Here is a 138314-nt window from a genome sequence, read left to right on the forward strand (position 1 = left end):
ATATTCCAAGTTTTCTTGATTCTTCGATCTATCTCTTCTAAGTTGTTTGATGCGTTAAAAGATATTTGTTTACCTAAGTACACGAAGCTTTTTACGTATTCAATTTCTGAGTTTTCTATGATAACGGGTGTTTCCTTGAAGTTTGTCATCAATTTTGTTTTTTGGGGGACCCAGACTAATAGTTTGGTAGAAATTTCTTTTACTAGTTTTTTGGTGTCTGACGACCAAGGACCGAGAGTTTCAATTGCAAGTGCCGCAAACACGTAGTTCGGTTGCAAAAATGCGTATTTGCGACACTTGGTAATTTGGTAATTATTCCAATTAAATTAAGTAGAGGCTCACAAAATACACATATGTTATAGATTTTGGGAAAGAGTGACATAGGGACGGACCGGACGGATGACATGACGAAATTATAAAGATTCTGTTTTGAAGACACATACACATTTTTAGTATTGTATCTATATGTCGGTTTAACATTTATAAATAAATAAATAAATATTATACAACATTTTTACACAGGTACAAGCGATGCTTAGTTTGGGGCTATATTTATTCATTTATATTTATTTATTGGTCAAGCGAGAATAGTTTTTTAAGGAAAAACAATTAAAAGAAAATCTGTATTATCACCGACTGCAAACTCGAGAATAATTAAGTACTTACAATAATTTTAAAAGTCATTTTTTCTTTGTAGCTTAATCTTCATGAGAATCCGATCTTCGATCGTTCTAAGATGTATGAGTCTACTACAACTTACGTAAAATGATAATTCAAATGTAGATAACAAGTTACAAAGGAATCGATTGATTCATCATAAACAAATGAAACACGAATCATATTCTTAGAAAGCCAAAGGAAATACACGGTCATCACACTGACGGCTCGATTCGGAAATGAATTAGACACTCACTAGATATGAAATAGTAAAGATATGTGTCATTCCACTGCAAAAGGGACCTTATAGCGGCTGGCGCCGCGATTCGGGAAATGAATTAAAGAGTCACTAGATATGAAATAGTGAATATGTGACGTTCCACGAAAAAAGGTACTTTATGGTGGCCGGCGCTTACGGCGCATAGCGCCACAATAATATTGGAGCAGCGTTAATAATAGCGTAAGCGCGAACCGCCATAAGGTACCTTTACCCGTGGGACGACACATATCTTTACCATATCGTATCTAGTTAATCTCTAATTCATTTCCAGAATCGCGCCGTGAGTCTTAAAGGATGACTCACGTTAGACCGGGCCGGGCCCGAGCCGAGGCGTCCGAGATGTCATTTTCTATGACGGCTGATCGGTAATCATGTGGTGCTTTTCATAGAAAACGAAGCGCCGGAAGCTCTGAGGGGCTACCGCGAAAACCGAAATTCGCAAATTGAAAAAAAATTTTTCTCTGTCACTATAATTACGCCGTCATTGGAGTAAAAGAGAAAGATCCCCGCAATTTGCGAATTTCGATTTTCGTGGTTATAGCCCTGGCCCGGTCTAGTGTGTTTTAAGGCTGTTCCGATTTCGGGAAATAGAAAACTCAACCCACCCATCAGAAATCCATAGTACACCCCTTTCAAAAGTGACTTGAAAAACGGTCGATGTGATTGAACGCTATTCAATTAATTTTTTAGATTATGAATACTATTCTATATGTCATAGGATTCAAATTTGAAGTAAACTTTCCTAATAATGCATGTTGTCGTACCTTATCAAAATATTTTCGTAAGTGCCGTAAGTAGCATATCCGTATGTTACTAAGTGAATGATATCATACTCTTTCTTATCATTTGGCTATGTAAACACGGTGTTCGTAGAATAACACTTAAAGTTCCTTTGATAAGGTATAGTTTTATTATAGAGTCTGTGCCGAAAGAGAAGAGTCATATGATAGACTAAGTAGGAATTCTTTAGAGATGATGCCAAAAATTCGGGGGTGCGCGGGACGAGGTGAGCGAAGTCCCGTGCCGTGATTGGTCCGTTCAGAGACACGGACGTCACACAAAGACACTTTCGACTCGAACATGGAGTAAAATTACCGTATGCGTGGTAGAGGGGGTAGCGTGACTATGCTCAGTCTGGAGGATGTTTTGTCTGTGAGAAGAGTCGTAGAATTAATTAGATCTCATATATTTCATGACTCTTCTCTTTCCGCACAGACTCTGTTATTGTGTAATTTAACTATCAAGGATTTGTCAATGCTTATTTTACATGTGTTATTTTTGGCAAAATAGCATTGCAGCTTGCTGTCATTCAATTTTGCGCCGTAATGACTGGATATAAATCTCATAATAAATTAACTATTAAATGTATATTTGTGTGTTATGTATGTTTGTTGACCGTGCAACGGTGGAAGGTTGCGACTATCTCTTACGATATCTCCCATCTTCAGAAGTGTGTCTAGATTTTATCAACACTCCTGTCTGCCCTTAATATACTTAAAGTAATGAAGTGCATACTTAAACATAGGAGGAATAGGGGGCCATTGGACAGTCGGGAGGCTCGGAAACCCTCTTGTAAATGAGAACTCGTTACCTCCACAAGCATTTTCTCAAATATACATGGGAATATTGTTGTTGTTGTTGTCCTAAGGCACCCCAGAGGTGCAAAGGGCCTTCACAAGCTCGCGCCACGCCTTCCTATCTTCAGCGACCGCTCTGGCCTCGCTCCAGCTCAACCCGACCGCTCGTAGTTCATTTGTGACGGACCGCTGCCAAGAGTGTACAGGGCGCCCGAGGCCACGGCTTCCGCCCGGCGGTTTCCAACCGAAACATGGGAATATTACTGGTTTTTTTGTTATGTTCCTTATAAATTAACTCGCTGTCAAAAATATCGGTAGGAATCAGTGTCTCTCGCTGCCGGGATACTAATTGAGTTACCGAGGATTAACCGCTGACAGGAATTTCATTCATCTTCTTCTTCCTCGCGTTATCCCGGCATTTTGCCACGGCTAATGGGAGCCTGGGGTCCGCTTGACAACTAATCCCATGATTTGACGTAGGCACTAGTTTTTACGAAAGCGATTGCCATCTGACCTTCCAACCCAGAGGGGGAACTAGGCTTTAATGGGATTAGTCCGGTTTCCTCACGATGTTTGTCACGTGACAGGAATTTCATTCATATCCTACGAAAAATGCTCTTTTTAGGGATCCACTCCACTGTCCGTCTGTCTGTCTGTTATCAGACTGTATCATGAACCGTGATAGCTAGACAGTTGAAAATTTTCACAGATTATGCATTTCTGTTGCCGCTATAACAACAAATACTAACAAGTATGGAACTCTCGGTGGGCGAGTCCGACTCGCACTGGTCCGGTTTTTCATTTATATTTATTGTGTTTATGTATACATATAATTATCTATTACTGACACCAAATATAAATGTTTTCTTAAGTTCTTTAAACACTATTAAAACGCCAAAATTCTGTCACAACTGCTTGTAATATACATATATAGGTGCGTACATAAGTATAATAAAATAATAAATTCTACGACACTGTTTTACTTATCACCTTTATTACCAAAGGGATAGAGCTTAGATTGAGATGCCTCTCCGAGGCAGTATAAGACGTTTTAGTTTTATATCTCTACCGGTCTGCATTAGCTTTACCAGAGACAAGTTACTGAAAATTACTGACAATATTTTTTTATTTACAATCAGTATTCTTGTACAATTTAATAACCCAAAATTTTTTTTGGATTATTTTATTCGGAATGATGTATGGAAAATGAATTCAAAGCGCTGACTAGCACAAAAAAAATCTGAATTTATGGACCAAAAAGGCGGAAATAAAAATATATTTCTTTTTTCGCCATCATCCCAAAAAGTATTGATAATCAACAAATTTAAATAAAATATTATTTCTAGGACTATTTTTAAACTATACCGGGTGTGGCCTGTAATATGAGCAAAAAATGAAATTGTAGGCTGTACTCCTCATACTGACCAACACTTGTTCAGCGACTTTTAAAAATAACTTGTGGTTTGATTTTTAATGCACTTTAAAATTAATTCTAAGACGCAATGTATTGCGAATTTTGTTATGTTTAAGGCGTGACAAGCAACGTCAATCACAATGATATGGCGTGGCGATGGCATCCATTGATATTTATTTTGTATGAAAAACAGGGAGTCTAATTATTTCGTAATTTTTAAAAGTTGTAGAACAAAAGTGTCACCGTTTGAGGAGTACAATCTATGTTTTAATTATTTGTCCGTGTTACAGGCCACACCCGGTATAAAACCGTCGTTCAACAAGCCAAGACTTAATTTTATTTTTAAAGTTTATATTCTGATTATGCAAGTTATTACTGCTGCAGCTCGCGCTGTACCGAACACCATCGTCACAGTTCAAAGTCTAGTCAAAACCATAAAGAATAGATAGTATAGAGGGGTCCTGTCATTGTAAATTTTGTAGTCACAGTAAATTTACTGCCGTCTATCGACACACGACTAAAACTCAAAATGAAAACGTATAAAATTATCAAAAAAATGTATATATATGGATAAATCAGTCTGCGCCGTGCGCTTGTTGTGTATGCGCGCATGCAACGGACGGTAGGCGCCCTGCCTGTTACGTGTTTTAAAAATGTCGACTGTTAATTTAGTGAAGTGCATTAACTGCAATTTAGTTGTGAATGAGACGCTGTGTTTTATTCAAAACAAACACATGATTATGGAAAGCGACAGTTTAGTGAAAATTTGCTCTTCAGCTTTCAGTGTAGAAGATATCGAGAAGGCGAAATCTTTGCTTTTTCACTCTATTTCGACAGACCTGCGCAACATAAAACGCAAGGCCAAGAGCAAGGAGGGGAAAAGTAGCAAGGATTTGTTTGACATCATCAATGTTTTCAAAGTAACGGACAGTGAAAAGTTACCCGTGTTCGTGGCCTGTGACCTAAATAAGCTTCCTCCGATAACATGGGATCACCTGGACGTATCAAGACTTCTTAAGGACATCACGGTTCTTAAACAAGACTTGGAAAGCATAAAGGACACGTATGCTACCAAAACATTCGTACAGCAAATGAAACAAGAGTTATTATGTAACAGAAACGACACCGTGGTAAACGATAGTCACCAAGAAGTGGATTTTAACTTTTCGCAGAAATCCAATATAAATAACCGTCGTGGTGCGCATAACGTACATTTAAATTTGAATAGCGGACCGATAGGCCTACCGCCGCACTTGTCATTTCGGTCGGTTACAGATAACGACGAGGTGAGTCACCGAGCGGGCGATTCCGGTTGCGACGAGTTGCCGTCTCGCTCTCGCGTACGTACAAGCTCCGTAGCATCTACTTCATCGGCCGATGGGCTCTGTGAGCGGCGCGCAGCCAATACTGCGCTTTCTGCATCGGCAGCGCATGTACAGTCAAATAACGTTGCGGATCATACTACTGTCGCGTGTCACTTAGGTCGAGAATCCAGCGGGGAGCTACAGAGTCGAGGCGAGCCGAGTAGGGAATCATCGGTAAACAACGTATCTCAGGCGCAGGACAAGTCTTTTGCAGATGTAGTTCAAGCCCCGGGGGAGTGGAAGCGAGAGGAAACGAACTCTGAGTGGGTTACTGTGCAGAACAAGCGTTACAAGAACCGGTTTATTGGCGATAAGGGAACGGCAACAACAAACACTAATTGCAAGTTTAGAGCAGCTGAGTCGAGGATTCCGTTGTTTATAAACAATGTCGACAGGAGTACGTCGCCGGAGGATATTGTCGATTACATACGGGAAAAAACCAACATAAAAGTCACACTTGTAAAATTAGCTATGAAGCAAGATAAGGAGTATGATGCCTACAAGATGTTTGTGCCCAGACAAAGTTTGGATATTTTTATGAATAAAGCGCTATGGCCCGAGAATATTTCTTTTAGGCGCTTCATTCATTTTAAAAATAGGAAGATAGACTCGGTTAGCTAAATAAATCATATAGAATATTTTTAAATGAATAATAATATCAGTAAATGTAATATTGTTAGTTATAATTGTAAATCAGTCACGCGCTCTGTTGACTATGTTAAATCTTTATGTAAACATGCTCACATAATAGCTTTGCAGGAGCATTGGCTTTTTAATCATAGCTTGGCATACTTAGGCAGCATTGATGACAGCTTTGGTTTTACGGGCAAGTCTAGTATCGATGACACTGTAGGTATAATACGCGGTAGGCCATATGGTGGTGTAGCGTTATTATGGAAGAAAAGTGCATTCGACTCAGTGTCCGTGATTGACTGTGCTAGTGATCGGCTCGCAGCAATTAAAGTACTAGTTTGTGATCGTTCGTTTTTGGTGTTTTCGGTTTACATGCCCGTTAACCATGCTGATAACTTGAGCGATTTTACAGAGTGCCTGAGTGAAGTATGTGCTATTGTGGAGAGCGTCGAGGTATCCTCAGTTTATATTCTAGGAGATTTCAATGCGCATCCCGACAGTCTATTTGGTAGGGAACTATTAAAGTTTTGTGAGGACCAGTTTTGGATATGCGCGGATATCGTTAAGTTGGGCGTAACATCCGATACCTTTACTTTCGTGAGTGACGCACACGGTTGCACGCGCTGGCTCGACCATTGTTTGGTTACTGAGGCAGCGATGCAATCAGTTGCAAATGTAAAGGTACATTACGGGTCTAACTGGTCTGATCATTTAGCCTTGGAAATTAGCTGTGATATGAATGTGTTGAAACCTGTGTATACTCAGTCTAATTGTGTGTATAATAGGGTATTGTGGGGACATAGGGATGCTACACAAATTGAACAGTACCATTATTTGTGTAATGAGAGACTTAGACACATAGACTTTCCGAAGGAACTGACTGAATGTTGTGATGGTTTGTGTAGCAACAGTAATCATAGGGTGATTATAGATCGTTTGTATAATGATATTATTAACGCGCTGAAGTATGCGGCCGAAGAGAGTGTGTGTGGGTCTGGTAGTAACAGCAAAATAAAAAGAAAGTGTGTAGTAGGTTGGAACAAATATGTTTATCCTTATCACAAAGAGGCCAGGCTCCAATTTCAGCTATGGGTCTCGCATGGTAAGCCGTCGAATGGGCACTTATATGAGCGGATGGCGGAAACCAAGCGCATTTTTAAGTCCAGGTTGAAGTGGTGCCAGGACAACGCTGATCGGATAAAGATGGATGTTCTAGCCTGTCAGCATGCAAAGAAAGACTTTCGAAACTTTTGGAAACAGACCAACAAACTTAACCCCAGACCGTGTATCCCTCTCAATGTCGATGGTCTTAGTGAGCCCACTGACGTGGCTAATATGTTTAGGGACAGTTTTTTAGTTAAGCCGCTAAATTGTGTTTCTAATGTTCCTCAGGCAAGGGCAGGTGTCGCCGGTGGGGCTGGGACGCCCATGAAGTTTGATGCGTCAGAGGTCGCTTCGGTCATACGAAATATGACCAGAGGTAAATCTCCTGGCCATGACGGTATTAGTGTGGAGCATTTTAAGCATGCCGGGGTGCACCTGCCGCGCGTGTTGGCGTTGTTTTACACCCTGGCTCTGCGTCACTCGTATTTGCCTGAGGAGTGTATGAAAACGGTGGTTGTACCAATAATCAAAAACAAAACAGGGGATCCGTCTGATAAGGCCAACTATAGACCCATATCATTAGCGACCACGGTAGCTAAGGTGTTGGACAGTTTGCTTGATCGACAATTGTGTAAATACCTTAAGCTGCACGATGCCCAGTTTGGCTTCCGAGCAGGGTTATCAACTGAAACAGCAATCCTTTGTCTCAAGCATACTGTCCGATACTACACCGATAGGAAAACGCCAGTTTACGCTTGTTTTCTTGACCTATCAAAAGCTTTTGATATGGTGTCTTACGACCTTCTTTGGCATAAGCTTCGTACAGAGACAGACGTACCGGAGGATGTAATAGGTGTTTTTGATTATTGGTATAACAACCAAACAAATGTGGTCAAGTGGGGCAATGCCTTTTCTGATGAGTACAGGTTGAGGTGCGGGGTGAGGCAGGGGGGGTTAACCTCGCCGCGTCTCTTCAACTTGTACATCAATGCGCTCATAGAGGATCTCAGCAGTACCAGAGTTGGATGTGCGATTGCCGGGGAAATGGTCAACAATATTAGTTACGCGGATGACATGGTGCTGCTGGGGCCCTCTGTATGTGCAATCAGAAAACTTTTGAGTAAGTGCGAGGAGTATGCTGTGACTCACGGACTTAGGTACAATGTGGCTAAAAGTGAGGTTGTTGTTTTCCAGCCGCGTGAGCATAAGGTGGACAGGGTACCGGAAATCGCGCTGTACGGAATACCTCTGAATAGGACCAAGAATTTCAAGTACCTGGGTCATTGGGTCACGGAATACCTCTCGGATGATCTAGACGTTGAGAGGGAGCGCAGGGCGTTGGCTGTCCGGGGTAACATGGTGGTTCGCAGGTTTGCTCGGTGTACAAAGGAAGTTAAGATAACTCTGTTTAAGGCATATTGCCAATCCTTTTACACTTGCAGCCTGTGGGTCAACTATACCCAGAGGGCAGTCAGCGCCTTGCGCGTTCAGTATAATAACATATTTAGGATGCTGTTGGGTCTTCCTAAGTTCTGTAGCGCTTCGGGTATGTTTGCGGATACGCGAGTAGATGGGTTTCATGCCATAATACGAAAACGAACCGCCTCCCTTATGCGCCGCGTACGTGAGAGCTCCAACAGCATCCTAAGTCTGGTGGCTAATAGGCTAGATTGTCCTATAGCAAGGCACTGGGATAGTCTCCATGTTCCCACTTTATCCTAACTTAAGAATAGTTTTTTTTTTTTTATGTCATGACATTTTAATTGAAATTGACTGCGCATAATTTTAATATTTAAATGAAATCTCAGATATAAATTTTATTATTTTATTATATTTTATTATTGCTTATCAATTTTATTTTTAATTTTATTTTATTTTTATCAATTATCAAATGCTCGGTTAATTTATTTTTAATGTCTAGTCATGGATCTATAAATTATATACCTATTTTTATTGATTTTAGTTTTAAGTTTTGACATTTTAATTAAATTGGACTGCGCATATATTTACAGTGTTTTTTATAGTATTACATTTTAATCTTTTAATAATCAATGAATTTTATTATTTATTATCAAATGCTAAGTTTAATTTAATTGTAATGTCTAGTCAAGAATCTTTATGTTATACTTATACCTAATTTTTTAAATATATTTTAATTTTATCTTAAATGTATACCTATGGATCGATGTTGTCTGGAATAAATGATTTATTATTATTTATTATTATAAATAATAATAATAAATAAATAAATATTACAGGACATTTTTACACAAATTGACCGAGCCCCACGGTAAGCTCAAGAAAGCTTGTGTTGTGGGTACTCGGACAACGATATATACAGGGTGGAAAGGCACGACGATCCTTTCCGCAAAAGGGGGGTTGTTTAGCCTAAGCTCTATATTTTCTCCATAGAAACTATGTTAATATGGGCAACCGTTTCTAAATTATGGCCTTTTAAACATCCGTGCAAAAAACTACTTTGTTGTAACCCTAACAGGTGACAGGGTCAATGAACTTACTTGTAAACAATTAGTATACGACAGGAAATTATGCTAATTTATTGCCATCTAACCATTCTTAGGTCTGCTTACAACACGGTAAGAATCGTAGGTAAGGATTTTCGCTTTCTGTGGTTCCACTTGTTCAATACTTGAATTAAGTAGTTATGTTATTCCTTAATATTAATAATACTAACCACAACATTGTTTACAACGACAGTTCAAATTGTGACATTGACAACCACTCAAAAGTACGCAATTGTCTTATAAATTAAATATCTCTGGTTTAATTGACTGATAAAAAGGTTTTAGTTTCTTAACACGTTTCACAAAATTATTTTCGAATAATTGGAAACTATCTAAAATAATAAAAAATTACAAGTAGGTTGTGTTTGATGGATTAAAGAACTTGCAAAAATGAAATACTAAGAATAAATCAAGAATAAATATTTCTTAAATAACTAACTAACAAACCTTCTTGCGTGGTAGGAAATAGACAAGACGTCTGATGTTTGAAATTAAATTGTCATTGAACTTTATTTATCTAATGTGATAATGTCCACGTAGTGATTATATGCTCTTTGATAATGTCATATTCTGCAAATAAAAATGCCATGTAAGATGCTCGTGGTTATTTAAATCTGTGGGCTGTGTAAAAGATATGGTGTACCAAACGGAATGTGAAACTGCGGGCGAAATGAGACATTAAAGGCTAATTGCGTTTGACAATCTGCGGAGGAAAATATACGAAGAGCATACCTGCACTATCGCATGGGCAATGTGCGCGGGCTCGGGTGCGGGCTATAAGACACCGTATGTAAAGAGAAGATAGAATTAAATATTGGCAAAAAGTAATTATCTAAGAAAGTAATAAAATTGTATGTAATATTTTTGCATTCATTTGATTTATTTGTTATTTATGCGTCATTCATAGATCATTGCGATTCTGTCAACGATCGGAAAAAAGCGTAAAGACCCGAGCTTTCCCGACGGGGATCCTTAATCTAGCCGTCATGTGCACATGGTATAGGGTTATCACCACAGTTAAAAAGTAGAAAATTTGGTATTTATATTTTTTACTCAATTAACGATTCTTACCATTACCAATCTGCTCTGTATCGCTTAAACGACCTAATACTTCCGGGAAGGATCGTCGTGCCTTTCCACCCTGTATAATATATAAATACTTAAATACATAGAAAACAACCATGACTCAGGAACAAATATCTGTATCATCATACAAATAAATGCCCTTACTGGGATTCGAACCCAGGACCATCGGCTTCGCAGGCAGGGTCACTACCCACTAGGCCAGACCGGTCGTCGATAAATGATTTTATGATTTTTATTTCATTTTGATCCATGTTCATTCATATATATGTGTTAAAATTGTTAAATATGAAACGGTGGCGTCATGCCATCTAGCCGAGTATAGCCTAAAGGTGTGTGCGGCATCTATCCGAGAATGACTTTTTCTTGATTTCCGAGGCACGTTTTTTCCTTAGACTTTATTCATCTTATACGATCAAAACTGTCAAAACTGTCAAAAGTTATAAACAGCTACAGTCTTTATCCCCTCACTTATCTCTGGATTTACGTAGTATATCTATCTATAGTATATATAAATATCATACAGTTAATCGTTATCTCCTCGATATTATATCACCTACATTTACACTGAATTTCGAAACGGATAAGATAACGGCATTAGCAAGCTGAAGTCCTGAATTTCATACATAGTAGGCCGAGATATCGCGGGCTGTAGATGGTTTTATAAAATAGTGTAAATTTAAGATTTTTTAGTACTTTAAGTGTTGTGAAATGGCGCTGAAAAGTTTTATTTTGTTGTCTCTCTTGGCCTGCGCGATCGCGCAAAACAGATGTGAGTACTGTTTGAATATTTTGGTTGATTATGTAAGAGATTTTATCTTGAAGGTTGTTGCTACTTATTGATTAGAGATTGTGACTTTTTAGTGTGAAAAGTTTTAAGTATAAAATATACCGGGTGTGGCCTGCACGAGCAAAAAATTAAACTGTAGGCTGTACTCCTCAAACTGACCAACATTTGTTAAGCGACTTTTAAAAATATCTTGTATTTTGATTTTTAGCATCTACGACACAATGTATTGCTATTTTTGTTACGTTACGTTATTTCATCCATTAAAGTGACTAGACGTTTTGGTCCTTCGGACCGGATTGATTGAAATTTTATTATCCTTCAAGTTTTTTGTCACTTTTTAAGTCAGTGAGTCTCTGATCGATCGACACAATAATCATGATGACGATAATGCTCCGAAAGTCTTTGACGTGCCGTCAAAATTAAAACCGGCCAAGTGGGAGTCGGACTCGCGCTCGTTCCGTACCATTACGCAAAAAACGGCAAATAAACACGTTTGTTATATTGGCGCCCCACTTAAATAGCTATTACTTATATCCTGTTTTTAGTAGGTATTTGTCGTTATAGCGGCAACAGAAATATGAATATCATCTGTGAAAGTTTCAACTGTCTAGCTATCATGGTTCAGACAGACAGACGCAGACAGACAGACGGACAGCGGAGTCTTAGTTATAGGGTCCCGTTTTTACCCTTTGAGTACGGAACCCTAATAAAAACCGACAAAAGTACCGTTACCGCGAGTCACTGACAGTGTCAACACTGACATAAACGCTAACGTCTACGTAACTTATATTCTATGCATCTCGCTCGTACTGACATAAGTACCACAACTCAGGCTTCTTGAACTTACTGTTAGGATTAGTCAATTTGTGTAAGAGTGTCCTATAATATTTACATATATTTATTAATTTTCAATTTCTTGTAACAGTGTTACACCTAAACTATCGTGAATATTAACGATAAATAAATAAATTCTCGTTCTCGAGAACATTGTCAGAAGTTACTGAGAAATTCTCATGTGGAACGTTTCGCAACTTTGGAAAGTTCTCGTGAGTGCATTGCTATGTAACACGCATTTATACGTACTGTTTCTCGATACGATAGTTCAAATACAATACAAATAATTTAATTGAGAAAACTATAGTACATTGGTTGTTCATAAAGATTAGAATTTATAGAGACAAATGGTTTACAAATGCCTGAACTAGGATTCCCTGTTTTCAGGCAGCGATGGACAATATTAATTAGTTTTTAATTATTCACTTAATTATAAACTATAAGTAGTATACACAATGTTAGTCTAATCACCTTAAAAAAGAAATTATTAAATATCAAAGTACAAAGGGTAATCATTTGTAACGTTATCTATGAAAAGGGACGTTATTGTCGATGGCGCTTACGCCATCATTAACGATGCTCCGATACAAATAGAATGCCGCGCGACGCTGTGCGGCGTAAGCGCCATCGACAATAGGGTCCCTTTTCATAGATAATGCCCCATTTTACGAATATTAGTAGGTTCTCTGTCTCATCGCACGTAATTTTTTGAAGGGCGCGTCGCAGAGTGTTCTTACAACAAGCATAGCTAAGTGGATGATAATAAAATTAATGTAACTAAAAAAGGACTGATTTCACAAACTTAACGTATCCGGTCTCTATTTTAGTTTACATTCAGTACAGTGGTCATATGGTTCTTAGAAGGAAAACATTAATCATGTACTAGTCATAAAGGCATCATACAACACAGTGTATTGTCTTATTACCGTCTGGAGCGTGATTCAGCCGCCGCGCCTAGCGCTCAATAAATGTATCGCTAACTGATAGCGATAACAGTTATCAGTGTAAAGGATACTGTAGTTAGGTACTTACTGGACATGTTTGTATTGGCAATGAACTAAAAATACTCGCGGACGTTTGTGGAATCGGAATGAGCTCATGCCGAGGTTTTCTCATTATGAAGTTCTTCAAATAAGGAGAAAAGTACTATATTCTTAGAAATTAAGTAATTCCCCGTTTCAAGCAAAATACATGCAATATTTAATTGATCCAAAGTTAACATTACTTATCGAGTTATCAACGCAAGCCGTTATCAGATTACAAATAAAGGGGAGAAGGAACGGCATTTCGCCATGTTGCTATGCAAATATACCATGTAAGCATGATAAATATTTCGTGGCTTATATGTTGAGTTGTGTTACGTGTTGTTTTTTTCATTTTGCCTCGAATAAACGCTCTCTATTCTCTATTCTATACCGGGTGGGGCCTGTAATATGAGCAAAAAATTTAACTGTAGGCTGTACTCCTCATACTAACCAACATTTGTTCAGCGACTTTTAAAATAACTTGTGGTTTGATTTTTAATACGCGCTAAAGTTTATTCTAAGACACAAAGTATTGCGAATTTTGTTATGTTTAAGGCGTGACAAGCAACGTCAATCACTACGATATAGCGTGGCGATGGCGTCCATTGAAGACAATATTTATTGTGTATGAAAAATAGGGAGTCTAAATACTTCATAATTTTTAAAAGTTGTTGAACAATAGTGTCACCGTTTGAGGAGTACAATGTTTTAATTATTTGCTCGTGTTACAGGCCACACCCGGTATACCTACTTAAAGAGTCACAATAATCTAGCTAACATGAAACTAACGCACTTATATCTTTGTCTGCTACTAGATTTTGATGCTAAAATAAATAATTAAAACCGCCCAAATGTAAGTACAAGTGTTCATGGAAGACCAGCGTCAGGTACTACTCCAGTAGAACCCGGCATTATGCTGAGTGTTTACCTTTTTACAAGCTTTTATTTAGTTTCACCTGACCGTTGTCTGTCTGTCTGTGTGTAATCAAATCTTGCAAGTTAAGTTTCATCCACTTCCCGGTTTCCGATTGAGCTGAAATTTTGCATGCGTGTAAATCGGATGACAATGCAATATTATGGTACCATCGAGCTGATCTGATGATGGAGACAGGAGGTGGCCATAGGAACTCTGTGATGAAACAATGCAACCTAATTGTGTTAGGGGTTTTCAAACTAATTGTGTTAGGGGAATTCTGTCTCGATAAGTACTTATTAGTTGTCTTTGTCTGTCGTAAGAACAGTACAGTCAGCGATAAAAGCTTGTACCAAAAATGGAATTTTTGCCAAAAACTTATTCAGTGTAGTTACAATGTACAAGTCTATTTTTCTTTCTTTCTGTGTATGTATTGTATAACTGTGTACAAACTTATACTTAAATATTAAATAACATAAAAAGTACAAGGTAAAATGAAATTTCGCACCTACGATATAGCCAGAAAGATGGTGCTGCCATCTACCTATAAAATGTTGTACGATTTCTTATTTTGTGCTTGTGATTTCAGATCGAGTATGCGTGCCATCAACGAGCCAGTGCCAAGCTTTGGAGCTAGGTGATTCTCAGGCCATCTGCACTCCGGTTGAATCCAGGTTAGTTAAAGAGTTGAATCAAGATAAGTCTGCAACGATTTTGATAGTACACGCAGTGCAAGTGTTATTTTGAACGTCCAACTTCTATGAAATTATGACGTATTAATAACACTTGCACTGCGTGTGCTATAAAAATCATTGCAGCCTTATCTTGGTCTAACTCTATCCCGGTTCGATGGGCACAATTTGATTTGATTTGACGTTTAAAAAGCGCGTGTAGCGTGTACAAAGTGAAACCCAACGTCTGTAATTGAATGAATTTCGACCGGTCTATTTCGTATATTTGCTTCAATACTACTAGACGAAAATCTACTAATAGAATTGAAAACGAATGGTCAATACTACTAGGTTTCCAATTTATATCGCTCGTAATTCTAATATTAGCATTTCACCGTTTCCACCGATTTTTGAGTGACGAAATCTTGCGAACGATATTCAGAAATCGCCGCCCAGAACCGGTCATTTAATTTCGACCCCAAAAATCAGATGTCTGTTTAATAAAGCAAGCATAATAATTTCTTTGTAGTTTTACATGTATGTCTTCTTCCTCGCGTTATCCCGGCATTTTGCCACGGCTCACATAGGAGCCTGGGGTCCGCTTGACAACTAATCCCATGATTTGACGTAGGCACTAGTTTTTACGAAAGCGACTGCCATCTGACCTTCCAACCCAAAGGGGAAACTAGGCCTTATTGGGATTAGTCCGGTTTCCTCACGATGTTTTCCTTCACCGAAAAGCGACTAGTAAATATCAAATGATATTTCGTACATAAGTTCCGAAAAACTCATTGGTACGAGCCGGGGTTTGAACCCGCGACCTCCGGATTGCAAGTCGCACGCTCTTACCGCTAGGCCACCAGCGCTTTAGTTTTACATGTATGTAAAATGTATAAATAATCATTGGCGCAATAAAGAATATTTACTTACTTACTTACTTACATAATAAAATCACCAGGCACCTACTTATATATGAGCAATTTGGTAGCGTAGGTTCGTATCCTACTGACTGCGCCATGTAAGTAATACCACAGAATAAATACTAGGTACAGAAGACTTACTCTCTAACAAAACGCGTCTGTTACGATCAGGACAGGTATGGCCGCTAGGTGGCGACAGCGCCACGCGCGGCTTATGGCTAGCCACCAAAATTAGTGTAGAACGGATGTACTTGTAGCTGCCTGTTGCAAAGCGACGAAATCGCGGAGTGAGCCACGCCTGGTAATATTAAGATTTAGAATAAATAACAACCATGTCTAGTTTGGTTTAAGAAAAAAATATTATCTGTTCAATCATAGACACGAAAATATAAAGATCATAGACAAACCAAACATAGTGTGACATAAAGTAGTAGAGATTAAAAATAAAAGGGAACTAAATAATTTCCATACTAAATTGTTGCCATGTTTGAGCATTTTACGTCAAAAATGTGACAGTTACGTAGGAAGTGGCGCCCTCAATAATGTTCTACAATTTCTTGTCGGACTATATTCCACCACAGAATAATTAATAGTACTACCGTACAGAAAGGAAACTTCCTACAATAACGAAGTTTGACAGTGGTTCACGGTCGAATCATGATGTCCCGTTCTAATATAAGGCACTATCCCTTTCGGATATTCAGGGTTGTCAAAAATCAAGTGATTATCTTATCTGTGGTCGTGCACGCACGGAGTTTCGCACCCCTGACTCTACACAGTGCACACAAGCTGTTAGTCATGAATCAGAGTAATTTATTTGTCCCTATTACTTTCAGAGTGGACTGCGCGTTACAGCTAGCGCGCGGCACAGCTGACGTGGGCTTCTTCAGCGATGAGGAGCTCCTGGTGCTTGCGCAGACGCAGCCCAACGACCACCGCGTCATTGCCACCGTCAGGGACGTCACTAAGCCAGGTCAGAGACAGACTATACGTCCCACCTCTTCATGGTCTTTCCTGGCTCGCGCCTTACAGACCGAATCGCGGGAGCCGTGTCACCCAAAACATTCTGTAATAGCGTTATTGTTTTGCTACAAGTTAACTTCTTTTGTTTTTTTTTTCTTTGCATTTCTCTATCCTTATTTCTGTAAATTTCCTTTCGTCTTTGGTGGTGACGTGGTCCTTTCGGCCACGACACCAATCATTTACAAAAAAACCAGTCGCTGGTCACTATGTCGACCTAACTCTGTAACTATTAAAAATAAAAATACCGGGCAAGTGCGAGTCGGACTCGCGCACGAAGGGTTCCGTACCATAATGCAAAGGCAAAAAAAACGGTCACCCATCCAAGTATTGACCCCGCCCGACGTTGCTTAACTTCGGTCAAAAATCACGTTTGTTGTATGGGAGCCCCACTTAAATCTTAATTTTATTCTGTTTTTAGTATTTGTTGTTATAGCGGCAACAGAAATACATCATCTGTGAAAATTTCAACTGTCTAGCTATCACGGTTCGTGAGATACAGCCTGGTGACAGACGGACGGACGGACGGACGGACAGCGAAGTCCTAGTAATAGGGTCCCGTTTTACCCTTTGGGTACGGAACCCTAAAAAGGGAGTCGTGTAACGATTCGGCTTTCCGTACCCCGCTACACGTTGCTTCTTGACTCCCTACAAAATTCTTTAGCTCTTTCCGCATAGTCTCTACTAACACGTTTTATTGTAGTGAAAACTTCTTTAGCGGCGCTGTGCACTTTTTGTGATGGGGAAAAAATGTTAAACTCGTAACAGGTGTCACGTGACCGTAAGACGTAAGACGGACCGTGACCTGGGGGCCGATTTTTGAAATTCGACCACTCAATTTCGTGTATTTTGTTAAATGATATCTCCACTACTAGGCGTTTAAATTCTACTAATACAATTGAAATCGAATGGTCAATACCACTAGATTCCAAATTTCGATCACTCGTATTTCAAAAATTAGCAGGGGGCCGATTTTTGAAATTCGACCACTCAATTTCGTGTATTTTGTTAAATGATATCTCCACTACTAGGCGTTTAAATTCTACTAATACAATTGAAATCGAATGGTCAATACCACTAGATTCCAAATTTCGATCACTCGTATTTCAAAAATTAGCAGTTCGCCGTTTTCCACCGATTTTCGAATGACGAAATCGAGTGATCGAAATTCAAAAATCGGCCCCCAGTTCGCCGTTTTCCACCGATTTTCGAATGACGAAATCGAGTGATCGAAATTCAAAAATCGGCCCCCTGATCGAATTAAGTGCAATTTCATTGGGTTTTTCTTTATTGATTTAAATGCCATCTAGTGAGTTTCCCTCTAACTAGTACTAATATAACTCTAGTACTAACACTGATGTGATTATGGGTTTCAAGTAATGCGACGAAATAACGCTAGATGGCGTTAACCTCAAATATACATAGTGCTGCAGATATTTTGCACTATGTCATTGAGTTTTCACTTCCTGGATTGCAACCCGTTGTTTTTCTATCTTCACCGTACTCATTGACCCCCATCTTCCAGGTGCGGTATCCTTCCAAGCAGTGGCGGTGGTCCGCAACACACACACTAATGGACTAGATGGACTGCGTGGCAGCAAGTACTGCCACCCTGGCTTGGGCGAGGCTGCGCTGCGCTGGTCGCCGCGCGTTGAGAAAGAACTTGAGACCAGGGTAAGATTCAAGGCAAAGCCGCGCTCCGTTGGTCACCGCGCGTTGAAAAAGAACTAGACTAGAGTAAGATTCAAGGCAAAACCGCGCTCCGTTGGTTACCGCGCATTGAGAAAGCACTTGAGACCAGGGTATGATTCAAAGCAAAACCGCGCTCCGTTGGTTACCGCGCATTGAGAAAGAACTAGACTAGGGTAAGATTCAAGGCAAAATCCCGCTCCGTTGGTCACCACGCGTTGAGAAAGAACTAGACTAGGGTAAGATTCAAGTCAAAACCGCGCTCCGATGGTCACCGCGCGTTGAAAAAGAACTAGACTAGGGTAAGATTCAAGTCAAAACCACGCTCCGATGGTCACCGCGCGTTGAAAAAGAACTTGAGACCAGAGTAAGATTCAAGGCAAAGCCGCGCTCCGTTGGTCACCGCGCGTTGAGAAAGAACTCGAGACCAGGGTAAGATTTAAGGCAAAACCGCGCTCCGTTGGTCTGAAACTCGAGTTAAAGAATTAAAGGACGGAAGGCAGAACTTGAGTCCATTTGAAAGTGGAAGTCAGTGAGTTCTATTTCCACCTGGGGCTGAGGCGAGGCTCATACCAATAAGTTTCTCGGAAATTTATGTTCGTAATTTAATTTTTGATACGTACTACGTCTAACTTTTCAGTGGAGGAATTTATTGCGAGGTGACCTGCATGAAAGTACTCTCTCTAAGCGGGTGTTGTGCCTGGGGACCGAAGTCCTCTCAAAGTTGTTCAGAAATAGTATTTATAGGAACTGCCGGCCTAGCCAAGGTGACAATCGCCATCGCTTCGACAACGAAAAGATTTGTGTCTCTCTATCACTCTTCCTTATAAGTGCGACAGTGATAGTTTCGTTCGCTACGGATCGTTAGCGATTGGCACATTGGCTACGCGGCCTAGCTGATACTCGGAATTCTGTAAGCGTGATGTAGAACGTGCTAACGCCATCTGTTACAATCTTGTGGCACGACGTTGCCAGTGACAGAGATGCCACAAATGTATGGTCCTCAATCCGCATTATAGGTAGTTCATTTTTTTAGCATTTTTAAGAACTTGTAAGCGATCTTGACATGTCTTTTAATTCAAAAACGCTTTTTAAAAATCAGTAACTATTACTTATGAAAGCAGAAGACTATAAATGATCGTATTAGATTCATAATTGTTACATGTTTGCCGTAACTTATTTTTAAAATGTGTTTTTCAATTAAAAGACACATCAATATTGTTTTTATTTCTAATGCTAAAAAAAACGAACTATAGACTAGCGTGCTGACTTTGGTTTGGTGAAGAAAGAAAAGTAATATATTGTTGTTTCAGGCCGCCAACACGGACCGCTGCCCAGAAGCAGACTACAAGTTCAAGACAGCCGAGGAGATGGAGGTGGCCGCTCTGAGCCACTTCTTCGGAGACTCCTGCCGCCCTGGAGCCTGGAGCGCCAACGCTACCGTTGACGCCGAACTTAGTAAGTCAATATGGGGCATTATCTATGAAAAGGGACCTTATTGTCGATGGCGCTTACGCCGCACAGCGTCGCGCGGCATTGTATTTATATCGGAACATCGTTAATAATGGCGTAAGCGCCATCGACAAGAAGGTGCCTTTTCATAGATAACGTCACGTAGTTTTAAAAAAAATTGTCAATCAATGTTTATTTGTTCTTAACTATATAAATAAACAAACAACACAATAAGGATTTCACTAAAAAACTTATTATTAATTATTTGGCTGAACGGAACCAACGTTGCCACGTCTTTTAAGATAACTACACCGACTAAGTGTGGCAGTGCCACTGTGAGCGTCATATTTTCATGGGCATTTGACATTTGTGGTGGCACTCTGTCGTTTTCCGAGTAGGTTCAGAATTATCTTGGACTGACCCAATGTACAACCGCCATCAGATATATCGGAGCGGCCGCAGTGTTCAAAAATAAATGAACACTCTAACGCCTTGGCAATAGAGGCGTGTTCAGATATCTGTGAACACTTTGGCCGCCCTATATCTGGCGGCGACAATACGTAAAATTTTTGAGGGTGACAGCGTAGAAGGAGTAAGCTAAGTCTGCATCGACTCGACTCGACAATACCGATTACGTATACTGACACTGCAAGTGCTGCAACATTATCGTTGTCAGGTCAATGCACAGTTAACTTAGACGGACTTTAATCTCTTATTTTTTTGGACAACTTGACGTCCTTTTAGTTTTATAACATCCACTAGCTTTTGCGCGCGACTTCATCTGCGTGGAATTAGTGACAGCGGCTAAAGTAGGTATAGCGCCTGGATAATGCTGATAGCAATCATTCAATTTGCGCATTACTTAGGTACTTCAATTATTAGACAATGCATTAACTCTTTCACTACCACCCCCCTTTCCACTTTCTTCAGGGATGATTTCCGACATAAAAACTATTACTATCTCCTTCTCCGGGACTCAAACTATCTCTATACCAAATTTCAACTTTCAGTTCAGCGGCTTAAGCGTGAAGAGGTAACAGACAGTCTAGACTAGAGAATTGTTTATACGACAACGGTTTCACTCACTTGAATTTTTGAAGTGAGTGAAACCGCTGTCGTATAAACAATTTAAAATATGTCTCACGAAAGTTTAATATCGATTAGACTAGAGAATAATAAGTATGGATAGTATGGATTCCAGCCGGCCTAGCCGAGATTACAATCGCTATCGCTTCGACAACGAAAAGCATTCTGTCTCTCTATCATTCTTCGTTATTAGTGTGACAGTGACAGTTGCGTTTCGATCGCTACAGAGCGTAAGCGATTGGTATCTTGGCTACGCGGCCAGGACCGGGACAAGTGGCGTACTAGAAGATAGAGGCCTATGCTCAGCAGTGGGCGATAAAGGGCTGATGATGATGATGATGATGATGGTCTTGATGATGATGATGCTAATGATGATGATGATGATGATGATGATGGTGATGGTGATGGTGCTGGTGATGGTGATGATGATGACGATGATGATTTGTTCTACAGAGCGTCGGTTCCCCTCCCTCTGCGCACTCTGCGGCCCAAACTCCTCATGTGACTACACCATCGACATGGGCATCACTGTTGCTGGAATCAACAACAACAACGCTCACGTGAAAGCCCTGGAGTGTCTCAGGACTAGTGGTGATGTCGCTTATGTGGCGTGGCAGCATGTTCGCGAGTTCTTCACAGTAAGTATCCTCAACTATACCACAGAATAAATAATAGTACTACTCGTTAGATATGAGCGCCGCGCCGGCGCGCCGCCGCCGCCGACGAAATTTTCGCGCCGCCGCCGCCGACGCTGCGCTATCGGCGTGGCATCGGCGTGACCTTGTTAGATACTAACTACTTTCAGAATCAGATTTTATCTAGTTTAGATCTTTAACGGCGCCACTCTGAATAGCTTATAGACATTTAAAAGGTAGTTTAGGTCCATATCATCATCATCTCAGCCATAAGACGTCTACTGCTGAACAAAGGCCTTCCCTTTGGACCTCCATTCGTACTGGTTGGTAGCGACCCGCATCCAGCGTCTTCCGGCGGCCTTAACAAGGTCGTCCGTCCATCTTGTGGGTGGAGGTCCATATAATTCAAAAATATCCGCGCTACTAGTCTTAGGACAACGAAATTACAAATTTTGCCAGCTGGCTAGGTAATCCGTCATTCGCCGCGAAATTAACCATTGCAAGCATGGCTGAATGTTTTTAAAATGTATAAAAAGCGGTTAATATCAGATATTAAGCATTTTCGCGTCCAAAGGAAGGGCGTCGGAAACGGCTCTCATTTAAACTTGGCCATTGTTCAAATTTCAAACTTTCCTCTCTCGAAGCTCAATCTTATGCCGCTATCTGAATCGCCAAGTTTTCGGCTCTGTTTGGAGCTCAACTTTCGGCCTCGCTTTTAAAATGTTTGGTCATTGGTTTTTGTCCGATCTTAGCTCCACTGCAGCACGGGCTTTGGCCTCGCACGAAAGCGCCTGTATGGAGATACATTTCGTAGTTTTTAACATAATGGCCTCGGTCTTTATCGGCCTTCGGACTTGCTTACACTGGACCACTAGTTCTAAGCTCTGCTCTCTTGCAGCTTGATCTTCGGCCTTGCACAGAAGCGCACCGCAATTGGCGCTCCAGACATTCGGCCGTCAGCCAAGCTCACAATTGGCATTCGATTCTAAGCTGTTTGCTTAATACCAGCAGCTCAGCCTCTGAGCCTCTGGCCTCGCATGCTCGCATGGGAAGGCGTCGGAATCAGGTCTTCGGTGTAAAGTGGAGCTCGGCCTCGAGCCTCACCTTTAGACATAAATCGGTTTTGTTGGGTTGATTTGGTTAACGAAAAAGCTTGATTTTCCTCACTTCGGCTCTTTAGAATATCGACAAGACGTTTTCCTGATGATACAGTCAATCCGCTACTGTTTACTTAGCACAAAAGATAAGGGCCTCGCAAAGATCTTCCGGCCACGGCCTCACCAAGATTAAGACTGGCTCTGATGAAGCGCGATACCGTTTATGCGAGTGTTTATACTATATAAAACTATTTTCGTACGTTTATTCAATAAATTATCCTTGAAATGGAAAAATGCACTTATTTTATAACTTTCCTACAGCAAAAAAATGTTTTTTCGGTAAAATTTCGGTTTGAATTATTTTTTCATTAATCAAAGGTGTTTCAAGGCCACGCCGCCGATTCGCCGCCGCCGCCGACCGATTTTGACCGGCGCGCCGCCGCCGGCTAAATGCCTATCGGCGCTCATATCTACTACTCGTAGATACAGAAGACTTACTCTCTAACAAAACGCGTCTGTTACGATCAGCACAGATATGGCCGCTAGGTGGCGACAGCGCCACGCGCGGCTTATGGCTTTCCCCAAAATTGGGGTCGAACGGATGTACTTTTAGCTACCTGTAGCAAAGCGACGAAATCGCGGAGTGAACCACGCCTGACTACTCTGTATCTCTAGGTACTTAAATAAAAGTAAACAAAATCTACCCTCAAATGGCTCCTTAAGCCAGTTTATCTGATCGCCAGTTTTCATCTAATTTTGTACATACCGTTAAATGGGGTGAGTAGGGTCAAAACTGAAATTCAAACCTCGATAACATTTTATTTTTACGTATGAAAACTGAATGGTGTATATAATAAGTGTTCCGGACGTTTGTATTTTAATAGTTTTTATTTTATTTTGGGTAGTTCTATTTCATAACTTTGCCGATAAAGAGGAAAAGCCACCTCACCCGTAGTGCCTCGTATTTGGGGTGAGAGGGATTTTCATACAAAGGTGATTTTGGAAGATTGTTGGATCGATTTTTTTTTATTATGCGTATTACTATAGCTCCATTTTAAATTGGAATACATTATTTTTGTAGCAGTAGCCTTAAAATCCCTTCTCACCCCCCTCTCAAACCTTCTCTCCCCATTCATAACCCACCTCTCCCCGCGAAACCTACTCACCCCGTTTTACGGTATTATCTGTGAAGTCAGGAACTGGATCTTGATATTTGCCTGTGCTTATACTCTAACTTTGATGGATTTAACTACAACGATATCCATAACTTCAGTAAAAATGGTCTCTCTTTGATTTAACTGAACAAAAAGAATTGAAATCTCATGTTTTTGCTCCTTTTTACCTCAAACGGCGCAAATATGCAGTCATTGATTCTGGTTGCATGTTTGAGCTGTTTGGAGTGGAGAACCTCGGGCTTTGGGGACCCGGAGCACATTGTATAAGGGAGCTAGCGAAGCGTCTCACTGATAAGGGTGACCAGATTACTTTCTTGCCCAGTGAATTGACATCGCCATTCAGCGCGGCAATGCCACCAGCCTTCTATACGGCTACCATCAGTTTGGCATTGACATAAACGCTATCGTGAACGTAATTTACTTTCTATATATCTCTTTCGCACTAATATGTCAGTACGAGCGAGATGCATAGAAAGTAAATTACGTTCACGATAGCGTTTATGTCCATGCCAAACTGATGGTAGCCGTACTGGGCACCCTACCATCCGGCGCCGAGCTAGCTCCCATTATTTACTTGTAAATATATGTATAATATAGTTGTTAGTTTAGTTTGAATTTTAATGTTAAGCTTATTTATTTTGTTACCGCTGTTTTGCTTTCATTTATACATGGCTACTTCCTACAGGTTCGCAACAATGACATCATTGGTAACTTCTCCCTCCTCTGCCCCAACGGTACCCTGTTAGCCCTCAACACCACAGTCCTGGCAGACACCAACGCGCCCTGTGCTTTCGTCTCGCAACACTGGAGCGCCATCGTTGCTACTTCGTAAGTGCTTGATAACCATAGACTAGGAATCCTCCGAGTTTAGATATTTCATGCAACCGATGATGCCAAAAATGCGGGAGTACCTACGCGGGACGAGGTGAGCGAACTCCCGTGCCGTGATTGGTCCGTTCAAAGACGCAGACGTTACACAAAGACACTTTCGACTCGAACATGCAATAAAATTACCGTATGCGTGGCAGAGGGGTAGCGCGACTATGCTCAGTCTGGAGGATGTTTTGTCTGTGTTGATAACTCTCTTGATACCTCCTGTTTCTCTTTAATGCTATAGTTTTTTGGAAACAACGACGGAGAACGTTCGTATTACAATTTGTCTATAGAGCATTGCGAAAGACCGACTGGCAAACATACGCCAGTTTGAGATTCTTTTGGTATACCAAATACGACCCTGGCCTTAGTTACATGAAATTTGGTAACAAAATACCATTTTCTTGTTTAGGAACCAGCAAGGCCACCTTGGCCGGAATCTTTGTTGGCCACTTGGGGGCCAATAGACATCTATTGCGTTCACATCACATGATTCTGTCAAGTGATGATAGTATCATGTGTCGATTGATAGCCGATTAAACCGTTAACCTAGTATCAAATTGTACTGGTAACCATGGTAACTCCAGGTTTACCCGGTTAACCCCGGGTTAGTAAATGGTGCAAGTGGCCATAAATGTCAAATTTTGCCGGATATGTATTCAATCATATGGAACTGGAAATGAAAAGAAATATACAAGGGAAAATATATAATATACCTAGAAGTGACATTTTTAAGGAAGGGCAAAAGATAGTTTATAAAGAAAATTAAAAAGTTAATTGGAAATCAGATTCCCTATGGGAGCGTAGGCTCGTATCCTACTGACTGCGCCATGTAACATTAGGATTTACAATTAACAACAACCATTTTTTTAATCATAGACCTTGAAACACAAAATTCATAGACAAACTAAAAATACTCTACAATTCCCAGTGCCCGAGCCAACGAGCTCCAGACCAACCTCCGCACCTGGTGGCCGGCAGGCAGCAACCCCTCGGACAACTCCTGGAGGTCCACGCTCTACTCAGTTCTGGTGCCGCAGTCCTCAACCGCGCAAGTCACCATGGAGGATACTCTGCTGTCACCCGCCAACTTTACTCAGACTAGTAAGTCTTCTTCCTTGTCGTATCCTCATGTCTGAGGGACTTGACGAATGTGGACACTTCACCAGTGCTCTCCAAGCCGCTCTGTCTTGAGCCCAGTTGCAGCCTACAATGTGGCGTTGGTCTATGATGTTATTCTGTCCGCCCAACGCGTGGCCATACGTCCACCCCTACGCTTCCTTGCCATGCGGCCAGTAATAATGAGCTTTTCTAGGCTATCTGGCCCTGTCCTGCTCAGATGGCCGAAGAAACCAAGTAGACGTTGGGAGCAAACAGTCTAGAAAGTACAAAGACCGAAGAATCCTGAAGGGAGAACTAGTTCTGAAGGAACTGACGTTTTAACTGGACCTTCCACTTACGCTGTTGAGCTACTTTTAAGAGGATCAACCCGCAGGAAGGGACTTAATGTGACGTCATTATGGTCATATTTCTTACCTCGAAGTAATAGCACAGTCTATAGTCTATACAGTCATTCGACAAAGGGGGACGGGGGGGGGGGGGGGGGGGTTCACGCGCACCCGAGCTGCATACATCGCTGTCATCGCATTCTTAGTAGCTCGGTACACGTCAAAGGCCGTCGGACCACTGTTACTTTTTATATTGTGGTAATAGCCTCAATGCTACGTTAGTTTGCATTTATAGTAACGTTTTGTCTTTTCCTCCAGACCAATAAGTTATAAATATGGTATAAAAGAACATTTCTTAGCCTTCATCCTTCATCTTCAGTTGTGTCACTTGTGTCTACGTTCTATTTCGTTCGGAAAATTTAGCGTAACGGCTTGGCAGTAGTTATGTTCGTCACTTTCTATCCCACGGTGTTAAAAAGTGACCGTTATTTTATCACGTGGATAAAGATGGATAAAGCTATGCACAATAGGTAAGCAGGTGTTTCCTTCATATGCGGTAGTGCGAGATCAACTCCGCGGAACACTCTGGCACTCTATGAAAACCGCAACTCATCACAAAAACGAAAACATGCAAACCTCGAAGAAATAACCTTAACTTTGTTACATTTCACGACTGAATTGGATTTGGCTTTGACGACTGGTCTGGCCTAGTGGGTAGTGACCCTGCCTGTTAAGCCGAGGGTCCTGGGTTCGAATCCCAGTAAAGGCATTTATTTGCTCCTGAGTCATGGTTATTTTCTATGTATTTTTTAAGTATTTATATTGTTGTCTGAGTAGGCCACAACACAAGCCTTCTTGAGCTTACTGTGAGACTTAGTCAATCTGTGTAAGAATGTCCTATAGTATTTATTTACTATTTATATTTCAGGCCGCCCGCTAACTAGCATCGACAGCGCAACATCCTGCGTGCCTCCTCGCGTGTGGTGCACCGTCACAGCTCAGGAGCTAGCCAAGTGCAGCTGGGTGCGAGCGGCCGCTTACAGCCTGGGGATCAAGGTTTGTGAACCACTTTGTTCCACAGGCCGCCCGCTAACTAGCATCGACAGCGCAACGTCATGCGTGCCTCCTCGCGTGTGGTGCACCGTCACAGCTCAGGAGCTACCCAAGTGCAGCTGGGTGCGAGCGGCCGCTTACAGCCTGGGGATCAAGGTTTGTGAACCACTTTGTTCCACAGGCCGCCCGCTAACTAGCATCGACAGCGCAACGTCATGCGTGCCTCCTCGCGTGTGGTGCACCGTCACAGCTCAGGAGCTACCCAAGTGCAGCTGGGTGCGAGCGGCCGCTTACAGCCTGGGGATCAAGGTTTGTGAACCACTTTGTTTCGCAGGCCGCTCGCTAACTAGCATCGACAGCGCCACTTACTGCGTGCCTCCTCGCGTGTGGTGCACCGTCACGGCTCAGGAGCTAGCCAAGTGCAGCTGGGTGCGAGCGGCCGCTTACAGCCTGGGGATCAAGGTTTGTGAACCACTTTGTTCCGCAGGCCGCTCGCTAACTAGCATCGACAGCGCCACTTCCTGCGTGCCTCCTCGCGTGTGGTGCACCGTCACGGCTCAGGAGCTAGCCAAGTGCAGCTGGGTGCGAGCGGCCGCTTACAGCCTGGGGATCAAGGTTTGTGAACCACTTTGTTCCGCAGGCCGCTCGCTAACTAGCATCGACAGCGCCACTTCCTGCGTGCCTCCTCGCGTGTGGTGCACCGTCACGGCTCAGGAGCTAGCCAAGTGCAGCTGGGTGCGAGCGGCCGCTTACAGCCTGGGGATCAAGGTTTGTGAACCACTTTGTTCCGCAGGCCGCTCGCTAACTAGCATCGACAGCGCCACTTCCTGCGTGCCTCCTCGCGTGTGGTGCACCGTCACGGCTCAGGAGCTAGCCAAGTGCAGCTGGGTGCGAGCGGCCGCTTACAGCCTGGGGATCAAGGTTTGTGAACCACTTTGTTCCGCAGGCCGCTCGCTAACTAGCATCGACAGCGCCACTTCCTGCGTGCCTCCTCGCGTGTGGTGCACCGTCACGGCTCAGGAGCTAGCCAAGTGCAGCTGGGTGCGAGCGGCCGCTTACAGCCTGGGGATCAAGGTTTGTGAACCACTTTGTTCCGCAGGCCGCTCGCTAACTAGCATCGACAGCGCCAGTTCCTGCGTGCCTCCTCGCGTGTGGTGCACCGTCACGGCTCAGGAGCTAGCCAAGTGCAGCTGGGTGCGAGCGGCCGCTTACAGCCTGGGGATCAAGGTTTGTGAACCACTTTGTTCCACAGGCCGCCCGCTAACTAGCATCGACAGCGCAACGTCATGCGTGCCTCCTCGCGTGTGGTGCACCGTCACAGCTCAGGAGCTAGCCAAGTGCAGCTGGGTGCGAGCGGCCGCTTACAGCCTGGGAATCAAGGTGAACCACTTTACTTGAATAACCTGTTCCGTTTCACGTAGAGTAGGAAACGAAATATCACCCTAAAATCCTCCTTTTCACTCCATCCGTCGCATCTTACACACGCCGGATATCAATTCGTTTCTCAGAGGTGATAATTACCATCAGTTGGTATTTGTAACATAACTAATGTTATAAGGAAAACATCAAAAAATAAATCTGGGTTGAAAAATGAGAGAACAGTCACTTTCACTGGCCTTAAAGTATGATTTACGCTAACACAATACCGGGCCGGTGCTGGGCCGTTTCTTTTTCTATGGAAAGTACCACGTGTTCATCGATCAGACGTTATAAAAATGTCATATCGGACGCCTCGGCCCGGGCCCGGTCCGGTCTAGCGTGAGTCATCCTTTAGACCAGGGGTATATATTAACAAAGTACGGCCCGCGTCACCTCCGTTAACTACTATGTGGCCCTTGGCTGCTAAAAGGTTGCCGACCGCTGCTTTAGACGAAAACGCCATTTTGCTCGTCCCTGTGCAAACTCACGTCAGCTTTCGCCGACGCCGAGCTCACGAAGATATACTTTCACTCTATTCATCACCCATCGATAAGTTAATAGGATCAACTACAGTTAGTTGACTCAAGTATGCTCTTCTGTCCAATCTTTTCCCATCATTTCGAAAAATATCCACGCACAACGGCCTAGCCAAGGTGACAATCGCTTTGTGTCTCCCTATCACTCTTCCATAATAGTGTAACAGTCACAGTTGCGTTTCGTTCGCTACGGAGCGTAAGCGATTGGCATGTTGTCTTCGGGGTCTTATAATGTAAATCTGCTTAATAAAAACGTTTGTTTCCAGCCATCTATCTCATGCGTGCAACGTTCCGACACCTTCCAATGCCTGCGAGATGTTCAAGACCGCAACGTTGATTTTATAGCCACTGCTTCCAACTATGGATACCTCGCTAGACAGTAAGTGTAAATAGATTTATACCAAGAAAAGTTTGCAGTGATTTTGAAACCCATACAGTGCAAGTGTTACTTCATCATCATCATCATCATTTCAGCCTTTATACGTCCCACTGCTGAGCACAGGCCTCCTCTCGAGCGCGAGAGGGCTTGGGCTATAGTCCCCACGCTAGCCCAATGCGGATTGGGGACTTCACATACACCTTTGAATTTGTTCGCAGATGTATGCAGGTTTCCTCACGATGTTTTCCTTCACCGAAAAGCGACTGGTAAATATCAAATGATATTTCGTACATAAGTTCCGAAAAACTCATTGGTACGAGCCGGGGTTTGAACCCGCGACCTCCGGATTGCAAGTCGCACGCTCTTACCGCTAGGCCACCAGCGCTCTACTGTGCTCTCTAAGTGTTACTTATACGTCATAATTCCATAGAAGATTGACGTTTAAAATAATACTGGCACTGCGTGGGCTATCAAAATCGCTGCAGACTTTTTTCGAAGATCGACTATCATCTACATTACCTTGGTAATACGTATGTAGATTAGATACGATGGTGGATGACATCGTACAGTAAATGCTCTAAGCGTAAATTACCTACTTATAATAATATTCGAGTAAAGTCCGGATTTGTCCAGCTGTCAAATATCGCGTCCACGTCAAATCAACAGTTGATTTTATTGCATGTTGATTCTATCAAGTGTTGGTTCGATCTACTGAGGATAATCATTCGGTACAACCAAAACTCAACTCTAACTCGGGGTGGTTCAGTTTGGTTTGGTTGTCACCTACTGTGGATTGCTAATGTCACATTTTGTCATTGTACGTATCCGAGAATGATTTTTCCCACATCAACAGGAGATCAACGCGATACATCAAACGTCGCTTGTCGAATATTGGTCCTAGTTAATGTGATAATGTGTGTTTTATATACCGACCGCTAAAAAAATTAGTCCTCGCCTGCGCGGTACGCGGGCGACGGGGTAGGACGACTAAAGGCGGCGGGGAAGGTGCGGGCGGCAGACGTACGGCGCCCGCATCTTTCCCGCCGCCATTAGTCGTCCTACCCCGCCGCCCGCGTACCGCGCAGGCGAGGGCTCATTTAAGTGGTCGGACTATACTTAATTGTTTTGTGGTAATCTTACAGACACTTCAGCCTAACACCAGTGAAGCTCGTTCAGAACCTGCACTCCGACCCCAACTCTTTCTCACGAGTGGTAGCTTTAGTGAGAAACAACTCGGACATCACCCGCTTCGAGAACCTTCGCGGCAGGAAGGCCTGCTTCCCCGAATATGGAGGCATCTGTAAGTAGATCAAAGAAATCCTATCAAAGACAGTTTGCCTGACGATTGTAGCTATAGTGAGAAACGGCAGGCCTGACGCAACTGTCACTGTCACACTAATATGGAAGAGCGATAGAGAGATACAAAGCTATTCGATGGCGAAGCGCAAGCGACTGTAACCTTGGCTAGATGTCGACTACAAAAATAATAGTCGTTTCTGTACCAAAACTGATGTATGGAGTGAGCACCTGAGCACTAAGGGCCACCCCACATTTAGCCCGCTCGAAAATTGAACGTATATGTTACATTAATATGCAAATTATAAATGTCTTTGTTTGCAGGTAAGTATTTCTGTGTACTTTTGAATAAAATGTTGTTTATTTCAGCCTACGTGGCGTTCGTGCGCACTGCGCAAGTGCTCGGCGTGCTGGACGACAAAGAATGCGACTACGCCAAGGCTGTGGGGGAATTCTTCGAGGGCGCCTGCGCCCCCGGCGCCCAGGATGCCTCGCACGCCCTAGGCCAGTCGGTGAGTAGCCTTCGGGCTGATTCGCACGAGCGCTTTTACAACGCGCGTTAAAAAACGTTTTTCAATTAAAATTCATGTCAAGATCGCTTACCTTCTTTCTAATGCTAAAAAACGAACTATAGTTACTTGCCATTTTTCTCACGCCGGACATCCGGACATTTATATCGACAAATGAGTGCTTGGTTTTAAGAATTGTATTAAGATGTGTCCTTTTTATTTCAGACCTACAACGTTACAAATCTCTGCACTCTTTGCAAGGCTCCTAACGCCGCTAGCAACTGTAAGTTTTTATTTTTTTACTTTACTCATTTTTCTTTTGTTGTGTTTTCGCGCGCGACTCTCGACATCTTGCGCGACTTCAAGTATGGACTCGCCCGCAAGAACCATTGCTATACTGAAAATCGTAAGCCTCCATTCGCACGGGAGCTTTTTCAACGCGCGTTAAAAAAGTGTTTGAATGACACAAATGGATAACCATGTATTCACACGACAGCGGTGGCGCTTTTTATCAAGCGTTGTTGGATTTTTGACTTTAATTAAGCCTTGGTCGTTAAATCGAATTTAGAGTGCGGATAGATTCAAGCGCTTTTTTAACGCGCGTTGAAAAAGCTGTCGATGTCGTGCGAATGGGGGCTAATTCAAGACCAGAAAAAGTAAGAAAATGTTGCCACTGCATTAATTTGTTTGTAAAATAGTAAATTCCTTTTTAATAAGTAAACACGCTAAGATTATTTATTTATTTATTTATTTATTTATTGGTAATTTTACTCCTACGATTTAAAAAAAGTACTTTTATTTACTTATTTTTACATAAATACAAGACGCTCTAGTAAAAAGTGGCAACATTGTCTTACTTTGGTCGTGAATTACGATTTTCAGCTTAGGCTGTCTTACCCCGGCTACACACGTTAACCAAGGGCCCAACCTTTTCTGTTCTCTTTCACGACGCAGCAACTAGTATCATTTCTCTCACCTCGCTCTTTTAAAATGCCGTTTGTCAAAAAAGGACAACCATACTGTTGACAAGGCGGACTTCAAATCAAGTGTTGCCTTTCTTGATGCGCCCACCCTGTGTATGTGTGCGTAAAAGCATATATGTGTGCTCTTTTAGGGATGTGAAAAGTCGATTTTAATCATGTTATATATCGATAAACGCTACACAGCGGAACGAAATAGCGATTAATTGAAGCTTCAATATCTTCGTTAAACATAAACATTATTGAAATGCTAATGGATAATGAATATATTATAATATAATAATATAATTCAATTATTGCGGAACACCTATTTTAGGAGGTATTTATGTATTTTAATTAAATATCTGAACTTTCCCTTGGTTCCCTGCTGGGGCGTGACTATAAAATTGTGTTCTGATAACCACAATAAAGAATAAAAGCGTTTTTGGTCATTTTAGGTATCGTTAAGCCTTTGAAGTAAAATTAAAATTGCAAGAAATGTCGATAGTTTATCGATATGACTTTATCGACATGGCTACAGCAACGTGGGCCTCATTGTTAATCGTACACTAAACAAAAGTGGCAACAGTGACAGCTCGCTGAGACTACGTCTATATATATATTATGTCTATGACGTTAACTATAAATCGTAGCGATTAAACTGTGCAGTCCGATTTGCGCAATTTTATCTACCGTGTGTATGACAAATCGTTGTCGATTATCGTAACGATTTGTCATACACACGGTAGATAAAACTGCGCAAATCAGACTGCACAGATAAATCGCTACGATTTATAGTTACGTATGTAGCCGGCATTATGCATCAACAATTTGTACTAATGTTTTTTTTTATGTAGTTACATGCGGTTGGGACCACTCTAACAACCTGTACTTTGGCAACAACGGCTCGTTGTCTTGCTTGGCTAACAACGACGCGGACGTCATCTTCGTGGATACCACCAATATTACTGGTAACTATCACTGAGACCAAGACCCTAACGTTTTCTGTTCTCTTTGACGGCGCAGCAACTGCCGTTTGTCAAAAAAGGACAACCATACTGTTGACAACATGAACTTCAAATCAAAGTGTTGCCTTTTTTGGTGCATCCAGGCTGTGTATGTGTGCGTAAAAACGTGTATGTGTGCTCTTTTAGAAATGTGAAAAGTCGATTTTAATCATGTTATATATCGATAAACGCTACACAGTGGAACGAAATAGCTATTAATTGAAGCTTCAATATCTTTGTTAAACATATACATAACTGAAATGCTAATTAATAATAAATATATTAGAATATAATAAAATAATTCATTTATTGCGGAACATATATTTTAGTAGGTATTTATGTATTTTAATTAAATATCTGAACTTTCCCTTGGTTCCCTGCTGGGGCGTGACGATAAAATTGTGATCTGATAACCACAATAAAGAATAAAAGCGTTTTTGTTCATTTTAGGTATCGTTAAACCTTTTAAGTAAAATTAAAATTGCAAGAAATGTCGATAGTTTATCGATATGACTTTATCGACATGGCTACAGCAAGGTGGCGTTAAATTGTTAATCGTACACTAAACAAAAGTGGCAACAGTGACAGCTCGCTGAGACGTCATCTAAGTATATTATTATATCTATGACTGAGACCGTGCAAGTGCACAGAAGGTAGCTAAGGTGCACGTGCATATCTACGCACCTGCCTAGTTACTTTTCCTAGAGTTAGTTAGACTTAAGAAAAGACCGCAGCGATTTTTATAGCCCACGCTGGCCCACGCAGTGCAAGTGTTTTTTATACGTCATAAACATAGAAGTTTGGCGTTTAAAATAACACGTGCACTATCAAAATCGCTGCAGACTTTTCTTGGTCTAACCCTAGCCACTTTTCCATTCATACCAGTTCTCGCTTTTATACCTCTCGTAAGTCAGCAGCAGAAGTTGCTAAGCGGGCGAGGTGTTCAAAATTACCTTGACACGCTCTTATTATCTTAACAATAAAGTCGCGTCAAGATCATTTTGAACACCTGGCCCGCTTAGCAACTTCTGCTGACTGTACTTGCATAACCTAACAGTTTAAAGCAAAGTAGTCTTTGTTTTTGTAACCGCTCTGTGGTTTGGCAGAAGAATGTATTGTATCTAGATGTAAGTAGGTAAGCTTGTGAATAAACGCTTTATTTATTTATTATTTTTTATTTATTTTTTCGTTTATAATTTATTAGCATTACGAAGTAAAATTGTTCCGCCATTTAATTTTATTGAAACGGAAAACTTACATAGTGTTCGGCGTAACATTAGATATAATAACCCCCTGTAGCGCTACTGTCAATAGTGCTGCCATCTCTATTTCTAACCCGTAACCTCCACAGATTACCTGGCCGCACTGAACCTGCAAGGCTCCCAGTTCCGCGCGCTCTGCAGTAACAATACCTTGGCCCTCCAGAACGGAGTCAATGTGGATGATAACTGCTTGCTGGCTTATGTTGTGGACTCCGAGGTTTTGACTAGAAGGTAAAACTTATGAAGATTTTAGTTCAAACTGGACTTTCTGTCTAGGCTAGGCTATTCCGTTGAGATTTGGCTTAAGCATCCAGGTCTATTCCCAAAAAAATCAAAATGTAGCTATTAACCGACGGAAATTTACAGAATTAAATGCAAAATGAGCGTAAACGTCACTAAAGAGTGGCAGACAGCGATTCAAAATTCGAAATAAAGTATAAATGGAAACCAAAACCGTGATCTTTCCTTTGTTTCAAAGCATTATGCCATCGTTAAAAGGCATCTCTGTAGTACAAAGTTCATTTAGGTAACTTGTTTTTTTATAAAGCGCTACTCTGAGATACCTTAAGGAGATTATGGGCAGCAAATGCGGATACTCACGGAAGCAAATAGAGTTGACAATATTAAGTAGTGAGAATACACCTACAGCCTCGTAAGGTTCACGTTCCTTATATACTTATGAAATTAAAATCATTTTCAATCGGAATAAAGTTGCATTTGTTTTATTTCGGTCAATTTTTAACCAAACCAAAATTAACTCTATATCCTACACTATAAGCTCAAATTTCTCTGGCATGTTTTGGATTCCTTGTGTGGCTGGGCCTTAGGGCTTTGAAGGCGAAGTGTCCCTAGTGTAGTTTTCTCATTTAAGGGCTACTCTTAAACGCCCTGCGCGGCCGATGAAGCCCACAAACCACACACATATCACGCACCCACCGCCACTGAGGCCAGTCTTTGTGTACGTATTTATTTAATATTAATATTGTAGCGCCTTTTAGATGTCGCTTGTACTAAGATTGATCTATTGTGGCAGCGATTTTGTGGTTGTGGCTTCCCATTGATTCTAGGAATTTTTGGACTGTAATGTATTGTATCTGGGTCTGGTAATAATCATATAACTGACTAATCGATATTACCTATATATTAAAGATTAATAACTAACCGAGACCTAGAAACACATACTATGAAGTAGCATTAGTTATTCTTTGGATGAAACCATAACATTCTTATTAACATCATCTTTGCTAGAGTTTGTCTAAACTAACTCTGCGCCGACATGAAAAATGAAACCGAAGCAGGATCACTAGAAACGTCATATTTTCATAGAAAAAGAGTTCGCTTAGATAGACTCTAGAAAATTATTAGGTACATATAGTCAATGGTAATAAAATACGGGATAAGTACGTCATACTTTCATAGATTTTAATCTTTTTGGTGGCACTTTCACACTCTATACAAGGTTAGCTTAGTACAGTCACCTGCAATAGTATGTTACTTTTCTAAGGTCGCAAAAATATCTGACACGCTCTTATGACTCTACAAATAAGATCGTATCAGATATTTTTACGGCCTTTGTTGTGTAACATATTACTACAGGTGATTGTACAGCCCTATTGTTTTAGTCTTAAAAACCAATTTTGTAGTAGAAAGGTGCCAAATAGCCATTTTGGAAAATGTAGGCAGAAAGATTCGATCTCCTGTACAAAATTAATATTTCGCGTTTCTTACTGACAGATATAGATTTGCTAGACTATATATATTGACATGGTTAACGACTATTAATTACTATTTTAGACAAGACGAAGCCTACAACAGTATCAGCGCTCTCCTTGACACCCTTGAAAAGTACTTCGGCTACGCCGCCTCATCAGGCACCCAGCATGTCAACATGGAGATCTTCTCCAGCTTCGATGGCACCCGCGACTTGCTCTTCAAGAACACCGCTGTTGGCTTCTCAGAACCCACCAGAGCTACTACTAACCAGCCTGCTAAGAACTACATTGAGCTGTTCAGCCATTTGCAAGCCTGTACTGGTGCTGGCAGCAACATTCCGGTCCCTGGATTGGCTAACAGGAGTTTCTATTCCATTTTGACTCTGGTTTTGTCTGCGCTGCTTACGCGTTTCATTGTTTATTAAGCTGTCAGGTCAGTTAGTCTATAAGGGGTTATTGCAACTATTTTTGTCGGCCCTCTGATGAGAGGGACAGAGTTTATGTTGTTTCCCTGTCCCTCTCAGCAGCAGGATAGAAGAAAGTGTCTGAGGAAAGGATAGGTAATAATCCCAATAATAGTCTATTGGCTATTCATGGAAATAGCGTCAAGTATTCTACAGACTTCTACTGCAGTCTGCATTACATTAGGTACTTACAATTGCACAAACCAAATTTTCTGATTATAAATTGATGAGATTTTCTGCACGATGCCAGAAATCGAAGATCGGCATGGCAAATATGGATATAGACTTACATAATCCACTGGACATTTGCCGAGTCAATAGTAGTGGTACTAAGACACACCAAGCTACGTTCTGTGAGCGTCAGTGCAACTGAAAATTCTTGAGTTGCGTTTCAATAAAATGTATTTTAGATTGATTTAGAGGTCTAGTTACGTAGTCTGGTTTGTTTTAGTTAAAGATTAGGTAGGTACAATGATTTATTTTCATTTTAGTGAGTTTTGATCTAATCAAAAGTCGGTAAACTATGGAATGCGACTAATTTTTTTTCTTTTACCTTTTTTATGTGCAATCACAGATACCTAGAACAAATTATTTTGTTAATTTAATTGTTCAATTAAGATTTTACACATTTACAGGGAATATGTATATCAAACATATGTATAATGTTACTTTAATAACAGCTAAAGGGGGTTAAAACTCCCAATGGCTCTATTTTTTTGTAAACTAAATGGCCCACAGTGCTTTGATTTTTTTTATGTCACATTTTTTGTCCATACTGACTTATCACGTTGTAATACTATTTATTTAGTTGGTGTACCTATTTATTGTAGTTATTTCGGTGGTAAAATATGATAGTAGAACTTGTAGTAGGCATAATTTTAATGTTATAAGGTCTTGTTTATACTTCTTTTACGATCAAAACTGCCGTTTGCTAGAAATTTATTTTAAGTAACTTTTAAGTTTAAGTACACTTTCAATATCTATTTAAAAGGTAAATACAAAATAAACATTACATATTCTGTTACAGTTGAAATAAAAAATAAAATGGAAAATTAAAACCAATAAGCAACCCTACTGGAAATAATACTTTATTTTTCGTGGGTGCAAAAACTAGATGGCGTTGTCAACTACAGTTAAAAAGCCATCTAGCTATTCTTAGTGCCATCATAATCATGGTGTAAGATATGAAATTTAATAAAATCAAGAACAGTTTTACATGAATACTTGTACTTAATTAATAAATAAAGTGTGATTGAATTTTTATCTTTATGAATAAAGTATTTTTTGTAGAAATGTGCGTTTGATTTATTACAATTTTTATTTAAGGGCAAAATCTAATATAACGAACGAAACAGATAACTACTTTTCATTATCCAACATCGTTTCTTTACAGTAAAATTTTGTATGTACTGATTAATTAATTTAAATTACTTACTTAATATTTATTTGGGAAAGTTCGCATTACAGTGTTTATATACAGTGGTATGATCATAACATTGTATTCTTAATCTATTGATACTTTATCAGTGCGTGCGCTCACTATATCAAAATATAATACAGGACCCCTATTCGACAAGCGACGTTTGACGTATCGTGTTGATATCCCGTTGATGTGGGAAAAATCATAAGTTCTCGAATACGTACAATGTCAAAATTTGACATTAACAATCCACAGTTAGGGTGACAAGCAAACTAAACCGAACCATCCTTAGTTTAGAGTGGAGTTTTGGTTGTACCAAATGATATTATCCACCGTTGATGGAATCATAACTCAGTATGCGATAAAATCAACTGTTGATTTGACGTGGATGCGAAATCTGACAGTTCTACGTGTCGAATTTGGCCCCGGCCAAACAAACGTTCCAATGGGGTAAAACCGAGTTGTCAACAAGGATGCGGCCAAAGTCGATATTGCTTACCAATTAACTCCGGGTTAGTGGGATGGTGCAAATGGCCCTAAGCAGGATGTACGCTAGTTTGCACCGATGCGATAAAATAAAATAATTGATCTTAATTACAAGTGTTTTAATAGTTACAGACTGGAGATGGGCCGAATATTCGGTAGGGCTAAAAAACGGGGCAAGTGCGAGTCGTCGCGCACGAAGGGTTCCGTACCATAATGCAGAAAAAACGGGAAAAAAAGCAAATAAAAAAACGGTCACCCGTCCAAGTACTGACCACGCCCGACGTTGCTTATCTTTGGTCACAAATCACGTTTGTTGTATGGGAGCCCCATTTAAATCTTTATTTTATTCTGTTTTTAGTATTTGTTGTATAGCGGCAACAGAAATACATCATCTGTTAAAATTTCAACTGTCTAGCTATCACGGTTCGTGAGATATAGCCTGGTGACAGACAGACGGACGGACGGACGGACAGCGAAGTCTTGGTAATAGGGTCCCGTTTTACCCTTTGGGTACGGAACCCTAAAAACTGCCTAAAACGCTGAAAAAAGTTCATACGGGTCTGCGATCTGCAATCCTCGTATTTTTGACCTTTCCCCTCTGGGCCGGCCGGGAATGTTTTCTTATGAAAAGAAACGAAACCGTCTCATGCTGACCGCGAAGTGCGCCTGCGCCAGCTAGCGGACGCCCTAGCCGACCACAGACTAACAGGCCGCTGGACGATATCAGCCTGTCAGAAAAAAAAATTGACAGTTCCGAACAACTGACCGGCCGATATCGTCCGGCGGACTGTTAGTCAGTGGTCGGCTTAAAAAATAAATTTGTTTATTCGGTAAATATTCGGCAGGTCGAACCGAACTATTCGGCCGAATACGAAAATTGAAAGATATGCCGAAAACCGAATAATTACCGAATATTCGGCCCATCTCTAATACAGACCAATATTTTCAATTTCTTTATCCGCCGCCGCCGTTCATATTATTTAGTTCGGACCCTGTTGCTGGTGCCCATGGTGTCGTTGTTGTTGTTGTTCGTGTGTGTTTTGTCGGCGATGTTGCTACTGTTGGTGTTTCTGGTGTTGTTGTAGGTGTTGTTGATGTTGTTTCTGTTGTTGGCGTTGTTAATACCGTTGTTTCTAATGTTGTTGATGCTGCTGTTGTTGGTGTCGGCGTTGTAGCTATTGTTGTTGCTGTTGTTACTGTTGTTGTTGGTGTAGTTTGTTCTATTATCGTTGTTGAGGGTGTAGTTATTACAACTTCCTTGGTAGTTAGTTCTTCGGTAGTTGTTTTTGACGTAGTTTCCGTATTTTTTTTAGTAGCTACAGTAGTAGTGGTCCGAGGTTTAGTAGTAGTAGGAGTAGATTTAGGAGTAGAAGTACTACTTTTAGATGTAGATGATTTTCTTGATTTTGAATCGAGCAGTTGGTTATTTGGATTTTTCAATGGTTGTTTCGTTGAAGGATCATTTGGTCTGTTTAAAATTACTCGGAGTATGCTCTGCGGGATCCAATGTCCAGGGAACATGGACTCCACGGGGTTCGATATGAACACAAGAGGGTCGTTTTTTTCATCTTTCTGAATGGGAGCCGCTGCTACTATATTAACCGCAAGTAGTAGACTTGCAAACACTGCAACATAACGATTGGAGTTAGACTAAGAAAAGTCTGCCGCGATTTTGATAGCCCACGCAGTGCAAGTGTTATTTTTTCGTCATAATTTCATAGAAGATTGACGTTTAAAACAACACTTGTACGGCGTGGGCTATCAAATTTGCTGCAGACTTTTCTTGGTCTAGATTTATTGCATTTTAAGAAAAGCGTGACAAGATTTTATTTGGGCCTGAGGTAATGTCGCTACAAGCAGCTTACATATGGCAATAATATTACGTATGACATTACAATCAAAAAATTGTTAGCACCAGTTATGTCAACGACTATTTCAAAACATTACGCAATCCTACGTCCTACTCTGACAAGTTTTTAACACTTACTTTTAACTTTAGAGGTATCCACTTGACAAGTTTCTTACACTTCATCTTTATTCTTAATTATTTTACATAAGCTTAGATGCATGCTAAGTTTCACGATTTCTTTTAATTGGCAATAGTTTTTTTTTTAATTTCTTAGGGAAATGAATCGTACAATCAATGCTAACTAGCTTACTGCACTGCAAGTTGCCACAAATACATTAATAAACAAATTATTATTAGGCCAAGAAATAAGAAGTTATAGAGGGAAATGCTAGGAACACAATTTTCGACTCCGTAACTTTGTTTGGACTAGTTAGGAGGTGAACATATCAAAAGTCCCCGGCCGTAGCCCCGGTGCTGGGGGGGAGAGGGGGAAAGTAGGTCTCATTTTTCGGTTTTTCACTAATATCTTGGAAGCTTTGCGTCTTAGCGACATGACTACTGAGACAAACCAAAAGCTGATAAAATTTGTTACAAGTTTTATTCAGTCAAGTTTTTCGATATCTTGAATAATTTTTGAGATATCCGCTCTTGAAAGTTTATTTAGGGCTTTCAATTTTATCTTGATATCTACATTAGTGAAGCTGCTAGGCCGTGTTTGGTATCATTTTCGTATAAATCGGGGATGCTGAATTCATTTTTGGTATCACATTGACACCATTCCTAAGAAAAAACATATAAACTTTAAACAAATACCCTTTTTTTTAAATCCCTCTTCACGCTTAAACCGCTCAACCGATTTAATTGTAATTTGGTGTACAGATATTTTGAGTCCCAAGACAGGACATAAGATACTTTTTATCTCAATAATCATCCTTTAAAGTTGTGAAATGGAGTATGGGGGGAATTCAACTTCGTCGACAAAACTGAATTCCTGAGGTTAATACTGCTTAAGGTAAGGTTTGAAGTCATGTTAGGTATCATTTTCATCTAAATCACAGATGTATACCTGGCTCTTGAGACACAGGGAAACCTACTTTGAGAGCCAGGAACCAATGTTATGTAACAACTCAAAGTTGCAATAAAGATTATTTTATTTTATATTTTTATTTTATACCATCCTAAATTTCACCTAAACCGGTTCAGCGGTTATTGACTCCCCATACAAACTTCCACCCCACTTTTCACATCCTCAAAAGATGCTTTTGGTTATAAAAACTCCTATGTTCTGTGTCGAGACTGAAACTATTTCTATACCAAATTTCAACAAAATTGGTTCAGCGGTTTAAACGTGAAGAGGGATTTAATAAAATATATTTTTTTAAATTTTGGTTTTACTTCGGAATAGTGTCAATGTGATACCATAAATGAATTCAGCATCCCCGATTTATACGAAAATGATACCAAACATGGCCTAACAGGATTACTGATTTAGATATCAAGATAAAATTAAAATCCCTAAATAAACTTTCAAGAGCGAGTATCTCAAAAACTATTCAAGATATCGAAAAACTTGACCAGATAAAACTTGTAACTAATTTTATGAGCTTTCGGTTTGTCTTAGTAGTCATGTCGCTAAGATGCAAAGTTTCCAAGATATCAATGAAAAACCGAAAAATTCGACCTTCTTACCCCCCCTCTACCCCGCAGCACCGGGGCTACAGCTGGGGACTTTTGATATGTTCACCTCCTAACTAGTCTAAACAAAGTTACGGAGTCAAAAATTGTGTTCCTAGCATTTCCCTCTACAACGTTTTTTGAGCATTCATTTCCTGACCTATATATAATAAATATGACAAACATACTTACTTCTGTGCATTAATCGAGTAGTTTAGATACTACAGCATGTAATTATTGAAACAATCTAAAGTCAGCTCAACAAATTAATGAAATAAACTGAGATTATTAATCATTAAAAGCATTTACGATATTGACGAAGTTACGGTCAATTTAGTATCTTAATGGACAATTAATCCATGAATTGAAGTGATCGATCAAACCTATAGTTCGTTTTTTTAGCATTAGAAAATAGGTAAGCGATCTTGACATGTCTTTTAATTGAAAACCCCTTTTATAAATCAGTAACTTATAATTATGAAAACAGAAGAATATAAATGATCGTATTAGATTCATAATTATACATATTTGCCGTGACTTATTTTTAAAACATGTTTTTCAATTGCAAGATGAACCTAACATCAAGATTGTTTACCTTTTATCGAACTAACTATAGGCAACGTATGAGACAAGCTAGCAAGCTACAGAGACTCTAAAGGGTCGCATGCGTAACCCTCACTGGCGACACGGGATCCACACCAACTGTAGCCAAGGAGGCCATGCTAAACTTTCCACCGCCTCACCTACACCAGGCGTGCCTCACTCCGCGATTTCGTCGCTTTGCTACAGGTAGCTAAAAGTACATCCGTTCGACCCCAATTTTGGGGTTCGCCATAAGCCGCGCGTGGCGCTGCACCTAGCGGCCATATTATCTGTGCTGATTGTAACAGAAACGTTTTGTTAGAGAGTGAGTCTTCCGTACCTAGTATTATTATTTATTCTGTGCCTACACGTACTTACAGCAAGAGGCCACTCTCTCAGCGGTGAGGTTGCGGACCGTTACATATAAATTTATAAATGGTCTAACATGGGAACTCGGCATAGTGTTATTTTATTAGCAACTTGTTATTAATAACTTAATGTTTTATATTTACTTAATTATTTGTGAATTAAAATTCTCCCCAAAATTGGTGGGTGTCACTTATTAAATAGTTCTTAGGTACAATGCCTATGATTGTGCTGCTCAAGTGCTTATTTCCCTAAGAGCCTAAGAATTTTGAAAAATATTCGTTACAGGCCTATTTTAGATTTAATCTAGTTGTTAATTTCTTTTAGTAATACGACTGTATATATAGGTATAATATACTGGCTTATCGGTTTAGAACTGAAAATATTGTAGGGAAGTTATGATATGGATGTAGATAAAATAAAATTGATCTTACTCTTAAGTTTTTTAATGAATATGGACCAGAACAAAATACCTTTTAATTAATATTCCAATGGATTTATCTACCGTTATGAGGATTGCTTACTTCACCCGTTACGGTTACTGTTACTGTTGTTGATCTTTTGAATTTGGACGGTTTTGTTGATGTTGGTATTTTAGGTGTTCTTGACGCCTTTGTTTTTGGTGCCGGTATTTTTGCTGCTGTTGTTAGTTTAGTTCGTGCTTTTAATGTTGTTGCTGCTTCTTGCGTAGTTAATTCTTCGATAATTGTTTTTGAACTAGGTTTAGTTATTTCTTTAGCAGCTACAGTAGTTGTGGTTCCAGATTTGGTAATAGTGGGAGTAGATTCAGGAGTAGAAGTACTTTTAGATGTAGATGATTTTCTTGAATTTGAATCGAGCATTTTGCTATCTGGATTTTTCAATGGTTGTTTCGTAGAAGGATCATTTGGTCTATTTAAAATTACTTTGAGTATGCTCTGCGGGATCCAATGTCCAGGGAACATGGACTCTACAGGGTTCGATATGAACACAAGGGGGTCGTTATTAACATCATTTTGAATTCCCGGAGCCGCTTCTACTATCGCAATAGCAAGTAATAGACTGGTAAACACTGTAACATAACGATAACTGAATAATGCAGAGACACACTTATCCCATGTACGCAACGTATGCAATGCATTATGACAATCTGAACCATGATAGTTGTATGCTTAGAAACATACTTGTCATGCGTTGCATTGCGTATGACAAGTATGTTTCTAAGCGTACAAATTTCAGGGTTCAGATGTCATAATGCATTGCATACGTTGCGTACGTAGGACAAGTGTGCCCCGAGCTTAATATATCTAAAGCCTTTTATGGGGGCGCCATAAGCCTTCAGTAAGAAGAAGAAAGAAGATATACTTGGAAAAATTCGACCTATGCCGTTGTAGCCTGGTGGCCGAATGGCACATCAGGCACCTGCCGCGATAGCAGAGGACGCTGGTTCCTTTCCAGCCAGGGGCACTGGAGGCCTTGGTCACTTTTTCTTATGAAAATGATACAAGAGGGAGGTCACCCTCAATTTTCAGGAATAGTCCTCCACATCGATTTCGATGACGGCGACCTCAGCAATCAAGGGATCTTCCTCTTATGAGCTCTTATGTGGCTGGCCAGGCCAAACTTGTTTTTAAAAACTCTGTCACATTCACGGCAGTAGAGTTGACCGGCTGTGTTGTACGTATACACGTAGGTGGGCTTAGGCCTTTCCTTGCGTAATTGGCGTTTTACCTCTAGTGTCGCGAGGCGGTTTTCCTCAAACGACTTGATGGATTCAAATCAAAGATGGTAGACCGCCAAGATGACCGCTTTGCATCGAGCTCCTCCCAACGTGCAGGATCGATGGCACACGCGTTTAGGTGACGCTTGAGCACGTCTTTATATCGGAGATTATTTCAGGAATACGACGCAAGGGGGACGATATTTTTCAAAATTCTTAGGTTCTTAGGGAAATAAGCACTTGAGCAGCACAATCAATATAAAGGATGACTCACGTTAGACCGGGCCGTGTCCGGGCCGGAGCTTCCGGCGCTTACTTTTCTATGATATAACAGGTGATCACAGACGCTTTTCATAGAATACGATGCGTCGGAAGCTCCGGCCCGGACACGGCCCGGTCTAACGTGAGTCATCCTTTATCTTGACAACTAGCCTATTGGAAATTGCAATAAATACATCAATAAACTAATTGTGACGTCCACGGGTAAAGGTACCTTATGGCGTTTGGCGCTTACGCTATTATTAACGCCGCTCCAATATTATTGCGGCGCTAATATGCGACGTAAGCGCCAGCCGCCATAAGGTACCTTTTGTCATGGAACGTCACAATTGAAAACAAAAATACAAGTTATTTACTTACTTCTTGCACTTTTTTTCCTAATACGATTTTTTATCGTGTATTAAACGAGTAATTATTACTACCTACCATAACTAATTATGAAAGAAATGTAAAATCAGATCAACTCAAGCATAATTGATTGCCCTTTACAGTACTAAATTGAGCGAAACTTCCGCCATAGAGAAATATAGTAATAGAGTGCTCACTCCATAAGTCCATACATCGGTTTTGGTACAAAAGCAGGGGTGCGAAGCTCCTGACTTCGGCCAAACTCGGCTCAGCTTTGCTCCGAGCAATTATTAGGGTTGGCACCACTTGACTTCCTTTTGCGTGCACGACCACAGATAAGATAATCACTTGAATTTTGACAACCCTAATTAGCCGAAAGGGATAGTGCCATGTATTAGAAAGGGATAGCATGATTCGACCCTGAACCGCTGTCAAACTTCGGTTTTGTAGGAAGCTTCCTTTCTGTACGGTAGTACTATTATTTATTCTGTGGCAAAAGACTATTATTTTCGCAATCGACATCTAGCATCGAGTAGCGGAACTATTTCTTAATATAAGCTGAGTGAGGACCTTTTGGCACAAATATTTATGTAATTGAATTTTAGTTTTGTGTTATTACTGTTATTAGTTATTATTATTTGTGCTAATAAACATCTCTTATTCTTATTCTTATCGTTACTCGATACTAGATGTCTCTCGTATGGCGACTCACGACAAATTGTATTGAACAACAATTTACAAAGAATTTTAGAAGCAGAAGGAGTTGAAAATAGAGTTCCGGTTAGTCCGGTTATAATATTAGCTGATAATTGTTGAGCATTAGACTTTCGGTCGCCGCTTCATCTATTGTCAAGTAGCAGTTGTGTAGCAGTCACTACAGTACTGATAATTCCGCTACTCGATGCTAGATGTCGACTACGAAAATAATAGTTGTCGTTTCGGTACCAAAAATGAGTGCCTACCGCGAACCACGTTCGACGTGTTGCCTCTCTGTCGTACTTGTAAATGCGTACGTAAGTGCGACAGGGAGGCAACACGTCGTACGTGGTTCGCGGTAGGCCCTCTGATGTATGGATTGGGCACTCTATCTTACTATATTTTTCTATGCCATAACCAGTGGCGGCTTTCCCATAAGGCACAGTAGGCCCGGGCCTAGGGCGGCAAGATACTAGGGGCGGCGAATTGTGTCAAAAAATTCGCTGATGATAACAAACAATAACTCAAAATTAGGCAAAGAATTTTCACAAAAAGGTACCTATAGAGGGAAATACTTGAAACACAATTTTTGACTTCGTACCTAACTTTATTTGGACTATCTAGGAGGTGAACATATCAAAAATCCCCGGCCGTAGCCCTTGAGCCGGGGGAAGAGAGGGGTTTGAAGGTCACATTTTTCGGTTTTTCGCTTATATCTCAGAAACTATGCGTTCGCTCTAACGACATGAGCATTATCCAAAATGAAAGCTGGTTAAATTTGCTACAAGCTACAAGTTTTTCGATATCATGAGGGGCCCTCCACACTTGTGCGCGAATCGCAGCGTAAAGCCCCGAACGCTAGTGTGGTCGATTTCGCAGATTGTTTACGCCTTCGCGCCTTGTTCCCCGTTTTTAGGGTTCCGTACCTCAAAAGGAAAAAACGGAACCCTAATAGGATCACTCGTGCGTCTGGCTGTCCGTCTGTCACAGCCTATTTTCTCCGAAACTACTGGAGTAATTAAGTTGAAATAGATATTATGTAAGTTTGTGACCCAAAGATGGACGTGTAACGTAAATAAATAAATTTTAAATGTGGTGGCCATGTTTGGGGGTAAATGAGAAAATTAAAAAATAAAGTTTTTCAAACTATATCGTGTTACATATCAAATCAAAGAGCTCATTGTAAGATCTCAATTTTTTTTATAATTTTAGGATAAATAGTTTATAGATGGTCAAGCAAATCTTGTCAGTAGAAAAAGGCGCGAAATCCAAATTTTCTATGAGACGATATCCCTTCGCGCCTGCATTTTTTCAAATTTGCCTCCTTTTTCTACTGACAAGATCTGCTTGACCAACTATAGCAGTTATTCAAGAAAATAGGCAAAATATGACCATCCCCTCCTTTCCATTTTTTTCCTTTAATAATATTATCACGGTGCTCACGAGGAAAGGAACCCGAAAGATTTTAACAGTTTATTAGTGATCATATTTAAATACCTACTAATTTGTGCTTTAAACTTCTCTGGAGGCCAAAAGAAGGAAAAGAGATTTTATTTGAGTGTTTATAGGTATAGCTAAAAAACGTTTTTCTTATGTTTCTTTTTTAGATTTTTTGAATATTTTTGTAGGTAGGTACATAAAAAGTCAATGTTATTGATGGTAAAAATGTCACTTAATACGAATAAGTATTTGCTTAATTTTTTCGTAAAACCTATATGTTCCTATGATCATGCATGTCACAAGGACGTATAGTTTCTGAGATATAATAAGCGAAAAAACCGAAAAATATGACCTTCAAATCAAATCCCCCTACCCCCGCTCAAGGGGACTTTTGAGAAAAATGTTTTTACTGCATAAATGATTATTTATGTTTATCATGAGTGTTCCTAATATGTATACTGTAAATGTATGTACACCTGAAAAGGTAGTTTCGGTGTAACTAAATATTCCACCTGCAATGTAACCTGATTCATACACACAATATGTTCACCTTCTAACGAGTCCAAATAAAGTTACTAAGTTAAAAATGTGTCCCAAGCATTTCCCTCTATACCTTTTCGTTGCCTGACTTAAGTGTAGTCAATCTGACGGGTGCTGATGCTGAGAAAGGGGCGGCTACAAGGCCTGGGGCCTAGGGCGGCAAAGACTGCAAATCCGCCACTGCCCATAACGGAAGTTATTCAGTGTTGCCAACTTGGCATAATTGATGCCAGATCTGGCATATTTTCACATGCTTTGGCACCAAAATTTTCCATTTAGCATCTGGCATATTTTTTAGCATAATTTAGTCTAAGCCAAGTTTGCACCAAATTGGCAGTAACAATATGCGCCATCGCCTTATGTGGTTCATATTTTCATATGAATTTTGACTTTTGTGGACGGATGGACGTCGACGGATTATATAAAGTTGGTCAAGCAGATCTTGTCAGTAGAAAAAGGCGGCAAATTTAAAAAATGTATGTGTTTTAAGTATCTAATTTCAAGTTGACATTTTAGCATTTTTTTTAGCTAATTTAAAAAAACTTTAGCATAATTTTGGCATAATCTAGACATAAGTCTAGCATTTTTTCAAAATCCGAGTTGGCAACACTGAAGTTATCTCTTAGTCAACATCTAGCGTCAAGTAGCGGAAAATTTATCAGTACTGTAGTGACTGCTACTCAACTGCTACTTGACAATAGATGAAGCGGCGACCGAAAAGTCAAATGCTCAATAATTTTCAGCTAATATTATAACCGGATTAACCGAAAATCTATTTCCAACTCCTTCTGCTTGTAGGTAATATTAGTTATAGGTATATTGTGAAATTTATTTCCAAGTTTTCCAACTCCTTCTACTTGTAATATTAGTTTAATTGTTTTAGCAGAAAGTTTTTCGTCAGTAACGACACTTGTGACATCTGGTGACGAGTAGTGGAACTGCTGTTATTATGCCGCTCCAATATTATTGCGGTGCTATGCGACGTAAGCGCCAGCCGCCATAAGATACCTTTTCCTGTGGAAAGCGCACGAGTGTGGAGCGGGCTTAATGGCACGGAACCCTTCGTGCGCGAGTCCGACTCGCACTTGGCCGGGTTTTTTAGAAATATCTTCGTTCAGTCGTTAGTTAGAATACATTTTATGACAAGATGTTTTTTTACTTCCCGCTATGGAGTGTACCATACCATACTTCCCGCCTTTCTGGCTCCCGCCCGAGGTAAGCCGACCGGCTAGTATGAATTGGGACCCAAGTAGTATGAATCCAGACCCAAGGATGAATCCGGACGCATCCGGACCCTAGTACGAATCCGGACCGCCTGTCTTTTGATTTTCTCGGGGTTTTATTGCCATAGACACTGCTAACCATAGGCATCAATTTTGGTTTGTTTCTGCTGTCATAAGGCCGGTTATACACTTATAAATTACACTTTGCTGAATATAAAAATCATTTTTTTATTATATTATAATTTTTATTTTAAGTACTAGAAAAATATATTCGTAGAAGTAGAATCGTTCAATAATACTTTACAATTTGTATTAAGCCCCTCCTCGATTTTTTAGATTTGGATGTGCAGCGGGCTTTATGTTATGGCGTTATGGCGCTTAGAAGTGATAGAAGCAAGGGCCCAACGTTTTCTGTTCTCTTTCACGACGCAGCAACTAGTATCATTTCTCTCTCCTCGCTCTTTTAAAATGATGTTTGTCAAAAAAGGACAACCATACTGTTGACAAGGTGGACTTCAAATCAAGTGTTGCCTTTCTTGATGCGCCCAGGCTGTGTATGTGTGCGTAAAAGCGTATATGTGTGCTCTTTTAGGGATGTGAAAAGTCGATTTTAATCATGTTATATATCGATAAACGCTACACAGCGGAACGAAATAGCGATTAATTAAAGCTTCAATATCTTCGTTAAACATAAACATAATTGAAATGCTAATGGATAATGAATATATAATAATATAATTCAATTATTGCGGAACACCTATTTTAAGAGGTATTTATGTATTTTAATTAAATATCTGAACTTTCCCTTGGTTCCCTGCTGGGGCGTGACTATAAAATTGTGATCTGATAACCACAATAAAGAATAAAAGCGTTTTTGGTCATTTTAGGTATCGTTAAGCCTTTGAAGTAAAATTAAAATTGCAAGAAATGTCGATAGTTTATCGATATGACTTTATCGACATGGCTACAGCAACGTGGGCCTCATTGTTAATCGTACACTAAACAAAAGTGGCAACAGTGACAGCTCGCTGAGACACCGTCTTTATATATTATAAGTCTATGGATAGAAGCAATAGGGAACTTATCAATTTACTTCGTAGCAACTTCGTAGTTACTTTTAGCTTTGTCACTTTCGTTTGCTGTACTGAAGAAAGAAATGCAAGTACCGTAACCTACAACACACCACAAAGTGTATCGCATATCGGATGCATGTTACGAGAAAATTGGTTGCACATGGCAACATTAATAGTAAAATGTGTGGCGATTAAAAATGGCGTCCCTTCTTTGAGTTGAGTTGTCCCTTTCGCACTTAAATACGGCGGTTTAATATCAATTTTATGTTATCAAACAAGCATTTTTGCTTTTATTAAAGCAGCAGTTAGTGAAGTGGCTATATTTAGTTTAATTTCTTCTCATTAAAACATTAATCTGCAGGAAAAATGCTGTCAAATGGGTGCGGCGTACCTCTGTTTACTGTAGTTACTTTTATTTCCAAATATTTAAATAATATCACGTCCCAGCGTATTTTATGCGCGTTTTAGTGCAATTACATAGTGTAACAAATAAAAATGGACAAGAAAAACAAAAAGAAAACTGTGATAAAACGGAAAAGTGACGATCCTGGGGAAAGCGAGAAGAAAAAAATTATGGTGAGCCGAGCTAAGACTCAGGAGGACAAAGACAAAGTGGAGGTTGTAAATCAAGTTGTGGAGGTGCCTGTGGAGCAAGGGCAGCAGATAGTGCATACCGGGCAGCTGGTGGAAGGGAATTTCGAGCAGCCCGTGTTCGTGAATATGAAAGGAGAGCCTGTCCAACTGGGACCAAATACAGTGATACTTTACGAACAAAGCGGTAATCCCTCGAACTTTGCGTTTGGTGGAATGTGGACTATGGACTCTTCGGGCCGCATTGTGATGGCGGAGACCATTTATGATGTAAAAGGGGAGCCAGAGGAGGAGGGAACTACTTTTGTACAGGGCACACCTGAAGTTAGCAATGTAAGTGTTTTTCATTTAATAACAAGTTACTAAGGGCTATGTCTACCTCACCCTTACAGCATGTAGTAACTGGAGACACCTTGGCTGTCATTTTCTGTCCAAACAGTCTGCCGATTTTTGCAAAGGAGCTCAAATGTATTGCTAGCTATTTCTACATGATGTGTACATAACATACAAAATAAATAGCCATGTCAGTCCATACAAAAGTTTGCACAATTGTGCAAGGTAAGAAGGGTAAGCTCTTAAAGGCGATTCCGGTTATTAAATGCTCTAAGACCTTACTATATCAACCTAATAATAAGACAGTTAGTCAGATCTCCCCACGTCCCCACTGCCCACAGCTCGTGATGCCTACGTTACTAACGGAATAGTCAAATCAATGTTATGATAAAGATTTTTTAACCCTTTAAAAGTCTAGATAATATAAAAAATCAAGCCTTATTGCTATTTAATAATCCTAAAAATTCTATGTAACAAAAAAATAAGAATAAGATTAAATTGATTGAGAATAATAGATTAAATTATTATTTGTGAAGCAGGCAGGCAGTTGAAATAACTGATAATGCCTGTATCTAGAGCCATCAATCGAGTTTTCAGTGTTGAGTAGAGTTTGCATTGTGCTTGTCTAGTTTATTCTTAAATTCATTGACACTTTGGGCCGATACTACGTCCTCTGGGAGTTTGTTCCAAGCTTTGACCACTCTGTTGCTAAAGAAGTGTCGTCTATGAGGATTATTGTAGGACCTGCGGGACATCAGCTTATACTGATGAGATGACCTCTCAGACGGTTGTTGTTATTGCGTTCTAGCATCTTATGGAAATCTTTGAGATCATAGTGTTGGGTTAGTATTTTGTATGTCTCGATCAGATCTCCACACTCTCTGCGCTTCTTCAAGGTTGTGAGGTTTAAGAAGTGTAGTCTTTCTTCATAGGACATAAATTCGACGCTTATCATGAATAGTGGCATAAAACAAAATGCCGTTCGATTTTTAAATCTTACCAGTAAAAGATAGAATATTAAATGCAATAGCATTTCATTTTGAGTTGTGCCACTATTCATGATAAGCGTCGAATTGATTGAAAGAAAATAAGAAGTATACAGTAGCATGCACAAAAGGTGTCCAGTAAGCCCCAAACCATACCTCGTTTTTTTTGCATTAGAAAAAAGGTAAACAATCTTGATGTGTCTTTTAATTGAATAATACATTTTTAAAATAAGTTACGGCAAATATGTAACAATTATGAATCTAATACGATCATTTACATTCTTCTGCTTTCATAAGTAATAGTTTTTGGTTTTTAAAAAGCGTTTTTCAATTAAAAGACATGTCAAAATCGCTTACCTTCTTGCAAGTTCTTTCTAATGCTAAAAAAACGAACTATAGGCAGAGTCTGCATCTTGGGACTCACTAAAAAGAGTATGCCACACTCATGGGACATTGAAAAAACTAATCCTAACTTGAACTGATGATGATCTAAACTAAAGTTTTACATGTGGGCTTACAGTCCAGACCATAAAATTCCAAATTTAAAACAAGAATACAACAATATTCATAAGAGATAGTAAAAGCTCTGCTGGCGGATTTTCAGTCTTTGCCGCCCTAGGCCCCAGGCTCTGTGGTAACTACTGCCCCTTTCTCAGCACCCATCATATAGACTGCCAGCTTGCTGCCACCCCTCTTGTCTAGCCGCCCTAGGCCTACTTGGCCTTATAGCATACCCGCCACTGCTGGCACCATCTGTAAAATACTTCAACCAGATAACCCCATTGAACCCATTCAATCAATCAATCAATCAATCAATCAATCAATCAATATCATTTATTTGCAAGAATACTTAATTATAGTTACAGGATGTTCTTGTAGAATGGTCTTTACACCATTAATGAGGTGGTCAGATGACATCAAGAAGCATGCGGGAGTAAACTGGATTAGGACGGCACAGGATAGAGAGACGTGGAGAGAGCTGGAGGAGGCCTATGCCAAGAAGGCAGACTAAAATACCAAAAACAATGACATTAAAATATATTTATTAAAAATTTGATAGGAAAGATATTAAAACTAATATAATGATAAATGAAATGTGAATTTATTTAAATGCAATATGTAATAATTCTATTTTGGTCAATAAAGGCTATTCTTATCTTATCTTATCTTATCTTGTAGAATATTGTACAGCATTCTATTGTAATTAAACGATGCGCAAATTTTATATTACCTAACAATAATTCTCAGTCTTGCACATATGCGAGACAGAAAATGATTATATTATTGAATTTAATTTTAATACATCACATTACATTGGTTGATTATCATTACATTACATAAAATTTAAATTGAATTAGATTATAATAAATAATATTAATTATTGCCCTACTAAGCCAAATAGCGCTATCTCAAGAAGATTCATAGCTAACTTAGTTTCTATTACTGATAGTTCAATTTTCAATATCATTTGTTTTTGAGATAGCGCTATTCGGCTTATGAGGGCAGCATAGTCCGCAGCCCTAATATTTATTCCAAAATCTATGTTTCAGCAACAAGTAGAGGAACAGCCTAACACTTACCAGCAGTATGAGATGAGCAACAACCAACAGACTGTGGAGACTCCGCAAGAGTATGAGGTGGCCATCATTGAGAACCCACCTACGGAGAATGCTGAAAGGTAACAATTTTATTGTTTTTAGGGTTCCATACCTCAAAAGGAATAAACGGAACCCTTATAGGCTGTTTGTGTGTCTGTCCGTCTGTCACGTCTCTCTCTCTCTCTCTCTCTCTCTCTCTCTCTCTCTCTCTCTCTCTCTCTCTCTCTCTCTCTCTCTCTCTCTCTCTCTCTCTCTCTCTCTCTCTCTCTAGCCTTTTTCTACCCTTCGGGTGTAGGGCCTACTGTCACGTCTGTCACGGGCTATTTTCTCGGAAACTACTGGACCAATTAAGTTGAAAGGTACACTTATGTAAATTAGTGACCCAAAGGCGTAAGGACATGTTACGTAAACAAATGAATTTTAAACATGGGGGCCACTTTAGGGGGGGTAAATGAGAAAGTTAAAAAATAAAGTTCTTCAAACTATATTGTGTTATATATATTTTGCTTTAACTATCTATCATAGTTTCATAGCTTTAACTATCTATCATAGTTTCATAGCTTTAACTATCTATTCATAGTTTCATGTCAAACAATATATTTATAAAACTGTTAAAACTATGGAAGAAATAAAGCTTTAATAAATATATTTTGCTCGGATATTTTGAGAATTTAGAATATTATTTTTCATAATTTTAAAATAAATAAGTTAGAAGTTATTTAAGAAAATAGCCAAAAAATGAGCAAAGCTCGGTCTCCCAGATATTACCAACTAATCGGCAAAAATGTCACAGGATTTATTTTCCCGATTCTTTCGCTTGGTTGTGTGACAATGTTTGATGAAACCCTGTTTGCTTGCAGCTCTGAGCCATCGGTGATCACAACGGAGGAACAGCTGGTAGCCACGGGCACCGGTGCCGTCCGCTGGCTCAACCAGAAGTATGATTTCGTTGTGAGGAAACTCCAGCTTAACTATGGTAAGTGTATGTTTCATCTGACGACCGGTCTGGCCTAGTGGGTAGTGACCCTGCCTATGAAGCCGATGGTCCCGGGTTCGAATCCTGGTAAGGGCATTTATTTGTATTATGATACAGATATTTGTTCCTGAGTCATGGTTGTTTTCTATGTTTTTAATTATTTATATACATATTATTTATATCGTTGTCTGAGTACCCACAACACAAGGCTTCTTGAGCTTACCGTGGGGCTTAGTCAATTTGTGTAAAAATGTCCTATAATATTTATTTATTTATTTACTCATTTATTACATATAAGTTGGTCAGTCAGTAAGAACCAGGAAAACTCATCCTTTTTTTTTGGGTTCTAATACTAGTATAAGACAAAGATATTATGATTATCTCTGTCTATGATTGAAATGAGACAGTCCTTTGACAAACTATATTTTATATACCTCGTTTTTTTAGCATTAGAAAAGACTACACAATCTTGACGTGTCTTTTTTATTAAAAACCGCTTTAAAAAAAGTAACTATCTAATGAAACCAAAAGAATATAAATGAACATATAATTATGCTATATAATTATTACATATTTACTGTGATATACTATTCCGGTATTACATGTAATATTTATTTATTTATATATAGCCTTATTTCAGAAAAGGTACTTTTTTTAATACTAAATCTACAGTTTATTTATTCTACATTCTATGGTAACCACTTCTGTGTGTCTTTGGGCAAAGGCCTCCCCCAATCTTCTCCACACATATAATACTTAACCATTTCTTAATACATGCAGATGCCGGAGTGAAGCTACTGCATTCGCCATCAGGCTGTATCCAGTGTGTGTACCTCACAACTCCAAGCATGCAGATGGCCTTCAACGCAGTTCCTCAGTTCCTCTGCATTGAAACAGGTATACATGTTGGAAACTTAATGGTCTCATCATCTTATCAGCCAGAGGACGTCCACTGCTGGACATAGGCCTCCCCTAAAATTGGCCACTGGCCATCGGTTCTACGGGCAGATGCTTGATGAAGATCCATGGTACATACGGGCTAGAGACCTCCATGAAGACATGCTCCGTAAGTTAAAAGATCAGCAAATTCCGGGTCTTACGCAACCCGGGGACAGATATGATAAGCCGAACCACCATAATCCTATGTTGCCTGGCCTGCGTACTGGTGAAATTGACTATGTGTGTAGACACGAAAGAGGAAAACCACTCTCCAAGCGAATGGCCCCACCTCGTATCCCTATCATTTAAATGTATACATAGCTTTCGCGTGAGCCAGTTCATGTCTGAACTGAGCCCCATTTACTTTACATTAGATCTTTTTGATACCTAAGACATATATGTAAAATAATACTGCTTGCACTTGGCGGGCCATAATTCTGTAACCTAAATTATATAAAATAAAGTTTTATTCTATTCTATTCTATTCTATTCTATTCTACGGGCAATGTGCCCCGCCCACTTAAGTTTAGCGATTCGGAGGGCTACATCGGTTACTTTAGTTCTTCTGCGGATGACCTCATTTCTGATGCGATCACGCAGAGATGCAATGGTCTGTATTTAAAAAAAACTTTATTTAACCTTTTTTGTGCCGATTTAGTTGTATTACCTTTGACATTCAGTCATATATATCAGCTAGAAACATATAAGCATAAGGTTACATTAATTTTTTTACTAAGAAGACTTATTATTTTTGTGCAGGCATCGAATTCAACAGCACCATCCCAACAGTGGGCGGGACGGGCAGTCCCAGCGTGAAGCACAACGTGACGCTGTTCCTGGCTGAAGACGGGAACGGGAAGTCGGTCATCGTCAGCGCGGGTATGTTGACATTGCTGACAGATTCGAACATGTCAACACAGTCAGTGTTGTAATACAGTGGGCGGGACGGGCAGTCCCGGCGTGAAGCACAACGTGACGCTGTTCCTGGCTGAAGACGGGAACGGGAAGTCGGTCATCGTCAGCGCGGGTATGTTGACATTACTGACAGATTCCAACATGTCAACACAGTCAGTGTTGTAATACAGTGGGCGGGACGGGCAGTCCCAGCGTGAAGCACAACGTGACGCTGTTCCTGGCTGAAGACGGGAACGGGAAGTCGGTCATCGTCAGCGCGGGTATGTTGACATTACTGACAGATTCCAACATGTCAACACAGTCAGTGTTGTAATACAGTGGGCGGGACGGGCAGTCCCAGCGTGAAGCACAACGTGACGCTGTTCCTGGCTGAAGACGGGAACGGGAAGTCGGTCATCGTCAGCGCGGGTATGTTGACATTACTGACAGATTCCAACATGTCAACACAGTCAGTGTTGTAATACAGTGGGCGGGACGGGCAGTCCCAGCGTGAAGCACAACGTGACGCTGTTCCTGGCTGAAGACGGGAACGGGAAGTCGGTCATCGTCAGCGCGGGTATGTTGACATTACTGACAGATTCCAACATGTCAACACAGTCAGTGTTGTAATACAGTGGGCGGGACGGGCAGTCCCAGCGTGAAGCACAACGTGACGCTGTTCCTGGCTGAAGACGGGAACGGGAAGTCGGTCATCGTCAGCGCGGGTATGTTGACATTACTGACAGATTCCAACATGTCAACACAGTCAGTGTTGTAATACAGTGGGCGGGACGGGCAGTCCCAGCGTGAAGCACAACGTGACGCTGTTCCTGGCTGAAGACGGGAACGGGAAGTCGGTCATCGTCAGCGCGGGTATGTTGACATTACTGACAGATTCCAACATGTCAACACAGTCAGTGTTGTAATACAGTGGGCGGGACGGGCAGTCCCAGCGTGAAGCACAACGTGACGCTGTTCCTGGCTGAAGACGGGAACGGGAAGTCGGTCATCGTCAGCGCGGGTATGTTGACATTACTGACAGATTCCAACATGTCAACACAGTCAGTGTTGTAATACAGTGGGCGGGACGGGCAGTCCCAGCGTGAAGCACAACGTGACGCTGTTCCTGGCTGAAGACGGGAACGGGAAGTCGGTCATCGTCAGCGCGGGTATGTTGACATTACTGACAGATTCCAACATGTCAACACAGTCAGTGTTGTAATACAGTGGGCGGGACGGGCAGTCCCAGCGTGAAGCACAACGTGACGCTGTTCCTGGCTGAAGACGGGAACGGGAAGTCGGTCATCGTCAGCGCGGGTATGTTGACATTACTGACAGATTCGAACATGTCAACACAGTCAGTGTTGTAAAACAGTGGGCGGGACGGGCAGTCCCAGCGTGAAGCACAACGTGACGCTGTTCCTGGCTGAAGACGGGAACGGGAAGTCGGTCATCGTCAGCGCGGGTATGTTGACATTACTGACTGATTCCAACATGTCAGCACAGTCAGTGTTGTAAAACAGTGGGCGGGACGGGCAGTCCCGGCGTGAAGCACAACGTGACGCTGTTCCTGGCTGAAGACGGGAACGGGAAGTCGGTCATCGTCAGCGCGGGTATGTTGACATTACTGACATTTTCGAACATGTCAACACAATCAGCGTTTTAAAATAATTCTTAATAGTGGAAGTGGGATAAAATTTAACCCCCTTATTCATAAACGCGCTACAAACCTGAATTAGCTAATAATCGTTTGTCCTTATCTGTCATTTTGACATATGTATTTGTCAGAAAAGGGGTAAATGAAACATAATTTAACTAAATCAGGCTTGTAAAGTTTTATGAATAAGGGGGTAAGAAAACGTATTGCGGCTCGTCGACTATGGAAGTAATTCTTAAATATAAAAACCTTTTAAACGCCAACAAAATCTATAAATGGCTTAGATTATTTTGTAAAAAAACTTATACTCTTCGAACTGCTGGACCGAAATTGATCCGTTGGAGAGCTACGATGATGCCTACGATGTCACAGACGGACAGACATTGGCATGAAACATAAAAGTCCTCTTTTTGTGCCGGTATAGCTCCTTTGTTTCACAATATTGATGATCACTACACCTTATAACTTATAAAACAAAGTCCCCCGTCTCGTCTGTCTGTTTGTATCTTTGTTCACGATAAACTTAAAAACTACTGAACGGATTTTCATGCGGTTTTCACCTATCAATAGAGTGGATTCTTTTCTGAGTGAGAGTGATTTTTAGGAAGGTTTAGGTGTATAATTTGTTAACCCGTGCGAAGCCGGGGTCGCTAGTTCATAGAACTTATTATAAATAAGGCAATCTCTAAACGTTTTGACCTCTGACTTTTCTGCGGGCCAAAAGTAAGTGTTCTTGGACTGGTCCAAGAATCGGGTTTGCAAGGCATACTTTGGAGCCCCCTGTAATAGAGTATCGAACTATTTTTAACCTATTTTTGCGTGTAGGCATATCGGCGTTGATTGGCGACGACCTGACTTGGCTGCTCGACACTTTCAAGTCGTGCAACCCGGCATGGCGGCAGGTGCGGTGCGTCGTGGCGGACCCTACCAAATGTCAGCAGGTGAGACAGCCTTTAAACCATAGAGTTACAATAACATAGAGATGACACGGGGCCCCTCCCAAACGACCGAACGAGATGCACTTATGGAAATTTCAGCAGAAGTAGCAGAGAAAGCGGTATTATTGCTTGTCCTTGTCACAGTCTCACTTTTTGTTTGTTCCCCACCAAAAATTTAGTATGGTTTATGGTGGGCAACAAATAACCCGACCGAATTACGTAGATTGTTTTTGGTATGTTGTCAGGAATGTTAAAACGTGTTTTTAATATTGTCGCTTTGCGTATGTTTTGTCCCTCACGGAGGCACGCGTATAGCTCATCTATGTAATACTAGGGTCTATGCTTTAAAACTTTAGACAGACACCATATCATTTGTGACGATTTCAATCAAGGGGTACCACATTGTTTGTTGTCGATAAGGTTGATTTCAAACGCGCGCACTCGAAGTCCATATGTCGGTATCGTCTTGGGTCGTCCCATTCGTTTTTCGTCAAGTTCTTAAATTAGCCCTATTCTGCTTTCGTCACTCATTCTACATTCGTTACAATCGTCGGTGGCTTTCAATGTAGAATGAGTGACGAAAGTAGAATAGGACTAATTTAAGAACTTGACGAAAAACGAACGGGACGACCGAAGACGATACCCATATGTCGGCGGCCGATCGTAAAATCAGGCAGATCGTAATGTTCCTGTGTAATGTTTTGACGATAGTCACATTAAACCAATATATAGGCAGGATAGGTTCGTTAGGTTGCTTCAGATGCCCGAAGGGCAAACTGCCCAGAAATAGGAGCCCCGCGTCGACTCAGGGAACGAGTCAAAGATTTTCACGTTTCACGATATGCCTAGGAATTTCACGATATGCCTGATCTTACGATCGGCCGCTGACACATACATCGCCATCGTTAGTTTCGGTGGTTTCGCGCCCGGCTCCCTGGCACTGCGGGGTTGCGTAATGCATCGCAGCCATAATGTGATTTGTATTGTTTAGTTTTTAAAATATATTTTTATAATACGTATGCTAGTTTTAAGGTATTTATGTATGGGCCACTAGTTTCCTGAAATAAAAATTTTCATATCATTTCATTCATTTAGTAGTTCGGTACTACTAACAGGGCTAACGGGTCTTATAGTAAGTCAAGTGTAAGTCTCGGGCAGTCGTGTAATAGTTATTGGTTTTACAAGGGGGCAAAGTTGTTGTTTAACCGCTCGTGCTAATGATACCCGAGCAAGCGAAAGATTCCAAAATTGAACCACGAGCGTAGCGAGTGGTTCGAAAAATGGAATCTTAAGCATTGCGAGGGTTTCAAAGCACGAGGGTCTAACAAAATTTGCCCCCGAGTGAAACACAAAATTTTTCACCACACCAACCCTCACATGTGAATTAAATGCAACGTTGCTATCAGTTTTTGAAGTGCAAAGTAAGCCTTTCCGAGCTGGTGTGGTGAAAAAGTTTTTGACAACCCTACCGTCGGCATTTACGCAAACATCGAAGGTCCACTGCCACTTTTTGCACTGGTGATACCATACGATAACGTGAATTTTGTTGCTGTTCAAACTATGTTTCCCCTTCAAACTAATAAAACTATCACAAAGAATAAAACCGCGTTGGGTTACCAAAGGGATTAGAATTTGTTGCAAAAAAAAACGTGAAATACTGTGGCGCTACAGGTCAAATCCCAATGAATCGAACAAAGCCGAACTAACATCATATTCTACCAGACTAAAAAAAATCATAAAGCTCACACAAAAAGCACAAAACAACAATTACATAAAAAAATCGGATAATAAATGTCGAGCTGCGTGGAATATCATAAAAAACCACAATGAAAACTGTCCTAAGCAAACCATTACGAAAATTGTCAAAGATGATAACACTTTGTTAACAAATCCTGTAGATATAGCTGACTGTTTTAATGATTTTTTCACTGAACAACCAACGACACAAGTAAAATCCAACAACAATAATAAAGTAAAACTTTCCTTTAATGCTTTACATTCCATGTTCCTAGGTCCGGTGACACCCCAGGGTGTATATAAAATAATTAAGCAACTAAAAAATACAAACAGTACCGGATATGATGAAATTACAACAGATGTTGTAAAACAATGCGCTGATATTATACTGCAACCTTTTACTCACATTTGCAACCTAATACTTCAAACAGGAATCTTCCCGGACAGTCTCAAAATTGCGGTAGTCAAACCATTGTTTAAAAAAAATAATAAAGAAAAAATAGAAAACTATAGACCTATCGCATTGTTATCAATATTCTCGAAAATTATAGAACGAATAATATACGAACAATTGTACAATTACTTGGAAAGCAAACGCATTTTAGCTAACGAACAAAAAAAAAAAATAAAAAAAAAAAATATTTTATTCAGTAGCTTGAAAAGCAAATTACAGTTTGGTTGTTACCAGTACAAATGGTTTTAGGAAAAATAAATCAACTTCCTCTGCTATCTATAAATTAATTAACACGATCATTACTAATATTGATAAAAGAAACCCAGTTTGTGCGATATATATGGATATGACGAAGGCCTTTGACTTCGTCAATCATGATATACTATTGCATAAACTGGAGCAGTACGGAGTTAGAGGTGTTGCTTGGAGCTTATTTAAATCATATCTGACAAATAGAATGCAATGCACAAAAATAACAAATATATGTAACACAACAAAACAAGAATTGGCTTACTACTCCACGATGAAACCAATATTGTCAGGAGTTCCACAGGGAAGCATCTTAGGGCCGTTGTTGTTTTTAGTATATATAAACGACCTCCCTCATCATGTTGAACATCCAATAGTCTTATTTGCGGATGACTGTACAGTCTTAATTGAAATGACGAATCCTAATACATATGAGTTTGAGATCAATAGTGCACTATCATCTGTCGCGCAGTGGCTTGAAGATAATAGATTAAAGATCAATACTACAAAAACTAAAATAATGCAGTTTTATCAACCTCTCTCAAATGCAATGAATATTAATATAAATTATAATAATGAAAATATTGAAGATGTAAAGGTCATAAAATTTTTAGGTTTAGAAATAGACTGTCATATCGATTGGAAACCGCACACTGAGTCTTCATGTAAACGTGTAAACAGTTTCGTATTTGCTCTTAGAAAAATGTCGCAAACTTCAGAACGCAATACTGTTTTACTAGCGTATCATGGATACATCGAATCTATTTTAAGATATGCAATAATATTCTGGGGTAACTCAACAAACAAACTACTCGTATTTAGAGCGCAAAAAAAATGCATTCGCGCCATATGTGGCCTAGCAATAGACGATTCATGCAAACCTTATTTCAAAGAATTAAAAGTACTGACACTTGCAAGCCTATATATTTACGAACTGGCAGTTTTTGTTAAATCTAATCCGGAACTGTTTCTACTAAGATCGAATCCGAACGTGAGAAATACCAGATATAGACATGCAATACAAACGAGAAGTGGCAAAACTGCTTTATTAAGGAAAAGTATATTAGGAATGGCGTCCATAATATACAATTCACTACCTGAAAGCCTCAAAGTATTAGAGATCCAAAAGTTTAAAAACATATTAAAGACAGAGCTCATCAAAGGAACATACTATACCATCAATGAATTTTTATCTGACAAAAACTTTGCCCGTGACCAAAAGTATCCTTTCTATTAATGTATTCTATTTTATGTGACATAATTTCAATGTATCCGAATGTAAAATTAATTTGCTATAGGTAATGTAAATATATAATAGGTTCTAAGCTATCTAGATAATAAGTTAGCTATAAGACTAAATATTTGTACACCTATATGGTAGATCACAGAGTACTATATCATTTCACTGTCATCTGTATAACCTGTGTTTCACAAATAAAATATTACTTACTTACTTACTTACTTTAATTTTCAGTCGGTCCGCGCGGCGTTCCCGTCGTCGCACGTGACGTGCTCCGTGTGGCAGGCCGCGCGCGCCTGCGCCCGGCTCTGCGGGGACTGGGCGCGGAGGGAGGACGCCTCGCTCGCGCCCGACGACGTCGCCGCCCGGACCAAGACCTACGCCCTGGCCCTGCTGAGGGGGGAACACACACCGGCTCAGCTGCAGGTAATGATAACACAGAGGACTCCCCATCTTAAGATATTCTCTCCAGATGATTGGACCAAGAATCAGATGGAGATAGCTGAAGAGAGAAGAACTGGGTGGGAGAGATGCTCCTCTAGTGGTTGATGACGTGGCCGCCAGGACCAAAACTTACGGCCTGGCCCTGCTGAGAGGGGAATACACACAGGGACAGTTGCGGGTAAAAAGACAAGCTGAAGAAATATCAACTGGGCTAGACCGAAACATTCATTTTAGATAACAGGCCCCGTAGACAACATGCCAATCACTAACGCTCCGTAGCGAACGAAACGCAACCGTCAATGTCACACTATAGGTCAGGAAATGAATGCTCAAAAAACGTTGTAGAGGGAAATGCTAGGAACACAATTTTTGACTCCGTAACTTTGTTTAGACTAGTTAGGAGGTGAACATATCAAAAGTCCCCGGCTGCAGCCCCGGTGCTGCGGGGTAGAGGGGGGTAAGAAGGTCGAATTTTTCGGTTTTTCATTGATATCTTGGAAACTTTGCATCTTAGCGACATGACTACTAAGACAAACCGAAAGCTCATAAAATTAGTTACAAGTTTTATCTAGTCAAGTTTTTCGATATCTTGAATAGTTTTTGAGATACTCGCTCTTGAAAGTTTATTTAGGGATTTTAATTTTATCTTGATATCTACATCAGTGATGCTGTTAGGCCATGTTTGGTATCATTTTCGTATAAATCGGGGGTGCTGAATTCATTTATGGTATCACATTGACACTATTCCGAAGTAATGCCAAAATTAAAAAAATATATATTTTTTTAAATCCCTCTTTACGCTTAAACCGCTGAACCAATTTCGTTGAAATTTGGTATAGAAATAGTTTCAGTCTGGACACAGGACATAGGATGATTTTTATAACCAAAAGCATCTTTTGAGGATGTGAAAAGTGGGGTGGAAGTTTGTATGAGGAGTCAATAACCGCTGAACCGGTTTAGGTGAAATTTAGGATGGTACACATCTGTGATTTAGATGAAAATGATACCTAACATGACTTCAAACCTTACCTTAAGCAGTATTAACCTCAGGAATTCAGTTTCGTTGACGAAGTTGAATTCCCCCCATACTCCATTTCACAACTTTAAAGGATGATTATTGAGATAAAAAGTATATTATATCCTGTCTTGGGACTCGAAATATCTGTATACCAAATTACAAATAAATCGGTTGAGCGGTTTAAGCATGAAGATGAATTAAAAAAAAAAGTTATTTGTTTAAAGTTTATATGTTTTTTCTTAGGAATGGTGTCAATGTGATACCAAAAATGAATTCAGCACCCCCGATTTATGCGAAAATGATACCAAACACGGCCTAGCAGCTTCACTAATGTAGATATCAAGATAAAATTGAAAGCCCTAAATAAACTTTCAAGAGCGGATATCTCAAAAACTATTCAAGATATCGAAAATTTTGACTGAATAAAACTTGTAACAAATTTTATCAGCTTTTGGTTTGTCTCAGTAGTCATGTCGCTAAGACGCAAAGTTTCCAAGATATTAGTGAAAAACCGAAAAATGGGACCTTCTTTCCCCCTCTCCCCCCCAGCACCGGGGCTACGCCCGGGGACTTTTGATATGTTCACCTCCTAACTAGTCCAAACAAAGTTACGGAGTCAAAAATTGTGTTCCTAGCATTTCCCTCTATAACTTCTTATTTCTTGGCCTACTACTAAAATACATAAACGGGTCTACCGCGATATACTTTCATCATTTTTACCTTAACCTTTCGTGTCTGTACCACACAATTTGGACTGTAACTCACAATTTCAAGGTTACTAATTCAGTAGCAAGTTTTTGACAAAGGCATACAAAAGGTTAAATTCCGAAAATTCCGATTTTGTGTAATTAAATATGTGTACAAAACGCGAGAGTTTAAAGTGTTATAAATTTCACACTAATAGGAAGGAATGATAGAGAGACACAAAGCGATTCAATGGCGAAGCGCAAACGATTGTCACCTTGGCTAGGCCGCCAGTACCTCTATATTATTATATTTTTCTCCCAAGGTCCTGAAACGAGGCATCATCGGCACCGGAGCCGGCACGCTGCGCCTGTGGGAGTCGCTCACCAGGCCGGGGGGCGCCGTCGCCAAGCTGGACTCGTGGCTGGAGCCAGACAACTATACTAACATACTGCACAAGGTAACATACCACCTTCATTTCAACTAATTTTAAAAGTACCTCTTGTTTTAAGTGACAGTACGTGGGTGTAACGTCTTTCTAAACGATATAAGATATACATATATATATCTACATATTATAGAAGAAGAAGAAATACATTTATTTTAACGTCACAACATAGTACATGGAAAAAATAAATAAAAGAAAAGTATGCAGACATAAAAGAGATTAGGACGCTAAAATAGGATCCCCACTCAGCATGATGCCGCGGCAGACCGTGGCGCTGGTTTTCTGTGGGGACCTGACTTAATTTAAAAATTGATGGCGACACGTACTCCAACGACACACAAATAAATTAAATTATTTACATTGATTTAAAAGAAACATTAAAGAAAAATTAAGAATTATGTAGATAGATTAAATGATACGTTTTCCTGCCGGTACGAAGTTACACGAAGTTTTGTCTATTTATCAGACCGCGGCTATATGCGCTCGATTTTGGTTAGTCTGATATCTCAGTCTACGACGGTTAAAAGACAAGGCTGCTTTAGAATTTTACAATGAATGTTTAAAACTGAAATTGATTATTTACGTTTCAGGGTCTCGAACGACTGGTGACGAAGTTCCAAACCCTGGTCCGCAGTCAGATGCAGCCTGATGAGTTCGTGTCTCTGTTCTTCAACGTGGCCAACCAGTTGGAAGATGAGCGACGAAGCTTCGCAGTCAGCAGACTCCGGGTAAGACTATCAAGTTCTAGAGCGACTGGTGACGAAGTTCCAAACCCTGGTGTGCAGTCAGATACAGCCGGTTGAGTTTGTCTCTATGTTCTTCAACGTGGCCAACCAGTTGGAAGATGAGCGACGAAGCTTCGCAGTCAGCAGACTCTGGGTAAGACTATCAGAGTCTAGGGCGGCTGGTAACGAAGTTCCAAACCCTGGTCCGCAGTCAGATGCAGCCAGTTGAGTTCGTCTCTCTGTTCTTCAACGTGGCCAACCAGATGTTGTGTGTTGAAGTTCCAAACCCTGGTCCGCAGTTAAAGTTTTGACAGCCACTGTCGGCTGTGGCCATCATCGGAAAGTCTTGCCAAGGACGCCAACGACAGCTACAGCCGTCAGCCTCGCCAATGCAATACAGACTCACGCGGGATTCCGTAAAGTTCTATTTCGCTTTATTAATAATCGCCATCGCCTCGCGTCCGGGGCACGGCAAATGCCTTCGCCGTCTGGCATTCAAAAGGTCAAGCATGATTGTCACTATGTCTGAATTTCATGTATAATAATAATTTGTCGCTATTTCAGGACACGGAGACACTGAAACAGTCACCCACGGACACCATAACGCAGTACGCGTACAACCTGATGTCTCACCAGACCAAGATCGCGCAGAAGTGCCTTGACGACCGGGCTGGAAGGTAGGACTCCCTCCTGCATCTATCTACTTCAATCTGCCTATAACTCGCTCTTATATTAGTCTTTAGGCTTGTCACTACAGAGAGCTCTCCGCTCTCGGTCAATCGGTCAAACGAACTATTTCGGTCTTTTAGTTCCTTTAGTTCAGTTCGGTCTTTGAGAGCTGGGAATGTATGAATCGATTTTACCTTAATTTTTTTTTCTAAATTTTTGGCAACTGAATTACGATTCAAGTTGTACGATACTATATGACGGTTAAACTGTGGCGATCACTGCACACAGCATATTATTCACGATGTAACTTATAGCGCATAAACCTCCCCACCGCAGTCGGTTAACTCGCCTCGCTGCGCGAGCAGTTGGGAATAACACAGCGGACCACGTGACCGGTTTGGGCCATACAGCGGGCGGCGCTCGCGCCGCCACGGCAGTGCGATCCTATCCGCGACGGCGAATGCATGTCCCTTTTGCTACCGATCCACTTTGTACGCGAGTGCAGTGCTTACGCCTATTTTTATGTTATTTCGCTTTCTTTCGTGTTCCATTCTTCTGACTGTAATCTGTGCTTTCTATCTTGTGCCTGTGCTTTCTTCACGCTTGTTTGTTGTGCTTAAACTATTTAATTATACATATTAGTGTGTCTACAACGGACTTATTATTTAAACGCCCGGTAGGCACCCTATACTGGTGACCTCCGATTTTTGAACTACAATACGCAAGTGAAGTTGATAGCTAGTGAAGTTAACGGCATGGGCAGCGAAGATAAGAAAAAAGACAATGGTGCCGGCGGGGCTGGTGGTTCGCAGCCGCCATCGGATGATGTGGACTCTAACGGTTCCGTGTTTAAAGTCTCCGTGCGCGCACCGCCATTTTGGCCCGCGGAGCCCGCTTTGTGGTTTAAACAAATGGAGGCACAGTTCGATGTATCGGGAATAACGAACGAGTCTACGAAATATAATTACATTGTGTCGCAGTTGGAACACCAATACGTATTGGAGGTTAAGGATATAATAACAAATCCTCCAGCACTCAATAGATATACGAAATTAAAAACCGAGCTTATATCTAGATTATCGGCGCCGCAGGAAAAGCGGGTTTTACAACTAATGAAGCACGAAGAGCTGGGTGAAAGGAAACCGTCACAGTTTTTGAGACATTTGAGAACGTTAGCCGGTAAAACTGTAACGGACGACTTTTTGAAAACTGTGTGGTCTAGCCGCTTACCTAGTGGCTTGCAAACTTTAATAGCCTCCCAATCAAGTGCCACGTTAGAGGAATTAGCCGATTTAGCGGACAAAGTACATGATATTGCACCACAAACGCCCCAGGTATGTGCTATAGGTGGAGATCCTTACGCCATAGAGATGGCAAAGCAGATGGCGAACCTGGCAAGGGAAGTAGCATCACTGAAAGCTGATTTTGGAAACCAAGGGCGTCCATCGAGGTCCGGCTCGCGAAATAGTTACCGTGGTAGGAGTCGTACGCCATCTACAGGCGGGCGCAGGGACCGGTCGGCTTCAAAGAGCAGAGATCCATCGGTATGCTGGTACCACAATAGATTTGGAGATAAGTCGACGCGGTGTACCAGGCCTTGCAATTATCCGGGGTCGGAAAACTTCGACGGCAGCCGGAAGTAGCGGCTAGCGACTGCCGATCAAAGCCGAGCCGCCTCTTCGTAGTGGATAGAAACTCTAAGGTACTGTTCCTAGTTGACACGGGATCAGATTTGTGCGTGTTCCCGCGCGCAGCTCTTAGAGGACCGCGTAAGAAGACAAACTACGAGTTATTTGCAGCAAATAGCACTATAATACCTACGTACGGCTCGATTCAACTAGAACTCAATTTAGGACTGCGCCGGGTGTTCAGCTGGAGCTTTGTGGTCGCCGATGTTTCTAAGCCGATCATAGGGGTTGACTTTCTGTACCATTTTGATATTTTGGTTGATTGCAGAAACCAGCGACTAATCGACAACTATACTACACTCACCGTGAAGGCCCCCGCGCAGCCAGCACCAGAGACCATAATGGCAATTTCTTCAGTAAAGGTGACGGCTGGAGAATCCAGGTATCTAGATATTTTGCGCCAATACCCAGACATCACCCGCCCAGCAGGTACGCCTACAGTGCCCAAGCATAATACTGTGCACCATATACGTACAACGCCTGGGCCACCCGTGTCAAGCAGGCCCCGTCGTCTCCCTCCCTACCGTCTCAAGATCGCTCAGAAAGAGTTTGAGGCCATGCTTCAGAATGGTACTGCAGTAAGGTCTGAGAGTCCGTGGTCGTCTCCGCTTCATTTAGCTCCCAAAAAGAATGACGGTTGGCGTCCATGCGGTGATTACCGTGCCTTAAATGCACGCACCATCCCAGATAAGTACCCAGTACGGCACATCCAGGATTTCACTCAACAACTGGCTGGCAGCAAGGTGTTCTCCAAGGTCGACCTGGTGAAAGCATACAACCAGATTCCGGTCTACCCTCCTGACATTCCCAAGACGTCCATAATAACGCCGTTCGGTTTGTTCTCGTTTCCATACATGACGTTTGGCCTACGTAACGCTGCGCAAACGTTTCAACGATTTATTGACGAGGCACTTAGAGGCTTGGACTATTGCTATGGATACCTTGACGACATCCTGATCTTTTCTGAGAGTGAGGAGGAGCATCAAGAACATTCTACGTGCCAAAAGACCTGAGTACTGCAGACTATGTATTCCTGCGTCAGGGACCTGCCAAGAGAGCCTTAGATTCCCCATACACAGGTCCATATAAAGTGCTGCAGCGAGGGGACAAGACCTTCAAGATCGACATTAGAGGTAAAGAGAATACAGTAACAATAGATCGACTCAAACCAGCATACATGACCAGAGATGATGACTTCAGAGGTTCCAGCCCAGTTCAAACTCCACCCACTGCTACACCGGACCCTGTGGAGCCTGCTGTCACCAGGAAGACGCGCTGCGGTCGATCAGTGCGCTTTCCAGATTACTATCGACCGTAGCAAGCAACGGTCTCGGCGGGGGAGTAGTGTGGCGATCACTGCACACAGCATATTATTCACGATGTAACTTATAGCGCATAAACCTCCCCACCGCAGTCGGTTAACTCGCCTCGCTGCGCGAGCAGTTGGGAATAACACAGCGGACCACGTGACCGGTTTGGGCCATACAGCGGGCGGCGCTCGCGCCGCCACGGCAGTGCGATCCTATCCGCGACGGCGAATGCATGTCCCTTTTGCTACCGATCCACTTTGTACGCGAGTGCAGTGCTTACGCCTATTTTTATGTTATTTCGCTTTCTTTCGTGTTCCATTCTTCTGACTGTAATCTGTGCTTTCTATCTTGTGCCTGTGCTTTCTTCACGCTTGTTTGTTGTGCTTAAACTATTTAATTATACATATTAGTGTGTCTACAACGGACTTATTATTTAAACGCCCGGTAGGCACCCTATAAAACATCAAAAAGCTAGACGCAATAAAATAAAATAAAAAATATTTGATTTTTTTTTCGTACTATTCAGGTTTAGGACTGTATGTCACTCTTTTATCTCGTTCGCACTTGTGCCAACGTCATTGTGAACCATTTCGTTCAGTCTATTTTCTGTTTCACTCATGTCAAGCGCTCATCATTCCCACTGAACTAAAGGACGTAAAGACCGATTAAGAGCGTGCAAAAAGATTTAGTTCCTTTCGGTCCTTGACGGGATTTCATTCTTAACAGTTCTTAGTTCATGACCGACATAAGTCTATTAGTCTTCGCTTTGTTTGGAACTCCCTTCCTTCCGCCTTAACCTTTTGACAGCTACAAATTGCTGTCCGTCATCGGAAAGTCTTTCCACGGACGCCAACGACGGATACAACCGTCAGCTTCGCCAATGCAATAGGGACTTACGCAGGACTCCGTAAAGTTCAATTTCGCATAATGGCGATCGCCTGGCGACCGGGGCTCGGCATATTCCTTCGCCGTATGGCGTTTAAAAGGTTAAAAATACTGGGAAGGACTCGCAAGTACAGTCAGCGGCAGAAGTTGCTAAGCGGGCGAGGTGTTCAAAATTACCTTAACACACTCTTATTCTCTTAACAATAAAGTCGCGTCAAGATCATTTTGAACACCTGGCCCGCATAGCAACTTCTGCTGCTGACTGTTCGCTCAAAGTACAGGAGCGTTTGGTTTTGGCACATTGAAAGAAAAATGGCATGTCGAAATACTAAAAGATTTCTAGGACATATGATCGAACACAGTTACATTTGATTTTTTTGGGCAATTGGCTACTCTACACAATAATTATTTGACTTGTTATATAAAACATGTAAACCCAGATAGTAAGAGCACACCTTGTTCCAGAAGACACAGCAGTGTGGCCATCTGCAAGTACGGCACGTCCACCCAGGAGTGCTCCTGTCTCTTCAGCAAGGTGTTCCGGCTGCCCTGCCGCCACATCCTCATGCTGACCACCGAGCTTAAGGTATACTCCTGCTCCTTGTGTAGACACAGCAGTGTGGCCATCTGCAAGTACGGCACCTCCACCCAGGAGTGCTGCCTCTTCAGCAAGGTGTTCCGGCTGCCCTGCCGCCACATCCTCATGCTGACCACCGAGCTGAAGGTATACTCCTGACCCTTGTGTAGACACAGCAGTGTGGCCATCTGCAAGTACGGCACGTCCACCCAGGAGTGCTCCTGTCTCTTCAGCAAGGTGTTCCGGCTGCCCTGCCGCCACATCCTCATGCTGACCACCGAGCTGAAGGTATACTCCTGACCCTTGTGTAGACACAGCAGTGTGGCCATCTGCAAGTACGGCACCTCCTACCAGGAGTGCTCCTGCCTCTTCAGCAAGGTGTTCCGGCTGCCCTGCCGCCACATCCTCATGCTGACCACCGAGCTGAAGGTATACTCCTGACCCTTGTGTAGACACAGCAGTGTGGCCATCTGCAAGTACGGCACCTCCTACCAGGAGTGCTCCTGTCTCTTCAGCAAGGTGTTCCGGCTGCCCTGCCGCCACATCCTCATGCTGACCACCGAGCTGAAGGTATACTCCTGACCCTTGTGTAGACACAGCAGTGTGGCCATTTTAACCGGTTAACCCCGGGTTGGTGCAACTGGCCCTCAGAAATAGAATCAATTGGCATAAAAAAAAATACAAAATGATTGACCATTTTGTTGCTGTTGATTTTATACAAATCGGACTCGCGCACAAAGGATTCCGTACCATTACGCCAAAAACGCCAAAAAAAACACGTTTTCCCCGGCGTGTTTTTCGTGGCGAGAGAGACTACCCGTCCCTCTTTTATTAACATAGTTAATACAAAACCGGGCAAGTGCGAGTCGGACTCGCGCACGAAGGGTTCCGTACCATAATGCAAAAATAAAAAAGCAAAAAGAAAACGGTCACCCATCCAAGTACTGACCCCTCCCGACGTTGCTTAACTTTGGTCAAAAATCACGTTTGTTGTATGGGAGCCCCATTTAAATCTTTATTTTATTCTGTTTTTAGTATTTGTTGTTATAGTGGCAACAGAAATACATCATCTGTGAAAATTTCAACTGTCTAGCTATCACGGTTCGTGAGATACAGCCTGGTGACAGACGGACTGACGGACGGACGGACGGACAGCGAAGTCTTAGTAATAGGGTCCCGTTTTACCCTTTGGGTACGGAACCCTAAAAAGACGGGTAGTCTACCTCGCCGCGAGATACTGTCGCGCCAATCATGTGCTAGGGGGCTATTCATAAATTACGTCATTTCAATTTAGGGGGGGGGGGTCTGGGCATCGGATGACGGTAGCATGAAGTAGGAGGAAATGGGGTTATTTGAAGCATGATTTTTAGGGTTCCGTACCCAAAGGGTTTAAATGGGGCTCCCATACAACAAACGTGATTTTTGACCAAAGTTAAGCAACGTCGGGAGGGGTCAGTACCTGGATGGGTGACCGTTTTCTTTTTGCTTTTTTTTGTTTTTTTTTTTGCATTATGGTACGGAACCCTTCGTGCGCGAGTCCGACTCGCACTTGCCCGGTTTTTGGATGATTATAGGGGGGGGGGTCAAAAATCGTCAAAAATCGATGACGTAATTTATGGACAGCCCCTAGGCCTACTGGCCTTAATAATATCAAATATCTTTATATTGCATAAAATATGGTACAGTCACCTGCAATAATATGTTACGCAACGAAGGCCGCAAAAATATCTGACACGATCTGATTTGTAGAGCCATAAGAGCGTGTCACATATTTTTGCGGCCTTCGAAGAGTAACATATTATTGCAGGTGACTGTACAAAAGATGGACTCAGCAATTAAGAAGCACATGCATACTTCACCAGCAACTGGCATGCAGAAACACATGCTAATAAATCTAATATTATACATGTCCCTTCTTATAATTACAATTGTAATAGGCGGAGCGCCGGGGTGGAAAGGGGCGATTCAGAAAACACAGTATACCGGTTGACATATGTATTATCTTCCAGCTTGTACACTCTAGTCCCCTAATACTTGTTATACTAACATTATATATACTTATTCTACGTGATCGAAGAGGAAATCCCTTATCGAGTGGAGGCGCAAGATCTACATTAAATGTGCTGATCACTCAATATGCACAGACGTGCCAATATGAGTGTCTGCCTATCGCACAATATCATTGTAGTATTTATTATTTAATGGTTTATAACTTTATAATTTTTATATGATGGTATTTATGGCAGGTGAAGACCCACATCCCGTTCGAGCCGCGCTGGACGGTGCAGCATTGCCTGTTCGGCTGCGAGAGCGCCGCGCCGCAACCCGCCGGTGAGATTACCACTCCACCATATTTTTTTTTTTTTTTTTTATTATGAATGGGCTTACTTATGGCCACAGACTAGCCGAGGCGTAGACGTGGCCTACGATGGAGCGAGCTCGCCCAGAAGGTGCCTGTTCACTCTTGATTTGAAGGTTGCCGGGTTATAAGAACACGGAAATATAGACGCCGGCAAGGAATTCCATTCCTTGGCAGTGCGCATAAGGAAAGTAGAAGCAAAGCGCTTCGTGCGAATTTCCACTTTTGACGACCAGTCTGGCCTAGTGGGTAGTGGCCCTGCCTGTAAGGGCTCCCCCACATCTAGCGTCTTTCGAGCGTCGGGGTCTACAACTCTATGGCCGCTGCTCGACGCAGCGTCGACGCAACTGCGCAGCGACGTCATTTTCAATAGCACTGACCAGACGCCGACGCTCGAAAGACGCTAGATGTGGGGGGGGGGGGGGCTTACAGGCAGGGCCACTACCTAGCCTAAAGCCAATGGTCCTGGGTTCAAATCCCGGTAAGGGCATTTATTTGTGTGATGAGCACAGTTATTTGTTCCTGAGTCATGGATGTTTTCTATGTATTTAAGTATTTGTATATTACGCATATCACGTGTATACAGGCCTGTCTCCATATTGCGCGGCAAACTATCAAACATTGGCTGGAGCCAACCCGGTATCCATTGCGCGCGGTTGTCTCGCGAGCCAATGTTCGATAGTTTGCCGCGCAATATGGAGACACGCCTTAATACGTGTCTGGGTACCCACAACACAAGCCTTCTTGAGGTTACCGTGGGACTTTAATTATTTATTTATTGCGAAGTCTCATCATTTGATATTTACCAGTCGCTTTTCGGTGAAGGAAAACATCACGTGGAAACCGGACTAATCCCAATAAGGCCTGGTTTACTCTCTGGGTTGGAAGGTCAGATGGCAGTCGCTTTCGTAATAACACTAATAACCTAGTGCATACGCCAATTCTTGGGATTAGTTGCCAAGCGAGCCCCGGGCTCCCATGAGCTGTGGCAAAATGCCGGGACAACGCGAGGAAGAAGAGGTTGCTCACGATGTTTTCCTTCACCGAAAAGCGACTGGTAAATATCAAACGATATTTCGTACATAAGTTCCGAAAAACTCATTGGTACGAGCCGGGGTTTGAACCCGCGACCTCCGGTTTGAAACTCGCACGCTCTTACCGCTAGGCCACCAGCGCACGTGAGTCTTCTGCACCTAGTACTATTATTTATTCTGTGGTGTATGTCAATTGTATGTTTTTATTGCAGCGGGCGCCAACTACATGGAGCAGGTGGTAGTGGAGGCCGACGCCACGCACCGGCAGCCTGTGCAGCAGCAGCAGATACACCAGGTTACTGTTTTATACTCCCTCAAGCCATTTCCGTCAGTAGATAAAAGCGGCAATCTCATTTTAAAACTACATCAGGCGTGGCTCACTCCGCGTTTTCGTCGCTTTGCCACAGGTAGCTAAAAGTACATCTGTTCCACCAATTTTGGTGGCTAGCCATAAGCCGCGCGTGGCGCTGTCGCCACCTAGCGGACATATTTGTCCTGATTGTAACACGCGTTTTGTTAGAGAGTGAGTCTTCTGTACCTAGTACTATTATTTATCCTGTGACTACGTGTTGGACTGTAATGAAACTTTGCACATACAATGACTTAAGGTATATGTATGCGCGTGGTTAGTTTATATACCTCCAGTTTATAAAACAAACGAAAAATAGAAAATTAATTTCGAAGGTGCTAAATTAAAAATTTGTTTCTTGTATTTAAAGCAAAATATTGGTTTATATTTATAATAATTGTATTTAAAAAACTTCAAATGCATTAATTAAACTTTTGTCTTTTCAAGTACAAATACGGATTTGAACAAAGATTGACATTATTTTAAAACTAACACGGGACTTGATCGCGTATAAACTTACGTTTATCCTGCCTGACGTATCAAACGTATAGTTCGTTTATTTAGCAATAGAAAGAACTTGCAAGAAGGTAAGCGATCTTGAAATGTCTTTTAAGGCCGTTCCCGTACCCAAATGAAATCTACAATCGAGGCTCCCCTCACGCCACCCGTCCCGCCCCTAGATACAATGACGATACAACAGCGCCACGCAAGAAGTAGCGACTTGAAATGAACTAACAGGACACTGATTTGTAAAACGTATTACTTAATACTGAAAAAGCATGCTGCATCTCATAGATGGCGTTAAAAGTTAAAATGGAAAAATAAATGAAACAGTGTAAATTAAATATTCATTTTAATGAAGTCAACTCTTATTTCAATAATATTTAATTATAAGGGTAAATACAGTTTATATTTAAACAAATTAATGACTGCAAGTTTTCTATAATATCATTATTTATTAGGCATACTGTGCAGGTATATCATCGATATTTATTAAAAAAAACCGGGCAGGTGCGAGTCGGACTCGCGCACGAAGGGTTCCGTACCATAATGCAAAAAAAAAAACAAAAAAAAAAAGCAAAAAAACGGTCACCCATCCAAGTACTGACCACTCCCGACATTGCTTAACTTTGGTCAAAAATCACGTTTGTTGTATGGGAGCCCCATTTAAATCTTTATTTTATTCTGTTTTTAGTATTTGTTGTTATAGCGGCAACAGAAATACATCATCTGTGAAAATTTCAACTGTCTAGCTATCACGGTTCGTGAGATACAGCCTGGTGACAGACGGACGGACGGACGGACAGCGAAGTCTTAGTAATAGGGTCCCGTTTTACCCTTTGGGTACGGAACCCTAAAAAGTTAGGGCATACCGATACAAGTGCGAAAAATAGGTAATTCGCACATGTATCGTACAACGTTTTACAGTACATAATATGGCCCTTTAAATTTTCGACATAGTTACGTAATGTGCTAATTATCGCACTAATGCGGTAAAGCAGCACCATATTGTAATAGTAAGGTGTATTCGGGTAATACCGAATGTCGGATAATTCCGAAATTCAGATGAAAATCACCCTTAATTCCATCATAATAAAAGTCTCTTTTCGGAACTATCCGACAGTTTTCGACATTCGGAATTACCCGAGTAAACCTTACCTACATTACGTTTACAAGTGCGGCAAATAGGAAATTCGAAACGAGTGGCGTTTTGAATCGACACGAGTTGCGAATTACCTATTCGCATATGTATCGTACAACGTTTTACAGTACCTACATACATATGGCCCCTTGAATTTTCGACATAGTCACGTAATTGCTAATTATCGCACTAGTGCTGTAAAATAGCACCATATGACTGTAAATCAAATTTATTCATTTTACAGAGTTCCATAGGTTCGTCGAATCACTCAAGAGGAACTTTTTTCTCAGGAACGTGTAGAGGTCTCAAATTGAAATTATATCAAATAGGTACTCGGATCTACTCTATTGTCAAATATATTAGCTTTTTTTCTCGTATATCGCAAAAATCCGAATTAATATCAAAATACCGGTATTAATATTGAAATCCCGGGATTGACATGCAATATCGGAAATCAATCCCGGGATTGAGAATGATCCGATATTGCATGCCCTAACCAAGTTTCAACCTATCAACGAATAATAAATCCCGGGATCCGGATATTTCGATATTGGTCCTTCTCAATACCGAAAATGGAATCTTGAGCTTTGCAAGGGTTTCAAGGCACGAGGGTTAAACAAACCACTTCACAACTTGAAATCAATTTTACCTACTCACATGCAATTTTGCACATTTATTCATAAATTAACGTTTAAAAACCGGCATTTTTGTGACTGACTGACTAATAGATCAAAAACCTAACCCACTTCCAGCTGACCTAGAAACTTGAAATTTGACACCAAGGTAGACTATTAGGAGTTTATAAAGGGAACAATCTAAAAACTGAAAATTATTGATAATTTGATGAAGAAAAACACATATATCGATAATAGGCTAGATGACTAATTTTCATTTATGGTATCAATCGATCAGGTATGTCTTTAGGATCAAAAGTCTATATGGTATCCATTGCATTAAAGGAATACAAAAGTTAGAAATGATAGTCAAAGTCCGACAGTCGTACTTCACTCGCGAAACGCCCCGAACAAAACGTCAAGGTCACAGAGAGTCCATCTTGAAGTATGAACAAAACAAGAAAATTGCGATTTTGTCTGTGAAATATTGCGTTTATGTATACAGGGTGATTCATGAGACGTGAGCAGGACTAATCCTGCACACTCAGTAACTGATAATTGATCGATCACCGTCGTATTTAGGTGAAACAACGACACTTTTTCCTATTTTTTACTTTTTCGTGAGGGCAAATTTAACTGTCTACAATCATGGTTACCCTACAAGACCTAATTAATAAACATAAAACCTCTTTAACCGTAATGACAGCATTTTGATTACGAAGAAAATAAACTGTCAAACTTGAGTGAGATACGAGTTTTCAAAAGTAACCAGACCGTGATGACAGTGATGACATTCAATTTGACACAGAATATCGGTAGTTTAGTATTCTAATTTTAGGGTGACCATGCATGTCGTAAATAAATTTATTATTTTTTTTTTTCAACACTAGTAGAAAATTAACGTTAATCTCACTAATACTGATACGAAACATTTGCTTATAATTTACATAATGCGCAGTCTTAGTCCTGCTCACGTCTCCTGAATCACCCTGTATAGTTTCCATACAATTTTTTATTGGATAAAATGTGAGGAATCGAATGGTATCCTTATTTTTGTAGTTTTTGGAAGTTGAAAAGAACTTTAATGTTGAAACTTTCAGGCGTTGTACTTTTGTATTATTTCCATATATTTTTTTAATATCCACAATATTGTGATAAATTGCTCATTTGCTATGTATTTTACTAGATTTTGTTGTAAAATTCAACATGTGTCATCATCCCTATTAATTTAGACTTATGGATCAAAAACCTAACCTTCTTGATATTTGGCAGGTAGACCATTAGGAGTATACTCGTATAGAGGAAAAAATCTGAAAACTGAAAATTATTGATAATTTTATGTAAAAAATCATATATTCATAATTATTCGATTAATTAAGTACCTAAGACTTACCAAAAACCTAACCCACTTTTAGATAACCTAGAAACTTGATATTTGGCATGAAGGTAGACTAAAAGGCGTATAAAAAAAGAAAATATTGAAAACTGAAATTTTTTGACAGTTGACCGCGCGTTAGCGAGGGTCTCGTTTTCAGCACAACTGCTTTTATGATTAACACTAGTAATTTCTTACTTTTTGTACAAAAGTAATGATTTCCCAACAAAAACATAAATGTGAAATGAGAGCCAAGTTCAATTATGCCCATGTTTTACTTCTCCAACCAACTGCATTTCTTGAATACCGCATCCTAAGGGTCCATGATTGCAAATCGATTGTAATTTTGTAAAAAAATTACTAATTGCAACAATTCTTCGACCGACGGTTTTGTCAGGAAGCTCTTCTTCCAAATCGAACGATATTTGTAACTGAAAATAAAATATATTGTAAGTGTACATTTACAATTTGTCACATCATGTACAGTCGACGTCAAAGATTTATAATAAGGTGAAAAATGTATACATATATCATAATCACCTACCTCATGGGTATCTTCTTCCTCTAATAGACTAGGAACCCGATAAGTGTCATCCACCTGTGCAATGCGTGGGTTCAAAATGTTTGAGCTGGTCGCCTCACTGTCAAAACCAAAATTAAATAAATGTATGATGTTTTACAGCACATATGGACTTTACCGCACTAGTGCGATAATGCACACACACATTACGTATGTATAGGGCTATATGTACTGTAAAACGTTGTACGATACATGTGAGAATAGGTAATACGCAACTATAATTTTCGGTGGAAGTTTGCATGGTAATATTGGTAATGTACATCATATATTTTTTTTTGTTTTATCATTCTCTTATTTTAGAAGTTAAGGGGGGGGGGGACACATTTTACCACTTTGGAGGTGTCTCTCGCGCAATAAAAAATCGGTCAACACGCTCAAGAAAAGTAAATCATTTACTATGTGTAGGGTAGTATAATATAAAATAACTATCAGTTCATTAAAAAAAAACGTAAAAGAATAACGAAAGTACGGACAATCGGTAAATCCCGGGATTTTAATTTCCGGGACTTACTCATGCAACCCTATTACATTTTATCAGTGTACATTTTTAGGGTTCCGTACCCAAAGGGTAAAAACGGGACCCTATTACTAAGACTTCGCTGTCCGTCCGTCCGTCTGTCATCAGGCTGTATCTCATGAACCGTGGTAGCTAGACAGTTGAAATTTTCACAGATGATTGAATTTCAATCGCCGCTATAACAACAAATACTAAAAACAGAATAAAATAAATAGTTATACAACAAACGTGATTTTTGCCGTTCTTTGCGTAATGGTACGGAACCCTGCGTGTGCGAGTCCAACTTGCACTTGGCCGGTTTTTTAAAAATTAAGTACCTCTTGGAGAATATCAAATAACTGATGAGGGCAATGTATCTCGTACGATATTATTGATTGGCGACATTTTATTTAGTTTTCGGCGAACATTTGCTAAGTAGGTAGTACTAATAGCCATCTAGGAAAATAAGTACAAAATATGTCCAAATAATTGAGACGATCAATTCAAAGCATAAAAAGATATAAGCATCTGCACTGATAGGAAAACAGTAGGTATCCAACTAAGGTCTTTTCGTACGCCGCCGCTGTGAGTAGGTAGGTATTTATCGCAACGCACGAAGTTACGCGCGACACAGGTACCTACATATGTGACGTTATCTATGAAAAGGGACCTTATTGTCGATGGCGCTTCCGCCATTATTAACGATGCTCTGATATAAATACCACGCCGCGCGACGCAGTGCGTCGTAAGCGCCATAGACAATAAGGTCCCTTTTCATAGATAATGCCACAATTAGAATTCATAGATAATGCCACAATTAGAATTAGAACTTACTCGTTATTTTGACTGACTTTCAACTTTGATGAAATCGGAGATTCCATTTCCATATTTTGCAGTCTGTAAATAAAGATAAATTGTAGTATATAGTGAATTGTGTTACGTCGGTAGGGCTAAAAAGCACAAGTCAAATAATTATACTCACTCGATGTAGTCTAAAGATATAGTATCATCTTCGGCTGTGAAATTATCCAATTTTCTTCTTTTCCTAGAAAGACAAAAAAGCAAAAAGTTTAGACGCATGACAAATCACGAGCTGAGGTTCAAACCCTCGATAGGTGGATGGATTGCTAGAACGCTTTATGCGTGTAATTGTGTGCGTTACATGTATTACTGTGTGCTCGTATTTATAGGAAGGCCCACTACACCGCAACCGCGTAACTACGACTCACGGACACGCACACATAGACGGCAATGTTTTCTGCTTTGCCGTGGCGCTAGTGCCGCGTGGTGTAAACGTCGCGAATCGCAATATCCTTTTAAGCTATTTGGATGATGACTTGATGACAGTGTTTAACCGGTAGATGGAGCGATTATTAAATTTTAGAATGTTTTAAGTTATATGGATTACTAATTAGTACGATCAAGTATATATTAAATTAAGTAATAATTACTTATTTCACTGTGTAATAAATATACATTTTTACTTACGTTTGTTCCATTGTTTGTTGGAATCTTCTGAGTTGTCTTTTTCGAGATGTCTTCTTTTTAATGAGTTGCTTGTTACCCATTATAGGTTTTGGTGCACACGGTATACACACAACACACACTAGCCACAACTAGCTAGCTAGCTAGGTGCTAGGACACACAACACAGAACAGTTTTTATAACTAAATCTTATATTTGTTTTGGGGACACGTAGTACAGGTACGTCTGGCACGAGCGCTCAGCCATCACTGTCTCATTTCGAAAGACGGACGGAGATAGAGCATGCAGGCCGAAGTCAATATTTTGTTACGATAGAATTAGTTGATGTTTATTTATTTTAAAAATATTGCCTCTAATTATCGTTTTTCTAAAGCTGTCAAATTATTGTTATAGTTATGATTGATTTTTCTCCTTTTTTTGTTTCATAGTGTCACATAGTAAAGAAACAAGTAAAGTTGGAGTATAAATTCGAATTGGAGGTTACTTTGGGAATAAATTGTATCGAGCGAAGTGTTATGAATCGTGTATCGAAAGCTGTGTTATGAAAGATAATATAATCAAGAATTATATATATTTTTCCCACGTCTACAAATATCAACGTTTCTTAGAAAAATAGGATAACAATTGGGGTATTTTTACATTTCTGGCTCAGGGAACGGCCTTAATTGAAAAGCGCTTTTTAAAAATCAGTAACTATTACTTATGAAAGCACAAGAATATAAATGATCGCATTAGATTCATAATTAGGGTACATCGCCAATTACTAGCCACCCCCCAATTACTGGCCACTTAATTTGATTTCTATTTATAGGTGAACAAAGTTCATTTTAGTATATAAGGTACGAAAATCCAATTATTAGCCAGTTTTCAATTACTGGCCACCTATTCCAAAAATGAATTCTATTTACAGATAAATAAAACTCATTTTCAGTATAAGGAAAATGGCCAGTAACTGAAATTTATCCACAACCCACTCGTTCAATAACTGGCCGCCTCTTACAAAAATGAGTTCTATTCACCTATACACAGAATTCATTTTAGTATAGGTGGCCAGTAATTGAAAACTGGCTAATAATTGGCGATGTACCCTATTACATATTTGCCGTAACTTATTTTTAAAATGTGTTTTTCAATTAAAAGACACATCAAGATTGTTTACCTTATTTCTAATGCTAAAAAACGAACTATAGGGCTGATTTAGACGGCGCCCGAACTCGCATGCGATTTTAGTTACATTGCGGACTGTTGGTTACGTCCAATTCAACCGAGCGATCAAAACCCGCAATGTAATGAAACTCGCATGCGAGTTCTCGCATCGTCTAAATGAGCCCTAAGTCCCGTGTTTAAAAATTATAAGTGAAAATCGTGTAAGTTTAAATGAATATGTGACGTCCCACGTGTAAAGGTACCTTATGGCGGTTGGCGCTTACGCTGTTATTAACGCCGCTCCAATATTATTGTGGCGCTATGCGACGTAAGCGCCAGCCGCCATAAGGTACCTTTTGCCGTGGAAGGTCACAAATCAGTATAAAGATGACGTATGTGATGGTAGGTGGGCGGCGTCCGGCAGCAGTACGTGCTGGCGGCGCCGGGCGGCCAGCAGGCCAACCCGCAGGTGCAGCAGGTACGTTACTTTATAACTATCACTTATACTGCAAAACGTAATTCAAGACCAAAAAAAATAAGACAATGTTGCAACTTTTTACTAGCGCGTCTTGTATTTATGTAAAAATAAGTAAATAAAAGTACTTTTTTAAATCGTAGGAGTAAAATTACTAATAAATAAATTATCTTAGCGCGATTATTTATCAAAGGAATTTACTATTTTACAAACAAATTATTGCAGTGGCAACATTGTCTTACTTTTTTTGGTCTTGAATTACGATTTTCAGTTTAACATTGTATAATTTAACGGTTTAGACTCACTTGTTTTTATTCACTCGCTCGCACGCTGAACGCTGCTCGCACTGTTAGTGCTTGAGAAAGGAGACCTAGGCTCTCCTAACATGTTGCGCGAGTGAGTAAAAACAAGTGAGTCTAAACCGTAAAATTATTCAAAGATATGTTAGTTTATAACTATCACTTATTTGTCACTATGATATTTCAAAAACTTAAAAAAATTAGAGTTTAATAGTTTTCACACATGTTTTATGAGATTGCGTGCGTGAAATATTCAAGGGTCTCCACTATGAAACCGAAAGCCGTATTTGCTTTTTATTTTCAATCAATGTATCATTTCATCAAATCAGTATGGAAACGTATTATATCGCGTATAATGAATTTATAACACATCCCGACGAAACCGTATGTATGTCAAATGTATATCGTCGCCTAATACCTATTTTAGACAAAGAGAATTTATAGTTCGTTTTTTTTAGCATTAATTAGAAAGAACGTGAAAAGAGGTAAGCGATCTCGACATGTCTTTTAATTGAAAAACGCTTTTCTTAAATCAGTAACTATTACTTATGAAAGCAGAAGAATATAAATGATCGTATTAGAATCATAATTGTTACACAACTTATTTTTAAAATGTGTTTTTCAATTAAAAGACACATCAAGATTGTTTACCTTATTTCTAATGCTAAAAAAAATGAACTATAGACTAGTAAAATATTGTCAAAGTAAATTATGTAGTCAGTACATTTACTGCCATCTTTCGACACAAATGTTTAACACTTAGAACGCCATTTGACTTTGATCCTTATTTTTTTTAATTTGTTAAATGTCAAAAAGTATCGCCATCTAGTCGAGAGTAGGCCAAAGGTATGGTGCCATCTTTTCGAGCGATGGCTCAATACCTTTGGCCTAGTAGAGTAACTTTCCTTTATTTCAAATTCTCTATGGTTTGGGGCTAGGTTGATCTGTGTAAGATTGTCCTCAAATATTTATGTGTGTGCAGGTGATCTTCTGCGGCGGCGGCGTGGCCGTCAGCGCGGCGTCGCCCGCCATCACGTCCGCGCTGCCGCTCGCTCAGGCCGTGCTCGCGCCGCACCAGTTACACCAGTAACACCACACAACACTACACTACCTTACACCACACAACTACAGAACTACACTACCTTAACCATACACTAGCAGCCGTATTCGAACTTTAAGATACGTCAAATAATAGATATTGAAAAGATTTGGAATAGATATGTCAGTGTCAAACAAGTGTCAAAAGTGACGTTTTAGTTTGAAGAAACGTCGCTATTGACACTTGTTTGACACTGACATATCTATAGTTCGTTTTTTTAGCATTAAAAAGAACTTGCAAGAAGGTAAGCGATCTTGACATGTCTTTTAATTAAAAACGCTTTTTAAAAATCAAAAACTATTACTTATGAAAGCAGAAGAATATAAATGATCGTATTAGATTCATAATTGTTACATATTTGCCGTAACTTATTTTTAAAATGTGTTTTTCAATTAAAAGACTCATCAAGATTGTTTACCTTTTTTCTAATGCTAAAAAAAACGAGGTATAATCCATATCTTTTCTAGATCTATTAACTGACGTATCTTAAAGTTCGAATTGGGCCGTAGGAATCCTCTAGACGGAGTTTAGAGCAATTATTTCATGAAACCGATGCTGCCAAAAATACAGGGGAGCGGGGGACGAGGTGAGCGAGTCCCGTGCCGTGATTGGTCCGTTCAAAGACACGGACGTCACACAAAGACACTTTGACTCGAAAATGGAGTAAAACTACCGTATATTTGTGGCAGAGGGGCGCGACTATTCTCAGTCTGGAGGATGTCTTGTCTGTGACCTTAACCTTCACAGGATACCAACATAACCTCTAGCCGCCCAGAGACCTATAAAAAGGTCTCCTGTTCCATTCTAATTTGAACTTTGTATTGACAAAATAAAATTTCATTTTGCTTGGCAAGGTTTCACGTATGGGCGGCTAGAGGTTATAAAGCTAATTAATAATCACATTGATTACATTCGGCTACAGGACGAAACCAAATATCTGTCTATCCATAGAGAAATATAGGTAACTAGCGACCCGCCCCGGCTTCCCACAGGTTAAAAAATTGTAGCTTTCTCAGACAAACGAAATTCATCTCAATGATACACCTTGTGCGACAAAAAATCAAGGCTCGGAACCGGTTTTTTTCTTCATACAAAAAATACCGGTATTATTACGTTCTTTGGTTTATTATTTAATATTTGATGGGTCAATCTAATAATACGTTACCTAAATACATGATTCAGTCCTACGGGAAGAGCATAAAATAATTAAAAATATTGGGCTATTTTGGGATTTAAAAATAAACCGGTTCCGAGCCCTGCAAAAAATACGTTTTGATTTGAGCTTTAACTAATTACTTTTAAAATACATTGATTCTATGATAATTCTAATAATTATTCCAAAACAGGGCTCATTTTCTCGGAAAATAATACAAAAAAGTGTTGGTAGATATTTTAACGCCACACATACATGTATCTTGCCAACAAACCTACATATTTTCAAATAAAACCCATGGAAATATAATAGCCCAAAATAAGTAAGGATATGGTACCAAATGTACCATAAATACAGTACTTTTCATATAACATGGAACCTTACGGCGCATTGCATTAAATATATGTTCCTATACAGGATGGCTAAAAAATAACTGCATTCCCGTTGCCAGGGAGGTGTGGGGATTATACTGAGCAACTTTTACTTTGGGACCAATCCCCAAATCGCGAAAAAATTACCCTCCCATAGAAAATGGACCAGCCAAAATGTATAAAACAGCCAAATATTTATTCGCGATTTCTAAAAGTTGCTCAGTATAATATTAAAACGCCCCTGGCAACGGAAATGCAGTTCTTTTTTAACCAGCCTGTATATTAAATGCGTAATCTCCAAAAAAGTTCCAAACCGAAACATTTTTATACTGAAATTTCTTGCAACTTACGATCGCTATTCACGCTATACTTTAGACATAAAGACTTGCATATGCGCTCGTGACACGTAAAGCCTCCTCCACACTCGTGCGCGAATCGCGGCGCGAAGCCGCGAACGCGAGTGTGGCGTCGATTTTCGCGGACAGCGAAATCGACTCCACACTCGCGTTCGCGGCTTCGCCCGCGATTCACGCGCATAGTCTGGAGGGGGCTTAAGAATAGGCTACTAGACATAAGATTTGTAAATAATTTAGTAAACAAATGTACACCAAGACATGTTTTTTTTGTATTTGTATGCAATAAATCGAAATAGGGTAATTCGCCGGTAACTGGCCGCCCTAAACTAAAAATGAACTCTATTCTAATATAAACAGAATTCATTTTAGTATAAGCTAGCCAGCTTCCAATAACTGGCCACCTTGTACTAAAATGAATTATATTTATAGGTGAATAGAATTTTTAATAGGTTTGGGGTGGCCTGTTTCTAAAAGTGGCCAGTTACTGCCGAATTATCCTAGTTGTAAATTTTTTTTTTTTTTTAATCTTGCAATTTTTTTTTACCGTAAAGGTAGCATAATACTGGGTGAATATGAACCTTTTGACCGCCACGACTATTTTTAAATACCACGCAATAGTAAACTAACTAGAATATTAAGGCTCATTTTAAACCTTTGTTGGCTATCTGTCGGCGCGATTCGAACTTTAAGATACGTCAATTAATAGATCTAGAAATTATATGGATCAAGGGCCCAACGTTTTCTGTTCTCTTTCACGGCGCAGCAACTAGTATCATTTCTCCCTCCTCGCTCTTTTAAAAATGCCGTTTGTGTAAAAAGGACAACCATACTGTTGACAAGATGGACTTCAAATCAAGTTTTGCCTTTTTTGATGCGCCCATGCTGTGTATGTGTGCGTAAAAGCGTATATGTGTGCTCTTTTAGGGATGTGAAAAGTCGATTTTAATCATGTTATATATCGATAAACGCTACACAGCGGGACGAAATAGCGATTAATTGAAGCTTCAATATCTTCGTTAAACATAAACATAATTGAAATGCTAATGGATAATGAATATATTATAATGTAATAAAATAATTCAAATATTGCGGAACACCTATTTTAGTAGGTATTTATGTATTTTAATTAAATATCTGAACTTTCCCTTGGTTCCCTGCTGGCGCGTGACTATAAAATTGTGATCTGATAACCACAATAAAGAATAAAAGCGTTTTTGTTCATTTTAGGTATCGTTAAACCTTTGAAGTAAAATTAAAATTGCAAAAAATGTCGATAGTTTATCGATATGACTTTATCGACATGGCTACAGCAAGGTGGGCCTCATTGTTAATCGTACACTAAACAAAAGTAGCAACAGTGACAGCTCGCTGAGACACCATCTCTATATATTATAAATCTATGATATGGATTAGATATGACAGTGTCAAATCGTTCGTTTCTAGATCTATTAATTGACGTATCTTAAAAGTTCGAATCGGGCAGTGTGGCGTTTAAAGGGTTAACAATGGGGTTGAAACTGCGAGGGCACCGCTCAGTGCACCAAGCACAATCAATGGACTGATTAACATAACAGAAAATAATAAACTTTGCGCTCAATAAAAAATAAAGCAAACTTTGAGTAATTCGGCAGTATTTGGCCACCCCAAACCAAAAATAAGGTTTCAATAACTGGCCAGCTTTCAAGAACTGGCCACCTTATACTAAAATGAAATTCTGTTTATAGGTGAATAGAATTCATTTTTAGTTTAGGGCGGGCAGTTACTAAAAGTGGCCAGTTACTGGCGAATTACCCTATATATGGTGTGGTACAACCGATCTTTTAACCCCATTATGGCTTATTATGTAAAATACTTTTAAAAAATCATGATTTTGTTTTAAGAAGGTATGGGCAACCCTTTAAATTTTCTCAGTACAGCTAACATGTCTTAACCTTTTAACCGCTGTAGCTGTATTAAACCTTTTCCAGGCCGCACTAATCTACAAGGTTTACTAAAAAAAGTCCAATATACCAAATATAGCAATTAATCCAGCGTTGATAATTCATTTGAGCACAAGCAGGCGTGGCTCACTCCGCGATTTCGTCGCTTTGCTAAAAGTACATCCGTTCCACCCCAATTTTGGGGTTTGCCATAAGCCGCGCGTGGCGCTGTCGCCACCTAGCGGCCATATCTGTGCTGATCGTAACAGACGCGTTTTGTTAGGGAGTGAGTCTTTTGTACCTAGTACTATTATTTATTCTGTGGCACAAGTCACATTGCAATTTAATTTGAACCTTAAATCGTAATGCTAAAGTTGAAATTCTATTGAAATTTTGTCATTTGGAAGGTCACTAAAAACTAAACATAGATGGCGCTCTCGACAGTGGTAAATTCCTTTTCACCACACCGGCTCGGAAAGGCTTACTTTGCACTTCAAAAACTGATAGAAAAGTTGCATTTTATTCACATGTGAGGCAAAATAATCAAATGCAAATTTTGAGTTGTTTTGTTATGTGTGCTGATAGAATTGACTTTTAAATGATGATTTTGGATGATAAATATTTAATAACATTCATTTGGATTTGACTTGGTTTGATTTTGCTTAATATTTTACATTTATATTTGCTTCGGGTTGGTGTGGTGAAAAATTTTGTGTTTCACTCGGGGACAAATTCTGTTTAACCCTCGTGCTTTGAAACCCTCGCAACGCTCAAGATTCCATTTTACGAACCACTCGCTACGCTCGTGGTTCAATTGTGGAATCTTTCGCTTGCTCGGGTATCAATATTAGCACGAGTGGTTAAACAACAACTTTGCCCCCTTGTGAAACAAATAACTATTATATGGTGGCAGCTGGTCAAAGGCAATCGTAAGTACATTTTTTTTAATGAAATTTGACAGCTGGCCAAAGCAATTCGTAGGGGGCGCTCTCGATGGTACATTTTTTGTATGGAAATTCTCCATACAAATACCTTTCTCTTTAATATAAAATTAGCTACTTGACATGGCGGTAAAAAGGTTAAGAGGTGTTGTTACGAATTAACTCATGGTAATCGGTGGTGTAATACATCTTATAAGTGTAACTTATTATACATTACATAATATTAGGTTATTACTTGATGTACTTTATAAATACCGTATGAATAAACGATTTGGAGAAGTGTTGCTTGACTTTCATTTTAAGAGCTATCTCATTACAAGCTTTTTTACACGACTGCCCAAACAAAAAGAGTGTATTGTTTTTACAAACTTTTATTTACTTTCACCTGACCCCAATTTCACATCTGTGACAGGTGCGGCGAATTGTAAAATCACTGTTGCTGACGTCACAGGCATCCATGGGCTACGATTACCACTTACCATCGGGCGGGCCGTATTCCTGTTTGCCACCATCATTGTATTATTTAAAAAAACTTTATTATATCGGAAAAAAATCAGATATTTCTCCTGCGAAGTTTCTGACAATTGTCAAAGATTTAGAAGAATTTTAGGTAATTCTTGACAGGTAATGAGTTATATGTCGGAATTTCGTGACAATTGTAGTGTTTCTTGTGACAATTGTCATAAACTTAGCAAGAGAAATATCTGTTTTTTTTTCGATATCATAGTTTTTTTTAATAATACAATGATAGTGGCAAACAGGAATACGGCCCGCCCGATGGTAAGCGGTAACCATAGCCCATGGATGCCTGTGACGTCAGCAACAGTGATTTTACAATTCGTCGCACCTGTCACGTTGGTGAAACAGGGGCCTGACCGTTGTCTGTTGGTCTGTAATCAAATCTTGCAAGTTAAATTTGATCCACTTCCCGGTGTCCGATTGAGCTTAAATTTTGTATACCTACGTAAGTCGGGTGACAATGCAATATTATGGTGTCATCGAGCTGATCTGATGATGGAGACAGGAGATGGCCATAGGAACTATGTGATAAAACAACGAAACCTAATTGTGTTTGAGGTTTTTAGAATTGTCTCGATGAGCATTCGTTGCCTGTGGAAAGAAAAGTGTGGAATGAAGCCTGTGGAATGAAATTTTTGCCAAAAACTTATTATAGTATGTAGGTACCTACCAATTAGATAGTGCTCAGACTTTGACATGAAAAAGTTTGGCATGTGGTAGGGTAGGAAGTAGGAATGAAAAATAAAACTGGTTTATAGATTTTTATAACAAATGTGTATATTTATTCTTAAAATTAAATAACTTCTTCAGGCGTGCTACCTTACAACAAAAATAGTACTTACATATAAAACTCGTATAAGTAACAAAGTCATACTTAATTGATCCATTGCAACTAATAGAGTAATAAGGTATATTATGGCGGTCCCACACTGCCTGTTATAAAATGTTATACAGTGCGGAAAGATAAGTCGGGCCCAGGGGGCCGATTTTTGAATTTCGATCGCTCGATTTCGTCACTCGAAAATCAGTGGAAAACGGCGAAATGAAAATTGTTTAAATACGAGTGATCGAAATTTGGAATCTACTGGTATTGATCACTCGATTTCAATTGTATTAGTTGAATTTAAAGAGATATTATTTACACAAAATACACGAAATCGAGTGGTCGAATTTCAAAAATCGGCATGCTGTAGGGAAACTACCTTAAATTTTTAAGCTGGCTCATTTTGCTTAAAGGAGACATTCCTTTATTTTTAATTAAAAAGAAACGAAACTGCAAAGATTTTTCTTTTTTTCTTCAATTTGGCTTGTCTAAAAAAATCTTGAGTACAAAATATTAGATTTTATGGATATTTTGTATGACAGACGAGTGTAAGACCTAATGTTTCTTAGAGAAATATGTTATCATTAACATTAACTGTATCGACTAATAGAATAAAATTGCGAGTGTTTATTTTTTGGAATTTTTAGTCGGTTCGAGTCCCGGGCGAGGCAAGCGAGTTTAAAAAAAACTTTGAATGCAGTTTTGTTTCTTTTTAAAAATAAAGGAATGTTTCCTTTAAGTAGAATGAGCCAGCTTAAGGATTTAAGGTAGTTTCCCTCCAGGGCCCGACTTATCTTTCCACACTGTATACCAATTATAACATCGTGTGACAGGGACATAATTGTATTGATAGGATTGACATGTATCTCAGGACCGGCCTTACGGGTAATAGGCATGAATGGGGCCAGTACAGTGGTGACACAGCTACGCGATTGGTTGATGAGTTCGCATCACGCGCGCGATTGGTCGCAACTAGTTGCGTTAGGCTGCACGATTGGCTCGAATTCGTGAGTGACACCGCTGAACTAGTACCATTTTTAGTGCCCGTAAGGCCCGTCCTGAGACACAATGATTGATACTGTTTTATTAAGTTTTAAAGTGTTAAATAACATTGTGTGACAGGGCACAATGTTATTTAACAGTGGGACCACCATTGGCATTACGCTCATTTACAAGAAGTCAATAATAAGTAAACATTAATCTCTGGGTCTTGTGATATTACGTAGGTTTTTTTTTATTTATTTAATTAACTAATGTCATTGTTCGTTATTGTCTTATGTTCCAAACCCAAGCGGTACTATCATTTCCATTTTTTAATACTGTATTATTTAAGAAAGTAATTAACAGATGCAAATATTTACTAAGCTAGAAGTACTTTTTAATTTAGCAATTAATTGTAAGCAACATGTCTTGCTTAGGTACTGTTGCTGCTTGAAAGTATGAAGTGCAGGGCAGCAATGGGTTTGGCAACTGTCAAAGGTTTGCATAGATGGCGCTATCATAGCTTGCCCTTTTTTCTATGAGATTTGGCTTAAATGGCTGGCATCCAGGGTATTAAACGATTATAAGAGTAAGAAGTATTACATTTGACACAATTCTAGGGACTGACAGGGCAAGCTATGATGGCGCCATCTGCTAAAAGCTTCCACCGGCCAACCCCATTTCCAAATTCACCCCACTTTCTAAGTTATCCCAATACCTATTACAGATATTTGTCCAAATTTAACAATAACTAATAACCCAGTTTTGTAAAAAGCAAGCAAGCATCAAAAAAATGTATTGCTATTTACTTTAAAACTTCAGTCACATAGCAGTCTTTTTAATTTATTGTACCGCACACTGTTATTGTACATCAGTGGACCTTGCCTTTTGTAATAATGTCCACCAATGTACAGTTAGATGTGTTGCTGTTTGTATTATCCCTTCGTCTGCCAAATTCCCGCAGCAAGATAAATAAAATGGCCAAGTCATGCCATTTTGCCGCGTCTACCACGGATTGGGCGGAACAACGCACCATCGCCCAATTAAACATGGAATGAAGTTTTGACTATACTGGCCAACAGTAGCCTATCCTTGTCTAACGATCTCGCATTGTTATATGTTAGAGCAGCGAAGAACCTATTCTTGGCACTAAACCTTCCGTCAAGAGAGATAACCTAAAAGTGTCCCTGACAAGCCGATATTCCTTCCTAGCAGCAGCGGGAGAATGGCAGATGTCCAGATAAGTATGTGTAAAATGGCGTCTGGCAGATAAGGGTTATTTAAAAGATTATTGCTTTAAATTTTAATCACCTAGTATAGTATGTTTGATTCCCTATAAAATCACCTGGCAAGATCACGGTCACTTAAGCATGGGTTCTAAAAATAATACTTTAGTTTTTTTGACAATGTGTAAATGTGTCCTGATGACACTCCTCGATGCGGAGTGAAACATGTCGAGCATTTTTCGACTTAATCTATGTGAGTGTTCTTAATATATTTAGTATGTAAATGTGTACTTTCAGTGTGGCAGTTAGTTTATCTTGCAATTAAACATACTTTTAACTTATTGCTGTAGTAATCATGAACATGTCAGGAACAGAATACCATGCTCACTCCTCCTTCCATATAAAACCACTTAACCTGAAAACACCACTCATGTCCCAATTGAAAATCCTCTCACCAGGCTTGGAGCCCCCAGCTCCCGCTATCACTACAAGAGGCATAAAATGCTCTGCTGCGCGTGGGGGATGAGCCTCATTAGCCCCCGTTGCCTCTCTCCAAGATATCAATCCTTCTTTCCGTTTTTCCTCCTCCCCTGTACATACATCGTTCAAATAGTCATCAAATTCCTTATTTATAACACGTCCTGCTCTACGACTGTTGAAAAACTCCCTCATATTATGGTATGACATTCCAGAGCCGATTATAGCAACACCTTCTTTCCGGAATTGATACAAAGCTTGTCCAAGCTTGTAATGTTGCTCCGGGTCTTGATTGCTTAGCACAGATACCTGTACTATAGGTATGTTAGCTTCAGGGTTGATTAACATCATTGGGACGAAGACTCCATGGTCCCAGCCTCGCGAAGGATCAAGACGTGAGTCTATACCACTTTTCTTCAATGTTTCGTGAATGCGCGCAGCTAACTTCGGATCGCCAGGCGCGTCATACCTATACTTGTACGATTCAGGCGGAAAACCGTAATAATCGAAGTACAAATCGTGATGATTACCAGAAGATATCGTCACTTTATTCTCCTCCCAATGCGCGGTCACTAAAATAATCGCTTTAACATTTTTAAAGTCGACATGTTTCTTCACACCGTCTCTGAGAAAGTTCGTGAGTCCAGCATGGTCCTTGTCCCCCAAAAGCGGCATGGGACCGCCTCCATGGTTCACAAACAAGGCTGGAGCGATCAAAGCCATTCTCTTCGCGCTAGTGAAGTGACGAATAATGTTCATGGAAAGTAGTGACATAAACACAATGAACGCCACTTGAAGAAGTATCGTGAACGTATTGAGGATAAGCATATAGCTGACTCACTGAGGTCACTGGGTGAAACATAAATAGTGAGTTAATTACGATAATGGGTCTTGTGATTTCTCTGCTACATTAGCATTTAACATTGGCAACTTGGCAGCACAACACAAACGTCAAAGTCATCATGAACAAATCAAAAACCCAACAAGGTGATCGAACGTCGAGTCAGCATGACATAACAAGATGATATAACGAATCATAGAAAAAACAACATTTCTTCGTAAATAGTTAAACTGAATAAAAAAGAGATTATTATCATTGAATACTAATGATTCCAATAAAATACAATTTATTTTGTGGTTTTCCTACTCGACACTAGATGTCGCTAGCAAATTATTTTAATTATATGGCAATACCTTAATAAATGTCATTTTAACACACGTTCAGAACTAGAAAAATATTGTAATTTATTTATAATTTCATCCTTAAAATGATACTGAATTGATCTATTAACAAAGCTAGATTAAACAGAAAATTATAAAAGTAATTTAATTGGGGGTTAACCAAAAAATGGACTATTAGGAAGTACTTTCACCCGCAAAGAAACCTTTAAATTCATTCAACACAAAATATTTATATTTCGGAACGTTCGCCTATTTATAATCATTTCACTTCACTTTTATTAATGGTTGTGTCAGATTCTCAGATTGATGATGAATCAAAACAATAACATAATACAAATAAAGTAATAAATAGCTCCTTAATTGTTCTACAAGTACAACAAATAACATTCATCTTTAGTTTAAGTGACTTCTCGGTATAAGTGACTTGGACTCGCTTACTTCATATGGCAAACTAATGCGGTTCTATACGGTAAGTATTATGCAAATATCGTAATATTCGTTACTAAAAGTAAATAGAAAGTAGTCTTTTCTATTACGTGAGTAATTAGCCGACTCAAATGTTTCCAAACGCTACTTAATAATCAGTTAAAGTTGTGAATGGATATTTTTGGGTCATACGTTGTATATATGTATATGAGCTGTTACGTGTACAGCTAAAATGGGCGCAGGCAACGCCTTGCTTGTAAATCTTATAATACTAGTTTTTCAGTGTGCTATTTGCCTTTTAAATGAATTATGATTAAATTTGGAAGAATTTTACTGAAAAAATAAAGTCAACTATTCAATGTAGGCCTATGTGTTCTATTTCGGGATATTATTTACTTTCGTTATACCTATTTAGACTTACATAAGGTCAAATACTGCCTTTTTTGTTATTGATTGTTAATTGTATGTAAATCAAAATTATGGGGCATGATAAATATAATTAAATAAAAACAAGAAACATAACATGACAACATAACCATGACACAAATATTTGTGATATACTTACAAGTTAATGATAATACCAAGATTTAAAGTTAAAGCCAGGCAATCAATGTAATTGGGTCGATCAACTGTTATTCTGTCCCATCAACGAGGAGACAGTAGCAGCATAGTTTCTTAGAAGAGCTAGTGTACCATGTTCTACAAACATGCTTAGATTGCTTAGTCGATGTTTCATTATGGAAAGGCCTATAACTACCAAAAAATTGTAGTTTGGTTCATTTAAATACGAAATAACTAGTATTTTAAGAGTGACCCTGGAGACCGTAACCATGGCAACCAGTGACAAGAAAAAGTTGATTCACCCAATTAAATGGTCTTATGTTGTGCTAACCAATAAAATGCAATTTCAAAGAATCTCCTAGGTAGGTAGATTAATAGTAAGTCAATAAAATATATAAATATTTGGGGACGATCTTAGGCTCAGCCCCAAACTAAGCAAGTTATATATAAATGCTTATATACATAGAAAACATCCATAACCCAGTAACAAATATTTATGAAAAACATACAAGTAAATGCCCTTAGTAGCCTTTCCATTATATTAAGTAATTTGCAAATAAAATAACTTTTTATTTTCAGAAATTCTGTGGATGCCAAATGTCTTTATTGAATATAAAAATTACTGCAGAAGCCTGAAATAACTTTTCGAGTGTCAACCAACGTCATTTATAAACCAGTATATGTGATTAATTTATATCCAAGATGGAGAATCCTAAAACAGATAAACCTAAAGAAAAAGAGAAGGTTAAAATGTATCGGCTGGACGATTACACGAAGCATCGGATTATATTCTTAAAAGAAGAGGGATACACTGTCACGGAAATAGCGGAGTCTTTGGGGCTGACGGTAAGTAGCTTGTTTGATTCTCCACAACATCTTGTAGTTCGTTTTTTAGCATTAGAAAGAACTTGAAAGAAGGTAAGCGATCTTGACATGTCTTTTAATGAAAAATGCTTTAAAAATCAGTAACTATTACTTAAGAAAGCAGAAGTATATAAATGATCGTATTATATTCATAATTGTTATATATTTGCTGTAACTTATTTTTAAATTGTGTTTTTCAATTAAGACACATCAAGATTGTTTACCTTATTCTAATGCTAAAAAAAAAGAACTATAGTATAAGTACAAAACTTATACTCTGTATACTTTAGATCAGCTGTCAGCAACCTTTTAGCAGCCAAGGGCCACATAGTAGTTACAGAAGTTGATGGGGGCCGCACTTTGTTAATATTTATGACTTTATCACACATTGTAGTTTGTCAATATTACATACAAAATAGGCAGGGAGGCGCACAGGCCGCAACTAAGAGGTTCGCGGACCGCTGCTTTAGATATTTAAATAAATGTAAACAATCAATTTGTACAATTTCGAGTAGTTTTAACTTTATTGGTAAACCAACCAAATACAAAACCGCCTGGATCCGTCAAATTAATACCTGACTTTAACCTACATTATTTGATCATGTAATGTTTTCATATTAAGAAGCCATTAGAGAGTAGATTTAGTTTACTTTTATTTAAATACCCTAAAGATACAGAGTATAAGTAAAGCCCCGCTTGCACATAGTTGTTTACAGTTACAGATGTAATGCAAAATTGTTTTCGATCATCGTTCTCGGAAACATTTGTTATGCTAGGTCAGTCAACGTCAGTACTTTTTGTACTGAGACTGACTGACATAGCAGGACATGTTCGTAAGTAGAGATGCCACGAATATTCGGCAACTATTCGGTATTCGGCCTATTCGGCCACTGTGCCGAATATTCGGTATTCGGCCGAATGTTGCCTACTATTCGGCCGAATACCGAATATCTGTTGCACCTACTGACAAAGAAAAATTTCACAAAAAAATAACCAAAAACTAGGTATAAGAATTTAATAATTCAAAATGTTTTCTTGGAAATTGGTTAAATACGAAGGCACGTTTTTGAGCATTAGTTGATTCAAAAATATTTTATTTTTATCATGGGTCTGATTTGACTGACGCTAATTACATTCATTAATTCTGTTCAACATAAAAATATATCTTAGCAAACGTTGTGCTTTGTTGGCGAACAGTTTTCGTAATAATTGTAACTCAAAATGTTCGCATGTCATGCCGAATATTCGGTCGCCGAATATTCGGTATTCGGCCGAGATGGGAGGCCGAATATTCGGTATTCGGTATTCGGCCAAATGCACTATTCGGGGCATCTCTATTCGTAAGCTTCCGTGAAAACGATGGAACATAATTATGCACTACATCTGTAACATTTGACAGCTTTTTAGGGTTCCGTACCCAAAGGGTAAAACGGGACCCTATTACTAAGACTTCGCTGTCCGTCCGTCCGTCTGTCACCAGGCTGTATCTCACGAACCGTGATAGCTAGACAGTTGAAATTTTCACAGATAATGTATTTCTGTTGCCGCTATAACAACAAATACTAAAAACAGAATAAAATAAAGATTTAAATGGGGCTCCCATACAACAAACGTGATTTTTGACCAAAGTTAAGCAACGTCGGGAGGGGTCAGTACTTGGATGGGTGACCGTTTTTTTTGCTTTTTTTTTTGCATTATGGTACGGTACGTAACCCTTCGTGCGCGAGTCCGACTCGCACTTGCCCGGTTTTTTGTCTTATCATCAGGAAAAAAGTCTCTATTCACTGCTACGCTACGCGGTTTCTCTGTAGACGTTTTTCTTAAGCGGAAAAAGCGTATTAAGTATTAACGAACGTAGCGCGTAGCTCGCGCTGGCAGTGAATGTGTTAAGTTATATTGCTTGACATTTCTTTACTTGAAAACAATGAAAACTATTTCTGTTTAAAGTAACTATTTAACAGTATTATGATTGTTTTAATTTTTGGATATTTTTCAAGGAAATAAATTTGATCTTATCTTAATGTGAATATAAAGGAGTAAGTGGACAAGATTAACCCTTTGACCGCCCATGTCCTGTATACAAGACAACAGTAGAATGATCCACTGTCGCTGCCGTCTTGTATACAAGACATAACTTCAACTGGTCAGTAAATGTAAAAAATAACGATAGTAATTTCTTTTACACTCTTGTTTAAGTTTTAGGTCTTTGCTTTTAATACATTTATATTTTAAGTACTTATCACATCTACGGTTTTTTTTATTACTTTTTCGAATATTATGTTTGACATTGACAATCTTTATAACAATATATTTTCTGAGACGCCAGCCGGTCACTTAAAATTGTCCACAGTATTACCAGAGAGTAGAGAGTGCCTAAGTAAAAAAAGTGCCTACCCAACACAATGGTTAGATCGACTTTTTCTTACCACATGATTCCTTATTTTTGTCATGGTTTTTCCATAATGAACCATTGCCCATTACTACTACTAAACATGTTAGTATTGTTAGTAGAATGTGGTACATCTCTTGATAGGCTGTTTTCTCCTAGCTGAAAGGAGAAAGTCACAATGAAAAATAGTTGATCCGTGCGTATATATCGATGGATTTAACTGGTGAGCCGTAGAAGGCCATCTAGTAAAATTAAATACTATTTTACGGCACTGTTTTACTTTTGCACTTACATCGTGATCGTGGTGATAAAAAAATCATTTTATTTATATCTGCACTTGCAACTTAATTATTTTCTTTAATTATGTATGAGGTGAAGTTTTTTATTAAGTACGTTTACGTTTCGTGAGGAGGTAATTTTACTTCGTCTGTCTATAGACATCTAAACAATATCCCCACTCTTTATCCAACAATTTATTATCTATGGATTATATGCCTCACGATCACGATGTACTAACTCTACTCTCTGGTTTTAGAGAAAAACGGTGTACCTGTGGTGCGATCGGTACGACACGGAGGGCGCGCTCAAAAATCGCGTCTCCTTCGGCCGTCCAAGGAAGACCTGCCCTTTTGACGACCGGCAAATCTTAGAGAAACTGCAGGTATGGGGTTAAAGGGTTTATTTAAAGGAGTGATGGGTTAAGCCGTCGAACGCCACGCCTATCGTGTGCCGTCATTGTGAACCTTGAGGGAATGCACGAAGGTTGATTTTGGGTTGTAGCTGCGCGCGTCAGTTGAAGTCTGGTGGTCAAAGGGCTAAAGGTTCGTCAGCGCGTAACACCCCCGGAGTTGCGGCTTGTTTGCCGCCAACGTGGTATAAAAGAAGAAGGTATTGTTTTCAGCGTAACACGGTATATTTGTGGTGCCATCGTTATGAGACGGAGGGCGTGTTGAAGAATCGAGTGTCGTTTGGGAGGCCGAGGAAGACTTGCGCGTATGACGACCGAATGATCGTCGAGAAAGTACAGGTAATACATTTATCTATGTTAATTCTATAATTAGACACACAAAACCGAACTAAGTTTTTATATTTAGAATTGAATTCCGATTTTCATTGCTGATCCAATATCGCAATCATCTTCTTTAACCCTCTCAGATACAAGACTCTGTACTTTAAAATATTCCAACCCAAACAGTAACATTGATGAGTTTAAAGGCGGGCGTTGTGAGAACATACCTGCCAATTGTCATTATGGATTGTGACGCAGTATAACTAGTTTTATTATGAATTTATGAAGTGACAAATAGCAGAAAAAATATTTGTCACACGCAAAAACAATCGAATCCTTTTAAAACAAATATGTGGATGTGGCATAGTCTTTAACCAAACGGAGTGGTCGTTAACAGGCGTTCCTCTCTGTCGAAGATAGGCGGCCAATGGTCAACGACTAGTCAACCATATGTATGGAATGACGTTTATCTGACATGGCTAAGTTTACGTTACGTATAGATTTGATGTGCCCCTCCCCCGCAAAAAACGGCAGACTATTTTGTACCGAAAATTATAGACATGGCGTCTCCGTTGGTTATATCCTTTAAGGGCATAGTATTACAATTCTGGAGATTATGTTTACTTTTTCCCTCAGCTTCTATTCCACAACTGAGATTCGAAACTGGGTAGTTTCAGTTGTGTTAAGTAGACCTCAGAGTATTTCTACAATTTGAAAATCACCAAGCCCCATCACCAAAAAATCGTTTCTTTTTACAAGCTTTTATTTAGTTTCACCTGACCGTTGTCTGTGTGTAATCAAAACTTGCAAGTTAAATTTGTTCCAGTTCCCGGCTTCCGATTGAACTGAAATTTTGTATACATACGTAAGTCGGATGACAATGCAATATTATGGTGTCATCGAGCTGATCTGATGATGGAGACGACGGAGGTGGCCATAGGAACTCTGTGATAAAACACGAAACTTAATTGTGTTCGGGGTTTTTAGAATTGTCTCGATGAGTATTAGTTGCCTGTGGAAAGAAAAGTACAGTCGGCGATAAAAGCTTGTACCAAAAAAGAAATTTTTGCCCAAAAACTTATTTCCTTTTCAGGAGGGAGGTCGTGTCACCACATCAGACTTGGCGCAAAACTTCTCCGTCTCAGCTTCCACCATCCGCCGTCGTCTCCACGACCTAGGGGTCCAAAAGACCCCTGTCCGCAAAGTCATCCTGTCCCCAAGACACAAGACCCAGCGCCTAAACTTCGCCAAGAAATATTTAAACTACGACTTCTCTAATGCCATCTTCATTGACATTATAACTGTCAACTGTTTAGATGGGAAAATTTCTTTAGGAAGGAAAAAGAAGAATCGTCTAAACTTCAAAAGCGTAGGTTTAACTATGAGCTTTTGGGCCTGGATTTCTGCTGGCGGCACTGGACATATAACTGATGTGAAAAGCAGATTGACGGCCAACGATTACATAGGTATCCTACAAGATGTTATGATTCCCACAGCATCGCCGGTCATTCAGAGTATACCGCTGCAATTCGTCCAAGATGGTGCGGCGTCTTACAGATCCAGGTTTGTACGAGAATGGATTAAAAAGCAGGAGAATCTTGCCGAAATAGCTTTACCGCCTAAATCCCAAGACTTGAATCCTATACATGATGTATGGGACAAGATTGTCAGGGCGTGGGATGTGGAGAAAGTTAAAGATTTTTCGACTTTGAAACAGCATGTAGGGGAGTTGTGGGAGTCTCATAGAGGGACGGGGTTGTGTATGAGTTTGGTGGGTTCTATGAGGCAGCGTTTGCAGAATATTATTGATGCTGAAGGCGATTATAAAGCACAGTTTTAATATTTAACGGCTATAGTAGATACTACATACACCGATGTCATTGATAGTTAAAGTGCAAAGTTTTTCTTTAAGCCCTGTTTTTGGTCTTTTTTTTGTTTTTGGTTAGTTTCCCATTCGCCGGTTTTCTGTTTCCCGGTTTATACGTCAGAATCCAAATATACCCACGACAATCTGACGAAAAAAGAATCGGGCGAATCGGGAATTAACCCTGTTTTTAGTGTTTTTATATCCCAAATAAGAACATTTCGGTTTGAATTCTCATGTTTTATATAAATGTTGTACTGAAAGGACAGATCAGCCCGAAAGTCATGCTGCGCCCGACCTATTAGTGTGAAGGGCGCCGGCCCTGTAAGTAGGAGCCAGCGAAGGGCGCTCCGAATGCGTCGCAGGCGCCCTATATATAGGAGCGCGCGAAGGGCGCTCCGAATCCGCCCGACCATAAGTGTGTATATGTCGGCGGCCGATCGTAATGTTCCTGTGTATTGTTTTGAGGATAGTCATATTAAACCAATGTAAGATAGGTTCGTTAGGTTGCTTCAGATGCCCGAAATAGGAGGAGAAATAGAATCGACGGGAACGAGTCAAAGATTTTCACGTTTCACGATGTGCCTAGGAATTTCACGATATGCCTGATCTTACGATCGGCCGCCGACATATATAGGGCGCCGCAGGTGTCATGTTTGTAGGAGCGCGCAAATCATTTATACTCGTATGCCAGGGACCCGTGGCCGGAGTCCACGCGGATCAATCGAATTGTCATTTTAGTATATCTTGGAGAGAACTATGAAAGATACCCGCTTTTGACGCCTAGAAAGATAAAGATCTAATAATGTTGTGGTCACTAACGAATCCTCTAGCGTCCCAGGGCCTTAATACTAGAAATAATTACTTTCAATGATTTTTTTGTACTTATAATAGAGTAGCATTTGGTTTCGTTCGATTTGTAAACAAAATAAAATCAATTCTATTGATTCATATTAGATAAGAGTTAGACCAAGACAAGTCTGCAACGATTTTGATAGCACACGCAGTACAAGTGTTAAACGTCAAACTTCTATGAAACTATGACGTATAAATAACACTTGCACTGCGTACGCTATCTTGGTCTAACTCTAGCTAATTTTTCTTGCATGGTAGGCCGCTAGAGGATAAAGGTGACAGTGGCTAAAATACATATTTACCTACCACTGAACGATTTGTTCAATAAGTATTATAGGTACAATTTTGTTTACTATAAACTGTTCAAGTTATTTTTATTTGTTGTTATAAATATAGATAGAGGTAACAAATATTGGTTTTGCCGTCAATTTTTTCCTACTCTATAATGTTATACTTCCTTAAAGGAAATAACCAAATGGAGACGCCTTGTCCGTAATTTTCGGTACAAAACAGTCTGCCGATTTTTGCGGGGGAGGCGCACGTCAAATGTATACGTAACTTAAAAATAGCCATGTCAGATAAACGTCAGTCCATACAATGTGTATGACCATTGGCCGCCTATTCTCGACAGAGGGGAACGCCTGTTAATGGCTACTCCGTTTGGTTATATCCTCTAAGTATAATTCTAAGACACTTATTTTGTTTCTTAATGTGTTGACGCGTGTATGAACGCCATTTGATTTAACTAATAGCATTTATCTCTTTATTAATAAGGTTTAAATTCCACAGATTATTTCATTTTGGGTATTTTTTATGGTAAGTCAATGCGTTTTTTCTCGGATGATATTTCTTACTTGAAACCTGGAAAGAGATGAATGCTATAATAAATTGACGCTAGTATGTAGCTGTAAATCCGTTTCTTTGTTAGGATTTTAAGACATATTTATAGATATGTAACTTGATATAAAATGAAATTAGATATTATACTAATAAGTTAAACTATGCATTTTATCTTTAAACCTGAATACAACCGCTGCGGCTTAAGAATCAATAGACGGTTATCTTTAAAACCCTTTGACCTCCGGTTTTATACGGCCTGTATAAAATACAACGGTAGAACGATACACTGGCACCGCCATATTGTATATGTCGGCGGCAAATCGTAAAATCAGGCATATCAAGATATTCCTAGGCATATCATGAAACGCCGCCATACTACACAAGTGTAAGTTCAGTAAGTGTAAAAAAGTAAATTATATAAGTTACTTTACACTCTTATTAATAGTTTAGGTGTTTTTTTCATATATTTACATATAAAGCCTAGGTACATAAATCCATTATTTTATAATAAGTCTATCAAAATATTTAATCTTTTCAAAGTTTTTCTTGTTTCTCTACGCCGCGCCGTTGTCTTGTATACTAGACAGCTAGGGATGGGAAAGTTATGAAATGCGAATTCTCAAAGTAAATATCATATATTTAAAGAGATTTATATATTTGCACTTGAAATATTGTCATAGAAGTGAGGTTGTAACGAGAACTAAAAATCTCATCTAAGGAACATGTCGAAAATTGTATAATGAACTGTCATTCAACCTTTATTGGGAAATTCCCGTTTGATTTCTTCAGCCAAAACTTTTAAACCTTCGTAATACTGTGGCAGAACTGTGCGCAAGAGTCCCTCTGGAAAGATGAATTGGTAGCCGTCAGTAATTTCCAAAGTGTATGCATATGGGATCTTTTCCACTGCAAAAGCGTAGTCATCGCTCCCTCCGGCAGCTGGGTACCATTGCCCAGCGCTCATGATCTTAAACGGTCGCCCGCCTGCTTTAACTACAGCCTTGGAATACACTTGTGCAAGACGATGTAGCTTCTCCCATTCATCTGGCAAATAACTCCCCGTAAAACCATAAGGATAAACAAAGTATTCTCCGTATGAGTGTATAGATATATACAGTTTTATACGTTTGGAGTTAGTCTTCATTACTTTGCGGACGAGTCTCGTCTCGCGTTCAGAGAAAGCCTTTTCACCAGCGTACGTTTGAAAGTTGCAGGGATCGAAAGAAGCCCCGCGATAACCCCACATGAAGTCGTAATTTCGATTGATATCTGCCCCGAAGCACCCCTCCCTCCATGTTTTCGATCTTGATTTTCGCCACATACGGTTCTGTGAAAAAAATAGGTACCTACTTCTAGTATGATTACCAGCTTTGGCTACTAAATGGCTAAAATGCACACTGCAAAAATATGCTGACATAGAGCTGATCGGATGATCAGTTGGTAATAGTTAGATTTTGATTTTAGGTCATTAGATAGCTCGAGATGTATGAACATACTTAATACACAAAGAAAGGTGAGGAGTACAGCTCGGTCAGCGACGAAGTTATCAAATATTGCTAAAAAAGTAACTTGTTTCCTGCTTATCATAGGGTGGTATTCCACCTGTCCGATGTAATTGCGTCTCACTAGCTCTCTCATTAAGAGCCAACAGGAGTGGTCATTTCTCCATACAAACGTACTCGACTGTTTCCTCCGTAGGTTTTGATGCTAGAGCAATGATTTTTTCAACACAGATTAATATTGTCAATATCTGAGTCGGACCGTTTTGCTTTTGTTATTTAAGGCGCCCTTCAAAAATGGCCAGAATGGCCTACTTAATTGACTATGCCGCAAAGAGAGGTGTACTGAGTATTCAAAACTGATATCAATTAGCCAAAAGAGCAAAACAGACCGACACAGATAATTTCATAATCTTTTAGATTTCTAAGTTTGATTAGGATTGGTTAAGTTTTGGAGGAGGAAACAGTCGAGTACGAAACCTCGATTTTTGAGATTTTTACGCGGAATTTTTCGCCTTGTCTTTATGGCACTAGTTTTAGGAGCCGCTTCCGTTAGCGAGACGGGTATATTTACCTAAACTATAAATGTAAGACTCAATAAACATTGGACAAAGATATTGATATTGCACAGATGGAATACCACCCATAGAGATGCTTCGTAAGGTGGAGGATAGAATGATCACTAGGTTCTCACGTCAGGGTCCGATCTCGAGTACTCATAGCCGTCAGGATTAACCACGGGCAGTATGTACCAGTCCACGCCGCGCAGCCACTCCGTTTCGTGGGTCGGTTTCTTTGCGGCCATCGTTAGCTGGTCGATTATGTACATAGCAAACGCAGGGGCCGCCCACTCTCGTGCGTGCGCACCTTGAAAATGTAGCCACTTAATGGATGGTAATGTTTTGTAAACTTATTTTTTTTTTGAGTTTTTACCTACATAGGTATATGGTACAGTCGCTTATCAGATATATGGGAGCGGCCAAGGTGTTCACAATATCTGAACGCGCACTCTAATGCCTTGACAATAGAGGCGTGTTCAGATATTTGTGAACACCTTGGCCGCTCCGATATATCTGATGGCGACTGTACATAGTATGAATTTTCTCAAATGATTTTTACGCCTAAGACCTTAATCTGTTAAACAAAGGCCATTGTCTCTTTATGACGAGTGTAAGCTTCGAACTTTGGCGCGTGGCAAAGCAACAATGCCGTTTAAAAAGCAACCGTATCGCGATAGTACTAAAGTTCAAATACGAGCGCTGTGTATTCTCGCCTTCATTGGGGTGGTCGACCGTACTACATTACCAAAACATGTTATCTCGAATGATACATAAATTTGAACTTTAATACTATCACTACCATACAGTTACTTATTAAACGTTATTGTTGCTTTGCCACGCGCCGAAGTTGGAAGCTTGTGGGCTCGTCATAAAGGAAACAATGGCTTTTGTTTAACAGATTAAGGTCTTAGGCGTAAAAATCATTTGAGAAAATCCATACTATACATTTGTATATTTTTAAGTGGTCAATTTATTGCGCTGCAGTGTTAGCTTGGTCTAACCCTTACCTGCGTCTATAAATATGATTGGATTCCGAGCTTTGTGGTTAGCGGAGATCTTGATCAGGGTTAATACTCGACGTTCGTAGCTCCTGCCAAGGTTCTGAAGTTTTACATAGCGCCGATTTTCTTTTGATAGAGTTTTTAAGTGTTTTGATATCTGTAATTTGAGTGTCAAAAGTCAACAAGTTATATTAATTGATTCCACTAATTTGTTAACCCCCTTTAAAGAGGGGGTTATAAATTAGACCGCTATGTGAATGTGTGTGTATGGCACCGTAGCTCGTATTAAACGGGTGAGATCACAGAAATAAGAATATAAGGTGTTCTGTGGGTGAGATATATTCTAGCTCTATCTTAGACATATTACTTTAGTTATACAGTTATGTAACATCAATAATAAATGGTACTTAGGTACTTATATGTTATAATTTTTGTAATTGTTGCCCATTAATTACAATAACGTTCATTATATTAACGGAATTGAATAAGTGCAATACTTACATCTGTGTAGGAATTATATTGTAATGACTGGTACTGGTCATGTTTTCTTATCAGTGCCACTTCCTTATCAAAATATCTGAAAAATGTTATATATAATAAGTCTAAGGCCTGAGTTTGTTTACGCTTGAGTTGGGCATGCAGCGGGGCGGGGTGTGCCGCGTGCATCACGTGCATATGGTATATATTGGTAGTATAATAAAAAAATGCAAACGTATTAGGAGCGGCCTTACTGCACGCCACTCAAATCACTTGTGACTTGTGAGCCCGACGCCACGCTGCACGCCCCGCCGAACGCTCCGCTTCGAGCGTCCACTCGGGGCCTCAGGCCTTATTGGAGAGCGACCAGCGGCACTTAAAGCGGGGCGTGCAGCGTTGCGTCGAGCGTTCAAGGTAGAACAGCCTGCTCTAAGTATAGTATGGTTTGGCATCAATAATTATTTATAAAAAGCATAAAAGCTCACCTGCCATAATGATCTACACATTTCACGCCCATCCGTCTTATCTTGGCAAACTTTTCCACCTTCATCCGATCTTTTGGGGACACCAGCACATCAGTAGTGTCGTTCAACCCGTGGCTGCGTTTCATTATGTCCACGTCATCTGAATCAGCGAGCGTCATTAGCGCCTTCAGCTGTTTGTTGTCGTATGGCGTGATTTGTATGAGTGTGTAGCTAAAATGAAACAGAAGATGAATGCCTGATAATGAACGGCGCGCGGTCAATCAAGCCCATTCAATTCATTACACACTAACAAATGTACCTACCATCCCCACACTGTTAACTGTACAGTCGCCATCATATATATCGGAGCGGCCAAGGTGCTCACAAATATCTGAGCATGCGTCTATTGTCAGGGCGTTAGAGTGCGTGTTCAGATATTGTGAACACCTTGACCGCTCCGATATATATGATGGCGACTGTACATCGGTGAACCTTATGCCTTTTGTAATAAGGTCCACCGATGGACAGTTAGGAGTGTTGCTGTTTGTATGAACGGACTTGATTTGCCGCTCGCCGCTTACGTCTTGTCCGCGGCCTGTCGCAACGCCTGGCCTGGCCTGACGAAACAGGAGCTGAGTTTTAAATATTTCAAGTAAATATACCCGTCTCGCTAACGGAAGCGGCTCCTAAAACTAGTGCGATAAGGACATGGCGAATAATCCTGCGTAAAAATCTCAAAAATCAAGGTTTCGTACTCGACTGTTTCCTCCTCCAAAACTTAACCAATCGTACCAAATTTGGAAATCTAAATGATTATGAAATTATCTGCGTCGGACCGTTTTGCTTTTTTGGCTAATTGATATCAGTTTTTAATACTACGCCTCATTGCGGCATAGTCAATGAGGCCATTTTGGCCATTTTTGAAGGGCTCTAGCGCCTTAAAATACAAAAATATCGAAAAAGGCAAAACGGTCCGACACAGATATTGAAAAAATCAATCTGTGCTGAAAAAATCATTGCTCTGGCATCAAAATCCACGGAGGAAACAGTCGAGTACGTTTGTATGGAGAAATGACCACTCCTGTTGGCTCTTATATATTTTTATTTTTATACGGCTCACACTCACTTGTTATATTTATTTATCCCATTTACACGCCAAAGGCACCCGAGGATACCTGCAATGCAATTATTTATGTGTTTCTTGTAAAATATTTTAAGTTGTGGAATAAAGAGGAAGTGTATTTGTATACTTACTGAATATAGTAATTACTAACAGCTTGGCCATTTTGCGGTTGATAATGTTTTATGATTTATATTTAAATAATAGGTATTTTACTTTAATTATTGTCTACTTCTGTCTGTAGAAGAGAATTTAAAGATACATTGTGTAGATATTATGCCTATATACGTCGAATGTCAACTCTGAGGCTAATTAATGATACGTTACGGCTATTTCTTTGAGATAGCAACGCGAATGTTAATTATGTATGGTTCTCCATATAAAATTGGATAATAGGCAATTAAGATGGTGTAGGTAGTGATTGCAAAAAAGTAAAATTATATGATTAATTGTCATTCAGCCTTTATTGGGAAATTCTCGTTTAATTTCTTCAGCCATAACTTTCAAACCTTCGTAATACTGTGGCAGAACTGTGTGCAAGAGTCCCTCTGGAAAGTTGAATTGGTAGCCGTCAGTAATTTCCAAAGTGTATGTATATGGAATCTTTTGCACTGCAAAAGCATAATCCCCACTTCCGCCGGAAGCTGGGTACCATTGCCCAGCGCTCATGACCTTAAACGGTCGCCCCCCTGCTTTGACAACAGCCTTGGAATACACTTGTGCAAGACGACGGAGCTTCTCCCATTCATCTGGCAAATAACTCCCCGTAAAACCCCAAGAATGAATAAAGTACTCTCCGTATGAGTGTATAGATATATATAGCTTTATACGTTTGGAGTTAGTCTTCATTACTTTGCGGACTAGTCTCGTCTCGCGTTCAGAGAAGGCCTTTTCACCGGCGTACGTTTGAAAGTTGCAGGGGTCGAAAGAAGCCCCTCTGTAGCCCCACATGAAGTCGTAATTCCGATTGATATCTGCCCCGAAGCACTCCTCCCTCCACGTTTTCGATCTTGATTTTCTCCACATACGGTTCTGTGAAAAAAATAGGTACCTCTACTTCTAGTATGATTACCAGCTTTGGCTACTAAATGGCTAAAATGCACACTGAAAAAATATGCTGACATAGAGCTGATCGGATGATCTGGCCGCGTAGCCAAGATGCCAATCGCTTACGCTCCGTAGCGATCGAAACGCAACTGTCACTGTCTCACTAATATGGAAGAGTGATAGAGAGACATAATGCTTTTCGTTGTCGAAGCGATAGCGATTGTAACCTTGGCTAGGCCGGCAGTTGGTAAATTGATTTTAGGTCATTAGATAGCTCGAGATGTATGAACATACTTAATACACAAAGAAAGGGGAGGAGTACAGCTCGGTCAGCAACGAAGTTATCGAATATTGCTAATACAGTAGGTAACTTGTTTCCTGCTTATCATAGAGTGTTATTCCACCTGTCCAATTTCTCTGTCCAATGTAATTGCGTCTCACTAGCTCTCTCATTAAGCAAAATGTGAGACGCAATAAACATTGGACAAAGATATTGCACTGATGGAATACCACCCATAGAGATGCTTCGTAAGGTGGAGGATATAATGATCACTAGGCCTTTCAAACAAGTTCATATAAGAAGGAAGTATACAGGAACCTAGGGACTCCGTGCACACTGAAGGAGGTAGTTAGCAACCTGAAGACACTGCTAGGTTTCATTCAGGAGTTGGGGTGGCTAGAGGAGTGCTACCTCGTTTTCACGCAAAATAGGCACAATGATTGTCGACTTGCGGAAAATGCCCAGTATTAACCAAAGGAGGATATAATGAACACTAGGTTCTCACGTCAGGGTCCGATCTCGAGTACTCATAGCCGTCAGGATTGACCACGGGCAGTATGTACCAGTCCACGCCGTGCAGCCATTCCGTTTCGTGGGTCGGTTTCTTTGCGGCCATCGTTAGCTGGTCGATTATGTACATAGCAAACGCAGGGGCTGCCCACTCTCGTGCGTGCGCACCTTGAAAATGTAGCCACTTAATGGATGGTAATGTTTTGTAATCTAATGTTTTAAGTTTTTACCTACATAGGTATATGGTACAGTCGGTATCAGATATATGGGAGCGGCCAAGGTGTTCACAATATCTGAACGCGCACTCTAATGCCTTGACAATAGAGGCGTGTTCAGATATTTGTGAACACTTTGGCCGCTCCGATATATCTGATGGCGACTGTACATAGTATGAATTTTCTCAAATGATTTTTACGCCTAAGACCTTAATCTGTTAAACAAAGGCCATTAAATTGTCTCTTTAATGACGAGTCCAAGCTTCGAACATTGGCGCGTGGCAAAGCAACAATGCCGCTTAAAAAGCAACTGTATCGCGATAGTACTAAAGTTCAAATACGAGCGCTGTGTATTCTCGCCTTCATTGGGGTGGTCGACCGTACTACATTATAGTTCGTAGGTTTCTAATATAGCCCAAGCTAATCCTATTGTCTATTGTTAAGTAAAACCACTCGTGCCACGTGCCACAACCACCTGCATAAAAACCTGCGTATAGTTAAAATTTTTTGAACTGATCTTGTTCACTTACCTGTACTAACAATGGCATTGTTCTATTACAATCCTATTATCTGGTGGATGGTAAACCACAAATTAGGATAATCACCTCGTAGTAAAAGCGGATTATAACCGCCTTGAAATGTTAGTATAGATTAACGACTCTATTTCTTTAAATAATAGACTACAAAATACACTAACTAAATAATGGCTAACCTAACTTTTTTGCATTTAACCACCATCGACACTCAAAAAGAATGCACTCAGTAGAAAAACAGCTATGAGATACCATAAAATTTCATTATATTATCGGCTCTACAGTCTTATCATAAGGATAAAAATGCTTTGAAGGTAAGAATAACACTTCACACGTTTTGCATTTAGAGATAACAGATGTGCCGCCAGGGTCGTACTCGCATTGTTGCAATTGATAAGCACGTGGTTTATCTGTTTATGTCGGAATGTTATTTAGTGGTAATTTTTTCTGACCTATACCTAAAAGTATACCTAATAAAAGAGCGAGCGAGACACCAATAAAAAATAATTACCTGGCCTGTTATCAAATTGTGTGTGTTAAGATTATAGGCATATTTTTGTATAAGAATCTGTTGATTTTGGACACATGGGATTATTTTTTTATATATACACTTATGTAACTTTTTTTGCCTCTAGTAGCACGTAAAACATTTCGCAGATTGAATATTGATATATATTTGTATAAGAACTTGTTGATTTTGATTAAATGTGATTATTTTTGTTAACTAATATGTATAATAAATTATTATTAATAATTATACATTTTTATCTTTCTACATATTTTATTTAACACCAGAATACGTCCCTGTCGTGACTAAGGTGCATGTGACTTTCCAAAAGATTGAATATGATATTATCTTTTTAGACCATTTTAACCCCATTCAACAAGAAATAAGGTTTAAAATTCAATATACATGCAATGTACTTCTAACTTATTTTGTTAGTAAATTGGTTGGCGCCTACGAGAACAAAAGCAGATAATAGGATTGTAATAGAACAATGCCATTGTTAGTACAGGTAAGTGAACAAGATCAGTTCGAAAAATTTTAACTATACTTCGGTTACTGAGTGCCGGCGAGTCAAACACTACAATCCAGTCTAAAATGTGTCATCGAGATGCGTAACAAAGGCGCGTTAGCGGAGAGCGCACCTACACTGGTTTTTTGAGCGTTGGACTAACCCGCGCTCAGGTGCCAAATAGAATAAGTATGACCTTTTTTTGCAGGTAAGTAGCACGTAACACGGTTTTACTTAACAATAGACAATAGGATTAGCCGCCGGGCTCTGTTACAAAGCTACGAACTATACCAAAACATGTTATCTCGAATGAGCTGTAACATAGATTTGAACTTTAATACTTACTATCACGATACAGTTACGTTATTGTTGCTTTGCCACGCGCCAAAGTTGGAAGCTTGTGGGCTCGTCATAAAGGAAACAATGGCTTTTGTTTAACAGATTAAGGTCTTAGGCGTAAAATTAAATCTTTTGAGAAAATCCATACTATACATAAGTATATTTTTAAGTGGTCAATTTATTGCGCTGCAGTGTTAGCTTGGTCTAACCCTTACCTGCGTCTATAAATATGATTGGATTCCGAGCTTTGTGGTTAGCGGAGATCTTGATCAGGGTTAATACTCGACGTTCGTAGCTCCTGCCAAGGTTCTGAAGTTTTACATAGCGCCGATTTTCTTTTGATAGAGTTTTTAAGTGTTTTGATATCTGTAATTTGAGTGTCAAAAGTCAACAAGTTATATTAATTGATTCCACTAATTTGTTAACCCCCTTGAAAGAGGGGGTTATAAATTAGACCGCTATGTGAATGTGTGTGTATCTGTCGTGTGTATGGCAGCGTAGCTCGTATTACCCGGGTGAGATCACAGAAATAAGAATATAAGGTGTTCTGTGGGTGAGATATATTCTAGCTCTATCTTAGACATGTTATATACTTAACTTATACAGTTATGTAACATCAATAATAAATGGTACTTAGGTATATGTTATAATTTTTGTAATTGTTGCCCATTAATTACAATAGCGTTCATTATGTTAACGGAATTGAAAACAATACAATACTTACATCTGCGTAGGAATTATATTGTAATGACTGGTACTGGTCATGTTTTCTTATCAGTGCCACCTCCTTATCAAAATATCTGAAAAATGTTACAAGTGTAAGGCCTGAGTTTACGCTTGAGTTGGGCATGCAGCGGGGCGGGGCGTGCCGCGTGCATGGTATATATTGGTATTATAATAAAAAATTTTTTTATTTATTTTTATTTATTATTATTTAAAATAATACATATCACTTACAGACTATATAGTCCAACGCGTAATAAATATTACATATTTATAAAAAACTAAACATTATTAACAATTTTTAACAACACATAAAAAAAATTACAATATCACAAATAACATAGTTGGCGGCTTGTAGCTTCTGTGAACTCAGTCAAGGTGCAGTTAAATAAGTCTACTTTAGTAGATACTTCATTCAATATTAATATCGCCCTGACAGTAGGTGAATTGGCCAGTAAGTTGGTACGCGCGGTCGGGCGAGCAAGCAGGCGTGGCGCACGCCGTCGAGGTCCTTGAGGCACCAATAGTCCCAGTGAGCCCAGCACTGTGGGGTTATGTATCTTACCCCTCAACACCTTAAAAGCGTATGTGGCCAGTGCTAATTTTCTTCTGACTTCTAACTTAATGTATCCAACCATACCAATGACAAAAAGTGTCGGGTACATCAACGGGTAAAATGGATATATACCATAGTTTTTTAAGTACAGATGCCTAAGGAATTTGTTCTGTATCTTTTCAATTAACATTATATATTTGGTTTCATGTGGGTTCCATATGATCGCGCCGCTTTCTAATCTACTCCTAACAAGAGCGTTATATAGAGCTTTCACTGCTGCTGTATTGCGGAAGTTTTTGGTCTGGCGTAGTATGAAGCCTAAGTTCCTATAAGCTTTTTTACAAATACCTATAATGTGCGTTCGGAAGGACAAGTCAGACTCAACAAGTATCCCTAGATCTCGTACGGTTAATACTCTCGTAGCCAGTTGCCCTCCTACGTTATACTCGTATTGGAAGGGAGAGAGCGCCCTACTGCATGTCATTACGCTGCATTTCGACAAATTAAAATATAATTTATTTATATTGCTCCAATTTACTACTTGTTGAATATCATTTTGTAACTTTTGACAATCATTTAAATTATTTATTTTTAAAAACAGTTTAACATCATCTGCGAATAGAAGACAATTAGCCTGCTGTACTACGTCGGGAAGATCGTTGATCATAATTGTGAATTCTAATGGTCCCAAATTGCTGCCCTGACTGACTCCTGAAGGTGTGCGATAATTGTTTGAAAAACAGCCTTTAAAGTCAACATACTGGTTCCTGTTTTTAAGATAATTTGCAAAAAATTTAAGAAGTCGGGGAGTAAAACCTACCGCGGCTAGTTTCAACAGAAGGACGTCATTATCAACAGTATCAAACGCCTTTTTAAAGTCAAGGTATGCGATATCGACTTGCCCAGCCGGTTGGTCCAGCTCCGGCGCCGCATAGTTCATGAAACACAAGAGATTACTCTCCGTGCTGCGGCCTGGCCGGAAACCGTGTTGCGCGTCACTCAACCTGGCGCTTACTTGAGGGAATATGGCGGCGTGCATAACGGACTCAAAAACCTTGGCAAACGTCGACAGAACCGCAATGGGCCGAAATCCACTCACATCTGTTTCACTACCTCCTTTTGGAACGGGTGTCACTCGGGTCGTCTTCCAACGTTCTGGGTAAACACTTTTGTCTAAGGATAAATTGAAAATATGCAAGAGCGGCTCCGCTAATAGGACACTACAATCTTTAACGACATATGGTGGTATGCCATCAGGGCCGGCGGACCGCTTCGGCTTGAGGCGACGCAGGGCGGAGCGCACGTCCTGCAGCTGCAGGCGCGCCACGTGCACGCGCGCGCCCGCTCCCGCGCCACCCTCTGCCGCAATGTATTAGGAGCGGCCTTACTGCACGCCGCTCAAATCACTTGTGAGCCCGACGCCACGCTGCACGCCCCGCCGAACGCTCCGCTTCAAGCGTCCACATAGGCCTGAGGCCCGGCCTTATTGGAGAGCGACCAGCGGCACGTAGAGCGGGGCGTGCAGCGTTGCGTCGAGCGTTCAAGGTATTTGAACAGCCTGCTCTAAGTATAACATGGTTTGACATCAATAATTATTTATAAAAAGTATAAAAGCTCACCTGCCATAATGATCTACACATTTAACGCCCATCCCTCTTATCTTGGCAAACTTTTCCACCTTCATCTGATCTTTTGGGGACACCAGCACATCCGTAGTGTCGTTCAACCCGTGGCTGCGTTTCATTATGTCCACGTCATCTGAATCGGCGAGCGTCATTAGCGCCTTCAGCTGTTTGTTGTCGTATGGCGTGATTTGTATGAGTGTGTAGCTAAAATGAAACAGAAGATGAATGCCTGATAATGAACGGCGCGCGGTCAATCAAGCCCATTCAATACACTCTAACAAATGTACCTACCATCCCCACACTGTTAACTGTACAGTCGCCATCAGATATATCGGAGCGGCCAAGGTGTTCACAATATCTGAACGCACAATCTAATGCCTAGACAATAGAGGCGTGTTCAGATATTTGTGAACACCTTGACCGCTCCGATATATATGATGGCGACTGTACATCGGTGAACCTTATGCCTTTTGTAATAAGGTCCACCGATGTACAGTTAGGAGTGTTGCTGTTTGTATGAACGGACTTGATTTGCCGCTCGCCGCTCACATCTTGTCCGCGGCCTTACGCATTAAAGCCCCCATTCGCACGACAGCTTTTTCAACGCGCGTTAAAAAAGCGTTTGAATGACACAAATGGATAGCCATGTATGTATTCACACGACAGCGGTGGCGCTTTTTATCAAGCGTTGTTGGATTTTCGACTTTGGTCGTTAAATCGAATTTAGAGTGCAGACAGATTCAAGCGCTTTTTTAACGCGCGTTGAAATAGCTCTCGTGCGAATGGGGGCTAATATTTTTATTTTTATACGGCTCACACTCACTTATTATATTTATTTATCCCGTTTACTCGCCACAGGCACCCGAGGATACCTGCAATGCAATTATTTATGTGTTTCTTGTAAGGGGTCATCCATTAATTACGTCACAAGAATTTCTAGGTTTTTTGACCCCTCCCCCCCTCCTTGTCACACTTGGTCACATTTGGCAAACCCCTCCCCCCTAGTGTGACGTCACATTTTTTCTACGATATCGCCAAATCGAATTAAATTAAGTAAGTACCTAAGTATTATTAATATTTTATCAAAATATTTTTGACGATATAAATATTAGTAATTTTATAACCCAAAACTGCTTAGGAAAGAAAATTAAACGAATAAAAACGATTATCGTTTTAAAAACTTGTTATTTTCAATGTACAGCGAATAAAATAATTTAAATAAATTTTCGGTTACTGATGAAGTTAAAGTGACGTCACAAAGTTTGTGTCTCCCCCCTCCCCCATGTCACAATATGTCACATTTTCTTGACCCCCTCCCTCCCCCTAAACGTGTGATGTAATGAATGGATGACCCCTAATATATTTATATATTTTAAGTTGTGGAATAAAGAGGAAGTGTATTTGTATACTTACTGAATATAATTACTAACAGCTTGGCCATTTCTCAGTTGATAATATTGTACTATTTATATTTAAATAATAAGTATAGTTGATACTGTAATTATTGTCTACTTCTGTCTGTAAGAAACATTTAGCCCCAAAATTCTGCTATCTTCTACTATAATATCACCATGTAACTTCTATACAAATCGCTTGAGATAAGTGGTACCCTGATGTAAAACGTTATGTATTTATTATTCATCCAATTTCCTATAGAAACCTGTAGATAATTGAGTGATTAAGAATTAATTATCGCAAAGGCCTAGCCATGACATTAATTAGGCACAGAGTGCACTTGGCTTTTGAATAATAGCTGATTAATAGAAGCATACGACAATGCTTCTTGCCAATTACTCTTACATTACAATTACTCTACTGAAAAATGGCCAAGCTGATAGTAATTATATTTAGTAAGTATTTATTTACTGTGACTCTTCTCTAATGTAAGCGGTTTCAGCACACACACTTTCATGAGAAAATTCTTAGAACTTCAGATGAGTCGTATTACCTATTTCTGTTTATTAATTCCAACAATTTCAGGTCTTCTCGGTCGCCTGCAAGTAAATGCAAACAAATATAATAAGTGAGTAACATAAGATTAACATAAAATACCACGGTTCATGAGATACAGCCTGGTGACAGACAGACGGACAGCGGAGTCTTAGTAATAGGGTCCCGTTTTTACCCTTTGGGTACGGAACCCTAAAAACGTGCTCTACCAACGGCATTCCTACAGGCAAGGCTACGCTACCAGCACAAAGGTTGGTAAAGCCTGTCGCCTACAACCATGGTTCGAACACAGAATAAATAATAGTACTAAGGTGTATTCGGGTAATACCGAATGTCGGATAGTTCCGAAATTCAGATAAAAATCACCCTTAATTCCATCATAATAAAAGTCTGTTTTCGGAATTAACCGACAGTTTTCGACATTCGGAATTACCCGAGTAAACCTTACCGTAAAGAAAGGATACTTCCTACAAAACCGAAGTTTAAACTTGGACAGAGATTCAGGGACGAATCATGCTATGCTTTTCTAATGTATGGCACTATCCCTTTGGGCTATTTAGGGTTGTCATAATTCAAGTCTTTATCTGTGGTCGTGCACGCAAAAGGACGTCAAGTGGTGCCAACCCTAATAATCGCACGGAGCAATGCTGAGCCGAACGGAGCCGAGTTCGACCGGAGTCAGGAGTGTCTCCCCACTGGTTCGAATGCGTCGGACATTCATTTTCCCCTTTATTTCAGTTACACTCTCATAAAAATCACGCCATATGACCATCAGCAGCTGGAGACGCTAATGACGCTCACCAATTCAGATGACGTGGACATAATGAAACGCGGCCACGGGCTGAACGACAGTACTGATGTGCTGGTGTCTCCTAAAGATCGGATGAAGGTGGAAAAGTTTGCCAAGTTGAGAGGAATGGGCGTTAAGCTTGTAGATCATTATGGCAGGTTGGCATTTCTGTTTTAAATTTTAGTCTTTATTCTTTTTTCTTTTTTAAATAATTTATTTACATACAATATATATATAGTGGTACAACTAAACGAAATTAATAACTAGCTTAAATCTAAAATAGGCCCCTGAGGCATTGTACCAAGGATGCTGGCGGCATTTCCCCGCTGTATCGCAATACTGATACGTTGTGCGAGAGGTAGCCGCCAGCTCTTCGGTCACTTCGGGACTTATTTACATCCTTAAACCTATTAAAATTTGAAAAGTGTGCGTTTCACGCACCGCTAGCACGAGTGTGGAGGGGGTTTAACTGATCCTTGGTATTCCATTTTTCAGATATTTTGATAAACATATAGCAATGATTAGCAAAAATGACCGGTATCAGCCCTTAAAATTCAATTCTTACGAAGCTGTAAGTATTCTAAATTATGAAGATGACAATTGTATGCGTAAAACAAAAGAAAATTATATAATTCCATACATTACGTTTATCTTAGTTTTGTTTTCTTCAAACAATTGTCACCTTGGCTAGCCCCCCTGTTATCTCTTCACACTTAGGTACCTAACTAAAAAGCATAGAAGGTAGGATCGCATAGAAGTGGTATACGCGTGCCTCCGTGAGGGACAAAACATACGCAAATGCGACACTGTGATTGGTCGAATTCATTTGTTGCCCACCATTCTCCATACTAATAAAAAGGTGGGGAACAAACAAAAAGTGAGACTGTGACAAGGACAAGCAATAATACCGCTTTCTCTGCTACTCCTACTGAAAGATACATAAGACTATCCCATTCTGTCAGTTACCCCCACCACTCATGCCAGATCCAGGTATATCCTAGATTCATGCTAAAAAGAGACCCGGTCCCGGTCTAGCGTGAGTCATCCTTTATGGTGTTACCTATAGTCTGTATCTTTAGGAATTTAAAAAAGAGGAAACAAAATCTACCCTCAAATGGCTTCTTAAGCCAACCGGCTTACGCTACGTCTTACGTAGGCGAACAACGCGCGAACGCGGCGCGGCGCGGCGCGGCGAAAGCGGCGAAAGCGGCCGCCGCCGCGCCGCGCCGCGCCGCGCCGCCTGACATTCGCGTGCAAATCGCGCCGCACCGCGTTCGCAACGAGATCGCTTACGTAGGACACTTCTATGGGCATTAAAGGATTGATTTCGCCGCGCCGCGCCGCGCCGCGTTCGCGCGTTGTTCGCCTACGTAAGACGTAGCGTTATTCCCCTCAACTGAGGGTAGATGAAAACATTACATGATCAAATAATGTAAGTTAAAGTAAGGTCGTTCAGTGACAGATCCAGGTGGTTTTGTATATGGTTGGTTAATCAATAAATGTTATAACTACCCGAAAATGTAAAAATTACTTTGTTTTACTTTTATTTAAGTAGATATATACCTACCTATATCTTATTACTTTACGCTGAAATTACAGATATCAAAGCACTTAAAAAAACTGTGTAAAGAAAATAGCCGCTATGTGAAACTACAGAATCTTGGAAAGAGTTACGAAGGTCGAGTCATGACCTTGATCAAGATCTCCACTAACTCTAAGGCCCGGAATCCAATCATATTTATCGACGCAGGTAAAGAACATCCATTCCCACTCCCACACTTATTTCATAAAACTCTAGGTTAGGGTGGTTCAACGTTTGTATGGGAAAAATTCCAACTCTAGCTAGAAGAAGCGGCACCCTCTCATTTTGCTACACTTGTTCTGTTGACTACTTAAATATGCCAAGTTTTGTAATCTTATCTCAACTACAAGGGGGTGCTCAAACACTTTGAAATTTTTCAAAGTTGTATGAAATCCAAAAAAATCTAATTATATATTTTTTGAGTTTTATGTAAAGTAGTAGTTTTCGCATTATTTAAAAGTGTGATTTAAAAGTTATTTGGTGAAAAACCGTTTTTTATTTCTATTTTTTATGATTTTTTAGGTGAAATTTTAAAAATATCACTTTTGAAATATTATTAAATTTAGAAATAAAAATGTATTTCTACTTAAAAACTTATAAAAATCGCATGTGCAAATAATGTGAAAACAGATACTTAAATAAAATTCTGTATAAGTAATAATATTAAATACTTGTTTTTTTGGTTATCATACAACATACAAGATTTTCAAAGTGGTTGAGCACCCCCTTGTAGTTGAGATAAAATTACGAAACTTGGTGTATTTTATCAGCATAATAAGTGTAACAAAATAAGGGGGTGCCCCGTCGGAATATTAAAAAAAATGTTTTTTGAACCACCCTACTCTTGGTCCATGGGGTCCCAGCGCGCAGAGGTTATTCACAGAAATCGCGACGGCTGGTGGCTACCTGGCACAACGTATCAGCATTGCGATACAGCGAGGAAATGCCGCCAGCATCCTTGGTACAATGCCTCAAGGGCCTATTTTAGATTTAAGCTAGTTATTAATTTCTTTTAGTAATTATAGCACTGCATATATTTTGATATTTCAACACTATAATCTATCTTTAGGTTTAAATAAAAGTAAAAAACATCTACCCTCAAATAATGGCTTCTTAAGCCTGTTGAGGGTAGATGAAAACATTCATCATCATCATCTCAGCCATAAGACGTCCACTGCTGAACATAGGCCTCCCCCTTGGACCTCCATTCGTACCGGTTGGAAGCGACCCGCATCCAGCATCTTCCGGCGACCTTAACGAGATCGTCTGTCCATCTTGTGGGTGGACGTCCTACGCTGAGCTTGCTAGTCCCTGGTCTCCACTCGAGCACTTTTCGACCCCATCGGCCAAAACATTACATGATCAAAATAATGTAGGTTAAAGTCAGATCGTTCAGTGACAGATCCAGGCGGGTTTGTATTTGGTCGGGTAACCAATAAATGTTATAACTACCCGAAAATTTACAAATTGTTTGTTTACTTTTATTTAAATACCTAAAGATTTACCCCCTTATTCATAAACGTTTACTAAAGTTGACATGCCGATAATAATTGTTTGTTCCTTTCCGACGTATTGATATGATGGAAAGGGACAAACGATTATTATCGGCTTGTCAACTTTAGTAAACGTTTATGAATAAGGGGGTTAGAATATACATACATTTTCAGCAAGGTGGTGGCCGAGTGGATATGACACCCGACTTTCAATCTGGAGGCCCCGGGTTTAAATCCTGGCTCGTACCAACGAGTTTTTCGGAACTTATGTACGAAATATCATTTGATATTTACCACTACCTTTTCGGTGAAGGAAAACATCGTGAGGAAACCTGCATACATCTGCGAAGAAATTCAAAGCTGTATGTGAAGTCCCCAATCCGCATTGGGCTAGCTTGGGGACTATAGCCCAAACCCTCTCGTGCTTAAGAGGAGGCCTGTGCCCAGCAGTGGGACGTATATAAGCTAAATTATTATTATTATATACATTTTCAAGGTGCGCACGCGCGAGAGTGGGCGGCCCCAGCATTTGCTATGTACATAATCGACAAGCTAGTGAAAGCGTTAAAGAAAAATAAAAAAACTAAGACACTGCGCGGCCTGGATTGGTACATACTACCCATGGTTAACCCTGACGGCTATGAGTACTCGAGATCGGACCCGGACGTGAGAATCTATTGATAAAGGGGTATCCAGACGGGACTGACGAAATCAGTCGATTTGTTCAGGAAAATAATTGGTCAATCTCATCTATAGTCCGTTTTTTTTAGCATTAGAAAGAACTTCGCAGAAGTAAGCTTGTGGTTCCAAATCCGGCACTTTTAGCGGTAATAATTTGAAGTAAATTATATGTATTTAAAAAAAATAAAAAATTAAATAAAGCGTTTATTCACAAGCTTACTTACATTTAGATACAATACATTCTTCTGCCAAACCACATCCCTAATAGCATTTTCTTGTAGGGATTCTGTTGGGCCTTTGTTTACGTATTAGTTGGGCAACCGTTATATTTGGCCGTACGATTTGCTGGAGGGCCCTCGACAAAGGCCCTCCCGAAGATTCCTAACAGAGGGCCATTAGAGTAATTTTTTCGTTGGGCCTATTTAAATAAATCATACAATTATTCAACGGTGGTGGTTTTGGTTGGGCCGTGGTTGGGCCTATACACATTTGTTTGATGGTTGGTTAATTGTTACATTTGGCCGTACGATTTGCTGGAGGGCCCTCGACAAAGGCCCTCCCAAAGATTCCCAACAGAGGGCCATTAGAGTAATTTTTTCGTTGGGCCTATTTAAATAAATCATACAATTATTCAACGGTGGTGGTTTTGGTTGGGCCGTGGTTGGGCCTATACTCATTTGTTTGATGGTTGGTTAATTGTTACATTTGGCCGTATGGCTTGCTGTAGGGCCAACTGCAAAAAAATAAAAAAGGGCAATTTTTTCGCTGTGCTTCTGTTTGCAAATTCAACAATTACCCATCGGCAAGTCAGGTAGGTCGGTAGGTAGTCGTGCACCAGGTTGAAGGCCCAACACAGCTTGTCCCACAAAGGGCCAACATTGTAACTTTAACGTTGGGCCTTGTGTAGGATTCTTACAATACTACCGTAGGTAAATAGTTGTGTAATTTATAGTGGGCCTACAGTCTTAATTATGTAATGGGCTTTTGTTTACGAGTCCTACAGTTACCCTACGTTAGGTAAGTGGTTGTGTAATACGACGTTGGGCCTTTGCTGATAAATATTACAATTACACTACGGTAGGCATTGGTTGTATCCACATGAAGGCCCTAGGCAGCAGTTGTTGTTATTCTTCTCTGTATCGTTCCAATTTTAGTATATGTACTGCCGAAGCAAGTACACTTACTATACACTCTAATTTGTATATATACTAACCGCACTTCGAAACTTCGTAAGCGAGATTTATGTTTTTTGAGATTTAAATTGAGAAAATGTTGGTAAAATACAATTTTTTAAATTTATGTATAAATTTTATAGTTATAGCTATTAGATTTATAAGTTACTTTAAATAAATATTATGATTATATCCGGAATAACGAGAAAATAACTATAACTTCGATGTTTGGAGACAGTAACGCCATCTAGTGACGCCACAAGCAAACTCAACTGGTATTGTTGGGCATCAGTACCACTGCCAATGTTGGTAAATGCGATATTTGTGCTCACTGGGCCAACGAATGTTATCGTTGTTTAGCCACCGGTACCAAAATACACAAAGGCCCATTGTTAGGCGTCCGTGCCACAGCCAATGTTGGTAAATACGATATTTGTCATCATTGGGCCATCGGATGATATCTTTGACTAGCCAACGTTACCAAAATATACAAAGGCCCATTGTTGGGCATCCGTGCCACAGCCAATGTTGGTAAATGCGGTATTCGTCACCATTGGGCCAGCGAATGTTATCGTTGTTTAGCGAACGGTAGCAAAATACACAAAGGCCCATTTTTGGGCCTCAATGCTACAGCCAATGTTGGTAAATGCGATATTTGTCGTCATTGGGCCATCGTATGATATCGTTGATTAGCTAACGTTACCAAAATACACAAAGGCCCATTGTTAGGCGTCAGTGCCACAGCCAATGTTGGTAAATGCGATATTTGTCATCATTGGGCCATCGGATGATATCGTTGACTAGCCAACGTTACCAAAATACACAAAGGCCCATTGTTGGGCATCAGTGCCACAGCCAATGTTGGTAAATGCGATATTTGTCATCATTGGGCCATCGGATAATATCGTTGATTAGCCAACGTTACCAAAATACACAAAAACCCATTGTTGGCCATCAATACTACAGTCAATGTTGGTAAATGCGATATTTGTCGTCATTGGGCCATCGGATGATATCGTTGATTAGCCAACGTAACCAAAATAAATAAAGGCCCGTTGTTGGGCATCAATGCTACAGCAAATGTTGGTAAATGCGATATTTGTCGTCATTGGGCCATCGGATGATATCGTTGATTAGCCAACGTTACCAAAATAAACAAAGGCCCATTGTTGGGCATCATTGCCACAGCCAATGTTGGTAAATGCGATTTTTGTCATCATTGGGCCATCGGATGATATCGTTGATTAGCCAACGTTACCAAAATACACAAAGGCCCATTGTTGGGCATCAATGCTACAGCCAATGTTGGTAAATGCGATATTTGTCGTCATTGGGCCATCGGATGATATCGTCGATTAGCCAACGTTACCAAAATAAACAAAGGCCCATTGTTGGGCATCAGTGCCACGGCCAATGGTGGTAAATGCGATATTTGTCATCATTGGGCCATCGGATGATATCGTTGACTAGCCAACGTTACCAAAATACACAAAGGCCCATTGTTGGTCATCCGTGCCACAGCCAATGTTGGTAAATGCGGTATTCGTCACCATTGGGCCAACGAATGTTATCGTTGTTTAGCGAACGGTAGCAAAATACACAAAGGCCCATTGTTGGGCATCACTGCCACTGCCAATGTTGGTAAATGCGATATATGTCATCATTGGGCCAACGAATATTATCGTTGTTTAGCCAACGGTACCAAAATACACAAAGGCCCATTGTTGGGCATCTGTGCCACAGCGAATGTTGGTAAATGCGATGGTGGGCCAATACAAAATTAACGTTGGCTACGGAACGAACCTCATCCCAACGTTTTCCCTACCGTTGGCACCGTGGGCCCCAACGAAAATGCTACTAGGGATAGCGGTTTGTTGGCAGACGAGGCTCCTATTATAATTAGCTTAATATGCAAGTACTAGGTAGTTTATTTATATGTAACTTAAACTTATCTACTTAACCGTTTACCGCATGCGTAGCCCAATATTTTCAATTTAGAAAACTATTGATAGCTATTAAGGTTCATTTTTAAACAAATACTTTTTATTTATGGTATGAAGTTAAGGGGTCAACTCTATGGTCTGAGCGTACAATATAAAAAACTTAGTGTATGGTTTACATAGGTTGCACTTGATCTTTTATCTTATTTAATAGAAAACTACTTAATTTCTTTTTAAATGTTTGTTTTGTCATCCTTGTGGTCTTTAAATCCGACGGTAGTTCGTTATAGATCTTAGGGACTAAATATTTCCTACATCTCTGGCCATAATAATTCGTAAAACTAGGTACCAGCAATTTATTACTATCTCTGTTTCTTATTAACCTTTGATTGACAATAGGTATTTTAAACTCATCATTACACATTTGATCTAAGGCTAAAAATAACGTGACTTTTTCATGAACTGTTAAAATTTTACATTCTGAAAAGAGCTGTTCATATGAAGTACTTTTACATTTTATTTTAGTTTTTTTGTCAACCATTAATTTCATGAATCTAATCTGTAGTGCCTTTATTTTGTCTAGATACGTTTTAAATGTACGACCGTAGCTTAATAACAGCCCATACGACAATAGCGAATCCACTAGGGCATAGTAGACTGCATACATAGTAGCCCTATTCAAAACGAACTTCAGATGGTGGAATTTTGCAAGTACTGCCCTAATTTATTATTGACCATGCTACATTTAGATACTTAATTCAATAATTAATAACAAATAAATAACGAGCCTGATAAAAACTGCACGCCTGCTTCTGTCGAGTTCTTTCTCATGCTAAAAAAAACGAACTATAGCGTCCACACGTACCTACACAAATTAAATCACCAATTTGCATTCTATGAAAATTGACATTTTTGTGTCCGCACCTGCTGATGTGATCGGGGAATCAAATTGGTTTGCATCCGCACGGCCCTGTTCGATCGGAGAATTTCATTAGATTGGCGAAAAATCGTCTCGTCTGGACACAACTTAATTCTATCCTCCTTTAGTTAATACTGGGCATTTTCCTCAAGTCGACAAACATTGTGCCTATTTTGCGTGTAAACGAGGAACGAGGTAGCACTCCTCTAGCCACCCCAGCTTCTCCATGAAACCTAGCAGTGTCTTCAGGTTGCTAACTACTTCCTTCAGTGTGCACGGAGTCCCTAGGTTCCTGTATACTTCTTTTTTATATAAATTGGTTTGAAAGGGGCGTCACTACAGTATTGGCACTTTTTAATTTCTACTCTTTTTTCTCAGACTACACTTTTGTTTCACAGAACCGTTTGTGGATCGAAAACATAAATTGAAGGCGGTGTGCATTTATTCCTTAGCCAAAGCTGGTAATCATACTACAAGTACCAATTTTATTACAGAACCGAATGTGGAGAAAATCAAGATCAAAAACATGGAGAGAGGAGTGCTTTGGTGCAGATATCAATCGGAATTACGGCTTCATGTGGGGTACTGGTGACGCCTCCTTCGATCCCTGCAACTTCCAGACATACGCCGGCGAAAAGGCCTTCTCTGAACCCGAGACGAGACTAGTTCGTAAAGTTATGAAGGAAAACTCTAAACGTATAAAGATGTATATATCTATACACTCATACGGAGAATACGTCCTTCATCCTTGGGGTTATACAAATACTAGTTTTCCAGATGAACTGAAAAAGATACGCAGTCTTGCACAAAAATTTTCTAAGGCTGTTGTAAAAGCGGGAGGGCGGAAATTTAAGATTATTAGTGCTGGGCAATTGTATCCGGCTGGCGGAGGAAGCTTTGACTACGCTTTTGCAGTGGAAAAGATTATATATTCGTATGTTTTGGAAATAACTAATGGCTACGAATTTATCTTTCCAGAGAAGCTCTTGAGAACAGTTCTGCCACAGTATTACAAGGGTTTAAAGAAAATGGCTAAAAAAATTCAACGGGAATTCTCTAATAAAGGCTGAATAAAGTTAGACCACGAAGTCTGCAACGATTTCAATAGCACTCGCAGTGAAAGAATGACATACAAATAACACTTGCACAACGTGCGCGTGTGCAAAATCGTTGCAGACTTCTCTTGGTCTTACTCTAAGAATTTAGTATAGTTTTTTTTAGTTTTCTCAACAATATTACCTAATTTTTTTTAGTGGTTACTTGGATTTCTCGAAATTCACAGAAACGAAGTTAGATAATGTATTAAAAATGTGTTTAAATTATATCTATTTAGCAAACATATGATTTGTTTTACATTTTATATCACAGAGGTTTTGTTAGAACACGATCATATGTATAAAAACATTAGTAAGTTGTCTACTACGATGTAGTTGTTAGGGCAGAATGGCGCTCTCTTGTGTCAGAGGCCAAGATCCTCTTTGGGTCACTGAGCCAGTGATGTATGTATGTGTATGTAAGTTGTCTACACCCATATTTTTACAGTTGACTGTACCACGTTAAAAGCTATAAGGTTCTATAAATCGAATTAGGAAATATAAAAGACAAAATTACGTAGAAAAATGCTTTATTTTCATATTTACACAAATTACGTACGGCATCACCTTAAACTTAGTTCAGAACAAGATGTATACATAGGTACACATTTTATACATAGAGTATGAATTTTTTCAATAGACTTTTACACCTTTGATTTTTTTTTGATTAAGACCATCTGTTAAACAAAAGCCATTGTTTCTTTTATGCCAGCGGTCAGCTTCCGTGCGTTTAACAAGCGGCTGTATCGTGGTAGTTTTAAGGTTCAAATCTATGTAACAGCTCAGAGCTCTTAACACGTTTTGGTATTAGCACGACGATCGACCACCTCAATGAAAGCGAGCGCTCATATTATTACATAGATTTGAACCTTAAAATCACCATGATAGCCGCTTTTTAAACGACATTGTTGCTTTGGCACGCGCTAAACACGGGAGCTGACCGCTTCAGACATTGATGCGTCAAGGCGGTTTACAGGTGGCCTACCGCGAAACGCGTAAATCAAAAGTTCTTTATCTGCCTAGCCATCTATCGAATAGGCAAGAGTGATAGAGAGGCAGAAACCGAACTTTCGACTGTCGTGTTTCACGGTAGGCCAAGGCCATGTGATTGCGCTTGTGACGCCCTCTACGCAGAGTTTTGCGTAATATTTCCTATTAATGCTTTAAAAAAAGTATAATTCCCTCCTTATATCTATTTAGGCAGTATTTTTGTTCACATAAAATCATTAATTTGTATTATCCAAAGCAAAATATAACAACAAAATCAGTTTACAGGTTTATACATAAGAGTTATAAAACTTAACAGTAGGAAGTTATAGACACCAATAAAACACTTTTTTTGTATATTACATACATACAACTGTTTACCAGTCTTTTAAAATAGATAGTTGAACTATCAATTCAATTAATTTTCCAAAATCTACCTACATTTGAATGTAATATGTATTTATATTATACAATATCTAAAGAAAGGACGCCCAGAGGGCCTACCGCGAACCACGTTCGATGTGTTGCCTCTCTATCGCACTTGTAAATTCGTACTTAAGTATGACAGGGAGGCAACACGTCGTTTGCTTCGCGGTAGGCCCTCTGCACGAGGAATTCCGTACATCGATCCCTATTCTTGTCTCTATCGCACGCGTATTATTATATTGCTGTCCCGCTAGCTCGGCCATTGACCGCCGTCATCATGAGCGGGACCGGAATATAATTCGCGCCTACGATAGATAAGAGCAGACAGGCAGGTCAATGTACTAAATCCGTTGTGCTAGCGTAGTTACTTTATTAGGCAGGTCCACATAAAACGAGCGTCGAGAGGAAATTGCCGCGCGGAGCAGCTCGGTCTGTGGAGATATGCCTCGCCCGCGGCATCGCTTGTTACCCGAGGCATTTCTGCACAAACCGAGACGCTTCGCTAGGAAAGTTCCTCGCGGGGCTCATGTGTGAGCGTTTCTTTTATTTTTTGCCATTTTTATATATAATATTGGACCCTTTTTTGCCACTTTTGTGTTATTTATAGTCAGGATCGCGAGCCCTTTTCATCCTAATAGGAGAAAAAAAGTGTCCTAAAATTTCCATACATTTATCAGACTTTCCTTTTTGTTACTGCCATACAAAGTGTATGGGGAAATGGTAACACAATAGGAAAAAAACACTGGGATATTTTTTTATCCCATTAGGATCGAAAGAGCTCGTGATTCTGATTAGAAATACCACAAAAGTGGCAAAAAAGGTCACAATAAATAAAAATGGCAAAAAATAAAAGAAACGCTCGTGTGGACCCGCCTATTAACACATTCAGGGCCAAGAACCCGACTGTCGGGTACACTATTCGTAGCGACTACGCGCTCCATAGGGCGAAACCGTGGCTACGCGCTGCGAGCGTAACCCGTAGCACTTAGTGGCAATGAATATGTTAATGAACACAAAATTAAATCGTATAATTTTAACATTTTGAAGTCTCATTAGCTTGAAAACACAAAACCTCCGTTTTTCTCAGACTGTATGTTTGTGTTCGTTTTTTTTAGCATTAGAATGAACTTGAAAGAAGGTAAGCGATCTTGACACGTCTTTTAATTGAAAAACGCTGCTTAAAAATCAGTAACTATTACTTATGAAAGCAGAAGAATATAAATAATCGTATTAAGGCTTGGTCAAACATACGGCGCGACCGCGGCACATGCTAACAGATTACCGACGTCAAACAGACTGCGTCCCGCCGGTATCACGCCCCACTTCTGTCGCGCCCCGCGCCGCGCCGTCCCTTGCGTCCACGCGGCGCGTGCGCAGCGCTGCGCCGCGCGGACGCGGCGGCCCGCCGCGTCGCGCTGGGTCACATCAGTAGGATCGGACGTTAGGCAGCGAGCGGTGCGCCGCGTTCCCGCGCGGCCGCGCCGCGTTCACGCGCGCGATGGAGGCGTGTTGAGAGCGTGAGGCCAGCGCGATCGGCGCGCGCCCTGTTTGACCAGGCATCGCGTCGGCATCACGCGGCGCTGCGTCGCGCTCTGTGTTTGGCCAGGCCTTTAGATTCATAATTGTTACAAATTAGCCGTAACTTATTTTTAAAATGTGTTTTTCAGTTAAAAGACACATCAAGATTGTTTACCTTATTTCTAATGCTACAAAAATTAACAAAAAAAAGAAAACACCAAGAAAAAAAAGAAAAAGAAGAAAGAAAGGAGAAGTAGAAAGTTTGTGACATGGTGTTCTGTGTTCCAAATCTAAGAACAAAGAGGTTTTGTGTTTCAAATCTAAGAACACCGAGGCCTTTTAAAATGCCCGTCTCCTTAATTTATTGACAATGACTGATACTTGGACCCGTGACTCAGAACACGCGGTCCTGGTACCCCGAGTCCTGCACGGAGGCCTGGGGCTTGGGCGCCGCCCCGGCCACGTGGTGGTGGTGCCGCAGGTGCCCGGGCCGGCGGGGAGGCGCCAGGTACTCGAACATGCTCTGCGTGTGCTGGGCGAGCATGTTCGCGAGCTCGCACGGCATCGGGTCCGTCCAGAAGAAGTCGTGGTTTAGTGCGGTGTCGGCATCGTACCTGATGAATCGATGATATTTTTTTTGGATCAACTTTGAATTTTGATGGATATAGTGTGCGTGTCTGTGTGTGTGTGATTTGAAAAATTTAACTGTGTAGCTATCACGGTTCATGAGATACAGCCTGGTGACAGACAGACGGACAGCGAAGTTTTAGTAATCCCGTTTGGGTACGGAACCCTAAAAAGTATTGAGTTACAAATATTTTTAGGGGATTCGAACTCACCTCTTCGCCGGATCTAGCTGCAGCAGCTTATCTAGCAGGTCGCAGCCGTAGGGGTCCTTCACATACGGCTTTAGCCTTTCCTGTGACCAGATAGGGGTTAGAGTTATGGTAAGGTTAATAAAACCCTCAAACTTAAAAATAAATGTTTACAAGATTACTTACTATACTGCAAAACGTAATTCAAGACCAAAAAACCGGGCAAGTGCGAGTCGGACTCGCGCACGAAGGGTTCCGTACCATAAAGCAAAAAAAAACGGAAAAAATGCAAAAAGAAAACGGTCACCCATCCAAGTACTGACCACGCCCGACGTTGCTTAACTTTGGTCAAAAATCACGTTTGCTGTATGGGAGCCCCACTTAAATCTTTATTTTATTCTGTTTTTAGTATTTTTTGTTATAGCGGCAACAAAAATACATCATCTGTGAAAATTTCAACTGTCTAGCTATCACGGTTCGTGAGATACAGCGTGGTGACAGACAGACGGACAGACGGACTGACGGACGGACGGACAGCGAAGTCTTAGTAATAGGGTCCCGTTTTACCCTTTGGGTACGGAACCCTAAAAAGTAAGACAATGTTGCCACTGCAATAATCTGTTTTTAAAATAGTAAATTCCTTTTGATAAATAATCACGGTAAGATTATTTATTCATTAGTAATTTTATTTCTACTATTTAAATAAGTACTTTTATTTACTTATTTGTACGTAAATACAAGACGCGCTAGTGAAAAAGTGGCAACATTTCTTACTTTTTTTGGTCTTGAATTACGTTTTGCAGTTTACGTATAACTAACTTACTAAGCTAAGACTTACAATTAGACTAAGCTAAGTTGGCATCAATTTTGATAGCCCAGACCACAGTACAAGAACAGTAGTGAATCTTCATAGAAATGTGCCGCTGCCGGCTTGAATGTGTGCGTGCGCGCCGGACGCCGTGTACGCACGCGCTGCCACGCACACATTAGCATAAAATACGGGGGAATACGGTTGCGGCAGTGTGGGCTGTACCGCGACTGTGATCGCGTGCATTCGAGTACGCTGCCCACCCGCTCGCATTTGTCTGCTCTCGGTAGGCCTCAGTACAGCTCGCCGCGGTCGTATTGTATTGTAGGAACAATTGCATCATAAGTCAGAAACGCACATGTGACACCCTTAATATAGGAACATCCATTGCCTACGAATACCGCTTAGCGTTACTTGTTAGTCTCCATAGGCTACGGTGGCTAAAATCGAGAAAAAAACTCTTTAAAAATTGAATTTAGTGCTACACAAGTACCAGGGCCTCATGAGTTACGAGAAGGTGTCGTTGACCAACCCGCCGTGGGGCGCGGGGCGCGGCGGCCGGGTCGCGTTTCAGTATGAAGAGAGTATGAAGGTACAATAAACGTGACAACCCTAAGCGCCAACGCAAGAGTAGGCAAATAACTTGCCGAGCGGCCTTAGATTCACTACTGTTCTTAGTGTACTGTGCCCAGACGGTGCAAGTGTTATTTAAACGTAATAATCTCATAGAAGTTTGGCGGTTTATATAACACTTGCATTGTCTGGGATAATAAAATCAGTGCCAATTTAGCTTGGTCTAACTCTATTAAGTATCACCTGTCCCATGGTCCGTCTGTAATTAAATCAAATCAAATCCTGCAAGTAAAATTTGACCCACTTTCCAATTTTCCGATAAAGCTGAAAATTTGCATAGGTACATTGCGTAACATCCCCTACAATTATGGTTACCAGATCCAAATTTGGAATTTCCTGACGAAATTCCTGATTTGCGAATTTTTTTCCTGGCGCTCTTTGGATTTAGGTAAGTAAATTTGAATAATGTACCTTTTTAGGTACATAATAAAGAAATTCTGTTAATTCACTAAAACTCCTGACATTTTCGTATTCCGGCCGCATTCCTGACAAACGGCCAAAATTTCTGACGTCTGGTAACCCTACCCACATTCATCATCATCATCATCTCAGCGGAAAAACGTCCACTGCTGGACAAAGGCCTCCCCCAAGGATCTCCACAGCGAACGGTCATTTGCTACCCTCAACCAATGGTTTCCCGTGACTTTAACCAGATCCGTCGGGCCATCTGAGGCTTTCCCACGCTGCTTACCCACATAACGTTTGCAAAATCTTCTTCTTCAGTCGGTCTCTCAATACTGAGGATCGTGACATCATATCCTTCTGTTGAAGACCAGGTTCCTCCATAGGGTTCTGTTCCCCGCCAAGCGCATGGCCTCGTGCAGTTTTAATTGCATAAGTGCCGTAATTTGAGCACACCATCTAGTAGGAGGAGGGCCCTGTGAGGTCTCGTGCCTTCAACTTTGCCCGTAATTATTACTCTTTCCAGGCTATCTGGAGAGTGACGTTCGCAAAATAGCAGTCTAATATAAGCTGTTTATTTTCAACCCACCTTAACTTTCCTCTTCTGACCCTTGGGCAGTTCCATCTTGTTGTACAGGTCTAGGGCTTCGACGCCGGGCCACACGTCCGGGGTGCACGAGCCGCAGAGCTGGGAGATCAGGATCAGTTGCTGCTGTTCCGTGGCGCCCTGTAGAAGACAGTCTGGGCCTACTCCTAGCATCAACATACCTTGACCTTCCTCTTCTGACCCTTGGGCAGTTCCATCATGTTGTGTCAGGTCTAGGGCTTCGACGCCGGGCCACACGTCCGGGGTGCACGAGCCGCAGAGCTGGGAGATCAGGATCAGTTGCTGCTGTTCCGTGGCGCCCTGTAGAAGAGAGTCTGGGCCTACTCCTAGCATCAACATACCTTGACCTTCCTCTTCTGACCCTTGGGCAGTTCCATCTTGTTGTACAGGTCTAGGGCTTCGACGCCGGGCCACACGTCCGGGGTGCACGAGCCGCAGAGCTGGGAGATCAGGATCAGTTGCTGCTGTTCCGTGGCGCCCTGTAGAAGAGAGTCTGGGCCTACTCCTAGCATCAACATACCTTGACCTTCCTCTTCTGACCCTTGGGCAGTTCCATCTTGTTGTACAGGTCTAGGGCTTCGACGCCGGGCCACACGTCCGGGGTGCACGAGCCACAGAGCTGGGAGATCAGGATCAGTTGCTGCTGTTCCGTGGCGCCCTGTAGAAGAGAGTCTGGGCCTACTCCTAGCATCAACATACCTTGACCTTCCTCTTCTGACCCTTGGGCAGTTCCATCTTGTTGTACAGGTCCAGGGCTTCGACGCCGGGCCACACGTCCGGGGTGCACGAGCCGCAGAGCTGGGAGATCAGGATCAGTTGCTGCTGTTCCGTGGCGCCCTGTAGAAGACAGTCTGGGCCTACTCCTAGCATCAACATACCTTGACCTTCCTCTTCTGACCCTTGGGCAGTTCCATCATGTTGTGTCAGGTCTAGGGCTTCGACGCCGGGCCACACGTCCGGGGTGCACGAGCCGCAGAGCTGGGAGATCAGGATCAGTTGCTGCTGTGCCGTGGCGCCCTGTAGAAGAGAGTCTGGGCCTACTCCTAGCATCAACATACCTTGACCTTCCTCTTCTGACCCTTGGGCAGTTCCATCTTGTTGTACAGGTCTAGGGCTTCGACGCCGGGCCACACGTCCGGGGTGCACGAGCCGCAGAGCTGGGAGATCAGGATCAGTTGCTGCTGTTCCGTGGCGCCCTGTAGAAGAGAGTCTGGGCCTACTCCTAGCATCAACATACCTTGACCTTCCTCTTCTGACCCTTGGGCAGTTCCATCTTGTTGTACAGGTCTAGGGCTTCGACGCCGGGCCACACGTCCGGGGTGCACGAGCCACAGAGCTGGGAGATCAGGATCAGTTGCTGCTGTTCCGTGGCGCCCTGTAGAAGAGAGTCTGGGCCTACTCCTAGCATCAACATACCTTGACCTTCCTCTTCTGACCCTTGGGCAGTTCCATCTTGTTGTACAGGTCTAGGGCTTCGACGCCGGGCCACACGTCCGGGGTGCACGAGCCACAGAGCTGGGAGATCAGGATCAGTTGCTGCTGTTCCGTGGCGCCCTGTAGAAGAGAGTCTGGGCCTACTCCTAGCATCAACATACCTTGACCTTCCTCTTCTGACCCTTGGGCAGTTCCATCTTGTTGTACAGGTCTAGGGCTTCGACGCCGGGCCACACGTCCGGGGTGCACGAGCCACAGAGCTGGGAGATCAGGATCAGTTGCTGCTGCTCAGTGGCGCCCTGTACAAGAGAGTAAGGTTATTAATAGAGATGCACCGGATATCCGGTTACTATCCGGTATCCGGACTATCCGGCCATTATTTTACTATCCGGCCGGATACCGGATAGTGACCTAATATCCGGCCGGATACCGGATAGTGACCTATTATCCGGCCGGATACCGGATAGTAACACTGCTTGATTCCGGAGTAAACAAATTGGATTTAAGAAACAGACACGGTCAGGTCATAATCGTACTTGTTTATTATTTTAAAACAATTTAATCATTCCACTGACTTGCACGCGCACTCATTTCGAACCTAGAAATGAGTCCGCGCGAACGTTTACTAGGAAACAGGTCAAACCTGCAGAATGTGCACCTGAAAAACCGAAATGTAGGTATAGTTCCGCTGGCCCGGATACCGGATATCCGGCCGATAGTAAGGCCGAATATCCGGTATCCGGCCAAATAACTATCCGTTGCATCTCTAGTTATTAAGTGCTAAAGTTAAGTTGCACAGTCACTATCCTCGTGCCGCCTTCGAGCAACACCGGCTTCCGACACGTCGGAAGGGAGGGGCCCAAGCGACACCTCACCTTACAAATCTTTCTGCCATTTTTCGCGGGGGGAAAGGTGCACACAGACGCACTTCTCACACACTTACATACAAAATCCAATCCGTAATGACGACACAAATACATAGAAAATGACGCACGTCAAAGACAAATCTTGCAAACCTCGATCTCTTTTTGTGTACGGACGAGTGACTAGTCTTGGACTAGTCTCACAACACGCACACTAACACATTTTCGTTGAAGTATGTCATTGTATTCTGAGAGATGAGAAGTCGGATTTGTCGCTCGACCGATCCGCAATTTGTACTGAGCGAGCAAAATCGATAAATCCAACAATTACTTGAGACTAAAATATAATAATTGTATTTAAATGTAATTTAACGTATGATATGTAAAAAAAATATTACATGTGAAATGTAACACTTTCTTTTTGTAAATTTGATGTCCCCGACCTCTTTTTATAACAAAAAACCGAGCAAACAGGCATTTTTGTGCAGCAGTGTTCACGCGCGCGTCTGGACTCGGTCTAGTGAAAAATCCAAGTGCAACTAGTTTTATTACCCGCGCTAGATTAAATTGACGTGCTAATCTTGTACCTCGGCAGAGGGGAAATAGTGCGAATGCCGCCTCCCTTCCGTGTTGCTCGAAGCGTGCCGCCCACTATACAAAATTATGGCCAAGGAAGTTAGAATCTTGTTGTATTTTCAATCGGGTTGAATTTCATTTGTTCGAAAATTTTACGAGACAAATGAGATGCTACCCACTTTATTTTTAATTAAGGTTGACATTGCATCGAACTGAGTGCACATCCTAATGTACATTCACCTGCAATAATATGTTACACAACGAAGGCCGCAAAAATATCTGACACGATCTTATTTGTAGAGCCATAAGAGAATGTCACATATTTTTGCGGCGTTTGAAGAGTAACATATTATTGCAGGTGACTGTACATTGGGACGAGGCTATTCTTGCTACTGCTGCAAAGCTTTAAAATTAAATAATTTATATGTTATATGGTTCAGATTGCATTGATATAAATTAATTTTTGCAGTTTTCTTCCAATCTCATACTAATAGCTTTCGTTTTGCAGATGTTACCGTTCCATTCTGTATTATTTTTGATTCTTAAGCTGCTACATTTTAACACATTCATAGCCACCCAGCCAAACAAGACGTCCCTACCAGGCCACAATAATCACGTCATATAAAGCTGTAGTACCACGATCCTGACTATTGGGTCGTCCGGCCTGGGAACGAAGTCATAAAATACCCGATAGTCGGGTTTTCGGCACTGAATGTGTTAACCGATATACCTGCATGATGGGTGACCGTGTCCACATCTCAGCCATGATGCACCCTGCACCCCACATGTCCACTGGAGGTCCGTAGTTTCGGTCACCTAAAATATATTATAGTTTTGAAGTGTCCATGACTAAAATCTGTAATCTTGAATATTTTTAGGGTTCCGTACCTTAAAAGGAAAAAACGGAACCCTTATAGGATCACTTGTGCATCTGTCTGTCCGTCTGTCACAGCCTATTTTCTCGGAAACTACTGAAGCAATTAAGTTGAAATTTGGTACACATATGTAAATTAGTGACCCAAAAATGGACATGTTTTTCTTTATAGTTTTAAAATACAAAGGTTCAAAGTAATTTAAGAAAATAGCCAAAAAATTACCACCCCCCCCCCCCTTTTATCTCCGAAATTACTGGGTCTACATTTTTTTTTTAAATACACAAAATAGTTCTTTACCTATAGATGACAGGAAAACCTATTAGAAATGTGCAGACAAGCGTGAGTCGGACTTATGTACGAAACCCTAGAAACGCGAGTCCGACTCGCACTTGGCCGGTTTTTTTTTATATAGGAGGCAAACAATATTGAATTCAATCTACAGATAGGAACTTTGGTAGAAATAGATAATAAAACTTACCTAATAGCAGTTCTGGAGGCCTGTACCACAATGTAACCACTCTGTTTGTGTATTTATTGACTTGTCCAGACTTGGCCACGCTAAACGCTCTCGCTAGACCGAAATCAGCCAACTTGAGTATTCCATTCTTAGTTATTAACACATTTGCAGCTTTCATGTCTCGATGCAAAATCTTATTGCTGTGTATGTAATATAAACCATTTAATAACTGCTGCATGACCTTCTTAATCTCTCCCAAGCTAAATTTAACATTCATATTTGATAATAAACCAGCCAAATCGTGTTCGCAGAAGTCGAAAACGAGGTAAAATGTCGACCTATATTTATTATGCAATGTAGCCTTTGTTCTGCATATTTCTATCAAATTAACGACGTTCTCGTGTTTGAGGAGCTGTAGGATCTTAATTTCTCGCAAAGCTGTGATCGGGAAGCCTTCCTTCTCATTGTCCATGAGGACTTTTTTCATGGCAACAAATTTTTTCGACGAGTTTCTAGCCCGCGCTTTAAAGACCTCTCCGAAGGTTCCCTGGCCGATTTTAGCGACTTTTTCATATTTAGAAGACTCGTCACAGAAGGGAAAGTCGAAATCTTCTATGTATTTCTCCTTTTCCCTCATATTGAGGATTGTGGAGCTTGTACTGATGACTGGCGGAGGCTGCTCGCGAGGAGCGCTCACGCCCTGCATTTTGGCACTAATCTTGATAGCTTTTTGTAAACTTCTCCGTAAAACAACTTTTAGAAGCGCTTGGGAAATTCGCGGTGTATCATTTATAATACTATTCGATAATTATAAACAAATACCATTTGCCACATTCACGAAATTCACAAGAGAAGAGCGATTGTCAAAAATTAAAAAAAAAACAGACGACAATTTGTTTGAGCCATATGGATAAACGCTCAAATATACACTTATTATATGTGTTTCCGAAAACACAACATTTGATTGAAGAAGCTATTCGAGTTTTATACCATAAATTATGAAAAAATGCCTCTTACCGTAGTTTTTCTTCGATGATTTTGT

General features: G+C 40.3%; 8 protein-coding genes across 9 annotated transcripts; 3 read left to right on the forward strand and 5 right to left on the reverse strand.

Moving 5' to 3' along the window:
• The first annotated feature begins 18882 nt into the window (after positions 1 to 18882).
• On the forward strand, positions 18883 to 36980 carry LOC134676535 (transferrin-like). Its single transcript, XM_063534923.1, has 14 exons — positions 18883 to 18931; positions 19813 to 19957; positions 21491 to 21675; positions 24630 to 24772; positions 25749 to 25921; positions 27194 to 27321; positions 29540 to 29652; positions 30795 to 30952; positions 31318 to 31460; positions 31683 to 31740; positions 33274 to 33387; positions 34775 to 34916; positions 35557 to 35643; positions 36480 to 36980. Exons 2-14 carry the CDS (start codon positions 19870 to 19872, stop codon positions 36820 to 36822), a joined length of 1875 nt encoding a protein of 624 aa, XP_063390993.1. The 5' UTR covers positions 18883 to 18931; positions 19813 to 19869; the 3' UTR covers positions 36823 to 36980.
• A 2589-nt stretch (positions 36981 to 39569) lies between these two features.
• LOC134676600 (uncharacterized) lies at positions 39570 to 44417 on the reverse strand. Its single transcript, XM_063534994.1, has 3 exons — positions 44402 to 44417; positions 43744 to 44289; positions 39570 to 40392 (listed from the first exon to the last, which is right to left on the reverse strand). The coding sequence occupies exons 1-3, from the start codon at positions 44415 to 44417 to the stop codon at positions 39722 to 39724; spliced, it is 1233 nt and encodes a 410-aa protein (XP_063391064.1). The 3' UTR covers positions 39570 to 39721.
• A 6296-nt stretch (positions 44418 to 50713) lies between these two features.
• Positions 50714 to 84528, forward strand: LOC134676307 (uncharacterized). The gene is made up of 15 exons (XM_063534682.1): positions 50714 to 51460; positions 53997 to 54124; positions 54905 to 55020; positions 55801 to 55917; positions 56719 to 56838; positions 59336 to 59451; positions 63363 to 63554; positions 65600 to 65734; positions 66313 to 66450; positions 67012 to 67124; positions 71465 to 71585; positions 73823 to 73907; positions 75182 to 75264; positions 83063 to 83134; positions 84413 to 84528. Exons 1-15 carry the CDS (start codon positions 51032 to 51034, stop codon positions 84518 to 84520), a joined length of 2073 nt encoding a protein of 690 aa, XP_063390752.1. The 5' UTR covers positions 50714 to 51031; the 3' UTR covers positions 84521 to 84528.
• On the reverse strand, positions 78963 to 81724 carry LOC134676289 (uncharacterized). The gene is made up of 5 exons (XM_063534662.1): positions 81514 to 81724; positions 81008 to 81070; positions 80860 to 80922; positions 79494 to 79590; positions 78963 to 79380 (listed from the first exon to the last, which is right to left on the reverse strand). Exons 1-5 carry the CDS (start codon positions 81591 to 81593, stop codon positions 79207 to 79209), a joined length of 477 nt encoding a protein of 158 aa, XP_063390732.1. The 5' UTR covers positions 81594 to 81724; the 3' UTR covers positions 78963 to 79206.
• A 7854-nt stretch (positions 84529 to 92382) lies between the features above and the next one.
• On the reverse strand, positions 92383 to 94244 carry LOC134676191 (uncharacterized). The gene has a single exon (XM_063534520.1). It carries the CDS (start codon positions 94121 to 94123, stop codon positions 93203 to 93205), a length of 921 nt encoding a protein of 306 aa, XP_063390590.1. The 5' UTR covers positions 94124 to 94244; the 3' UTR covers positions 92383 to 93202.
• A 9791-nt stretch (positions 94245 to 104035) lies between these two features.
• Positions 104036 to 116738, reverse strand: LOC134676152 (carboxypeptidase B-like). 2 transcript variants are annotated; one of them, XM_063534430.1, is made up of 7 exons: positions 116664 to 116738; positions 108413 to 108461; positions 107308 to 107517; positions 106847 to 106922; positions 106352 to 106502; positions 105479 to 105651; positions 104036 to 104612 (listed from the first exon to the last, which is right to left on the reverse strand). In XM_063534430.1, the coding sequence occupies exons 1-7, from the start codon at positions 116689 to 116691 to the stop codon at positions 104037 to 104039; spliced, it is 1263 nt and encodes a 420-aa protein (XP_063390500.1). In that variant the 5' UTR covers positions 116692 to 116738; the 3' UTR covers position 104036. The 2 variants fall into 2 exon arrangements, with proteins under 2 accessions (XP_063390500.1, XP_063390499.1); XM_063534429.1 differs by lacking the exons at positions 104036 to 104612; positions 105479 to 105651; positions 106352 to 106502; ... (1 more) ...; positions 107308 to 107517; positions 108413 to 108461 and adding exons at positions 108862 to 109438; positions 110239 to 110411; positions 112562 to 112712; ... (1 more) ...; positions 115245 to 115454; positions 116074 to 116122.
• A 493-nt stretch (positions 116739 to 117231) lies between these two features.
• On the forward strand, positions 117232 to 126913 carry LOC134676193 (carboxypeptidase B1-like). The gene is made up of 3 exons (XM_063534522.1): positions 117232 to 117273; positions 117939 to 118089; positions 126272 to 126913. Exons 2-3 carry the CDS (start codon positions 117991 to 117993, stop codon positions 126845 to 126847), a joined length of 675 nt encoding a protein of 224 aa, XP_063390592.1. The 5' UTR covers positions 117232 to 117273; positions 117939 to 117990; the 3' UTR covers positions 126848 to 126913.
• Positions 126914 to 130098: 3185 nt separating this feature from the next.
• Positions 130099 to 138080, reverse strand: LOC134676157 (cyclin-dependent kinase 9). The gene is made up of 5 exons (XM_063534436.1): positions 137294 to 138080; positions 136671 to 136756; positions 134663 to 134800; positions 130642 to 130721; positions 130099 to 130416 (listed from the first exon to the last, which is right to left on the reverse strand). Exons 1-5 carry the CDS (start codon positions 137976 to 137978, stop codon positions 130197 to 130199), a joined length of 1209 nt encoding a protein of 402 aa, XP_063390506.1. The 5' UTR covers positions 137979 to 138080; the 3' UTR covers positions 130099 to 130196.
• Positions 138081 to 138314: the final 234 nt, after the last annotated feature.

This window comes from Cydia fagiglandana, chromosome 24 (assembly GCF_963556715.1).
Source record: "Cydia fagiglandana chromosome 24, ilCydFagi1.1, whole genome shotgun sequence".
NCBI classification, from domain to species: Eukaryota; Metazoa; Arthropoda; class Insecta; order Lepidoptera; family Tortricidae; genus Cydia; species Cydia fagiglandana.

Excerpts from the sequence above, each read along its gene's own strand:
- LOC134676535 (XM_063534923.1), top strand. The coding sequence starts at position 19,870 with ATGGAGGTGGCCGCTCTGAGCCACTTCTTCGGAGACTCCTGCCGCCCT. Across the intron at positions 25,922-27,193 it reads CGCCAACTTTACTCAGACTA|GCCGCCCGCTAACTAGCATC; the intron begins GTAAGTCTTCTT and ends TTTATATTTCAG. Across the intron at positions 30,953-31,317 it reads CCCCGAATATGGAGGCATCT|CCTACGTGGCGTTCGTGCGC; the intron begins GTAAGTAGATCA and ends TGTTTATTTCAG.
- LOC134676600 (XM_063534994.1), bottom strand. Across the intron at positions 40,393-43,743 it reads AGTAAGCAATCCTCATAACG|TGTTTGCAAGTCTACTACTT; the intron begins GTAGATAAATCC and ends GTTATGTTGCAG.
- LOC134676307 (XM_063534682.1), top strand. The coding sequence starts at position 51,032 with ATGGACAAGAAAAACAAAAAGAAAACTGTGATAAAACGGAAAAGTGAC. Across the intron at positions 67,125-71,464 it reads CTTGACGACCGGGCTGGAAG|AAGACACAGCAGTGTGGCCA; the intron begins GTAGGACTCCCT and ends ACCTTGTTCCAG. Across the intron at positions 73,908-75,181 it reads CGCCGCGCCGCAACCCGCCG|CGGGCGCCAACTACATGGAG; the intron begins GTGAGATTACCA and ends TTTTTATTGCAG.
- LOC134676289 (XM_063534662.1), bottom strand. The coding sequence starts at position 81,593 with ATGGGTAACAAGCAACTCATTAAAAAGAAGACATCTCGAAAAAGACAA. Across the intron at positions 81,071-81,513 it reads CAACAAACAATGGAACAAAC|GAAAAGAAGAAAATTGGATA; the intron begins GTAAGTAAAAAT and ends TTGTCTTTCTAG. Across the intron at positions 79,381-79,493 it reads AGGAAGAAGATACCCATGAG|TTACAAATATCGTTCGATTT; the intron begins GTAGGTGATTAT and ends TTTTATTTTCAG.
- LOC134676191 (XM_063534520.1), bottom strand. The coding sequence starts at position 94,123 with ATGCTTATCCTCAATACGTTCACGATACTTCTTCAAGTGGCGTTCATT.
- LOC134676152 (XM_063534430.1), bottom strand. The coding sequence starts at position 116,691 with ATGGCCAAGCTGTTAGTAATTATATTCA. Across the intron at positions 108,462-116,663 it reads GCTGTTAGTAATTATATTCA|GTATCCTCGGGTGCCTTTGG; the intron begins GTAAGTATACAA and ends ATTGCATTGCAG. Across the intron at positions 104,613-105,478 it reads ACTCGAGATCGGACCCTGAC|AACCGTATGTGGCGAAAATC; the intron begins GTGAGAACCTAG and ends TTTTTTTCACAG.
- LOC134676193 (XM_063534522.1), top strand. The coding sequence starts at position 117,991 with ATGACGCTCACCAATTCAGATGACGTGGACATAATGAAACGCGGCCAC. Across the intron at positions 118,090-126,271 it reads CTCCTAAAGATCGGATGAAG|AACCGAATGTGGAGAAAATC; the intron begins GTGGAAAAGTTT and ends ATTTTATTACAG.
- LOC134676157 (XM_063534436.1), bottom strand. The coding sequence starts at position 137,978 with ATGCAGGGCGTGAGCGCTCCTCGCGAGCAGCCTCCGCCAGTCATCAGT. Across the intron at positions 134,801-136,670 it reads CACGGTCACCCATCATGCAG|GGCGCCACTGAGCAGCAGCA; the intron begins GTATATCGGTTA and ends TCTCTTGTACAG. Across the intron at positions 130,722-134,662 it reads GTCAGAAGAGGAAGGTCAAG|GAAAGGCTAAAGCCGTATGT; the intron begins GTATGTTGATGC and ends ATCTGGTCACAG.